The sequence below is a fragment of the Solanum stenotomum genome, chromosome 10 (genome assembly GCF_019186545.1).
Source record: "Solanum stenotomum isolate F172 chromosome 10, ASM1918654v1, whole genome shotgun sequence".
Classification (NCBI taxonomy): domain Eukaryota; kingdom Viridiplantae; phylum Streptophyta; class Magnoliopsida; order Solanales; family Solanaceae; genus Solanum; species Solanum stenotomum.
Genome location: NC_064291.1, coordinates 43,332,306 through 43,476,484, shown reverse-complemented (window position 1 = coordinate 43,476,484; position 144,179 = coordinate 43,332,306). Strand labels below are relative to the sequence as shown.

The following is a 144,179-nucleotide window of genomic DNA, read 5'->3' as shown; positions in this document are numbered from 1 at the left end:
CGATTGATAACTAATTTGGCATTCTTTGGTCTTAGGATAGTTGATGAAATTATCTAGTTTTACTCTTAGCCTTGAAAAATTATAGTTAAAAATATATAGGTGCCCGCAAGTTTAAGATATGGGGTACCTTGAACTTTTGTGTGGGTGGTTTAGCTATATTGATGTTTTGTGACAGTATGTAAATTGCAGCTATCAAGTAAAATTCCAGTGAGAAGTTGATGACGAATTTAAAGACAAAAAAATAATAAAGATCTTGAATAAACAAATACTTTTCTTTTTTCCTGCCCTATCCCTTTTCGCTTATGAAGATTGAGACTATAAACACAAGCATTTATAAGCATGTATTTGGTCAAGCTGAAGTTGAAAAGCTGGTGTTCCAATCAAAAGGAAGTAGTAGTCGTGATAGCGCCCTTCTCATTGGACATCTATGTCAATCTTCTGTTCAGTTTGTTCATCACTCTGTTTCCTTTTTCTATTTTGCGTTCAACTTCTGATGCTGGTATCCATTGAGGCTATTGGTATTTGCAGTTCTCACTTTTCCTTTAGTACGCTGACTTAGGATTGGGAGTTTCGATTGCTTTCCAAGTTTTCTGGTATGTTTTATCTTCCAACCAATCTAATTTTGGGCTCCTGAAAGAGATCATCTGGTATATGTGGTTGTAGCTGTTCTTGACTGATGGTAATGAAAGATTGTAAATTTTACCTATTTTCACATGAGAGGTAGACACTGGACTGGAAATATAAGATATCGTGGCACATGATGCTTTTTGTTTGCAACTTCAGTTTTTGTGAATTTTAGTAAAATGCTAGGCATGTGCGATGATGAGGTCTTTCGTTAACAATAAGCCTCCGGGTGAAAAGGTGAACAAAAAAGAAAGATGACCACCGGAGACTGGAGAGTATGGATCAGTTGGATGTTGTAACCCAACAGATAAGATTTTCCTTTCTGACAATGAAATAATCCAACTAACAGACAGTAGGAATTTATAAAATTCTTCTTCAGGGTAAGATTCCCTTGTTGAAGTGAGACATGGTGCAGAATCTCAGACAGAGGTAGGGTTGTCTGTGATGGACAACAAATAAATCATCTCTGCAGTTTCGCACTTTTCCCAGTATTTTTCTGTCAGGACGGGGTTGATTGTTGTCCATTGCTTTTACCTTAGGTTGGACTTCCCTTCATCAGTATCTCTTTAAATGGAGTTCTCCAAGAATGAAGTCATCATGCAATCATTATTATCTACTGCTGGACGCTTTGGAGCTCCTCAATGCTTCACGATAGTTCTAGTTTGGGTTCCTTTTGAACCTACTTGTGGATTCTTGTAGATCAACTTGTTTTGATGAATTCTCATGGTGGAGTTTGCTGATTGGAGCTGTCAAGCTTTGTTGGAATTTGTTGTTGCTGGTTTCAATTGGTGTTCATGTGCGACAACACAACATTGTCTGAGGTGTTTTGCCCATTTGGAGGGCCAAATAGTCATGCCTTTGTAGGTTTAGGATTTTTTCCCTTGACTGTTTCCTGAATGCAGGGCTTCTAGTTGTTAAATTCATCCATAAGGCTAAATGGGAGACATAGTGATTGAACATTCAGGGACACCACATTATGAGGCCTTAAACTTACAAAATGTTACAACATCTGAGAATGATGCTGATCTGGTTCAGAGTTTCTCTGGGGGCTACTTGCCTGAGGATAGTACACATGAAGAAAAATCCACTTGTACTGAAGCCCTCGACAGAGGATACTTGGAATATGGGTATGTTCTGTGTCTCATTCATGACAGTAAACTTAAAGTCTATTTTGTCCAATCATTCTTGGTTGATCTTTCTTCACCAATTTAACTTACGTCTATTTTGTACAATCAAACTTGGTTGATCTTTCTTCACCAATTTAACTTATGTCTATTTTGTACATTCATACTTGGTTGATCTTTGCTCACCAACTCTGTTATAACATTGAAGGTGTAGATACATATTATGATATATGTTTGTCTAAACCTCATACATAGTGGATGTTATGATTATCAATTATTCTCAGATGTGTGTTATTTTCCAGATGTTCCCACTATCGCCGTAGATGTCGCATTATAGCCCCTTGCTGCAATGAGATGTTTGACTGCAGGCATTGTCATAATGAATATAAGGTAAGTGCTGATGAATGATGGACCATTCACTTACGAATACGTATAATATGTCTGTAGTTAATGAGGTGCACAATATGCCACCTCAGTAAGATTTGAGATAACAAAATACCTGCATCCAGGGACATGAGCATTATTGTTTGAAGTCATGTAGCGTTTTCTTGTACCTTTTGATTGCAAGGCACCTTGATTTACACGTCATAGTGTTCATCATTTCATTGTGGCTATGCGTCATTAAGATTTTACCTTATCAGCGAAGATTCTTATTTTCCCCCCAAAGATTACTCATCTCCCATCTTTGGTTGGTAAAGACTTTACTAACATATTTGCTTGTCTACAGAACAATATCAACGTTGACCAGAAACTTCGACATGAGATTCCTCGTCACAAGGTGGAAAGGGTAATAATCCTGACTGGTTAAACTATTTTTGTGTAAATAATCCNCCCCCCCCCCCAAATATGTAATTCTCTTCCTTGGTCTGAAAGCTAGTTTTACCTTCTCTTCATTTAATTTTGAATGGAATCTGAACACGATGCATAAAAGAATACATATACTCATTTGTTTTGGGTTTTCTGCAGGTTATATGCTCACTTTGTGATACAGAGCAAGAGGTGAGTGGTGTTTATGCTGTCCTGCCCTTTACTCTGTTATGAGGTCACGATTTTAAGGATGTTTGCAATTGAGTAATGCAAGTCTTTCTTGCTTGAGCATGACAGTTTATTGATCAAGAACCCGAAGAGAACCGAGTTCTCTTGGTTTGATGTTTGCTATTCCAGCCAAGCAGCTTGCATTCTGACTGGTTATCACTGATGTTCTCTACCAGGTTCAGCAAGTTTGCATCAATTGCGGTGTGTGCATGGGGAGATATTTCTGTGAAACGTGTAAGCTATTTGATGATGATGTAAGTTTTAGTTCTCCTCTCTCAAGTTATTCACATGAAACTGCTTAATACACACATTGAATTCAAGCAGTTGATGATAGTAACAAGGAAATGCAGCTGTAAGTGAAATATGTAATGTGCTGACCAACCTCTTCTCCACTTTTCATGTTGCAGATATCCAAAAGACAGTATCACTGCAATGGTTGTGGAATATGCAGGTATTGTTACTTAGCTGAAATTCCAATGCCTTCCCCATTCTCCATAACATTTTCTCTATCTCTCTCTCTCATTTCTGTTGAGCTTCTGATAGAGCAAAAAAAAGTAACTAAAGAAAAGGAGACAACACCTTTGCTAACGTCTTCCATGTGTAATAACAAAAAGACCTGTCTGCAATTCAATACCAATTCATCTGAACTGTTCCATATCATACTTTGTGTATACATTTGATGCTTAAACAATGTATTGATTCTGATGTTGGTGTTCTATTTTTATTATTTTTATGTTTCTAGGATTGGTGGGATGGAGAACTTCTTCCACTGTCCCAAATGCAGTAAGTCTCAGTCATCCCTTTGTTTAACAGAGGCTCATGTTTGTGCATTACTCCGTATTATCTTTTGGAATTTCATTTTTCTTACTATGTGGTGGTTGTGTGATACAGGATGTTGTTATTCAGTTCTATTGAGGAACAGCCACCCCTGTGTAGAGGGAGCAATGCATCATGACTGTCCTGTTTGTTTTGAGGTATGGAATGCAATAAAAAAATTCTCCCCAGTTATTTTTCCCTTGTTTAAACCTTTTCTGTGATGTTGCAACCGAATGAATTGAGAATGGTTATATGCAGTATCTCTTTGAGTCGATAAACGATGTAACAGTAATGCCTTGTGGACACACTATTCATAAGAACTGCTTGAAGGAGATGCAGGAACACTACCAGTAAGTTATTGTTACTTTATTGTTCCCTATTTGCAACATGTGTGCAGGTTGTCTATACAACTGATCTGACTTCAACTTTGCAACAGGTATGCTTGTCCTCTCTGCTCTAAGTCGGTATGTGATATGTCGAAGGTGTGGGAGAAATTTGACATGGAGATTGCTGCAACACCGATGCCCGAACCTTATCAAGACAAGAAGGTGAGTGTATTTTCCGAACTGTTCTTTTTATTGCGTTAATATGCCAACAGAGCTTCAAAAAGTAAATGAAATTTATGATCCTGCAGGTTTGGATCCTTTGTAATGATTGTGGAATCACCTCAGAAGTGCAATTTCACTTTGTGGCTCAGAAATGTCCATGTTGCAAATCTTACAACACCCGCCAAATAAGAGGCAGATAGAGGGACCATATAGCAATAGTCAGTCTGGCTTTCAAGTGAAAATGATCCCACGCCCTATGTGGCTAGGGTGGTACCTCTGATTGGGAATGATTGGGCTTTACAAAGCTATGCTTGTAGAAGAAATGATGGAAGGAAGGGATTCTACTATGATCATGCTTGTAGCATTTCTGGGGTTATCGTGTTTCGCGTTTCTTCAGTTTATTCATCTTCAATGTTCCTTGGTAGTAGTATGTGTGTTTTATTGCATGCCAGTGTAATTTTGAAGACACTGATTATTTGTTCAGTCTTGGCACAAATATTGTTGGTATGCGTGATTCAATCCTTTATAGCAGAGAGCAAGTAGAACTGTGGCATGTCAGGTGGCTGAGACCTGAAGTGTTGTGTGATATTGCACCTTCCAGTTAATTACTCGTGTGAAGTTAAATTTGTATCATTACTTCATATTTAAAGAGTACTATAGTTCTTTAAAAAAAAATTATGACGGGTACCTAGTTAAATTATCCTGACTATGCATTCTTAGATTGCAAGGTATTGAAACAAAGAAAGAAAAAAGCTAGTCCCTTTCAATTTTCTAACGTGCAGTATACCTTTTCTTTTTTCTGAGGTAAAGTGATAGATGAAAAGAAGAGTTACCTGACTAGATGAGTGACCCTTGTCAACATTTACTCTCCCCAAGTTACTTAAATTGGTAATATCACAAAAAGGTCAAAAAAGAAAAAGGAAACATAGATAAGATACGCGTATAAAGATACTGCATAGGCCTTTAGTGCCTTTAGGCTTCACATACAGTACAGTATAGCACATGTTCCCAACATTACCTCAATCTCCCAAAACAGTGTTCTCATGGAATTAAAATTAAACCCGAAAGGACCTCTCTAAAGTGAGGACGTTTCGACTAGTTAGAACAATCAAACATGTGTGTGTTTTTATGGATATATATCAGCATTGTTTGCAAGTAACGTCAATACAGGCACATCGTAGCATCATCATGGTAGTGTTAGCTATGCAAGACGCAGAGTAGAAACAGAACTGGTGTAGTGCTAATCTAAGAGTTGAAGGAACAAGACACTGCTGTGTCAACTGGTGTAGTTCAATCTGAAGAAATAAAAAGGATTTACACAAACTACAACAATAAAAACTATGCCTCAATCCCAAACAAGTTAGGATCGGCTCCATGAATCATCACATCACTATCAATGTCGCTCTATGTAAGCTCATCTCAAATACAAAACAAACTAAAAAGTATCAAAGTTCTGTATTTTCTACTGACATTCAAATATTCACAGAACAACAAGATCCCCAGAAAACATAGGGGTCTAGATGTACTAACATAACTAAAACATATTCCCAACATATCTATCAAGTACATTCAAGAAAAAGACAAGTTGAGGATCAAAGAAATGAGACCTAGGATTATGGAAGCAATTGGTTGAGGGGTATTCGAAGAACAATAAAAACAGAAACCTCAAGAAGCTATGTTATCTTCACCTGACTAAAAGACCAAAACAACATTTACTAGCATCGGTAAAGTCTAAATCACAATCAAGAAAGCATGTCATGACTAACACATTTACATACACAGAGAACAAACAGATTCTGATAAGCAGTAAACAACGAGGACAACAATGAGTAGTTACAAAACATTTTTATTCATACAAAACAGAAGTAATGTATGTAGTCATAAAACATTTGTATTTATCAAACTTTGACAGGTAATATTAGCTTGGTGAGAAACCAAAATTTGGGGAGCCACAAGGATGGGCTACAACCCTTCTAGTTAAGTTTCTTATCCTTCTTTTTTTTGTGAGTACTCCACTATTACATAAACAAATTCAGAACTATATAAAGCAAAATTCACAGTTTGCGACCGTTAACCACTAAGACCATGAGAAAGGAAAGACAGTTCACACAAGTAGCAATACATGATCTGATCATCCATGGCTGCACAAAGATGCACAAAAAAAAGCTCTTAGTAAACAGATGACCAGGGTGTCTAGTTGTTAACCAGTGCGGCGGTTTCATCAATCATGGGCTTAGTAGCTACAGCAGTGCAATTCCGGCATCCTATGTAGCAATGAACAAGCCGGTGTCAAAAACTTCATCACGGCTGTTTGGCTTAACAGTGCTTTCAGAATGATTATTGACTTTCTTCTCCATCTCCTCATCAATTAAAATCGCCTCAGAACGACAATCCAAGCTGCAAAAAGCTTTCTCACCTCTGCAAAACACAATACAAATTTTCACTATCAAAATCATCAAGTCATTAGAACTGTTAGAATTGCAGTGATTATGAACAGACCTGTACATGTAAATATCTTTTCCATCCAGCCTCTTCTTGCAAGAGGAACAGAAGCGCAAAAAATCGCTTGAAGGAAATGAATTGAGGACCTCTGAGCTGTCCGTCACCTCAGGCAGCACGGTTTTCTCATTAGCATTCTTACAAAAATTGGGTAACTCATTGTTGTGACATTCTAAAATGCAGTCACAAAAGATATGAGTTACTTTGGCATTGGGTCCACGGGTTCTCACACAGGTATAGTCCTCAGAAAGTTCAATGTCACTAGCTGAAATAGAACCAACTAAGCTAGTGTTAGAGCCAACAGGTGTTGATATAGGACTCAATTTCGCACCACCTGCAGGATTGCCCAACTTTGAGCAACCTCTAACACATTTAGTATGTGAAACCACTGGATTTATTGCATTTTCAGAACCAAAAGCCACAGTACGGTTCGCCAAGCTTGCGAAACGTGAGCTAGACCTTCCAGAGTCTAGAGAACAAGAACGAAAATTTCTGGACAACTCATGCTCCGACAGGGAATCTCCAATTCCAAAGACAACATCAGAACGTCCCTTTCGAAGATTGGAGCTTTTGGACAAAGTATGAGGAAAAATCGAGATATTCTTAGGGAGTGACTTAGGTTCCTCAAGAGAATCATCAACACAGCTCTGAAAATCATGTGTTTTGATCCTCATTTGTGTGCCAAAAAGAATATTTTTACTATCGGATGATCGAAAAACTTTCCCCGATTGTTTCATTTCATCATCAAGAGAATCCACAATGCCAAGGCCTACTTTAGTACAACCCCATGTCTTGTTAGCCCCAGCCCCCTCACTAGTTGATGACCTAAAGGGGTTTCCCAAATTTGAAAAGACCCTAAAATCCAGTGGAGAAGTAGGACTTCTCACTGAATCAGATTCTGAACCCTTAGGATTAAGCCCAACAAACACACCAGGAACATTAAAAAAGGAGTTACTTTTATGTTTCCTGACCAAAACATCAGATTGAAAATAAGAATCAGAGATACCATCAGACATCAAATGCCCCATTGTTTGAACTTTCTGGTGTGATCTGGTCCTCTTCTTCAGCATTATCCTTAAACCCTCAGCCCTAAAAGTCCACCAACACCTGCATCAAGATCCAACATTTTTTGCCTTAGTACTAAATAAATCATCAAGAATGACAAATTTATAAAAAGAAACCCCAAATGAGAAATCCATCAAAACATCTAAAGAACAACTACATTAAAGCTTGCATTTTTAAAGGGGTTATAAGGAAGATGATAAATGCACAAAAAACAATTCAAGAATCCATAAAACCCACATAGATTATTAAAGGGGAAAACTTTTTCTCAAGAAAAATAAATAGTTAGAAATATAAAAAAATAGTCAAAATCAATGAACACCAAGAGTCAACAAGAGAAAGACCTGCAAATGTAGATTACGGCCAGAACAAAAAGTTTGAATTTTTAAAAAAAAAAAACCACCATTGACATCGCCAAGAAAAATGATTAAACCCACATAAACCCCATTTTCAAGATTTCAACTTTGGGTCATGCATCACACAAGAATCTTGAAAATCAAAAATCAAAGATGGGGGTTTCATTTCTTGATGGATTTTCAATTATTTAAAAAAAAAAAAATAATACTTTTTTCCATTCAAGGGACTCACAAAGAGGGAAAAACACCTGATAGATTAGTTCCAGAAGCTTCAAAGATGGGAGAATTTAGTTTGTGAGAGAAGTAGTATAAATGCAAAGAGAAGAGCTCTTTCCCTTTATCTCTCACAGTAGTGTGTGTGTGTGGCTTCTTCAGTACATCTTTTTCTTTCTCTTTCTCTCACAATATGCATCAAAATCAGTAAATAGTGAGAGCTTCTCAAATACTCTTTCAGTTTCTCTCTCTGTGTAGAAAATACAGAGTAGAAAACAAAATACATGTATAAATACAAAGGATAATAAATGATGTAGATAATTATGTAGGCTTTTTTGTTTTGACTTTTATTTGAATTTTTTTGTTTTTTGGAAAAAAATAATAATTAAGCCATTAAGATGGTCCATAAAAAAGTAAAAAGAAGTAACATGAGAGATAAGCAAGTATTAATTGGTAAGAAATTATTTGTAATGTGTGTTTATATTACTAGAGTAATAAATACGTCAAATGTTTTATATAAACAAACTATTACTTAATTATAACTAATTACATTATTTAATCATGATAAATTGATAAAGTTTAATGAACAATTCTTCATCAAATTTATTTTTCATTGTTCTGGAGATAAAAAGATATTTTAAAAGAGCTTGTCAAACTAATTAACGTCTTGGATTAATATCCAGACATCTATGATTTGTTTGGTTGTAAACAAGTTATTCAAAAATTATAATAATCGTGATATTTTAAAAAAAAAACATGTCAAATTAATCATAGTCTATGATTAATATTAATTAAGACATTTATGATTTGTTTGATTAAGAATGAATTATTCGAATACTATATGATCGAAATGTTTAAAAAAAATATGTCAAATTAATTATAGTATTAACTTTCAGACATTTATAATTTATTTGGTTGAGAACAAATTATTTAAACATTTTATAATGATCGAGATATTTTAGAAGAACTTGTTTAATTAATTGTATATCTTAAAAGAACATGTCAAATTAATTGTAGTCTTTGCTTAATATCAAGACATTTATACTTCATTTGGTTGACAACAAATTATTTGAAGATTATAATTATGATTGGAATATTTTTTAAAAAAATTCAAATTAATTACTTATATTTTTTTATTAATATCAAGACACTTATGATTTATTTGGGTGGAAATGTATTATTTGATGATTATAATAATTGAGACTTTTTAGAAGAATATATTAAACTAATTGTAGTCTTTGGTTAATATAAAGACACTTGTGATTCATTTGACTAGAACAAGTTATTCAAAGATTATAACATTGAAGAATTTTAGAAGATCAAATGAAATTAATTGTAGTTGTCGGTTATGGTTCATTTAACTGGGAACAAGTTATTCAAAGATTGTAATAGTGAGGATATTTTAGAAAAATATATCAAATTAAGTGTAAACTTTGATTAATATCAAGGCATTCATGATAAGTTAAAAACAATCACCAATGGGATGGAGTGGATATGGCTGCTGCTCCCTTAATTGAAGATCTTAGGTTCGGTCATGAGTATAAAAAAATATTTAGTATGAAGTGAGATTTTAATTTCATTTAATTACGAAACATAGTAAGATTTTAATTTAATTACAAAACATAGTGAAATTTTAATTTCAAAATATAGTAAAAATAGTATTTGTGTGTCTAATAAGTGAATAAGTGTATTTAGGCATATACAATATTTCTACCTGCGTGTGAATACAAGATTAACTTACATTCACTTGTTTATCATTATATTTCATTGTATGACATTTGTATTTTATTAAATACACACATATCGTCATCAGAAACCATCACTAAATTTTCAAAAATTATTGCAAGATGACATATTCATTATAGAGCTGAATTTATTTTTACAAACTTTTACAAGCAAAATTCAAATTTAAAAGATAGCACAAAAAAGTTTATTTGTGCAAATTACTGTTTAGTATTTGTAATTCACATTTACGATTAATTTGAATTTACGTCTAGTAAATCCGAGTGGCCGAACTAATTAACGACAATGACAATACCTTCTTTTTTAACACCATTTTCTATATAAATTATTTTTTGAAATAAAATGGAGGGAGTTATATAAATATAAATAAATAAACAAATAAGATAAAGTAGTGGTACTCATCAAGTATATATAGACCAAAAATTATTCTTGGTAGTACATAGTGAGTAGTACTTTATTCAATTGCATGTGAGTTTTCGTAATTTGGTGCCTCTATTAAAAACAAAAATCATTATACAAAAGAAAAAATAAAAAGAAAAAATAAATCATTATAGATTTTGAAAAGGGCATCCTTTTTTCAGAGTTTCAGTTACTATTATTTTTTGTTTGGAAGTGATGATGATTCATCACTATACGACAAATTTAAATACCTTTATAGGGTCCCTCTTGTAATTTTTTAAAAAATTTTCCTATTTTATTTTATTAATTAATATATCAGTTGTGAATTTTTTAAGAAAATTGTGAATAAATAAATTAAAGAACTATGTCACCTTTCGGTGGCTCCCTGAACAAGGTACAAGCTAGAACTCTTTTTTGATGACAGTTACTTTTGAAAAAATGTAATTTAATTTGTTTGAAAAAAAATTATTTCATTGTGGTCAAAACATGACATGAGCAAACAAGTCTAATGTTTGAATATCTCTAGCTTATTTGTTCATGACGAGTGTCGTATTTGGACGATAAAAAGTGTATCAGACAAAATTGCTTAATATGTGATTATTATTATGTTGTTAGGTGGTTGATGTATTTGTAGTCAATTCTAATTTGTAATGAATGGTGTGGTTATAACTTAAAGAGGTAGATCTAAAACAAAGATGGATCTACGTTTAGGTGGGATGGATCTAGGAGGAACCTCTTTGATAATAAAATACAATGTAAAGTAATTTTTAGTATGTATAAAGCGATCGATTTAAGATATTTCAAAAATATTAAGAAATAACTTTATTGAATTGTACTTAACCACTTTAATTTGTTGAATATATGTTGGTTGAATTGTACACATCATTTTGCAAAATGTGTTTTACTTAACATGTCCAATAATTGTGTGTTAGATATTAAGGATCATGATCTATCAAAGTGATGTATAATGTGTTGGATATTCCACTTAGTGTATGTCAATTGATCATGTTGTATATACTCAATATTCAACTTAATTATGCTCTCATTTTAAAAAATTTAAAATCATTTGTAAACCCAAGTGGCACATAAATTGTAAAATTCAAAGTTATGTATTCTTTAGGAATTTACTCTTATAAATTTAGTTAAATAGAAATAAAAATTAAATAGCGGCGTGAAATCAAGGGGAAATATTGCCCTTTGATTATGGATGCATCTGAACTCGTAATTAATATGGAATATAAATATATACATAATCAATATTGATATCTTTAAAGTTGAATGCATAAATTTAAATTTCAAATTTGCATATCGCTAAAATAGTTCTACTTAGTGCAAATCTCCCATAACCGATGATTAATAAGCCTAATGCGATAGAATATCATGTCACTATCGAATCAAATCTCAAATTGCGCCAAATTACTTAATTGTGTACAAATTATAGGTCAAAATACACAAATCAATGTCAAAACATACGTGAAATAAGAAAAACATTTTCTAAAAAAATTATACAAAAATCAATTCTTACTCGATCTACCTCTAGATTGGATTTATACGTTTGTTTTATAACATAAGTAATAATTGTGAAGATGGCCTTGCAATTCATGGTGATGCAGACAACTTTGGAATTATATACAACAATTTAATTTATCAACATTGTGACAGAATAAGACATGTTCCTTGGGAGATCCAACCTTACCGCAATTAGATTCATCTGAACCTAATATTTTTTATGTTAAATAATAAATTTATTCATAAAAATTTACTAACAATAATAACAAATGATAGATATCAGCTTAAAGCTTTAAAAATATGTAAAAAGCTCAATGCTAAGAATCGAGAGAAAAAATAAAATAATTAAATTCATTAAATTTAAATTATGGATCCGTTTACGATTGAAATAGACATATTTATCGACTACCAAGATGTTGCGTCTCCATTTCTATCAACTTGTACGTAAAAAAACAAAAAAGAATCTGCATTGGATGTATTTATTTTTCATTTATCAAGAAATATTCTCATGGAGAAGCTAAATTAGTAGACGTACGTAGAGATTAAATTAACTAATGTGAGTTTTAAGAACATCTAATTAATTATTAAGATGCAATATGTATACTCTATATATATAGTGCCAAATATTAATTCAAGAACCTTATATCGACTGTAAATAAATATAGGGAAAATTGTATGAAATAATAAATTATTAATTTAAATTAAATGATATAGTCATGGTTTATTTTATTTGTAATTCACAGCAAACATCCCATTTTTTTGCCATCTGATTCAATATACAATTAGTCATTTTATACATTTCGGTATAAAATATATAAAATGCGTTTGTGTTTGTATAAAGCGAGAGAAAAGTGTATATACAAATACAAATACATATATTTTCGTCCTATACACTTATAATTATACAAATACAAATCTTATTATACAAATTACAATGTATAAATGAATTTATACAAAACTGAACAATTTGTATAAAATTGCATGTATCTAGCGAATTATACAAATCAAAAGCTCCATAGCAAACATAAAATTTGCTATAAAGCGCAATTATACAAACTATAGTTATAACATACAAATATAATTTTTATGTTTGCTATATGTGAAAGCTGCTCATAAATATATTACTCTATTATTACGAATAAAATCATGTCATATTTGCGTAAAAAAAAAGTATGAAATTTAAACTTGGTTTTTTCCTTAATAAACAACTTTTAGAAAAAGTATAAATTGGATTACTCTGTTTTTCCTTCTTAGTAAATTCCCAAAAATCAATTTTGTGGTTTCTGTATTAATTGTCATTGTCAAGCATAAACTTATTAAAACACATTTACATAATTAATATAATCCATTTCTATTTAATTAATATAGTATTATAAGTGTTAATATTTGTTTTTATATTTGTCCCTTGATATTGTCAAATAGGCCGGTCACTTTAAGTAGTTTATATATTTTAATTATATAAATTTATCTTTAATTGTAATGCTTAACTAAAAGACAACCTATTGAAGAAGAAACAACAAAACATCATCGTTTGTAATTATTTTTATATTTCACATTTTCATTTAATAGAATAGTTTTATATTATGTGTCATAATACTCAACATAACTAAAATAAGACTCATTAATTTAAATTAAAGTCTCTACGTAAAAATAAAGAGCGAAAGTGACCAATAGGAATTGTGATGGCTGGTGGGACGAATAAATCTTTTCATTGATAGATAACAATTTTAAGTTTGAACTAAATATATGAAAAAACTTCGAGAAAAAATATTTTCTACTTAAATAAACTTTATATAGAGAACATCTGAATTCACATTATAGTAAATACTAATAGGAAACAAAGAAAAAGTTAAAAGGACAAGAGTGGCTCCCATTTATTTTATTTAAAATTAATTAAAGTAACTATTTTTTTCCTTAACACCAAATTAAATAAATATAATAAAATCGTATATAAGACTACGTAAATTTAGAAGATGTGCAACCTACCTAGGAAACACAATTGTCAAAGCATGTTTTGTTTGTATATTTTTTCTATATCATATAATATATAAATATAATAATTATAATATGTTAAACTTGACATTATCATGCCGGTCGTAATTATATATATTTTAATAATCTTATCAAATTGTCAATATAATATTTATACAGTAATCTCATCAATTGTTCATCACGTGGCAAATGGTCATGTTCATTCACCATTTATTATTTTTATAATTATAATTAGTCTCTCTAGTCTCTACCTTATTATTGTGCCTAACGATAGAATCTTAATTTTAATTATATAGATTTTCTTAATTCATCTGTCTGTGGGTCACGCACAAAATGCAACTAATTAAGCTCAATATGTATCTGATCATCAAGTCCAATTAATAGTGTTTAATTTTGATGGTAAAGAGATTAAATCGACTTATTAGGCAGTTCTGAATTGCAAATTCATCAATCTAATTTATAATTAGAGAGAAGTATTCAAAATAATTCTAAATTCGGTGCGAATTATTAGTTTCATCCTTGAACTATTGACAATCTTAAAAACAATTCTGTACTTGACGAACTAAACTTAAATACACCCTCGATCTTGCAACATGAGTGAAATACACCTCTAAATTCCCCCCAACTTTAGGGGTGTATTTAACACTCCTCTCGACTTTTATTAAGAATCCTATGCTCCTACAAAAATTTGAGACCACTCGCTATGTCATGCGGTAGAACGTGTGTATCTAAGTTTAGTTAGTCAAATTATGTGACATTTCTAAGGCTATCAACAGTACGAAAATGAAACTAATATTTACTCGAAGTTCAGAAGTGTTTTCAATAGTTCTCTCTTAAAATAATTTACACAAATATGTTTGCCGAAAGAGATTGTATACCATGATCCTACGATAACCCCCTTACTATGTTTCAATTTTCATATATAAATTCACAAAATATTAGTAGCTCAAAAAATGAAGATGGAGATTACAACAAGTAATTTAACCATTTTCTCCTTCAACTAACCAACTTCATGTCACATTCAAACTAGTATCTTCGATATCGAACATAAATATAAAAGTAATTTTTTTTTAGAATTTCAGTAAATATTAAATTATGAATCTATAATTTCAAAAATAAAATGTATTTAGTATAAAAAATATCAAAAATGAACCCATAAAACTTAAATTTTAAATCCGTATCTGATTCATCTATTTAATTTTTTCATGTTTTCAAAAGTAATTAAACACAGTGAATTTCTCTTTTAACTTTATTCAAAATTTCAAATTAAAAGCAGTAACTTTTTCCCGTGAGTGCACCAAATCTTTTTAATCCAACATTTGACTCTTTTGCATTACAATTTAAGTAGATTTCTTTGCGACAATTTAGGGATCTTCCTCAAATTGTGTCTAATCTTTTCCGTAACTTTTTACTTGTCACATTACATTTTTTCAGAGTCAAATTATATAAACTTTGATCAATATATTAATACATATTTTTCTATCATATTAATATGAGAAGGATTAAAACTTATTGTATTTTTTATATAGTTTTCGAATATCTAAATATAAAATTATAGTGAGTTTATCTAATTCAAATTAACCTTGAAAATTAGTTAAATTGACTCTCATTAATCGAAACGTGAAGCAATAGTGAACGGACGGCGAAGTTGTATCACTTGTGATCATGGACCTTCATTTGTTTTTATTAAGATCAAAATATTTGAATCTGAATGTCATCGGAATAACAAGATTTGTACTAAGATTTAGATATTTGAATCTGAATACATATCTGGAAGAAAAATTCAAAAGTGAAATCAAGATTTGAAATTTAGGGGTTCGAGATTCTAGACTTTTAAATTAAAGTTACCGAGTTTAAACTATAATTTGTGCATATTAATTAGATAGTTTTTAAATATAAATATAAATTTTGGACTAAAACTATTGAATTAAAGGTTGTTCAAAACCGAGCAAAAATCGATAACCCTAACCAAAAAAAGTTATTGGTTTATCGGTAATGCATTATTGGTTTAGCGATTTTGGTAATAATTTTGATTTCTTTTTATTATCGAATTATCGGTTCTTAACGGTTTGAGCTTTTTCCATAATGGATTAACCGATAACCCGATAGTAAATTAAATAATTATATTTATAACAATTTAGTACGTATATTAAATCCTTGATTTAGAGTATATATAGTTTTATACTTTTACTTTTTGTTGTCATAAATTCTCGTTTATTCTATAATGTGACAGTGTTTGCTTTTCAGTAAGCAATCTGTCAACTCACATACGTGATTTATGTGATTTGTCACCTTATTTATAAATGACTTTTTAATGTGTCAAATTTTAACAGTTAATCGATAACTGAATCAATAACGATCAATAGCCGATAAACCAATAATAAGCTAATAACATAATAATTCTATAACAATGTAGTATATCTACAAATCAATGACTGATAAGTCGAATTGATAAATTTTAGAACCAAATCGAATCAATTGATACGCAACCGTAACTGAGTTCGATCAAATTCGTCTATTATAATCAAATAAAAAAGATGGAGGTAGGGGTAAATTGGTCAGAGGAATGGTGAGGGTTTAAAAATGGAGTACTATATTTTTTGCAGAAGGGTTAAAGAACTTTTCTGCTTTTAACTTTTTATTTATTGAACTTAAAAATAATAAAAGGGATTCTTTGCGGAATATTTACTTCACTGTAGAGATGGTGTTCCCATGAACCGACAGGAAATCGCGATTCGACGCCGTTACATATAAAATATAATATCCCCATTAAAGGACTCAACATAATCTAAACTTTTACCTACCATTTTATTTATTATTATATATACACCTAAATGTTCCTTTTTTTTTTTTTTTTTTTTTTTTAATCTTTTGGGAATTTTTGTAAAAATATACTGGCCAACAAAAAATATATATAATATCGTTCATATTATTAAATAAATACAATCACGTTTACTACTATACCTTTTCTATATATATATAAAATTCCATGAGTTTTTTTTTAAAAAAAATATTCAACATAAATTTTAAAAAATAATATTATTAAATTATTATTTTTATATAGAGCACCAAATGATCACTAAATAACTTATTATTTATTAAGTTTCATAAATTATTCTTAATTAATTTTATTGCTGACAAAGAAGGTGAAAGAAAAAAAGAACATAAAAAATAAGCCAATGACGCCTTCTAGATTTGAATTGACGACCTTGACTATGGAAAAGGCACACCTAACCAGGGCCGACTCAACAACATTGGGGGCCTAAAGCGAAACTTAAGAGAGGGGCCCTAATTTTTTTTCATCATATATACTTTTATTTAATATCTACTTTTCTAGTTATTTTAGATGTGAAGTCATTAGGTACTGTATTATAATCAATTTGTTTTAATAATTTGTTTTCAAATGATGATATAGCTAATTCATTCAATCTCTCTTTAGATATTGTTGATCTTAAAGAAGACTTAATCAATTTTAATTTCACAAAAAACTTCTTTCGGCTGAGGCAATAGTTACAAGAACTGTTAACATTATTCTATAAGCAATATGAGTATTTGGAAAAGAATCAGCTCTTTTTATTTGATTGAGGATTTTTATTAGATCATGATCTTCTCCTTGTATTATTTCTCTTAACACTTTTAATTCAAAAAATGAATCTAAACCATCAATATCATAATAACTATCACATGATAAAGAAAGTTCAAGGTTAAGACAATTTTTTTTTAATTCTCATCATCTAGTGATCTCAATATTTTACCAATAAATAAGAAATCAAAAATATTTCCATATGTTTCAATTGGTTCAAATCTATTTTGAAGTGAAAAAATAGTTTGATCTACTCTACATATATAAAACAATCTAATCTAAAAGGTTCTTCAAGGGACTTTGTGATTTCGCTATCCACATTTTCATCAAATTGTTTCTTACGAAATTCAGTTTATTTTCATCTCATATGCAATTTCCTTAGTAAAAATCATAACACTCGTAGTACATATAATTATTATTTTTTAAATAACATATATAAGTAATTTTTTTTTTAAAATGGGGGCCCCAAAATATATGAGGCCCCAAGCGATGGCTTTAGTGGCCTAGGGGTTAAGACGGCCCTGCATCTAACCAACTAAGCTGAGTGCCCTTTGATGTCAAGGAGTGTCACCTTAAAGCATATATCTCTAAGCCTTTAACTAAGTTGAGTGCCCCGTTTGATGATTGGTTAAGAGGTGAATTATAGGGATTAGCCTGTCGTGGTGATTAGAGGACACCTCTAATCGTTCACCTCTAATATGACACGTTCCCTCTCAGTTATAGGGTTAAAGAGATCAGTAGGCTAGAGAGAAGAACTATTCTCCTTCCCAAAAGATAAAGTCATCCCTACTGACCGAACCCTCAGTTCGGGGGCCTCCGTCAACATGTAACGAAGCTCTAGAATTCATATGTTAAATCCTGCATAAGTATTGTATGTTTGGTAGCTAGCTATATAGGACTATATATATAAAATTAATATGACATTTAATTTGCAATTTAAAGACACAAATAAATAAGAAGTACATAAATAATTAAATCTTACATAATTAATTTCCATATGAAATTGTTTTTTTTTTAAATCATAAAATAAATTAAGATATAAAAGAATAGAATTCTTGTTTAAAATTGGAGGAAAATATTTACTTTTTATGTAAAATGAAGGTGTACATATTTTTCATCAAGGAAATCACATGTTAAATGAACTAAAAAGGGGGTTAAGTGCAAAAGGAATAAGGTGCAAGAGAGGGAACAAAATGATTTTCATCATTTAAAAATCACATGTTGAATGAACTAAATGAATAAAGTGTAAAAGGAAGTAGGGGAAAGGTATAAAGAAAGGGCACAAAATCAGAATAGGAGGACTAGACTTATAATTATTTCCTTAAGAAAAAAAAAAGAAAAAAAAAAAGAGGAAAATAACTCATTATTTGAAAGTTCCTACTTTAGTGTCAAATAGCTTTTATACCCATTTAATTGTCACAATTTCCCATTACATTTTCTTTTAAAAAATTATTAATCTATTCTTAGTTTTAAAAAATGTAATTAATAATATTTATTTTTTAATTAATTAACTAATTTTATGAAGTCACAAACATTTTGAACCGAAAAGGAAAAATTACGTATAAAACAAACATGTGTTATGTATTTACTATGCACAACTATAATTTAAAAGATTTACATTACAGAGTTATATTTAGAATTTTATAGCAATTTCATGTCACTCAAACTCTTGTTCACCTCCCTCCTCTCATTCACCTCTCCCGCTCACCTCTTTCCTCTCTCCCTCTCTGTCTCGCCTCGTTGTCCCTATTCCATCTCCCTCTCTCTCACCCCCTCTCCCTCTCTATGTGTGTCCATATTGTGATTTCACAATATGATATAAAATTTGGTAGATAATCAGGAGTCGTTGAAAATTCAATCGTATGGGCAGTACCATTTAAGGAGCTTGTTCAATTGAGAAAAAAAAGCAAAATTCATTGTGCTCCTCATCTTAACATATTATATTGATACAAGTGATATAATGGTTGATACACTTATATTTATTGATATACTTAAAACAAATATATTTATTGATATAAGTATATTCATTAATACACTTGATAAGCAGTACATACAAAGAACAAATAGAGACAAATTAATTATATACGTGATACAATCTGATACAACTAATATAATATGCATTCATTTTCTCTTCTAACTCGCCTTTCTCCGTTTAATTTTGCTTGTCTCTCTCTTTTTTCTAACATGTAACTATAAATCATAACTAAGGGCCTGTTTGGAAGGACACCCTGGTAATTGGATTTGGTGTAATTGGTGTAATTACACTGTCTTGTCCTGTTTTGAAGGATATGTAATTACTTGGTCAGAAGGTAATTGGTGTAATTGGCAGGGGGTAATTACACTCTACAATTCACAGGCAAATGTTGTGAATTGCTGGTAATTACATGGTGTAATTACCACCTGATTACTTTTTAATTTCTATTTTTATTTTTTTGTTTTAATTTTTTTTACTTCTATTATTTTAAGTTTTTTTTTTTATTATTCTAAAAATTTGTAAAAGTTTATTTTTTATTTTATATTATTATATTTCATTTTCGTCTTGTTCTCAACCTTACTTTACGTGATTCTATGTAATTTTCTCGTATTATCTATTTCTTTATGCCATGCTTATTTTCTCATTAGCATAATTTTATTAGTATTCTAATTTTTAAATTAAAATAGAATTTATTGTTAAGTAAGGTTATAGACTTACGTTTTCTTTATTAAGAAAAAATTAAAAATAAATCATATTTATTGCTATGTTGAAATTTGTTATAAGAGTATTATGTTAAATTTTTTGTTTTGAATTTATAACCTATGTTATATTTTCAAGTTTCATTTGTTTTAGTAATATTGAATTTACATTGCACGTCATTTTTTAATTAGACTTGATAGATTATATTTTTGTCAAACATTTAATAATTTATGACATTTTGTTTATATATTATTCTTTTTATCAAACATGCATTTCACGATGTTCGTAGAAACTTCATACTTTTAGTTGTGACGATCAATTCAATTGAAATATATTAATTTGAAAAAATATAAATCAATTATTTTTTCATAATATTAGTTACAGAAAATATGTTTATTAATTAATATATTTTCAAAAAAGAATATATATCTTAAATATTTAATTTAATGTCATTTATAAAGTTTCTTATTTGTCTAGTTTAAATTTTAAATAATTAATTTTTATTTTTAAATTTTATTATAATTTTATGATTGCAATTGTGCATCCAAACAGAACATGTGTAATTACATTGTGGCATCCAAACAGGACATGTGTAATTACAGTGTAATTACACCGTGACAACCAAACAGGTCAGTGTAATTACTAGACGATATAATTACTAGGCTGATAATTACTACCCTAATAATTACACCAATTTCAATTACCAAGTGACTTTTCAAACAAACCCTAAATAAATTTTAGCTATAGGTCCCTAATTACGCCCGATCTTAATAATGTTAAACATTAATATAGGAAGGAAGAATTATTTATGACCCTAACCAAACCAAAGTTAAAGGCTATAATAACCAATAATGTCCAATGCTACTCATCATTTCACTCTTTTGGACTTTCATTAACTTTTAGGTACAATTCATCTTTTGCTTTTGTCCTTTTCTTTGCGGGCCCCAATCAAACAGGCCTTTATATTTCTCTCTTAAGGACACGTGTTCGAATTTGGTCCCAAATTTCTAGAAGATCAAACGGTTGTAAAGAGAAGATTCTCCCCTCTGACATTCAGTAATCAACGGCTATGATATTCTCCGTACCTTTAACTCCGAATAGGGAAACGGGTCTACTTCGGGGGCTCCACTTTGCACGTGTGCTTCCTTGTTGCCTACTCCGTGTTATTCCCATTTTATCCCCATTATTTCTTCTTAATTACAAACTTCTCTTCTTTATTGTTTTACGCCTGATAACATATCCGCATTGAAATCCGATTAATCCAAATTTACATTAGATAGGGACTCATTGGGGGTAGCTCTCCTTATCATGATTTTTTCCATACTCAAAACTTGAATTCAAGACCTCTAGTTAAAGGAAGAACAACCCATCCTTTGATGGTTGGTTTTTTAAAGTTTATCAAATTAACTTACTGATTATCAATTTGTAAATATGCTAAATAATTATAAAATTGTTAAAACATCGATTTATTCACACGATTATCGATTTAATTGTTAAGATTTAACAATTTTTTCTAATGAAAATCACTCGAAAACAAAGTGACAAATCAAATGAACCATGCACACAAGTTGGTAGATTATATTGCATCTTGCACAAACTTACATCTTATTTAATAACTAAGAGTTTGAAATAGAGAAAAGTTAAATATATTAAACTAAACCGTAAGTGAAGGATTTTTATATATCGAAGGATAATTGTAATTTATTATCGAATTATTGCTTAATCCCTTAAGAAAAATTCAAGCATAAAGAACTGATTACTTGAAAAAAAATATCCTAAGTCGTTATTGAAATATTTATAAGCCGACAACAAACTATCGATAGATTAATTTTTTTTTTTTGAATCGATAGATTAATAACATTTTTACAGTTACCAATTTTGGTTTGATTTTGAACTCCCTTACTTGGTGCAGTGGCTCGTAAAGACGGCATCCATTCAGAATTTTAATTTAAAACCGATTTACAAAATTTTAAAATATAAATTTAAGTATTAAAATAGATTCACAATTTAATAGTTTTAAGATTTTTAGTAAATTTGACGTGAATTTGTATACTATATATCAAAAATATTGGGTCTTGTGGTTTTTTTTTTGGTTTTTCGTTTAGTGTTTCGTGTCTGTATTGGAGCTCTGACTGAATTCAATGCGTATGGTAGAACCCATTTAAGGGTAGCGCTCCCAATATATTTTTTTTCATATTCAAGATTCGAATCTGACATCTCTGATTAAAAGGCTCGGCACCTTATATTACATATAGGAAATTATTACCTTATATATACAAATGATCAAGTTGGACGAGTTAATCCTTTTATCTCATTGGCAAAGTGGAACTATATACTATATGTATGTATGTGAAAAAGAATATGCATTTATAATGATCAAACTAAATTATGGTCCACTGGTTGTTGAAGTTTAAATTATTTTCTGTGCTCCCTATGCCACAGCAAATAATATTCATGAAATCATTTCATGTGTAGAAATAATTTCTTGCTATGTCAATTATTACAAATATATAAATTATAATAATGAATGATCAATTTGCTACTTTTTCATTTCATGCACCATCCGTTTGGTCTTAGTTTCTTATGTTAATACTTCACTTTGTATATTGTAAATATCACTATATGCAAAGTAAAAATAGAATTGATCCGCATATTTCTCTAATATTTCAATTGAAAATGTTAGCTTTTGTCGATGAGATCGAGGTATTACTATCAGTAGGGGCTCGCTTCAATAGTGGACTTTGAACCTTTGCTTTTCCTTTCAATTTCCAATTTCGAATATCACGAGTTGCCTAGAATAATCGATATATGTGATTGCAATTTAAAAGAAAAATTAATAAATAAAAAACCACTAGATGAGTTTACGTACGTCTATGTAATTTTTTTAGTCGTCTCATTTCACATACAAAAACATTTAGATCACTTATTTTGGATATTATACTAGTGTATATTTACCATTCTTTTTTAATCCCTATTTAAAAATTATCACATTTTTTTTATTTGGTGATTCGAACCCACAATTCTTAGATTGAAGATTGATGATGTTTACCATTCGAACAATTTGTTGTCAAATGTATATTGATGTTCTTTGTGGAGACATAAATGATGCAAAAAATCAAACCATGAGTTGAAGCCTAGATTTAATAGTACGATTTGTGTACTATATGTTATAAGGCAATGTCATAATTCAAGGAAAATGAGGACTATTTGCATCATGATGTTTGGTTCAAATTTCCACATATTTTATTGCTCTCAATGTAAGAATTTCATTATTAGAATTAATAATAATTACAACTAATACTTTTAGGTAAGAGTTAGAAATTTATATTTGAATTATATATTAAATAGAAACTTAACTTTTTGAATAACTTGATTATTTTAAAATAAAAAATAAATTGTTGAATATCATACAACAGTGTGTTGCCTAAGTTACGTTGGAAAACAGTTGTAAAATTACTTAGTATCACATGATGGGTGTTTGATTCGAATACAAGTTATATTGTAATTAGTTATTTTAATATTATTATTTTTTATAATAATTGATTTGTTATATTAAAAATAGCATGCAATGCATTGTTGAAGGAAGCTTGAAGACTGATGGAACATGTCGGAGGAATAGGTCCATCGAAGCAGGCTGACGAGTTAGAGTTAGAGTCATACTAGGACTAGACTACTAAATCCTAAGTTATGTACGACTAAGCTACTGAATATTGTAGGAGTCGACTAGGATAAGATATTTGACTTGTAATACAATACTACTCATGTAATTAATTGTGTTGTAGGAGGATTCCTAATATAACAAGAATAGGACTCTTCTCCTATATAAGGAGCTTGTAACTCAACATTATAATCATCAATACAATCCTTGATTTCTCCATACTTACGTGAGAATTCTACATGTTATCAAAGCAATAAAGCTTTTCCGCTCTTTAACGTATTAGATCAAAACCAAAAACAACCAAATTATCAAACCGCAATGGCCCCTTCTACCAACACCCTTTCGACCTCTTCACTTCATCATCTTATTTCGTCCTGCTCCATTAAACTTAAGCCAACAAACTATCTTATATGGAGGACACAAATGACTCAGTTGATTCAAGTGATGTGATTAACCTACCTCATCACAGAACCACCTAAAGCGACCTGTTCCACTGGACATACTACTGAGAAAACTGTAGCAGGCGAGAAGGGTGCAAAAGACAACAACATTGTTGATGACTGGGAGGAGAATAATGTGTTACTAAGGAGTTGGATCACAAACACCTTGATAGAAGAAAGCATGTACCTGATCGTAGGCTGCTTAACTGCCAAGGAGATGTGGGAATGCTTGGAAGAAACTTATCTTCAAGAAACAAAAGATAAGGAGTTCCAGCTCAAGCAACAACTGCAAAGTGTGAAGCTAGGAACCAAAACAATTGATGAATACATTAAGGAATTCAAAGGCATATGTGATGGCCTTGCAGCCATTCACAAGCATGTAGATGAAGATAGCAAAGTGATTAATTTTGCTAGAGGTCTAGGTCCTAAGTACAAAACCTTAAGGACTATCATGCTAGGTAAGGCACCATAACCTATTCTAAATCAGTTTGTTAATGCTCTCAGGGGTTTTGATATGAGGGAGGATGAAGAAGAAGTGCCTCAAAACCATAACATGACATCTTTGCCCAAAGAGGCAGGGGAAGAGGAAACTACTCTCAAAGTAGAGGAAACAATAACTTCAATTCCAGGGGAAAAGACTTTAAGCTTGCTGGGCAAGGAACAGGTTCTTATAACAACAGAAATGGACCAGGTCCTCAGAACAGTCCTTCAAGTGGAAGCCATGAGGGGAACAATTCTGATGCGTGTCAAATTTGTGGTAGGAATAACCATATTGCTCTTAAGTGTTTTTATAAGTGGGATTACTCTTACCAAGTCACAGATGAGCTACCACAAGCATTGACTGCTACTAATCTACAAAACACTATTGGTGACACCTTGTATGTGGATTCAGGAGCAAGTATCCATATGACACATAACTCAGGTATCCTAACTGATCTTAAACACTACAATGGACCAGATTAAATAATTGTTGGGAATATATTTGAAACAAGTCTAAAGTTAAAAGAAGTTCTTGTAGTTCCTAAGATCAATAAAAAATTACTCTTAGTTAGTAAGCTTGCAAAGGATAATTGTTGTACTCTTGAATTTGATGAAACTAAGTTTGCTGTAAAGGACAAGGACACTGCTAGCCAAAGGATCTAAAAGGATGGACTCTATGCTTTGAAAGATAGCAATCTTTATATTTTAACTGCTGCACACGATTAGAACACGTCAAACAACATGTGGCATACTAGATTAGGACACCCTAGTTTGAAGTCTTTAAAAGTTTTTAGTAGTAATAGTTGCATCAATATAAGTAGTTGGAATAAAATGCCTACTGATTGTTCTAGTTGTCGGTTGGGAAAGAGTTGTAAACTTCCTTTTGGTTTGAGAAATAAAATTGAGAAAAAACCTTTATTGAAAATTCATTGTGACTTATAAGGACTTGCTCATGTCGAATCTTCCCAACATATGAAATATTATGTCGTTTTTGTTGATGATTACACAAGATATACATGGACTTATCTACTGAAAAAGAAATCTGAATTCTTTGAGGTCTTTCTAAAATTTCAGAAAAAAGGTGGAAAAATAATTTTCTAAAGAGATTAAGATTTTTCAGTGTGATGGAGGTGGTGAGTTTATCCAAACAGACTTCATTAAGCATTTGGAAGATTATGCTATTGTGAGACATATTTCATGTCCTAACACACTTGAACAAAATGGAGTTGCTGAGAGAAAACATAGACATATTGTGGAGACTGGCTTAACACTACTACTTCATGCTAACTTACCTTTGTTTCTATGGGTTGAGGCTTTCCTCACTGCAGTATTCCTCATCAATAGATTGCATTCATCAGTCCTAAATATGGTGACTCCATTTGTTAAGTTGTATATGGAACAACCTGATTACAATAACCTAAACGTGTTTGGGTGTAGATGTTTTTCATATATCAAATGGTAGCAATAAATTCAGTCCAAACACCTACCCTTCTGTGTTCATAGGGTACAACAGCTTACACAAATGATATAGATGTTATCATCCCTCTACAAGGAGGATTTACATATCCAGACATGTTGTGTTTGATGAAAACACATTACCCTATGTGTCTCCAAAACAATCTCAGACTAACATTGATGTCTCACCTTGCTACCTTTGTTGAATCTTTCTCTAAACTGCAGGCACATGATAATTCTGATTCATGGGAAGTACAAGCTGCTAGTCCACACATTAATAGTGATAATGTTGCTACAACTATACACTCATTAATGATGAGAGTACTATTGACCTCTCAGGCGCAGGATCAGATGCTGAGAAACAGGTTAAAGGTGATGATCCATATAGTAGTATTGAAACTCCAGCTATAGATTTTGAATCTGCCAGTAGTAGTGAGGAACAGGTTGCTCTTACAGGTCCAACCAATGATCATTATCCAACAACCACTTTAGTTGATGTACCAGTTGACCATCGACATGACAATGCTACACTCCAGTCAACTACCTTAGTTGATGTACCAGTTGAGGTACTCCCTGCACCACAAGGGCATCATATGATCACCAGGCACAAGGAGAAGAAACATCACTTGTCACTTGTTGCTCACAGCAACACAACAATTATGAGAGAACCAAATACTACTAAGGAAGCACTAAGATCACCACAGTGGCTTGCAGCAATGCAGGAAGAAATTGATGTTTCACATACTAACAAGACATGGATTTTGGTGCCTAAATCTCCTGGTATAAACTTGGTTGGCTCAAAATGAGTGTTCAAGACGAAATTAAAAGATGATGAGACAGTGCATAGATACAAGGCCAGACTTGTGGCAAAGAGATTCTCACAGCTTGAAGGGATAGATTTTGAGGAAACATTTAGTCATATGGTTAAAACTACAACTATTAGGGTGGTTTTATTGCTGTCAGTTCAAGGTGGGAAGTTAGACAACTAGATGTCAAAAATGTCTTTATCCATGGCTTCCTAGGTGTACATGAGTCAACCTCCTGGTTTCATTAATCCTCAGTATTCTCAGCATGTGTGTCTACTTAAAAAGGCATTGTACGGTCTTAAACAAGCACCAAGAACATGGTTTGATAGGTTTAGCATGCATCTCTTACACCTTGGTTTCATTTGTAGTAAGGCTGACCCTTCCTTATTTACTTTGCAAACTCACAAAGGCAAAATATTTCTCTTGTTATATATGAATGATATTATTGTCACATTAAGTAATCCATCTCATGTCTCAGAGTTGGTTCTACAACTTGGGAAGGAGTTTGCTATGAAAGATCTTAGTTCTTTACACTTCTTTCTAGGAATTGAGGTGAAGTATTGCGAATATGGAATTCACTTAAATCAAAGCAAGTATGCTGCTGAGCTGCTGGCCAAGACAGAGATGACTTTGGCAAAGGTTGTAGCCACTCCTTTGGCTCAAAAACATGGTTTGCATGAAGTTGTGGGAAGTCTTGTAGATGCATCCTTGTACAGAATGATAGTAGGGAGCCTTCAATATTTGACCCTCACAAGACCTGATATCACTCATGCTGTGAATCTAGCAAGCCAGTTTATGCAAAGCCCAAACATTGAACATCTTTGAGGGGTAAAAATGATTCTCAGGTACATCAAAGGTACTCTACACTTTGGACTCAGAATTATTTCACAATCACCATGTAGGTTGTATGGCTACTTAGATGCTGATTGAGGAGGTTGTACCACAACTAGGAGATCAACTACATGTTATAACATCTACCTAGGTGCAAATTGTATTTCTTGGACTTCCAAGAAACAGACCACAGTTTCCCGATCAAGTGTTGAAGCTGAGTATAGAGTACTAGCCTCCACTGTCGTAGAAATAACTTGAATTTTGTATCTTCTTCATGACCTTAGAGTGTTCCTTTGATCTGTTCCTACGTTGTATTGTGATAATATGAGTGTCTTGTACATGACAGTTAATCCAGTTATGCATGCTAGAACCAAACATGTTGAAATAAACTATCATTTTGTTCGTGAGAAAGTGGCCAGGGGACAACTTCTTACTCAGTTTGTGAAGTCTAAGGATCAGCTAGCTGGTATTCATACCAAAGCCTTAACAAAACAGATTTTCTCTGGTTTTCGCAGCAAGCTAGGAGTTACAGTTCCTCCACTCACTAGCTTGAGGGGAAGTGTTGAAGGAAGCTTGAAGACTGATGGAACATGTCGAAGGAACTGGTCCATTGAAGCAGGCTGACGAGTTAGAGTTAGAGTCATACTAGGACTAGACTACTAAATCCTAAGTTATGTACGACTAATCTACTGAATATTGTAGGAGTCGGCTAGGATAAGGTATTTGACTTGTAATACAATACTACTCATGTAATTAATTGTGTTGTAGTAGGATTCCTAGTATAACTAGAATATGACTCTTCTCTTATATAAGGAGCTTGTAACTCAACATTATAATCATCAATACAATCCTTGATTTCTCCATACTTACGTGAGAATTCTACATGCATAATTTCTATGAGTAGGTTATTTGTTAATAAAAATATCATCCACTTTATTATTAGAAAAATGATTTGAGAGATCTTAATGGTATTTTTGTCATTTTCGTTATATTGTGAAATGCTCACTACTAATTTAGGCTATTTTCATGGTTGTTTTGATTGAATATGTCGTGACAAAAATAAAAATAAAATACTCCCTCCGTTTCAAAAAGATTGGTCTGGTTTGATTTGGCATGAAGTTTAAGAAATTAAAGAAGACTTTTGGATCTTGTGGTCCTAAATTAAAGTTATGTCAAATGTACAAAATTGCCCTTAATCTTATGGTCTTAAACATGTCACGTGGAAAGCAAAAAGTAAAATGTTACCAAAAAAGAAAAGAGGTCATTTTTTTGAAACTGACTAAAAAGGAAAGGAGGTCATTCTTTGTGAAACGGAGGGAGTAATAAGTAATGTTTTTAAATGGAAAAATTATGACGATTTTCACTATTTTAATTGGAAATTGTTTCCCATCGTGCATTTCTTCATTGAGTTGTGGAAAATAAGTGGAAACATCTATAACATCGCGATGAAAAAAATTGATATAATTACTTGTAGTGACTATTATTCCACTTTTAATTAACTAGAGTAACGTATCTCAATACAATTATTAGTCTTAATATTACTTATCCCAAAACTAATGATCAAATAAAGAATGCAAAAGTACTAAAATTCTATTTCAAAACTATTTAATATAAATATAGTTAGTCCATCATATCAAAATATATATACAACTTGTCCATCATATCAAACAACCCTAAAACTATATTTAAATTGACTTATAGCTTTCAATTTTTAACTTATAAGTCAAAAGTCCTAAGTTTGTTTTAAACACTGCAGTCTGCAAAGAGGAAATATTCTCTACAAGAAACTTTAGACAAATTATAAATTGGGGTGAGTTAATTTTTCAATATTCACTTTTCTCATCTTAGACTTAAAAAAGAAAAAAAATATAGTTGTTACAAAATTTTAAAGAATAGTAATGGTTTCTTTCACATTTGTGAAGATCCCAATGCTATAATATTTAACTTAATCAAATTAAAATAGTCAAATTATCCTCTATAGGAAAAATAAAAAATAAAAATTATTAACTCTAAAAAAAAGAAGGGCACGAGGGGTCAGTAGCATATCCAATGTAATTTGGATTTTTTGTATCAGAAAAGTATTCAGATGACTCAAATGTCCCTTTTATGCCCGACAAAAATAATATTAATTTAATGAAATATATAAGTAAGTAGTACTATATAATACTATAAGATTTAACATGAAATAATATAAAATTTCTGTCAAAATCCCAGTATTTTATTGAGTCGTGGTTTATCACACCCAACGAAAAATTCTATGTCAGTAAAAAATAGAAAAGAAAAAAACAAATTCTTGTTTTTATTCATTGGCTAGTACAGCCCCTTGTTGAAAATTGAAAACTACAAGAGAGAAACACAAAAAAATAATATAATTAATTTTCTGCTTCTTATTTAATATCCAAATTTAAGACAGCTGAAAAAAATTGCTTGTATCATAAATACGTCTGTCTTCTCATAATCAAAGATATTTTGCTTTTTACTCTTTAGGTTAAACAATCTACCTTTAAAAACATTTACTGCTTATATACTATGTAATTTTATAGTGGTATAGAGACTTAAAAGACGGTTACTATGAGCTGATCCATTGGTCTACCCAACTTAACCCATGATTTAATAGTGGGAGATAATTTTTCAAAGTCCATTTAAAAAGAGCAAATTTCCTAAAGCACGCTAGCATAAGTGTTAATTACTCAATAAAGCATTAGTTTCAAAAAATTACATATTTCGTTTGAGTTTTGGTTTGGATTCATTGTATTCGAAGTGAGATTTGCATGTGTCTGAGATACATTGTCTCTCTCGATCGCCTTTCTCAGTCTCTCTCGATCGCCTTTCTCAGTCTCTCGTCCTATCCTTCTTTGTATCTGTATTTTACAATGTATTTATGTTTCACAATTTCATGTATCTGTGTATCTAGAATTATTTTTCTACGAGTGTATCCAATATAATATGAAAGCATGCAACTATATATGCATAAGCTTGTATCACTATGAGTGTATTTGTATATCAAATATCAATTTTAAAAGTATGTAGTTGTCTATATATGCCAATTTCTACGATTATATCTGATTATCCATTATCAATTTCACAATTATCAATTTACATGCATCCAATAACAATTTCATTAGGTATATTCAATATCAATTTGATATGTCCAATGCATAAATACATGTATCTTGTATCAAATATATACTCAAACATTTTGAATATACACTGATATATTAAGTGTATCTATGCGTGGATACATCTAGAAAAACATTAAATATTCAAGTTTTATGGTAATCCATTTCCTTCATGAAGATTTGATTCATGCATTGGTCATAATTGTTTGTTTTTGTTGGATACTACTCCCTCCGTCCCATTTTATATGTCACCATTTTACTTTGCACTTGCATTAAGAAATGATGTAACTTTACCCTTCTATCCTTATTTAATTTTTTTGGAACTCAAGTTTTCAATCAATGAATATGAATTAATTTATTTTGATTAAATAATTTAACCAATGAACATGAATCATTTACTTAGCTTTTCTAAGTTGGTCAAATGTATATTTTCAAGGCTAATAACTCACAAGGGTAAAAAAGGAACAATATGGTAATTTATGCATTGATTTTATGAGATGACAAGTATTATGAACCAACTATTTATAGAAAGGGATGACATATAAAATGGGACGGTGGGAGTATTACTGTATATATTGGAGATTCTAAAAGGGGATGACTAGTCCAAATAAAGGAAAATTGTATGAAATAGCAAACTATTAATTCAAATTAAATGCTATAGCGATAGTTTATTTTAATTGTAATTCGCAGCAAACATCCCCTTTTTTTGTCATCTGATTCGGTAGACATTTAGCTATTTTCGGTATACATTTAGCTATTTTCGGTATACAATTAGCCATTTTATACATCTCGGTATAAAATGTATAAAATGCATTTGTGTTTGTATAAAACGAGAGAAAAGTGTATATACAAATACAAATACATATATTTTCGTCCTATACACTTATAATTATACAAATACAAATCTTATTATACAAATTACAATGTATGAATGAATTTATACAAAACTGAACAATTTGTATAAAATTGGATATTTCTAGCGAATTATACAAATCAAAAGCTTCATAGCAAACGTAAAATTTGTTATGGAGCGCAATTATACAAACTATAGTTATAACATACAAATGTAATTTTTATGTTTGTTTTATGTGAAAGTTGCTCTCCAATTAATCCCTTAATTCTTCCTTGTATGCCCAAGCCCAAGCCCAAGAGTCAAGACCAAAGACTAAGCCCAAGTAGTAGATTGTCTATTTTGTATTCTTAGATGCATACTCAAACTACTATATCGATTTGGGATAAATTTGGGTAGCGTATAATAAAAAGAAATGATTCAAAATTTAATCTTGAATGATATTATTTAAAATTATATCCTAGACCAAGGTTGTATATGAGCAACTCACTCAAATTAGACTAACTAAACCTTTATTAATATCAATACTCTTATTGGGCACGAGTGGTTAGGCTAAAATATGTTCTCATATTCGAGCTTTAACTCTTTTACCCTCCAAACAACGATTAAAGTCTTTAATATTTATGTGAAGGAAAGACAATTAATTTAAACTTGAATGCAAAAATGATGATTCATGATCTCAGCTAATAATAATTCACTTCATTTTCATTGTTGCTAAACTAGACATTTATATGCCATTATTTCTAATCATCCTTTTTAGAAACTAATCAGTCTCTTGTTAGTTAAAAATTAGTTCAAGATGACCGTTGCACGGTGGGCACGGTATGATATAAACCGAATTACCATATCATATTAAAATTTTTAATACCGTGGTTTTGATATTATGGTATTTGGTATGATATATGGTATACATTTTTTTTTTGGAATTCGGTATGGTATTTGATAGTTAGAAATAATATACCAAATTTTCGAATATCGAATACCATACCGAAGTATATAGTTACGTAATAACATATATATATATATATATATATATATATATATATATATATAAGATATAAAAGCCCGGGCAAGCCCAGACCCAATATATATTAATTTAGTTATTTTAATTTATGTGATACAGATAAAATTAGAAGAGTTAATTAAATTTTTTAAATATTATTATGGTTTATTATTTTTATTATATTTTTAACGTACTTTTCAAATAATATCTTTGGCACATGTGATATTTCGAGAGTGCATTAAATTTTAATATATTTTATAAAATATTTTAAGTTGTTAATTATTGTGATTTATGTGGCACATGTGAAATTTTGAGAATTAATTAAATTTTTTAAAAAATATTTCAAGTATGTAATTTTTAAACAATATATGTTATTTCCCCTGTCCGAATTAATATGACATTTTGAGATTTTATCAAAATTTTAATATGTTTTTAAATATTTTAAGTTGTGATTAATAGTACTCTTAACGTAAGTTTGAAATAATATATGTTACTCCCTTTGTGCCAATTTATGTGGTACATGTGAAATTTCGAGAGTTAATCACATTTTAATATAATTTTCAAATATTTTAAGTTGTTAATTATTGTGATTTATAGAACTCTTAATGTGATTTTCAATTAATAAATGGTACTCTCTCAATCCTAATTATGCAGTACATGTGAAATTTCGAGAGATAATCAAATTTATAATATTTTAAGTTATTTTAATACTATTTTAATAAATACATGGTATATAAAAAAGAAAATATATAAATAGAAGAAGTTGAGGAGAAGGGCAAACCGGTCAATTGACTGGCTGACCCTAAGCTCCTCAACATTCGCTTCTATAATATACTAGAAAAAATGGCCCCTATCAGCATGGGCCCAACATTAATATATAAAGCAACTTTCACATATCGCAAACATAAAAATCATATTTGTATGCTATAGATATAGCTGTAATTTGTATAATAAGATCTGTATTTGTATAACTATAAGTGTATAGGACGAAAATATATGTATTTGTATTTGTATATACCCCTTTCTGTCGCTTTATACAATCACAAACACATTTTATATCAAAATGTATAAAATGGTTAATTGTATACCTAAAATGGCTAATTGTATACCAAATTATATGGCAAAAAAATGGGATGCTTGTTGTGAATTACAATTAAAATAAACTATGACTATAACATTTAATTTAAATTAATAGTTTTCTATTTCATACAATTTTCCCTAATATTACTAATGTTCTAAATAAATCTAAATTCCTAATTATTTAGGAGTATAGTATGCATTTGCGAAAGATGTTTTTTAAATAGTCAAATTCCAGAAACTAAAATAATGACCACGTTGAATTGAACCAGATCAATTATTAGGTTTCTTTAATTAAAACTATAGTTTAGATAGATTTGTATTTTATAAAAATAAATTATAAAATATTAATAAAATTGACCATTAGTATTTCATATAATTATTTAATAAAAAAGATTTATTATACGAAAATATTTTTTTACTTAATTTGCTAAAATGATCAAGTGTAAGAGCAAATATTTTAATATAAGATTTAAATTAAAAAACAATTATATATGTTATTAATTATAATTAATTGATATGAATTGATTTCACAAAAAATCCCAACAAATTGGATAATAACATTTTCATCGTATTATTGTTTCTCCTCATTATTTATTTATTTCCACAAATTACTTTTTCAATATAACTTTGAAGTATATATTTCTCTTGTTCAATTTAACTTGTCACATTTATCTATTAAGAAATTAATGATTAACATGAATATTTTTTTTTCACAAAATACTCCTATTAATTAATATTTAATATTAGGTGTTGAAAAAATAATTTTAAAAAATAAATAATTAATATTAAAAATAAAATATAAGAAAATTATTGTCCTCACTTTGCATTTTAATAATAACAAGTTAAAATAAAATATATCTTTTAATAATGAATAAGTAAATTAACACACAAAATAATATTTAACTTATGCCCAATACATAAAAATAGTGTGCTTCTATTCACCAAACAAATATTTAAAAATACTCTATAAAAACTAATGGGACCCATCCTATATTCAGCTTCCATGGGAATTATAGGGGCATACTTTGTAATTAAATGATAAAAGAATGGGGTTTTTTTAGAGCTCTTGATGGAGTCCAATTAATAAAGCATAAAAGGTAACTCTGTTAAGCAACTTTATTTAATAAAACTTTGTAAAGACTTTAATACCCTCAAATTTTTATTTAATACCCAAAAACTGACATGTTGAAAAACTTGAAACTCTCTTCTACTATATATAATATATTATAAAAATATATACTAGTAAAAATGGCCGGGCAAAGATATGAGCAAAGTCAATAGATTTGTTTTATTGTGCATTTGTATTACAGATGAAATTAGTAGTGACAAAATGTAAAACGATCAAAAGTGAGATTTAATGTATAAAATGAAGAAATAGAAATATAAAATGCAGGCACCACAGGATTTCTAAATTTCAATTGGAATGACATTTGGAAATGACCCATTGGGATTAAGATGCAACTTTATTTTTTTACATGTATAGAGAACATAGAAATACCGACCAATATAAGTACATACAAAGAAGTATCAAGCTGATAAATAATAGCATGTGAACCTTCAAATTTTGTCGAACAGATTCTTCATGTATCTCACGACATCCCTTTTTCTATCACTGAATTTAATACATTCAGACAGCATCATTAACGAAAATACTGAGTCATTCAAAATAAAAGATAATTGTCTAGTAAATGACCATTATACTCATTTGGTGTGAGAGATAAAAATAAATAGTGATGGGATAATGAAATAGTGATAGGATAAAATATTTGTATATATATCTTGTTTGGTTGTTATGTTTAAGATAACTTTTCCCACCATTTATATCATAGTGATGGAATAAGTTATTCAATATACATGGTGGGATAAGTTATCACATGATAGCTAAATCCTGGGATAACAACCAAATGACCCCTGCAGAACTCTACCAGCCAACCAACAGACAAACGAACCATAACCAACCGACACCTTAAAACTAAAATAGATAAAAAGATGAAGCTGAAATTGACAGAAATATCAAAAGAAGCAGAAATCAATGTCCAACTCAAGTCCCTTAACTGGAAACTTTTGTAGTTTGAAAACCTCCTCCCAGGATACACACACAGCGTTAGTAAAGTCGCAAACAATTTGTAAAACTCTGTTGCGTTGCCAGGACGCTTTCTTGTTTGTTGAGGATTCATTGATACTCTGATCACTTTACTAATCTATATATAGTGCAACACCAGAGACATCGTAAACAATCACAACACCGATAAAGATTCTATTTTAATAAATAATTGGGATCGTAAAGAATCACAACACCCATAAATTGAATATATGCACAGATCCTAATTTAACAAATAATTTGGAGCATAAATATTCTTAAAGCATGACACTATGATTTAAGGTAGGAATGTTAATTTGGAGGCACACGAAGGGAAAAAAATTCAATATTTTTATTTTATTGAAGTAACGCTAGAGTGGAACTGATTGGAACAATTTTCATTATTCTATTCATTCATTTCATTTTGCATTTCCATCAGTCACCAAAATGAAAATTCTGGGGAAAAAACTTATGAGTGTTTACGTAGATGTTTGAGGACCTAATTGCCAAAGTAGCTCAAAATTATAAGCAAAGGTAACCTAAAATTATCAGGTAAAGCAAGTTAAATCTTTCATTGAAAGAAGCATCCAACATAAATGAGAGAGTAAAAATATGAAAGGAGAAAAGAGCAGAAAATTTTCTTGTGTATTTCATCACTGTACAATATACATATTTATAGGAATACAAAGGGAATCTACTCCTAACAAACTGCACAGCTGTCCTATGCTAATTTGCTGTGAAATAACAAACTTGTATTTACATTTTGAATAAAAGAAAAACTAATATTTACAAGAAAATATCTAGAAAACTTCTGGAAGAGAGGACAGGTGGCTTGTTTAGATCAAAGGGTTAAAATTGTTTATTTTCACTGTATTCTCTTGTTTTCTTTTGCTTTGTGTCTGAGATGACTTTCTTCCATGGTAGAACTTGAGACTCTATTCTTCTTTGATGGTGTCGTCTCCGGTGGGTCAAGTTTCATTGTTGGTCCAACACCCCCCCTCAAATTGGAGGGGAGGAACGGACACCCAATTTGCCCAACAACAAATGGTGAGATAAACTAGGAAGGGGTTTAGTGAAAAGATTAGCGATTTGAGATGAGGAAGGGAGAAAAGAGAGTGAAATGAGACCGTTGAGATATTGTTGGCGGACGAAGTGACAATCCAAATCAACATGTTTTGTCCGCTCATGAAAGACTGGGTTTTTGGCTATATGAATCGCGGCTTGGCTGTCGGAATGAAGGGAAATGGGCCAAGAAGGCGGGAAGGAGAGATCTGAAAGAAGACGGGCAAGCCAAGTCAACTCCGCAACAACCCGTCGCATAGATCTGTACTTAGCTTCGGCAGAGGACAATGAAACAGATGGTTGTTTTTTCGATTTCCAAGGCTGATGTAGAAGCCACTCACAGATCGGCGAGAGTCAGGGCAAGCAGCCCAGTCAGAGTCGCAGAAGACCAGCAAAGTGAAAGAAGAGGAAGAATTCAGAAAAATACCTAAACTTGTATCAGCTAGGAGATAACGGAGAACATGATGTGCAGCTATAAGATGCGCTTGATGAGGTTGTTGCATATACTGGCTGAGATGTTGGACTGAAAATGAGATGTCCGGGCGAGTATGAGTCAAAAAATTCAATTGGCCGATTAACCTATGACAAGGTGTTGCATCTAGTAATGGAGAACCCATATCAGCCTGCAGCCGCTTAGTGGGATCCAAAGGCGAATGGGCAGGCTTGAGACCAAGACAGTGATACTCAGAAAGAAGTTCCAGAAGGAACTTTCGTTGGTTAAGAATCAGACCATGAGGCTCCCTAATAACTTCAATACCCAAAAAATAATGTAAGTCCCCCAAATCTTTGATTTTAAATTCAGAGTCCAAAAACAATTTAAGAGCATCCAATTCTTCCTTGTTGTTGCCTGTAAGCAAAATGTCGTCAACATAGACGGCTAAGATAGAGATAGAGGAGTCATGACATTTATAAAATAGGGAATAGTCATTCAATGAGTGAGTAAAACCCTTGGAATTCAAAGCTGCCGTCAAACGAGCATACCATTGTCTCGATGCTTGTTTCAACCCGTAAAGAGACTTCTTCAATCGACAGACCTGAGTAGGATCAATGACTTTCAAACCTGCTGGAAATTTCATATAAACTTCCTCATCCAAGTCACCATGAAGAAATGCGTTGTTGACATCTAACTGATATAGGCCCCATCCTTTCTTAATTGCAATAGCAAGCACACATCGAATAGTCGTAATCTTCACAACAGGGCTAAAAGTCTCTGTAAAATCAATACCTTCCTTTTGAATATCTCCTCGAACAACCAAACGAGCCTTAAGACGTTCAACACATCCCGAGGAATTCAATTTAACCTTATAGACCCATTTATTAGGCAAAGCCTTCTTACCAGGAGGTAAAGAGACTACTTCCCAAGTGTCATTGGTGATCAAAGCTTCAAGTTCTTTAGTCATAGCATCCTGCCAACCTGGGTATAAAACAGCTTGGGAAAAAGAGACAGGTTCTTGAATATAGGATAAAGAAGTAATGTAGGCTTGATTGGCGGGAGAGAGTGCAGAAAAGGCAAGAGGGCAGACAGGAGGAGGAGAAGAAAAACACAGGTCAGACATTTTAGAAAGATAGACACTATTGCAGATATAATCCTGAAGATAAGCAGGAGTCTTGACAGATCTAGTAGACCTCCTTAAGACAATAGGATCAGGAAGAGGAAGGGAAGTCGAAAGGGGAGAGATGGAACTAGAGGATAAACGATCAGAAATAATAGGAGTAACAGGAATGGAAGGAGTAATAGGAGGTGGAACAATAGGTGGGCAAATAGAGTCACAAAGGATATGAGTAGCAGGAGTATCAAATGAAAAAATGGGAACAGAAAGTTGAGCTGATGCAAAAGGATATATATCTTCATAGAACTTAACATTTCTGGAGATGAAATATTTCTGAGAATGCAAACTCAATAATTTGTATCCTTTCTTCCCAAAAGGATACCCAAGAAAAACACAAGGTTCGGCTCTAGGTGCTAATTTTGATCTTCCTTGTGAGAGTGTAGAGGCAAAAACAAGACAGCCAAAACATTTCAAATGAGAATAAGTAGGAGGATGTAGGAATAGTCTTTCATATGGTGTTTTGAAGGAGAACAACTTAGTGGGGCATCTATTAATAAGATAGGTTGCAGTCATAAGAGCATCTCCCCAAAATTTGTGTGGAAGACGGGATTGAAAAAGTAAAGCCCTACAAACTTCCAAAAGATGTTTATGTTTCCTTTCGACCACACCATTTTGTTGTGGTGTGGCTACACAAGAGGTTTGATGGATGATTCCTTGAGAAGAGANAAACTAATATTTACAAGAAAATATCTAGAAAACTTCTGGAAGAGAGGACAGGTGGTTTGTTTAGATCAAAGGGTTAAAATTGTTTATTTTCACTGTACTCTCTTGTTTTCTTTTGCTTTGTGTCTGAGATGACTTTCTTCCATGGTAGAACTTGAGACTCTATTCTTCTTTGATGGTGTCGTCTCCGGTGGGTCAAGTTTCATTGTTGGTCCAACAATAAAAAAATTGAAATTAAAACCCAAGACAATCTCAAATATAAATTACACTGATAATCTGAGAATATAGCATAATAAAAAGCTCTTACCTGGTAGTTAACTGTACAACCAACGAATATAAATTGAGCAACATAACACCAAGGGAAAACACAGGGAAAAAGATGATGATAAACCAAAAAGTGGAAAGCAAGAAAAGGAAAAGTAAAGTAGTAGAGAAGGTGAAGTGAAATGAGAAAGTTCCGTAAAGAAAGAGCAAATAAGTACACGTGTGAAATGACTGTGCTCCCAAATCAGACGCAACAAAACAAATGTTGTACAGAGGAAATGACCTCTTGACCCGAAGCTCCTCTATTCTCATCTATTATATAGAGTAAAAATTATAATGGAGCACGGACACAATAATTGTTACTTATTTTATTTGTCTATTTATATATGTGATTCATAATATCCTTAACGTAATTTTTAAAATAATATATGTTACTTTTTAACCCAATTTATGTAGTGCATGTGAAATTTTGAAAGTTAATCACATTTTTCTAAATTATCAGTGTTAATTTAAATTTGAGGTTGTTTGAATTTTAAATTAAAAAATATTTTTATGGAAAGTGAAGCAAAAGACTTACTGAGAAGTAATGTTAGATACTTGCAAAGAGAAGTGAAAAGTTTGTTAGGGAAAAGGCACTTCACACACTTCAAATTAGATAAAGTAGTATATGAAGGTTAAATTTCAAATTAGTTTCTGCCTTTATAAATTTCTAAACTTGACCCTAAGTACCTAAAGCAAGTTCCTCTCATTGTAAATTTTGAAATTTGATCCCAAACTGCTCTAATTCATATGTTTTTAAATACTTTAAGTTGCAATTAATAGTATTCTTAACGTAATTTTCAAAAAATATATGTTACCCCCATTTGTTCTAATTTATGTGGTACACGTAAAATTTTGAGAGTTAATGTGTTTTTCAAATATTGTAAGTTGTTAATTATTATGACTTATGGTATTTTTAATGTAATTTTCAAATAATATATGGTACTCCCTTCGTCCCAATTATACCGTATGCGTGAAATTTAGAGAGTTAACCAAATTTGTAATATTTTTAGTTTATTTTTTAGTACTATTTAAAAATGGAAAATATTAAAATAAAAATAAAATATTACTATCTATAATAAGTGGGAATTAGAGGAGACAATTTTACAATGCATTTGTAAGTGGGTGGGCCGACTTTATGATAAAAATGAACTAAAGTAGGTGGGTGATAAAAAGAAACTTAGTTCCTCTCTTTGTAAATTGAAAAACTTGACCCGAAGCTCCTCTCTATTTCCGCTTATTTTATATATATATATATATAATTAAAATACTAACAAATATGCAACCTAATATTAGTATAAAGTAAATGTTTAGAAGTTAAAACTTTGACCACTCTATTTTGATTGAAATTTAATTGATTAACAAAATAAGTTGTTTGTACTTTATTTTGAATATATATTTTTACACATGTAACGTGTTAATATGATACAATTGAGACATTTTTTTAATTGTTGAAGTCTTAATCCTTTATTATATGAATATATATTAGTAGAAGTTGAACTATGCTACCGATTTATCATACCATAGAATATCAAACCGAACTTCGAAATACCAAATCATACCGAATTAAATTAGTATGATAATGATATAATATTTTAAAAACCAAATATCAAAATTAAGATATTGAAACTTTGAAATATCCTACCGTACCATACCATGTTCACCCCTTGCACCATAATATTAATTACGTTAATTTGGCACAATTCAAGGGCAAATTTGGAAATTTTCTTTTCTTATTTGAACGATGCAATATTCGAAAATGCCCAAATGAATTGACTATAAAAGCAGGAGAAAAAGCGCGCTCAAATTCATTCACACTTATAACACACAGTCTCTGCTCAAACAGAAAATGGAACTTTCCAAAACCGCCGGTGCCGCCGACGATCAACTTGCTCTGACTTCCGAAATCGAATCTCAGCTTTCCTCCGTCGTTTACGGTATTCTCCATATGTATATTGAGTACTACGTTCAATTGTATGCATTTTATCTTGAAGATCTGTAACCAATTGAAATTTTAGCTGGACGATTTGTATATTTTTTTTTCTTCTTCGGAGTTTTAGTCAAATTGCTATGTTATTGTTTGATATTTCCTCTGGTAATCCTTTTCCGCTTTGCATTAGCTTTCATGTGCTGTTTTCTTCTGTCTCAGCGTCATATGTGTTGTTTTTTCGCATATTGTTTTGAATTTCGTCTTCGTGAATGGGAGGCGAAATAGTTCGAATTATAAACTATCAGTTGTTTTTTTTCAGTTAAATTTAATATAATTTCTTCAGTTATATTCTTGCCTGTGTTACTTTTCCGTCTTTAGTTGCTAGTGATTGAATTTCTCTTGAAATTTTGATATTTTTCCTAATTTTTTTTTCTGAATTAGAGAGAATTTACAAGTTATTTGATTAGTGTGAGAGACAATTTAGACCTAACTAGGTAAATTTGATATATTAGAAAATAGTTTTGTATTATCTGTCTAAAGAACAAGGCTTCTATACAGCAAGAGAACTGAGAGTGTTAGCCAACTGTCTCAATTGATCTTCAAAACATTTATGAATTGTTAAGTGCATGCTATGAGGATAAAATTCTGAGGAATTTGGTTTGAATTGAGATAAAATGAACAATTAACTGATCTAAACTACTGTTTCACATGGTCTTGGTATGCTGCTTTTAGCAAAGTTTTAGATCATCTCATCTGTTACATCTAATTTTGGAAGTGCACACCATCCTAAGTTGGAATCTAAAAGCCTTTCTCTTCATTCCACAAATTGCATGCGTCTGGTGATAAAAAGATAGTGGTTAAATTTTTGTTTTGGAGATCCTTCATCAAACAATGGAGATGAATTATCACTCAAAAATTCAGTAGACTTATGTGTCTACACTATACATACTTCACGGAACTAAAAAAGAAATAAAGTGCAAATACTACGTCAGTCATATTTCAGTTTCCTCTTAAATATAAAATGGAAACTGATTGCGGAAAATCCAGGAAGAATGTAGTGTATGAGTTGCATAGCTAGATACTACTGAAGTTTATATTGATCAATATGTAGTTTTATGGTCTTAATCCGGTTTCTGACCTATGATGTGAAGGAATGTGGTCTCGAATCCTACTTGTGACTAAGTGCACTGGACGTTCTCTTTACCTAATAACTAACTGAGGAAATCCCTAATTCAAATCCATAATTTATTGCTGGAAAACTTTTTAGTGGATGTTCTGATATGACATGTTAATGAAAATAATGGAACATCAGGTTAAAAGAAATAAGCTTCACTGAGCCCCGGCAGTTATTATTGGTGGTTCATGCTTCGACTTATTGAGAGGGAACTTGATATTTTCAGTTACCCGCATGTTCTAAATGTGATACTAGAATTCATCTGCCATTTGCCTGGTCATGTTGAAATAGGGCCTTTGTTTTCAGTTACTAGAAGTTTTGCTAATGTGTTGATGAGTGTTGTCATCAATTAAATGTTAATATACCTTGTGGAATTGCAATGTCATGAGGAACTTACATGTTCTGCAAAATGGTTATGCAGAGCTCTCACAACAAGTGCAAGGGGCAATGGAGAACATGCTGAAGATGATTAAGTGAGCTGATTAGCATTGTGACTGAAGGAAGTATAGTTTTATCTACATAGCAACATAGAGAAATGAGCAAATACTTGCATTGGCATTGAAAACTTGGACTTGTATTGTTAATATTCATCTATTCTATCCTCCATTTTTTAATGTTCTTGACTAAATCTCAAGATTACTATTTTGTATATATCAAATGCGTCAATATTTCGACGGCAACCAGGAGTTTGCGTTCTTCTGAAGCTATTGGTTTTCATATTTCACTCTTTCATAACAGTCTTTCTTGCATTTTTATTTTAACTGCGCATTCTTTCTTGCAACTTATTAGTTAGTTAAAGACCGTAACCATTCATTTCATTGCATCTATGGACAATTATCTCTCTCTCTCTCCCTGTCTGCTTGTTTGTGTCCTACCCTTTCACATTTATATCACTTTCTACAGCGAAATTGATCAGAGCTCTACTGAAGTAACAGAAGACATGGAGAAGTGCAAGAAGTCTGCTCTTGAGAGAAGTAAAACTTTAGAGGAACAGAAGGAACATTTTCAAAGAGCTGCTTATGCTATTTTGGACATGCTAAATAACCAGGAGAGAGGATAAAAATTTGTAAGTTTATAAATGATCCCTTAATCTCTGTTTTTCACAGCAGTGATCGTGATTTCAGCGCAGGCATAACTTGTGATGTTTATCTCATTAAAATATTCTATCAGTTTGATTTCTCATGCATTGGATTTATCATGTCATCTGTGACAGACATGCCGTAAATTGTAAATTAATTCACTTCCATATGTTTTAGATGGAACAGTCTGCTCATGTATATGCCTACTAGTGTTAGATCACATTTGGAAGCATCTTCAAAATATTTTCATAGTTCTTATTCTTTGTGCAGGTATAGAGGGCATGCCAGACATTTTGACCCCATCATTCCTCGCAACGATGTAAAAGTTGTAGAGAATCCACAAGTCACTTAGCTTTGTAGCATTTTGGGAAATACATTTGAGTCCTACCCGTTAAATAAGCATTGCTTGAATCTGAACGGTAATAATCGATGTATGATCTCTACGAATCATGTGCCTTTCTGCTTGTTGACTATCCTAAAAGTTGGGTTTTGTGTCCTCTTGAAGCAAAGCTTTAAACTCAAGATTCTTTCTCCTGGTCATCATTAGCTTCATACTAAAACGTGAATTTGTTGATTGTTGCTTAGGTGAAGATCACTAGCTTCATCACTAGCAAATTCTAGTTGAATCATTCTCAGTATTTTTGGTTCAACGTTTTAGCAAACCTGATATGTTCATAACTATGAACATGTAACCCGTCTTGGCCTGAAATTAAAGAACATCTTGCATAGACTGATGAACCTCAAAATATACCTGATTTGATTAAACGAATATTTAGGGCCAAGATTGATGACCTGAAGATAGATATATTAAAGCTAAGTATCTTTGGAAGAGTTGTTGCTTTTATGTACACTTTTGAGTTCCAAAAATAATGTTTACCCCATGCTTACTTTACAACCGTTTCGTACCATTCTTGGTGAAGAAGAAGGAGAGTTGTATTCTTTAGGACATCTTGAACTAGACTGATGATTTTCTGCAACAAAATTAATTTGGCTATGTGAGTATTGTTTGTAAGGTTAATTTTCAGGTATGCTTAATGTTAAATTAGGTCTTAAGCCTAACTCACACCCCAAAAACTAGCTCAAGGGGAGGATGATTGCCCAAACCTTATAAGAAGTCCACCCATCTCATTAACCACCGATGTGGGACTTTTGTCATTCTTTAACACCCTACCTCACACCCAGTGTTTAGCATCTGGTGCGTGGGCAATTTTGATTTTGGGGGCCCCAACATCGGGTGAGACGGGCCCTGCTCTGATACCAACCACTCTCACCTTCCCACTGTAAAGCTCCTGGAGAATACAGAAGTTAGGGAAGAATGTAACTGAACAACCAAGTTCCTTTGTCAACTGACTTACATACATTAAGTTATACTTGAATTCAGGTAAGTAAAATACATTGGAGATAACACTCCTATCTGTTAATGCACAAGAACCAACATGAGTGACCTGGGTAGTACCCCCATTAGGCAGATATACAATTTTAGGAATCTGCAATTCAGACACAGAACTTTTTATAAACATGTTCATCTGAGAAACCATGTGATTTGTTGCACCAGAATCTACAATCCACACTTCATTGTTCTCAGAAACAAACAAAGATTTACCTGCAGTATGAGCAGCAAAAGTGCTAATGCTTTCAGATGTTGCAGTGCCTTGGTTTTGTGTTTTGTGTGAGACCTCTAAGAATATGATCATACTATTCTTTTGTGAATGTGCAACCCTTCAGTAATTGTTGCACATTCATCTCTGCTTGACTTGCTGCTTTTCCATGCTCACTTTGTGCAGTAGCAGACTTCAGATCCTATCCTACTTCATGCACATTAGTATTCAAGCCATAAGAAAAATGAGCCTGACCTGGACCAAGAACACCACCTGGAGCAGAATTATTGTAACCTGAATGAACACTACCTGGAGCAGGATTGTTGTAGCCTGAAGGAACACCTTGAACCTTCTTTTTGGACTTGAAATCAGGAGAATACCCCACAATTTTGTAGCAAAATTCTTTACTATGACCCTTACATCTACAGAAATCACAAATGAGAAGGGGGTTTCTTTTAAACCTTTGATTTACTCCTGAAGTAGAACCAATAACAGATTTAGAGTACATTGCCATAAAATCCATACTCTCAGCACTCAGCCCCATGTTGCTAATGTGTGAAACCATAACCTTTTGACTCTCATCTCCTACTACCATAGCATAAGCATGAGTAACAGTTGGTAAGGGATTCATCATTAAAATTTGACTTCTAGCCTGATTATAGGACTCATTAAGCCCCATTAAAAACTGATACAATTTTTGTCTGCTCAGGTGATTTACAAAATCTTTCGACTTAGCACAATTGCATCCAGGAGAAGGAACTACACCCTCAAACTCATCCCACAAGGTCTTGAGTTTGGTGTAATACGCAGAAACAAAAACAATCCCCTGTTGTAGTGACACAATGTCTTTATGAAGACTATAGGTTATCGACCCATCTATTCTATCAAATCTCTCCTTTAAATCACTCTAAACATGAGAAGCACTTGTAGCAAATGCAATTCCACTTAGTAAACTTTTTGACACTGAGTTCATCAACCAAGATAGTACTACAACATTCACTCTCTCCCATTGTCCCCACAATTCTTCACTGAACATCTCTTTACTACAAGTTCCATCAATAAACCCCAGTTTATTGCGTCCTAACAATACTAGTGTAATCGATCTATTCCATAGAGAGTAGTTCTCAATTCCAAGTAATTGAAATGAAATAAGATTCACTCCACTTAAATATGTAGGCCTAAGAAAAAGAGGATGATTGTAGTCAATACCTTGCCCAATTACAGAATTAGGTATCGGCATTGATACACCTGTGTTTTCACCATTGTTGCCTTGAATCGAATCTATAGCTGTTCTCCCCTTCGTCATCCTGATTCACTGCTGATCAACAATTGTTTGCGGAAGCTAATTACTCATCAATTACCTACAGATTTCACCCAAGAACTTGCGTAAAAGCTGTAGATCAACTGACGAACTAATGAATCTGTAACTCGATTCTATGATCCTCAATTGAAATCGCCTATCACAGTAATTACTGTGTGTGACTCTGATACCATGTTAAATTAGGTCTTAGGCCTAACTCACACCCCAAAAGCTAGCTCAAAGGGAGGAGGATTGCCCAAACCTTATAAGGAGTCCACCCATTTCATTAACCACCAATGTGGGACTTTTGTCATTCTTTAACACTTAATATTGAACATTACTACTGTTGTAATACTGAACTCGCAAACCTATATATTATTGTCACATTAAAGTCAGAATTCTGGTCATCTTCAAGCTTTAGTTCTTCTTCATTCATATTGTGATGCTTGAATACACAAGTCTGTTGTTTTCGTTTTTGAAAGCTGGGGTTCAGAGTTTGCTATTACGTGTTTTTTTTTTGTTGCTACTGCATGTTATTGTTTGAGATATGCGTTTCCCTTTGTGTTTCTTTGACTTGTTTGGATGGTAGTTGTTAAATTGTATTGTATTTTATTGCATTGCGTTGTTAAAATAACATAATATTATTTTTGATTGACACTTAAATTAAATTTATAGTTGGATAAAAATAACAAATTCTCATTTTGTATAATAAGTAATGACTGATTTGGTGTGATTGAGTCGTTGCTTTATTTTTTCCCTCACATTTTGTCTTTATGTTTTACTCCCTCTATCTATTTTTACTTGTTCACTTTGAACTTTGCACACTCCTTAATATGAGTATTTTATCATAATACTCATATTAATTGATGCATTGTCTAATTTTAGGAAATGATATGGGGATAAGTAATTACTGTTAGATGGTTAAATAGGAAAAAATGATAATTGTTTTTATATATTAAAAGTGACAGCTAAAAGTGAAAATCTATTTTTGGAATATTGGACAAGTAAAACTGAACAGATGAAATATGTAGTAATCATATTTTATCACAATGTATTCATCGAAACAATGTCCCAAAACAATATTACGATAGATTTGCAACTAGATCTTTTGGTATAGTATCTAACGAGGCCGGCCTTAACAGAAGTCCCCCTTCTCCAAACATTTCAATCAGAAAGTTACATTGAAAACAACAGGTTACAATTATGTATAAAGCAAATTACATTGTATAACAAAGTATATATTAAGAAGACATTAACAATAAAAGTAAGAATTAATTAGGGTACTAATTAAACATTATTGGTAGCTTCCTATAGGTAATCTTGAGAACAAGACCAGGATAAACATCATCAGCATCATTGATATGAGTATTCTCTATCAATATAAAAGGATCGCCGCACTTATTAGATATTGTTTGAAGTGTTTCTCCTTCTCTAACTACGTGTATTTCATCGCACAATCTTAATTGTTGATTATCCTCTCTAAGATTTCGAGCTTCTAAGAAAGAGCAACACTTCATTAGTATTGCTGAAATCAACAAAAACATAAGAAATATTGTTGAAGAATTGAAGTTTGCTCTCGATGCCTTTCTTGAGGAAGCCATATATATTTGTGAAAAATGAATATAAAAGAAAGAGATTATTGTACTACTAGTATTTATAAGAAAATATGAGAGAAATTTTATTAGTCCTAATCCTAGTACGTGAAGGAAAAATTACCTTTTTAATTATTTTATATTCTTTGCAATTTACATGCTTAACATATCCATTCCTTTCTAATTTAGGGTAATTATTTTAGGAAAAAATTCATCAAATTTAGGGTGTTAGTTTGAGAACTATTTTTGAGTAAAAAAAAAAAAAAAGTTTGAGGATATTTTTAGATCAATAGATGGATGAAGGATATTAATGAATCATTCTTCATACGTTAGAGATATTTTTTATTCTTTTCTATTAATTTTATTTGCAAGAAGTTGGTAAGGACAACTTTATCTCTTAAAAATATAATTATGAGATCAATAAAATTTACCAATAATATTAGTTATTATTAGTTTAACTTTTAATTAGAAGAAAAGACGTCGCTCATAAAGTTTTCGGGTAACGATAACTTAAGTATTTTTTTTCCAAAAAAATAATAATTATGATATAAAAAAGCTATAGGGGAAGTGGGAGAAAGAAACCTAGTGACCACCTTTTTTTTCATGAGAAATCTATTTGACGTAATTGAAATTTTCCATTTCTACTTCTAATATTCTTTTCGTCATAAAATAAGTGTCACTTTAATAATAACAATAAAAAAATAATTCTAAAATAAGTGTCACTTTAGAAACTAAAAATCAGAATTAGTTTTGGATAAGTGAGTATTATTTCTCTTAAATAATTACGTAAGTAGTAGAAATATTTAAATTTTCAAAAGTATCATTACTAAAGTTAATTTAGTAAAATATACCAAAAAAAACTTTCTTAAAAGTTATGCCAACTCAACATATAATTTGAATTCATAATAACAGTGATAACAAAATTATATCAGAAAAACAATAATTTAATTGATATAACAATTAAATTAAAAAGCTTATTTTTTTTTAACAAAGAAGAAAACAAATATTTTATTACCTTATTGATGTCTTCCAACCATATAATGCACTGAGGAGTTGTCTGGAGTAAGAAATAAGATATAGTGGTTCCAGGATAAAATATAAAATTATTTTATCATGTTGATTAGAGGTATTAGATAATACTTAAATTATTTATCCATATATATGGTTGAATAACATATCTTGTAGTAACTTATCTCGAAATTAATAATCCCAAGATAACTAGTTTTCATCTCACCAAACAACCCTAGGAATAATAAATTTTTGATATTCTTATCCGTAATAAAATTTATGTTGTAGTCGACCTTTCGAGTTTTTTAGATAAATAAGGATTTAATATTTTTTTGTTTTCAAAAAGGTTATTACGAGTTTTTTTTTCACAAGGAAAAATGGCCTGATATACCCTTCAACTTTGCTATTTAGAGTTGATATACATCTCGTTATGAATATCACCCATATATACCCTTACTGTTATACAAATGACTCATATATACCCTCCTCTAACAGAAGTGAAAAAAAAATTAAATTAAATTTTTAATTATTTTTTTTAAAAAAAATATAATCCATATGTGGTATATTTATCCTCCCCACACATATTTTTTTTTTTTGACTTTTTTTTTTGTTTCAGCAACTAACTTAAATTTATTATTTTGATAGTCAAATTTATTTATGTTTAATTAACTTTCTTGTAAAATTTATTATAGATGCCACAATTTTTTTAATAAATACAAAAACTTAATTACAGTATAGCCCCAAAATAGTTTTAAATTATAATATAGCCACAAAACATAGCTTTAATTTTTTTTTCTTTACACTAAAGAATGAAAGAAAAAAATAAAATAAAATAAGAAACTCAAATAATGATAATCAAAGATGTCAAAAAATAATTTATGTATGAAAAAGATTAAAATATACCTTGAACTTTGCTAGACGGATCATATATACTCCTACATGACTTTTTTTTTATTGAAAATAAAAAATATAAATTTAAATTAATTTTTTCACTTCCGTTAAATGAAGGGTTGTAATCATTTAAAATTTATTAAATATAAATTTATAAAATGATTCAGATTATATTAAATTCATGAATATATTAATCCAAATAAATATTATGGATTAATGTAATCGAGTTAATTATTTAAATTCAATAAAAAAAATATGAATTTAATTAAAAGTCTGCTCCATAAAACCCATATGCCATGTCACTTAAATCTGATTGACCGAAGAGAATCGTATTCCAATCACAACTCCTCTATTTTAAAACTATATATAAAGAGTGGTCCTCATAATTTAGAAAAGGAACCAAGAATTCTAACAAGAAATTAGAGAAAGCTCGTGGATCAAAAGTCATCAAGAACGATCAAGATTAAGACCACCGGATTCAAGATCAAGCTCGAAGCCCTTGAAATAAACTAGAATTCAAGATCAAGATAAAGTTCAAGTTCATCGAAGATTCAAGAACAAATTCCAAAACCCTTGAATTCAAGATCAAGTTCAAGATCAAGATAAAGTTCAAGTTCATCGAAGATTCAAGAACAAGCTCCAAAGCCCTTTAATCCAAGATCAAGATCAAGTTCAAGATCAAGCACAAGAGCCTAATTCAGAGGAATTATAGAGATTGTAATACTAACACTTTGAAATAATAATTATGATTATTGCGATACTTTTCTGTTCTTGATTATTGTTTTTTCGACTCGAATTTTATCGTCTACAGATGTGTATATGTGAGCTCCTTTTGTAATAGGGGTATATGTGAGTTATTTGCATAACAATAAAAATATATGTGTTACTTTCATAACGAGAAATATATCAGGTCTAAATAACAAAATTGAAAGATATATCATACTTTTTTTCCTTTTCACGATTATGGCCATTTTGTGACCAAATTTTTGTTGTCATTTAGCATTACTCAACAAAACAAAAGTGAATAACATATATGAACTCATAAAAATTTAACTTAGTGGTCCAGCTAGTGCTTACACTACTTCCCAAAGGAACCAATAACTGCCAAATCTATTTTGGCCGTTTTGACCAAACAAACTAATGAAAAGAAATATATTTAGCTCTTTTCTCTGTTTCACACAGAGCACCACTACTTCTTCTTCTTCTTCCTTCTTTGTACTATTTTTTTGTATACTAAAAATGGAAGCTGTAGTAATAATCTTGTTATCCACCATTAACATACTTCTCTTTCTCCGCTCATCAACATCAGCAATTCCCATTTCCATCAAGAAAACTTACATTGTTCACATGAAACATCACCTCAAACCTCCATCATTCTCCACTCATCATCATGTTAGTATCGAAATAATTAGGTGTCATGCGGAAGCTAGCAAAGCAAACCTCGAAAGACCATGAGAAAGAAGACAAACGAGAAATATACCAAAAGACACAAAGATTTAACGTGGTTCGGTCAATCGATCTTCGTCCACAAAGGAGATGAACACTCCACTATATAAATATGAGAGTACAAAATATAGAAAGAAATAACTTCAACCAATTCACTTGGAATACATGGGAGGCTCACACAAATGATAACGTATCAAAGCTTGTGTCCCACAAATTCTCCCCCAAACCAAAACTCTCAAAACCCTTAAACTACATTGTAAATGCTGATTAAGTTAAAAAGAACAAGCCTATATTTATAGAGTTCTAAACCTTTTCCTATCATAAAAGGACTAGTCAATCCAAAACATTTTCCTAAAAGGAAAACCTATTTATGGTAAGAAATTCAGGGCAAATAAAACCCAACACATCAATGGTACAAAACCCATCTCCAATCTCTCACTTTCCACCCAAAACTCTCTTCTCTATACTTACTGCTGCCTTGATGATTTGTGAATCATTACTTATATTTGTTATTAATATGAACTCTAATTAGATAATTGTAGTAATTATTATGTTTAAATCAATCTAAGAGAGTGTTTATGCGTTAATATGTAAAAATGAATTTTTAATGTGAGATATACTACCCACTCAACAACAACGATAATAAAAATTATACGAATCATATAGTTCATTTGTATTGACCTTGATCAATATCAACCCAAAAGAATTATGTATTAATGTTGTAGTTCAACATCCTTCTCTTATGTCTATTTGATAACTTGTGAATCATTGCTTGTATTTATTATTAATATAACCTCAAGAATATAATAAAATGATTTTAAAATGAAAGAATAATAATAAAAACTTATATATAAAATAATTTTAAATAAATAAAAAAAAAGAGATAATATATACAAAGTATTATTGTTAAATAAAATTACAAATAACATATATATTTAAAGTAAAAAGAAAGTTTTTATTAATAGAATAATAGTTGGTATATCTTATTAAAAGATTTGTATCATTTAATATTTTCAAAAAATATTAATTCTTCTTTTAATCAAATGCATTAATAATTTTTTTATTTTTGTTTAAAATTTCGTAAGAATAACTTCAAAAAAATATTTTATTAGTAATTTTTATTTGTTGTTTAATAATTATAATTTAATATATTTAATCATGGATAAATTTCATAAGATGTGCAAGATAAATTTTTCTTAGTTCATGAAGTGTAATTGTTTGATTTTAATATATAAATAATGTATTTAAAATTGAGTTGTATTATAAAAATGTTTAATGTATTAATTATTTATAGACGAATAATATGAAATTAAACTCATAATATTTTTTTTTGGTGATTTTAAAAAAATGTTTTACATCAGTGAAGCTTCACAAACCATAAACTAATTTTTTTTTTTTTATACAATTTCATTTTATTTTTGTCATTTTAAAGATAAGTTTAATCAAATTGAGTGATTAAAATAAAATCACTTATTTTCACCACTTTTTTTAATTTTATTTTATAAAGAGACAATGAAAGAGAATTTTATTATTATAAGAAGAAGAAGATGTAAATTGACAAAGAAAAAAAAAGATGAATAAAAAATTTAAAAATGAATGAAACCATTAAATGCTATATAGGTGCGACCCAAAGAATTCATGTGGTTAAAATAATAATGCATCCTAAAATTTACTAATATTGTTTAGAAAAGACTTTAACTTTGTTTTGAAAAAAAGAAGAAGGTAATTTTCAGGCAATTTAGCAGCTTTCAATAACATATTCTCTATTCAATAATAGTCGTCAATTATTGATTTGACACAAAAATTAAGAAGAAGTAAATGAAATTTACCAAATTACTATATAAAATTTATTTAAATATTAAAAAATGAATAATATTTAATAGTAAAGATAAAATTGACATAAAATAATAAATTAATTAGACAAATATTATTAGACATTTCAAAATAATATTAGTGAACAAGTAAAGACGGACAGGGAGTATATAATCTCATAAAACTTTAACTTAGTGGTCCAACTACTGCTTACACTACTTCCCAAAGGAACCAATAACTGCCAAATCTATTTAGCTCTTTCCTCTCTTTCACACAGAGCACCGCTACTTCTTCTTCTTCTTCCTTCTTTCTACTATTTTCTTTGTTTACTAAAAAAAAATGGAAGCTGTAGTAATAATCTTGTTATCCACCATTAACATATTTCTCTTTCTCCACTCATCAACATCAACATCAGCAATTCCCATTTCCACCAAAAAAACCTACATTGTTCACATGAAACATCACCTCAAACCTCCATCATTCTCCACTCATCATCAATGGTACAAAACCCATCTCCAATCTCTCACTTCTTCCACCCAAAACTCTCTTCTCTATACTTACACCACCGCTTATCATGGATTCGCAGCAAGTTTGGATTCTCATGAAGTTGAATTACTCCGTCAATCTGATTACGTTGTTAATATCTACGAAGACACTTTTTACACCCCACAAACAACGCGCACACCTGAATTTCTCGGCCTCGATAAGCTCGATTTTGGGGCTGGACGTACTTTACCAGATTTCAACACGGCTGCTCAGGATGTTATAATTGGGGTACTTGATACTGGAGTCTGGCCGGAATCGGAAAGTTTTAGTGATTTGGGTATGTCAAATGTGCCGTCGAGATGGAGAGGGAAGTGTCAATCGGCGCCGGATTTTGATCCGAAAGTGCATTGTAATAGGAAACTTATAGGTGCTCTGTATTTTTCTGAAGGTTGTAAGGGCTGCTCCCAGGAGACTCAATCGCCCCGGGACCATGACGGCCATGGCACACATACTGCGAGCACAGCGGCAGGTAGATGAGGATTCAAGATTTAAACTTGACGGGTTTAATTAGATACATGATATTTATTGAAAATTTAGTAGTTATTCTATTCCAATTTATGTGGCACAGTTGAAGTTTCAAGATTTAAACTTTTAAATTTTGATAGTGAAATTGGAAATAGAAACTTTTAGGACCGATTTGGTACGAGGGAGAAGAGATGACTAATCATGGATTAATTTTAGGATGAACTTATCTCATGTTTGGTTGGGAATAAATCACGGGATAACTTGTAGATAACAATTTAGGAATAACTTGTTTCCCAACCAAACAAGCCTCAAGTTTTTTCGAAATAAAAATTTTATATTTGAAAACCATATAAAAAAAATACTATAAATTACAATAATTAACAATTCATAAGACACAAAAAATTTATTATTTTTTTTTTCTGGTTTTAACTAATGTTTCAAAATTTAATGGGACTCTAAATTTCAAGGGAGCTACATAAATTGGGAAGGTCGGAGTAATTTTTTCACATATATATCTTAGTTTCGCGTAAAAAATATTGAATTCAGTTGAACTCATATTATATGTAGGATCAATTGTGGCAAATGCTAGTCTTTTTGGCTACGCCAAAGGGACTGCTAGAGGGATGGCGCCAAAAGCCCGCATAGCAAGTTATAAAGTGTGCTGGAATGAACTGTGTGCAGGGTCAGATATTCTTGCTGCATTCGACCGTGCTATTATGGATGGTGTAGATGTGTTGTCTGTGTCATTGTCTAATAATGAGAAGACTTATTATACTGACCCGATTGCTCTTGGTGCTTTTGCTGCTATGGAGAAAGGGATTGTTGTGTCGTGTTCAGCTGGGAATGATGGTCCTGTGGAATCAACAGTTGTGAACACGGCTCCATGGGTCATTACTGTTGGTGCTGCAACTCTTGATAGAGATTTTCCAGCTACTGTCACACTGGGTAATGGCCAAAAACTTCAAGGCGTGTCGTTGTATAGTGGAAAGGTAGAAATGGGAAATAAGTTGTTGAGCTTAGTTTACCAACAAGGGGGAAACTCCTCTTTGTGCTTTCGTGGTTCGCTTGATCCAAACATTGTTGGTGGAAAAGTAGTGCTATGTGATAGAGGGGGAAATGATAGAGTTGCTAAGGGACTAGTAGTGAAAGAAGCTAATGGGGTAGGAATGATATTAGCCAATACACCTGAGACGGGGGAGGAGTTACTCGCGGATAGCCACATATTACCTGCAGTGACTGTTGGAAGGAAGGTAGGGGATGTAATAAGAGAATATGTGAAAACAGAAAACAATCCAACGGTTGTTTTCAGCTTTGGCGGAACAGTGGTAAAAGTGAAACCATCTCCTGTTGTGGTTACATTTAGCTCAAGAGGGCCAAATGCAATTGTTCCCCAGATATTAAAGCCTGATGTTATTGGCCCTGGAGTGAACATCTTAGCAGCTTGGCCTCAAAATATTGGACCAACTTCACTTAATATCGACACACGAAGGACCTCATTCAACATTGTTTCTGGCACTTCCATGTCTTGCCCTCATGTTTCAGGAGTTGCTGCATTGGTAAAAGCTGTACATCCAGATTGGAGTCCAAGCGCGATCAAATCAGCAATCATGACAACCGCGTACACTCAAGATAACACCAACTCCTCGTTTCATGATTCTGCACTATACGGTACATTTTCTAATCCATTTGTTCATGGATCAGGCCATGTAAATCCCCAGAAAGCGTTCTCCCCTGGACTTGTATACAATATCAGGATTCAGGATCATATCAAGTTCTTGTGCTCCTTGAACTACACCATAGATCAAATACAATCCATTGTAAAAAGACTCAATTTCACTTGTGCAAACAAGTTTGCTGATGCTGGGCAAATCAACTATCCTTCATTTTCTGTCTTGTTTGAGATTAACTCAAAGCGAGTTGTTCGTTACACTCGAGAAGTGACCAATGTTGGAGCTGCAAGTTCAGTGTATGAAGTAGCCATTGATGCTCCTCCATCCGTTACGGTAACAGTGAAGCCAACAAAGCTTGTATTCAAGAAAGTAGGAGAGAAGCTTCACTACACAGTGACATTTGTGTCCAAGAAAGATGTTAAACCAGGAAATGCATTTGGTTGGATTTCATGGAACAATGCTAAACATGAAGTGAGGAGTTCAGTTGCATATTCCTGGATGACACCTCAACTAGATTTGGAAACATGAAGGAATGTATCCATAAATGACTTTATCTTATAGCTAGTGAAACAAGGGGGTTTGATAAAACACATAAAATTTAAATCTTCAATCCAACTTATTGTAAAAAAATTGTATTAGAATTGGTGGGGTGCGCCAGGCCCGTGCAATAGTGCAACGCATGGGCGACGCGCAAGAGCCCAGGTAGCAAGCTACCTTAATGGACTCTTCCCCTTAAAAAATTGAGTTAATATCGTGTGGATCGATGACCCACATATCAAATATTAAACTGATAAGAACAGATACTNAAATCTTCAATCCAACTTATTGTAAAAAAAATTGTATTAGAATTGGTGGGGTGCGCCAGGCCCATGCTGTAGTGCAACGCATGAGCAACGCGCAAGAGCCCAGGTAGCAAGTTACCTTAATGGACTCTTCCCCTTAAAAAATTGAGTTAATATCGTGTGGATCGATGACCCACATATCAAATATTAAACTGATAAGAACAGATACTACACTTGATCTTAGCCAAAAGGCCGAGAAAGGTATGCTGATCCCAGCGTAAATGACTGGCTTTTGTGACAAAACACTTGCGTTCAAGTTCTGTTTGGATTCCGATGTGGGAAACTAACATATGGACATCTAACTTGGACTAAAAAAAATATGAGATGCACTTACATGATAAATGAATGTTAAAAATAAATAAAACTTCAAACAGTACTCTTTGTTAATATTTGCTCACATTTCATGCAAATTCTAGTCTAGCTCTTCTTTTTCTTAAGTGAATTTTTTTCTATTTTTTAGTCCTTAAAAATACTTATAATAGGCATTTGGACAAACAAGTTGTGAATACTATCAATTTTGTACCAATGTTACCAAATGAACAAACACAACCGGATTACATATCCAAATAAAACTTCAATTTCGTATCGTTATTTCATATGGCATGTCCAAATGAGCCCTAAGATTGAAACAAAACTATCTTCAACCATCTCCACGACAGTTTACCACCACACTTCACATTTGATCACTGCTGCAACCTCCAACTAATATACTCCTTCCTTTTTATGTTAGTTGTCAACTTTTCTGTTTACACGGCCCTAGAGAACTCATAAAAATAATAAGGATAGTTTTACTAGTTTACCCCTTTAAAAAACTTTCTTGGAACTTGTTTACACTTTCAAAAAGAATTAATCATAAGTATACGACATGGTTGTTTACACATTCCTGCAATTCCACCTTCATTTGGTTTGTCATGTGGATGATGTTCATGTATATAATCCTAGTGGGGAGTGTGCCTAATACTCTACGAATTCCTGCAGAATAAGGCATAAAAAGCGTAAAGTTTACTGAAAAATCATGTATGGTTTCATAACCACAAGTATCATTACACATTATCCTCTCAAGTCATGCAAAACTAAAAGGAAAATAGAAGCAATTCATGAGTCAAAAACTAAATCTTGATTGGAACATTTCTAGATGAAGCATAAGCTTACTGGTTCCTTCTTGGTTTGCCCTGTATTCACAGAGACCTCCTGCAAGATATTGAAGCAATCGTCATAGAAATTGTGTTTGCTCGGGTGGTGAAATGTGGAACAACATTATTCGTTCAGTACATAATGATGGTACAAGTGGAGAAGAGTTTGTAAGCCTTGTCTGTGCTCCTTGCTTTGCTTCTGATTGCTATTATAACGAAGTTCATTTGCTAGAATATGAGTGGAAATTAGCTTTTCTCATCAACCTTTAGCTTTTATAAGTTTGATTACCGAAGGCAATTTACATTTCATTCTTTATGATGCCATTACTTGAGATGTTTAGTCCTTGCAACAGAGCAGATCTGCTAAAATTTTCGAAGATACAGAAATTTCATGACATGTTCAAGACCACAATTCTTAAACTTCGCGCTCTGTCAAACTATGCCTCAAAAATTGAAATCAAGGGAGAAAAAAAAATCATGATGTGAGCTGTCATTTAAAATCTCCTACAGTAGCTGTAGAAAGTTGGAGAGAATTATTTTTCCATCTGTGTTAAGGAGCTGCAATAGTTGCTTGAAATGATGATGGCTGATTCGAACAACCTGAGAAAGTCTCTTACTTCTCATTGTGAAAGGAAGATCACACCTATTTCACCAAACAATTCCGGGGATTCCAATTTTGACCGAAACTGTTCAGCAGAAAGTAGAGACTTATAAGAATAAGAATTTTCTGAAAATTGTGTTTTTCACGTAAGATTTTCCTACTATATATGATAAATCAGGGCCCAAACAATTCTCAATGTACGGTTTGGGTTTCAAACAATTTTGGTTAAGAATACAGGCTCTACATGAAAATCATTCCTTCCTCACTATAATATACTGTTTCCACCAGTTTTCTAGATCTTTAATCCAGAATTCATAAGTTAACTACATGTAAACAGTTAATATAGATGACAGAGTAAGAAGAGAGCCTAAGTAGAAAGGCCCTAAATTTGTACTGGAATTGGTGGGGTGCGCCAGGCCCAAGCTGTAGTGCAACGCATGGGCGACGCGCAAGAGCCCAGGTAGCAAGCTACCTTAATGGACTCTTCCCCTTAAAAAATTGAGTTAATATCGTGTGGATCAATGACCCACATATCAGATATTAAACTGATAAGAACAGATACTACACTTGATCTTAGCCAAAAGGCCGAGAAAGGTATGCTTATTTCAGCGTAAATGAATGGATTTTATGACAAAACACTTGCGTTCAAGTTCTGTTTGGCTTCCGATGTGGGATACTAACATATGGACATCCAACTTGGACTAAAAAATATGAGATGCACTTGCATGAAAAATGAAAGTTAAAAATAAATAAAACTCCAAACAGTACTAATATTTGCTCACATTATATGCAAATTCTAGTCTAGCTCTTTCTTTTCTTTAGTGAACTTTAAAAACCATCAATTTTTCATAAATCTTACCAAATGAACAAACAAAACTTATGGGGTTTTCATGTTTATGAAAAAAATACAACTTAAAGAAATCCAAATTGAATGTTCAAACAAGACTTCAACTTCATATTTTAATTTTAAATCATTATTTCTTATCACATGTACAAACGAGCCCTAAGATTGAAACGAAACTATCTTCAACCATCTCCACAACAGTTTGCCACCACACTTCACATTTGGTCACTGTTGCAACCTCCAACTAATATACTCCCTCCATTTCATGTTAGTGTCAACTTTTCTGTTTACACGTCCCTTAAGAAATCATAAAAGTAATAAGGATAGTCTCACTAGTTAATCTCTTAAAAAATTTTCTTGGAACTTGTTTACACTTTCAAAAAGAATTAATCGTAAGTGTACAACATGGTTGTTCAACCTTCAAGGAAATTAGGAGATTGTATGATATTTCCTATCAACTTGACTTCTTAAGCATTTGATGATTTTTTTCAACTTATCAATACATGTCGTTGAGGATTTCCCCCTCAAACTATATACAAGTGATCATTTTCTCGCAAAGCACCCAAATCTTCCTGTTGGGAGCCATCTGCCATGAGAAACATGCTTCCTCTTTTGCCAAACTTTTTTTCTGCATTCACCAAATCTAATTAGATACTCTTAACAGCAAAATTTATATATGTTCTTATTGCTTGACAATGAATTTAATTGAACCGTAGAAAGTATTCGCAAAATATCAATACTTATGATATCATAATATTTGCTTACCTGCTGTTGTTAGGAGACCTTCAACTGACTCAGGTAGATGTATTAGTTTTCCGGCAATTCCGTCTTCATTTGGTTTGTCATGTGGATGATGTCCATGTATTATAATCCTAGTGGGAAATTTGCCTGACACTCTATGAATTCCTGCAGAATAAGTCACAAAATCCGTAAAATTTATGAAAAACTAAAAGGGAAATAGAAGCATTCTATTATGAGTCAAAGACTAAATCTTGATTGGAACAGTTTTAGATGAAGCATAATCTTACTGGTTCCTTCTTGTCTTAGTCCTTCATGATTTTGCTCCGTATTCACAGAGACCTCCTGCAAGATATTGAAGCAATCGTCATAGAAATTGTGTTTGCTCGGTGGTGAAATGTGGAACACCATTATTCATTCAACACATAAGATGGTACAAGTGGAGAAGAGTTTGTAAGCCTTGACTGTGCTTCTTGCTTTGCTTCTGATCGCTATTATTACGGGGTTCATTTGCTAGAATATGAGAGGGGATTAGATTTTCTCATCAACCTTTAGCTTTTAAGTTTGATAACTGAAGGCAATTTACATTTCATTCTTTATGATTACTTGAGATCATTAGTCCTTGCAGGAGAGCAGATTTGCTAAAATTTTCGAAGATACAAAAATCTCATGACATATTTAAGACCACAATTCTTAAACTTCGTGCCTGGTCAAACTATGCCTCAAATATTGAAATCGAGGGAGAATAAAAAATCAATCCAGGTTTAAGTACTTGCTCAGTTTAATGCCATAGGTTTTTCTAGTTTATGGCAAAGGATTACCTCACTATTCAGGTCACTGAGCAACTCTGATATGAGTGGTATTTCTTGTAGCCCTTCCTTTTCGATTCCTTTAAGATGCTGATTATATTATGTAACAAGATCATGGTGTTAGTATGATTATAGAAATAACTAATATGAGAGCTAATCTATGCGCGACCATCTAAAATCTACTACAATACCTGTAGAAAATTGGAGAGGATTATTTTTCCATCTGTGTTAAAGAGCTGCAACAGTTGCTTGAAATGATGATGACTGATTCGAACAACCTGAGAAAGTCTCTTACTTCTCACTGTGAAAGGTTGAGGTGTATTAAAGATCACGCCTATTTCTCCAAACAATTCCGGGGATTCCAATTTTGACAGGAACTGTTCAGCAGAAAGTAGAAACTTTTAAGGAAAGAACTCTCAGATAAATTGTGTTTTTTCACATTAGATTTTACTACAATATATGATAAAATCTTGGCTTAATTGACCTATGACTAGTATAATATAAGTAGACATAGTTGTTTGGTTCCATCTAACATCACTTTTCAGTTAAATTTATTGCTTGAAGATGCTATCTTTTACCAACAAATGGTTACGTCATGTAGATAATTTTCATATGTTCAAGTTAATACAAGAATTGACAGCATATCTGCTCATATATAAAGCTCTTCCATCAGTAACAACATCCAGACATAATTTTAACTTACTTAACAGTAGTTTCTTATGACGTTTCTTGATTTCTTCAGTAGTATATTTGAATGATATTTCAGATTGTTGGATGCAGCTTAAAGGGTACGATGAGAAAGTTACATCCGACACTTTATAGAATACTCGAGATCAGTATGCACTGTGGACTTTTGGTCCTGTTATCTCTGAGCATTTGTTTTTTTCGCCTCCTCTATTTCATTATTTAAGTTTGGTCATATTTTTTACTTGGTCCTAGCAGATATGACAGCATAGCAAAATTAGAATTAGCATCAAATAATATGAGAAGTGGGATAACTAACCTGTTCTGTTCCATTCTTGTATGTTACTACTTCCTGCAGTTTTCAACCACTGAAGAGTTAACACTGCAGGAATAGTAAGAGCAAAAGTTATTGACGTGCGGGAATTGCACATACCACAGCCCCGGAGACAATAATGTAGAAGTCTGTTGGTATCTCATTTTGAATAACAATGTCAACTTTTGGTGGAAAGTATTCTGCTTTTATCTCTGAAACCTGTAAGGTAAAATGAGCCAAAACATAATTTAGTTCTGTGGAGCAAAAGGACATGATAGTTTAAGTTAATGGATGGAAACAACATGCATATAGAGTAGTAGGAAGGTAAGAGAACATTACCAACTGGACTAAGAAGTCTTCGGAAACACCTTTGAAAAGATACGTATTTTGAAGGGTTGTATGGAAAAGATGCTGTGCAATACTAGATCTTATTGCCTTAGGCAAGTCTTCTACTACTTCCTCTTGCTGTAGTTCTGCAGTCTTGAATCTGAGTGTTGAATGTGCCAGCATTTGCTCTTTTATGCCTTCTGGAAGTCTATTCTTCCTTGCATATCGCAGTATCTCATTGATTGCATCCCTCTACAATTATAAACTATCATATTGTATCGTTCTAAACGTGCTTTCTTCACTAAGACTTGAACTACATAATGCATAAACTGTACTCAGTTTTCTATAGGGAGAGTCATTACCATCGCGAAGGTTCGAGCAACACTATGGACAACAAGATTGGTCATGTTGCCAATTAAGTAAGCAGTTAGGCCAATGTTGAAGAGCATGTAGAAGATGGCGAAAACCTTCTCCCCTGTATTATGTGCATGAAGATCTCCATAGCCTACTGTGGTGAGGGTAACAACAGACCAGTACATGGAATATGTGTATCCAAGAGAGATACTTCTTTCTTGGAAACTAGTAACATTTGATCCAATCCAGGTATTCTCTGCAGTATGATAATGTGTTGCTAACCAGTAATAGAAACAACCAGCGGAATGCACCGCGAATAGGGTCACCTATTGACAGAATTATAGCCATAAGATGAATGCTCTGGTTGAAGTAAAAAACTTCTATATCCACATGATCAGGTAAATCTAGCACAATATGGATGGTTCAAAAAGTACTTACACAAACTAGTTTACAAAATCTTGTCCAAAAGTAGCTGAATCGAGTGTCCTTCTCTAGCCTGGATCAAAGGAAGAGATTAACAACAATATTGAGATTGAGAAATTTATGCAACTTTGAGTATTGCTATCATTATTACCTTGAGAAGAATTTACTAACACGACGCAGTCGCCATAGTCTGAGCAAGTTGAGGAAGCCAAAAATGTCTCCTTCCTGCTTTTTCCCATTAAAGAATTGGTATATTGGTTGAAATGGTATGGTTGATGCAACATCCATTGGAAATCCTAGATGAGTCACATACCTTTCAAAAGAAATATTAAGTGTAACCTTTCATTGCCATTCAAAAAACAAAAATCCCAATTGTAATTTCATCTTTGTTTTCTTTCAGGTGGCATCTCAAGTAAGTAGTGTCCTACATTTTCAATCCTCCATTTAACTTGCCTGATCTGAGCAATATCCTTTCCAATTTTAACTTATATACACTAATAATGTACTCTATAGTGGTGGTTAGGCCGATTATTCTATGGGGCAAAGTGTTGGCTAGTTAAGAACTTTCATGTTCAAGATGACGTTGCGAAATGAGGATGCTGAGGTGGAAGTGTGGACATACTAAGAGGAATAAGATTAGGAATGAGGACATTTGGGACAAGGTAGGAGTAGCCTCTGTGTGGATAAGACGAATGAAGTGAGGTTGAGATGGTTTGAGAATGTGAAATGGAGATGTGAAGAGGCCCCAATGAGAAGGTGTGAGAGGTTGGCGATGCTGGTTTGAGGAGGGGTAGAGTTAGGCCAAAGAAGTCTTGGGGAGAGGTGATTAGACAAGATACGATACATCTTTAGATTTAATTTGGATGTGAGATAAAATGTCAGTAGATAGTTGAGCATTGTCTCGCTTTCCTGCAGGCTTGGACTTGGTGGTAGTTTGGTGCCCCATACCAGTTATACTTTGGTTATCGTAACTTTGTTACGTTGTTGCTACTATTTATTTTTATTGTATGCTACGTGATGCTTCCTCTAGTATTTGTTATATCTCTTTTCTTTTTTATGTTCTTAGATTTGTGTGACTTAAGCGGTAAGCCAGAGGTCTTTCTTAAACAACTTCTCTTACCTCCGTGAGTTAAAAATAGGGTTTGCATACACTCTACTCTCGCCATATCCCATCTTTAGAATTACACATATTATATAAGAGTACCTGAAAACAATTTTGTTGTGATGATCAATGAGTAAATAGGTGGTTTTGTCCAAGTAAGCAACAAAGAAAGTGAGAAGAATGTCTATGGCAAAGAAAGCATCCACCAATAAATCCACAGGCAAAAGGCCTCCACTTGCTGCCTTCTTGAATGCCAACTCAAAAGGAGATGACCATGCTGAGTACACCACCAATATCACCAGAAATGTTTGCCATATTCTGTAATTTTTCACCATTAAGTAATCTATTTAGGAAAAAATTAAAGGAGATGGTCAAAAGTGCCTACTTTTTCAATTTTAAAAAGCACTTATTATAGAAAAGGAAGGTGTTTGACCAAGCTTTTAATGAAGAAATACATGTTTTTAAGTAGTTGGACAAAATGTTTTCAACTTTTAATCAGAGATGAAAACGTAATTTCTTCCAAAATGACACTTATTTCTAATGAACACAAATTAATCAACTATTCGTTATTATCTCAATAAGTCATCAAAAATGACTAATGAAATAATAACACTACTATTTACATAATCATCTGAGAAATCAAGTCACATGTTTGAGAAAAAATGGAAGTAATAATTACTTATTACCTGTATCTACGATCACAAGGAGCAATAACTAATTTTTTAAGCTTTAGAGTGCCTTCACCCATTACTGTACCAAAAGCTGGCAATAGGCTACTTGAAACTGAAGCTATGTTTCTTATTTCTCCACTTGACTGCCCTCGCAGCGACGCCGGAGACCTTGTCACCGGCGATCTTGTCGATGACATCTTGGTTAAAAAAAAAGTTGGAGTTTTCTTGGTATTTAGTTTGTTGTTTAAGGGGTCAATTCATTACTCATTTTAATATATGGTTTACGTAGAGGATATTATCATATTTTATATTATACGTCCTACTCTAACAAATCATTTTTAGCTAATAGCTGTTTTTTTTTAAAAATATATATAAACCTTGTACATATCTTAGGAACGTAGAGTTGTTGTTCTTGGAAGAGTTGAATAAGTCTTAACAATCTAGCATTTAACACTGTACACATATGAAGCAATAAGTACACGCGATTAAGGTAAAATGATAAGTTTAAAGTCAAAACGAGTAGTCAACACTAATAGAGTTTAATTTTTTAAAATACTGAAAATAAAAAACTGTATAAAAATAAAACAGTATTAATAGCAGCATATTCATTTGACCCATAAAGAAACCCCATTTCAGCTCTCTTCATATCTTGAAGAATCTACATATTATGGTTCCAAAAATTAATAAAAGCCCCTCCTCACAAACACGCAAGTCAAAAGGAGTTTGAGGAGAGGGAGTTGGACCCCAAACTAATAAAAATGGAAGTCCATTCTGTATCTCTTTATATACAAAGATGAAAAAAAAACCCGAACATACGAAAATCAACCACAAATCCAGTAGCTCTTCAACTTCATAGCCTCAAGCAACTTCAAATATGTTGACACATAAATATGTTGTTCATGCTTTGATCAAGAGACTTAAATGCTGACACAGTAATGTGTGATGTCAGACGGAACGTTAACTGACTGCATGCACATTGGGTAAGCTGGATGAGAAATCTGAAACCAGAACGATGAGCAATGCTAGATCCCAAATGTGAAACCCGGGTACACACTTCTGAAGTGATTGTGCCACTGAGTACGCTATGTTGCCAATATGAAACAAAGCAACCAGCAAACCTTTGATGATGGATATGCATTGTGCTGCAGGAACAAAAATTCTGCTACTAAGCAACCACCACCTCAAACGAACTTCACACCCTAGAAATGAGACTACATGTACTGAGCGAGCCATTGCTTGCACATATCAAGAACTGGATGTGCATTAGCATGTAATGCCTGCATTAAGAGTCAAAGGCAGAAAGAGAAATCAGTAAACAAGTGGTTAAGTTAGTAACCCCCATCCTACAAGATATAATAATTAAACAAATAAGACTAATCTTAAATGCCTAAATCTGGTGAAATGAGAAATAACCTAAGATGTTGGAAATCAATAGATGTATAGGCAATGGAAAAAGATCACATAACCAGGAAACAAAAGGGGTACTAATATTCTTTCCTAGTAGCCCATATTCTCAATGCCATAAGGTCAGAGGCAAATCCAGGATTTGATAACTGTGGGTGCTACTGTGTTTAATGTGAACTCCAATAGAGAATTGAATTAAGAACTACATTCAATCGGTTCGATCCAATTTGAATTAATTTGATCCATTTGGTTTATAAAACTTTTGATACGTATTCGACTAGTTCTCCTGATTCAAATTCTACTGAATTATGTTCTCTGCGGGAGTCAAATGAGTCTAGACCTTGGGTCCAATAGCTGTGAATTTGGCACCTTAGCCATGGAACCCACAATTTTTTGTTACTTCGGGTGACACTGTTTAAATATACACGATTTTTTGTGTAAAATACTGATACATAAAATTTTACCCTAGTGTTCAAATGCTGCATCACACTCAATCCCCTAGATCTGCCCCTACATAAGGTCTATTATGGCAGCATCTAGGATTTGCTTTTGTTTTCTGTCAAAGGTAAACTAACTTGCATGCAAAATATCTGGTCAATTGTCGAAGCACATTTTAAAATAGCGTTCAGGCAGTTACAAGTACGATCATAGACAATGTTTGCTACCACAGGGTCAAGGAATTTGAAGTGAGTCTAAATGCATCCTTCATTGCAATCATACCAAAGAAGGAGAAACTAACAAACAGTAAGCACTATAGACATACTAGTCTATTAAGAGCATCTACAAGATAATCTCAGAGGTATTTTTAATAGACTAAATAATAACTTGATTTTAAGGTAAAACTAAGTAGTAATACACTTATCTACAGGTGTGAGATACAATCCGTATCTTCTATTTAGCAGGGACTAAATCAATACATACTTAGCTCATTCTAACATTCTAGAACACTAGTACTTTACTTTTAACCCTTGTCAACAATATAGTTGGAGCACCTTCCTGAAAGTATCATATTCAAATTCCAGTAAATCTCGTTAAAGATATATTTAGGTACACACTTCATAAAGGTAGAATCAAGAGGTATTTACTCTATTTTTCCAATTTCTCATAGGCATAACTAGCTAGAAAAACGCAAACACATCAAAATCAGATAATTCTCTATCTGCATCCATGACAAAACAGATTCACAAGTTTAAAAATCTGTTGTCCCGTGGAATCCCACTCAGTGGATACTGGCTGCAGAAAGATCTTTGTAAAGGTAGATACAAAATGATAAGTACGTGGGAAACAACTTGTAGGGACAGAATGTGAAGAGAACAGTTCTACCGGTAAATATTAACAACTGTCCAATTATTTACCGAAGCTGAAGGTAAAGACAGGCAAAGGATCAACCAAATAAGCCAAAATAACCAGCTGAGAAACATGTTTTTTGCATCTCTCAAGTTGACAATCAAACTTGGTCATTAAGGTTCTGAATATTTATCACCCAAACATTTACAAATTTATCTTTGGCATTGGTTAAAAAACCATAGCATCGTTTGGAATACCTTAAACCAATATATTGAGTTCTCCAGCAAATGGGCCCCTCAGAATATGAACGGGAAAACAGTTACAACATAATCTCATATGGGTATTCCTTGAAATATAATTAGGTTTTGGTGGAACAAGGTAGTATTTAACTTTGAAGTTCATGAACGCAACAAACCTGATGTGCAACATATTGAACATCCGCCACACTTCCACTTCTAGATGCAATTTGGAATGCACTTTTGAGACGCCCACAAACAACACATGCAAGTACTTTCCTGTGAAAGGCAAGCTAAAAAATGAAGTGGCACTCAAAGTTTACCAGCTAATTTCTAACAGAAATTAAAAGAAGTGTATTGTTGATTTGGGCAAACCGTCTCATCTAAAAGCTTAACCTAGTAGCAGCTTGATCTGTTAGAGAGCATATCCTTTTGTTTATTTATTTAAGGTATCAATATAAAAATATTTTGTAGATGAATGACGGTAAGAATCCAACAGCTCTGTTTGCAAATATCTCGTTGAACTATGGAATCGTCCCATTTAGAAGTTTAAATTGTTAGAGCACACTTACAACAAGTTATTTAGTTATTTAATCATCTTCTGCGTTATGCCTTCAACAAATATTATGATATCATAGACATGTAACTTCCACCATTGTAGCCCTTTTATCTGACTTAAGACACAAAAATGAACAAATCAAACCATTCCAAACAATCATTCCAAGTCCAAGGTGAGAAATATTCCTTAACTTGGATCATTTAATCATTCAAGTGTTGTACATGAGCTAAAGTCCTAACTCATTAAGGGGTAAAATTTGAAAAAAAAAAAATGTTCTGAAGGGGGGATAATCTATTTTGGATAACCCTCACGTAACAATGGCAGTGGCAGTGAACATATATCACAAAAGTGTGAGTATGGCGTTGAAATGTGAGACCACATCATCAAAAATTTTAAAATGTTGGAAATGGGATACACTATTTATTTTATATCTACAACATGTTAAAGATTTACTCAAAATAGACAAATTTAAAGCAATCAAAGCCTTTGGAGTGAGTATCATGGGTTTTGAGCATGCAATTATTGACATCATCTTGAGAATGGAATAAAAAAGGCTACAACATCTACAACAACAAGAAGCAGCAAAGAAAGTCAGAAAGGAAGGGGAAAACGAAGTCAAAAATCTGATCTGCAGTGTGATCTATGATGGTAGGGAAATAAGAGACAAGGGTAGGAAATACAAGGCTCTTTCTGGATGAAAGTAAAAAATTTAAGTTGGAATATAAGGGGGTTAAAATGATTCGAATAAGACATACACACTTAGGTCTCTCAACCATAAGTGGAGGGCATGGTCAATAGGTCTCTCAACCATAAGTGGAGGGCATGGTCAATAAGCATGATCCGACAAGTTCCGCGGAACAGATGGACTCAGTGGACACTGGACAGAGTCTAAAGCATGATAATAGGAGAGGTATTGTTATAATCAGGAATAAAAAACAGTGGAGCTGTAGTGATATTCAACATGGAACATATTTCATATCTTGTAAACTGGACAGTTTCTAGAAAGAATCCAGATGGTGCTCTACAGGGGTTTACAGGCTACACGCCAATCTGAAACAGAAGATTTTGGCATCAACTAACTGCAACCCGAGGCACATGGAGTGAACACTGGGTAACTAGGAGGCACTTCAATGTATGTAGGTTCAACAGAAAAAAATAAACTGACCTGTGGCTACTAGTCAACATGTCAATCAGGCGGTCAGGTCGCTCTTTGTGTTTGTTTGCATACACATTAATGGCTGCCCCCAAAACCTAAAAATCAATATAGTCCATTAAATATGGCATTAGTTCATTACATACTTGTAAATAGAAACCTATAGCAGTTCAAAATTTAGCATAGATGGAGATACTACTCGCGTCATAAATCAGATCCGACTGTTTGAAAAAAATAATAGATTACATTAACATTTGGATTCTTGAAATGTTATGCATTTCTATCATTGACAAGGTGAAAGAATGACAGGACAGTCAGAGGGGTTAATCAACTCCAACCTTTGGCACTTCTTCCCTTTGATAACCGTTAAAAACTCATGAAGCATAAGATCATTGGAATAGGTTGCTATGGTTGGTGCTAGTTAAAGCAGTTTTAACATATGAACCAGGAGAAGTAGAGTATACTTAAATACAAAATATATGTCTCTTAACAACAAAAATAAATAGATAAGCGTAGCATTTGACACACCTGCATATGAATTCCTTTGGAAAATGAGTGTTTAAAAAAAAAGAAGGGAAAAGGCAGGTCAATCATCTGTCGCTGAACAGACAAAAACACACATTGAAGACCATTGCATTCAGAAGAATACCTGATCCCAATCATCATCATCGATGGTGCCTTTAATGTTCCTAAAGAACTCCGTGAGTTGGCTTCCCCTCTTTCTCTCAGCAAGTGATGCAGCAACACCAGCATATATATCAACAGCTAAAACAGTTGAGCATAAACCAATGATAAGTTCAAATACTTGTCCTGGAAAGTTTTGAAGAAAATTGGAAGTATGAGTCTATGAGAAGTACCTGGAAGGTTGAACTCATGGATCACCTGGAAAGCCAAGTCAAAATTCCTCTCTGCAAGAGTCTCTGCAATTTCACACCTCCTCCTGCATTTCGATAAATACAAATTTTCAAGCCCTAGCATCGGATAAAATGCTCTACAAAATTGTCCTGACTATCAAGTCACAAGGGATAATGTTGGAAATGCTGAAAGTCAAGGGATTTAATATTGTTATATGTTCATTAGTCCTTGGACACTATAAGGCCACTGTTTACTATCCAAGTGACATTACTGACACTGTTGAGATTACTCTTTCTCTAATAATAGCTTCTTTTGCCATGATCAACTTGATTTTCAGTTTTGATTTATAAACTCAAGTTTCTTCACCACCTTGAGTTTGATGTGGTGAGTGAAGAGTCGAGAGAATCAATATTGTTATACCTCAGAATCTATCTAGGAAAATAGTATAAAATATTCTTCCCAATCCCGTCATAATAAAGAATATCAATATTTAGGCAGTTTTCTTTATTTAAATATTTCCTTTATTTCATTTTGCCGACAATTTAAAATTTCATTTAGCCTAAACTCAACAAAGAGTTCTCTTTGAAATATTGTGCACCACCCGATCCGAAATAAAAATTGCTGGTGTGACTTTGAAAACGAGACCACGAGCTCTTAACACCCTGCCTATTTGAGTGCATAAAATATTGTATTGTAGATTCCTTTCCCGCTATTTTAGTATACAAATGAAAAACATAGAAAAAGCACAGGAGCACACAAATAGTCATGAAATAGTTTAAAGGAGCCTCCGCTAGTTCTAAACAGCTAAAACCAAATACCATTTCCGCATATATACACAAGATATTGCATTGCAAGGTGGCAAGAATCATACTGAATCTGTTCTGAGACCAATGGACAATGTTGTCTACAGTGAAGGGTGTGATACTTGGTTGGGCTTTCAGAGAAGGAGTCAAAGATGTAGAATATAGGATGTAATGTAAATCCTTTGGCTGGGTACTTTGGAAAGGAATAGGAGAGCCTTTGAGTGGGTTGATAAAGATATGCGTCTAGTTTTTGTTGCTAGTCAATGTTTTATTGCAACCTCACGCATTGATCACAGATGACTGGGATGTTATTAATTATATTTTGGTGTAGGTTATCTACTTTGTGCATACTACTTGTACAGCAGGACTTGGATCAAACAGCATCAACAAATTATTACTTCACCAACAAACACAGATATGGTAACTTCAGGGTATATAGAAAACCAAAGCATAAATAAAAAATCAAAACGGTTTAATATTTAGCTAGACACATTTTTTTTTTTTGAGAAAAAAAAAAGAAAAAATGGAGAACAAAAACTAGATCAAATGCATTTCAGGTCACCCCATCAAGGAGGGGAAGACCTTCTGGATTCTGCCTGTTTCTTTGTGCGCAGCTGCCAGAGATGGTAAAATAGTTCTTGATTTTGTATCCAAAATGCCTAGTTTGAATAGTTCAGACAGACTGAAAAATCACGAGACAAAAGGAGATTAAAAACCAAAACTAGAACAAACCTGAAAGTTTCAGGATCATTTGGATTCCCAAAAAGTGAATGCTTCCACTGTGTTCCTTCTGCATCATTAAAGCATTTGACAACATCTATCTGCAAATCAGCAAGCATGAACAATCATGAACTCAAGATAGGCATGAAACAACTTAAGCATCGAAACCCTTGAGAATGCTAACAATCAAGTCCAATTTACTACTGAATGATGTTAGAAGCATTATCATTAGATCTGTTGGAAATCATTTACAAATCCTCTTTCCTCAATCATTTCTAATCAGTAAATGGCTCTAAGAGATCAGAGATGCTTATTTTGACACATAGAATTTTCCTAAAACAGTTCGTTAATGCAACTTGCTTGTTTGAGAAGAATCTCCCATGATTCTGGATCCATACAGAAGTTTCATGGGAAAATAAAAAGGCTATCGTTCAGAGCATAGACTCTTCAACAAAAGAGAATAAGGTCCAGAAAGCAGCATCAAATTGAAAGAAGCAACAAAAAGTAACAGGATATGCGCCTACTGCATTTTGCTGACAGGTGAAGATATTTTCAGTGTCAGTTTACAAGCATCCTATACTTACAGTCTTACCTGGATAGCAACTCTAGCAGAAAATTTGACTAGTCCTTCTTCAGTTAGTTTCTCAGAGGCACTTTTCCCTCGGATGCCCTTGGTAATAAGCTTAGTAGACTCTCCTGCTTTATGTCGTGCTGACAGGCCTTCCTCGAAATGCATCTACATCACAAATGAAGGCTAAGCAGACGACACAGGAGTAGGTGTACAAGTTAGCAACTAAAACCACACAGAAGGTGATATAATTTAAGATTCACAAAGTAGAAACGTGACATAAGAGATGAATGTAATCCCTGCATAGGGAAAGAGGAGAGGATCTAAAGATGCAGATAAAGAGTATGGACGCAGCATATGTACTAGCAATGCAATAGACAAATAGCAAAAGAGAAAACAACTTGTGATAATTCACAAGAAGAAATATGTTCCCGACGCGATTGAGATGCCAGTGCACTATCACGTTGTGTATATCCTGTGTCATTTATGTCAAGCAATTATCTCAAACTACTTACCCATGCATATATTCAATTATTGGTCTAACTGATGTATAAATACCATAATTTACACTCTTTTAATATCCATGTACTTTCTGTATTTGTATACTATAGACAGAAAAAGATATAGGTGGATTAATTCTCAAAAAAAGAAGAAGATATAGGTAAATACGATTTTTTTGAAAGAATTCTTAGTAAGCCCACATTGCTGATATTAATTTATCTAACATAATAATTAAATACATTCTAATTAATGTGCTATACATAATAACATAATAGATAACTATATTCTCAGAAATATAATATAATAAACAACTATATATAAGCACAGTACACACACGATTTATATATATATAACCAAGCAAAAACCTTTATTTACACAATTAGATATTATGAGCCTAATAAGGTCTTTCTGTGGGGAAAACAAAAAGGCATCAAAGCATAAGGAAACAAGTTATGCAGATTGCTTGTCATCCTAGAGTTTCAAACTAATTCCACCACCTAATCATATTGACTGCACTACTGCTATATCAATTATACTTTAGTTGTTACTCAATCATAGCTGATGACACCCATCACTGGGTATCACATAACTGTATTTTGAAATGTTTGCCTCATACAACTATTCAGAGGGCACAAATAAATCTATCAAGGACACTTTCTTATTATTTCGTTGATATGTTTGTCATATGGAGAAAATCTATTCTATGGTCCCAAGACCAATGAAATTATGTCTGTTATATTTAGAAATAATAAATAAGTGCTTAAGTTGCTCCCATCCTTTAAGAATTTTCGTTTTTCTTTGTTGATTAATGATCTATTATTAAATGAAGTGCAATTTATAGAAATATCACATATACTTTATTACCCTTGAAGTTACAATTACAATAAAAAAATAGAGGTTCCATCACTTCGTGAGTAATCCAATTCAAGGAGCAACCAGCCATCATTCACAAGGCAGCTGAGGAACATCAAGTGGCTAGTGTCAAATTCACATCTTTTCCTATTGGAATATGACTGCATTTCTTGCATTAGAGACCCTCCCACTGTTAACTTAACTGTGCCTTTGCCAGTTTTTGTTGGCTTTCCTAAGAATGAAACTTAGGACAGAGAGTAACGAGAGCAAAGCTCTCAAGCTTAGGATACGTAAAACTAATAATTCATTGGTGACCATGAACACCATCTATAATTCAGATGCGCAATAGAACAAGTTCTTAAAATGGACTGACCTTGGCATTCTCCAAGTGTCTTATAGCTTCTTCTTGAGAAGAAGAGTTCATAAACAATTGTATACAACAAAGCCCAGCTGCCACATGATCCTTCTTTATCACCTGATCATCAAGCAATTTTCAAATACACAAGAAGAGACATGGCATTAGTAGAGACACAAAATGGAAGCAAATTGACTAAGCCAACCTATCATAGAATATGTTAAAGACTTGACCAAACTCAGTTGCAATCCAGCAGAGATTAACATATAAGAAAAGGCAGGCACAAGAATGTCTAAAATTTAATCAAGCTCCTCTTTCCATGGCCATTGAAACATCGCACTTCAATTTAATGGGTAGAGTGGAGCGCGGAGGGAAGGATGAACTAGTTATATAAATGTGACCAGAAATCAAAGACATCCAGAATCTTTGAATTGGTAGCTAGCTAATCCAGCAAGTAGATGCTTCAATGTTACGTAGAGGTCTTAGACAAGGAGACCCTATGTCACCTTTTTTGTTCCTACTGACTATGGAGGGTCTGACCACATGTTCAGAACAACAAAAGTAAATGGTTGGGTAAAGGGATTCAGTGCTCAGATAGGGAGGGGTGATGATCTGGATATCACACATCTTTTCTATGCAGATGATGCCTTGGCTTTCTGTGAAGCAGAAGTGGAACAAATCAGACACTTATGAGTAATCCTAACAATATTTGAGGGCATCTTGGAGCTTCAGGTTAATTGGTCGAAAAGTTTTCTCTTCCCAATTAATAAGGTAGACAATTTACAAAGTCTAGCTAAGAATCTGGGATGTCAAATAGCTTCTCTTCCTGCAAAGTACCTGGGATTGTCTCTAGGGGACAAAAACAAGGAGTTGAAAGTATGGAGTGAGGTGATGGACAGATGTAAGAAAAGGCTCTCAATATGGAAAAGTCCGTACCTATTATTGGGGGTAGGTTGACTCTCATCAAGTCAACTTTAGATGGGCTACGTACGTACATGATGAGTTTATTTACAATACCCAAGAGCATTAAGAAGAGAATCAACATAATGAGAAGATCCTTCGTTTGTCAAGGGAACAAAGAAAAGAGAGGCAACAACCTGGTGAAATGGGAGATACTCACTTTGACCAGAAAACAAGGTGGCCTTGGCATGAGAAATCTTAGCTTCCAGAATAATTGTTTGCTACAAAAATGGCTATAGAGATTTTGTTCAGAAGATAGAGCCCTATGGAGAAGATTCATAACAGGGAAATGTGGCTTGTTTAGCCAATGGACTACTGAGGAGGTGATGGGGTCATTTGGATGCAGTGTGTGGAAGACAATTAGAAGGTTCTGGCCACAGTTCAATAACAATAGCTATATTAGTGCGGGCAATGGCCTGAAAACACATTTGTGGGATGAAATCTGGAAAGGAGATGATAGCCTGAAGAACTTATTCCCAAACCTCTACACCATGAGCTTACAAAGATCTGCTACTGTTGCTCAAGTATGGAGCCAACAAGGGTGGAACTTAGTGTTCAGGAGGGCTCTGAATGACTGGGAAATTGAGGATGTGGCCAGGCTACTAGAGGTGCTAAACACCCCACTAGACATATCTCAAAGAAAGGACAAATCAATTTGGCAGCTACAAAGCAAAGAAATGTTCACAGTTAAATCTTGCTAATTGAGGATGAATGTTTTTTTTTTTTAAACTGGTAACTTTAATTGAGGATGAATGTTATCAGTCAGTGACTGACAAATAGCCTTGGAAGCTAGTGTAGAAGACAAGAAGCCCATTAAAAGTGACATGTTTTGCCTGGTTTGTCATAAGAAAAGCTTGCCTTACTCACGAGGCATTACAAAAAAAGATGCAATTTTGCTCAAGATGCTTCATGTGTGAGCAGAAAGCACAAGTAAATAGTCATTTGTTCCTTTAGTAAAGCTGCTTCAAAATTGTGTAATATGTTTGTGTATAATAGGGGTTAGCTCGGTGATGCCAAAGACAACCATGGAGCTCTTAAATAGCTGGACAGGAATTGGCAACAGAGGGAAAAGTGAAGACTGGTGGAAGACTATCCCAGACTGTATATGGTACTCTATGGGAAGAAAGGATTGCTAGGTGTTCTGAAGGACAAAAAGATAGTTTTCAGAAATAAAAATGAAATGCTCAAGTATTTTGTTTTTTGGTGTACCAAGACGTAAAAGCATAGAGATAGTTGATTTTATACGAAACTTGTAATTCGGTATATCTTTTTGACGGTGTGCCCACCACCCTGTGGGATGTGAGTTTCCTTTGAGTGTTTTGTGAATGCAAAGTTACCTTTATCTCAAATGCATGTTGAAAGTAATGTCCTTCACCTTTTTCTGTCTCACTTAGTTGTAATTAAGGTCTAAAGGTTAGAGAGCATCAAAGCCATAAGACTCCTGGAGTGAAGTTTGTGGGAAAACAAAAAGATAGGGCTTCTTAAATTTTATGAGAAAACTTGGATCAAGAAACCAGCTATACAGTAAAGAAGTCGCTAAAGATATAATAAAAAATAAGTGTACTCTCTCTATCAGTTTAATCTAGATACATGGGTCACGGTCACACAATTTAACAGAAGTTATACATTAAAACCAGTGTTGTCAAAGGTGTGCTTAAGCCCTAAAGTGATGCTCAAAACACACTGAGCGTTTCGCCTCGCTTAATGTGCACTTTAGTGTCGTCATGAAGGCTCTAAGACATACTTTTCCCAACAAACGAGTATTGCCTGAAGAGGCTTCACTAAACAATTAATGTTTCACTTTACCATTATTTTTATTTTTTCAATTTCATTGTCCATATATTTGTTGCTCGTACTTATAATTATTAGCCTTGGACTAAACATATATATATCTGTATTTTTTCTCCATTTGCACCATTTTTCATTAAATCCCACACTTTATTTGCGCTTGAAGGCCCAAGAGACCTTGGAGTTTTTTGCGCTTTTCTCTTTTGATAACACTGATTAGAACTGAAAAAATCATTCAGAGAATTCTGGAGTGAAGCTTGTTAAAAAAGGAAGCGTTGAGCTTCTTGAGGTTTACCGAGGAACCCAAACTAAGAAACTAGCTATACTGGAACCTAAACATGAAATTGAAGAATTTGGACTTCTCTTTTTTTTTTTTGGATTAAGAGCTGAAGCATTCCTTTAAAACTGTAAGTAATAAGTCAGAGCAGAGAGGCAGTCCTCTCTTAGTCAAAATTTCATAGTGTATCTGATGAAATGGATAGATTTCACTAGCCTTATAATTTTTGCCATCTCCATCGATTAAAGGTCTATAATGCCAAAGGTACATGTAAAGAAATTTAACATCAGATTAGATGCCGGGTCACCGTTGCTTCACATTTTAAAGAAAAAGTTCAAAGGAAAAGATTGTGGAATACCTGAAACTTGTATAAATAATTGAAATGCTTGTGAGTTTCACAATAAGTACAGATGCGAGAAAGTGCTGCAGTTGTATGTTTGTTCACTGATGGATCTAGTGATGTTATATTTGAAGTTCTTCCTGACAATACTTCCTCCAAAACAGACATGGCCCCATAAGCAATGCACAATTCACACAATAGATCAAGGGTCCCATAATCTGTAGCCAAAGGATCTTGACGTTGAGGGGAAGAAGACGAAGTGACAACGCCCAATGAAGATGGTTGAGGAGGTGGAGGAACAGAATTGGGAGGGAAAAATAACAAGCAAGCATCCTTGTAATGGCCATGTCGAAACATGAAATCAAACAGATGTTGGCGAGCATACTGCATTTTAAAGTGTAATACATCAGTGGTAACGCAGACATCAAGTAGTGAGCATGCCTCACTGCTCTTACATGGAACAAGTGAAGAATTGCAATATCAATAAGCTGAAGACCAATATTAAGAGATGAAGAGAAAAAAATAAATGAGGTGGTGGGGTGAGGAAGAACTAAACATAAAGCATTTAACGTTTAGGGTGTGCTCACATCCTAGATGAAGGAAATAACTCATTCAATTTCCAAAGACAATATCCCCCCCCCCCCCCCTTCAATATATAAGAGATGCTTCCTATATTAGCAAGAGCCCACATTTTTATTATGCAATACAACTTTTAGCAAGTTTGAAGAACATGAAACAATTCTATAACTAACTATGGTTTTTCCCAATTGGTACCAAATAACTATAAATTTAGTACTTATAACATCAAAATGGACTTAACAAAACTACTATAAAAAATACTAATCCCAATATTAAACATCACCAAAAAAGAGTTTCAACAAGTTCACAGAAAGACAACATCAATTGCATAATTGAACTTTAATTTTCAATTTATCAGCCATGATAACGAATTAATTTGCAGCATTCAAATTCATATTCAATTGCTTTATTAACTATGATGATAATATCCTCAATTGCAATGATTGATTTTCATTTTCCATCCAAATTTATAAGTCAAAAATCGAAAAAGAAGGAGAAGGAAAAATCATTAATTGGAAAAGAATATGGGTAGCAGAGAAGTAGAAGAGAGAACGAGAAGAGGAGTCAAACATCCTAACAAGAAAGAGTCATCTTAGACCAAAAACAAGGAAAAAGAAGCAAATCAAGAGAAGCTAAGAGACATTAGTAGTAGAAGGTGTAGCAAATCAGAAAAGGAGAGCATGATAAAGAAATATTAAAGCATACCTAGAGTGAGTCTAGTGCATGTATACCAAAAATAATATTTATTTATTTTTAGAAGGGAAAGAAACTGTACTAGCTTTATATGATTTCAAAATTAACGTGACATCTATTCTGAACAACTTTCTTTACTTTTCTTCACTACTAACTGCTATTTCCATGCTCCATTTCCAAACTAAATACTCCCTCCGTTTCAAAAAGAATGACCTCCTTTCCTTTTTAGTCTGTTTCAAAAAGAATGACCCCTTTCTTTTTTTGGTAATTTTTTAATTTCAGCTTTCCACGCATGTTTAAGGCCACAAAATTAAAGAGCAATTTTGTACATTTGACATAACTTTAATTTAGGACCACAAAATTCAAAAGTCTTCTTTATTTTCTTAAACTCCGTGCCAAGTCAAACTAGATCTTTCTTTGTGAAACGGAGGGAGTATAATATTCTTTGACGCTATTCTCTCTCAAACACCAGGAAAGTCAACCCACGATAACTGAAAAGGCTCCAAACTTCTTGAATTAAATGATAAAGAAGGCTTGTATGAAAATAACATAAGATATAAAAATAAGAACCTAGCATTCATAATTGACAAACTAAGAAACCATGCAGTCATTGGGTAATTAAGTATATATAGTGCAAATGCATGTAAGATATTGAAGGGAATAACAAATGATCAAATTGCTACAAGTAATACTCCAATATAACAAATAGACACAGATGCTTCTTTATGCTTATCGAGATATAAATTGAGTAAAGGATCTTGAATAAAAACAAATAGGGTTATCCCAAAGTGTGCTTGTCGTAGGTAAAATTTAAAACTTACATCTTGAAAATAACTGATGCATTCAGCATATCTAACACTGTCCAAGTTGCTCTTAGGTTCTTCTTCAAAGTATGTACTGTTGGAAAAATTGTCATTGAAAGCTTCTAAAAAAAACTTGAGTCTCTCTCCCCGTGCAAATTTGGATGGTAGGAATAACACATTGAGATAGGAATCAGCAGAAAGAGAATCATCTAAAATGGCTGGTGCACTTCGAGCCAGATGCTCATACCTTGCATTGTTGCCAGGAAAATCAAGACAAGAATATAACCTTAATAGTGAAGGTAAACATCCCAATAGAGAAATGAGCTGAATAATGCATTTTGTGTGTATCTCACTCAGAGCAAAGAGTGACAAAAGACAAGAACTTAAAGTTATTGACTAAATTTTTTTTAATTTTTTTTTTTTGATGAAGTAAAGTTTCATTGTTTGCATCAAGACGATGCAAAAAGATAGTATAAGGATATTGCAATTGAGCTCACAAACAAAGAAGTTAGCACTTAGCTCCTTAAACAGAGGCGGCTATTTTAAAAACCAGGGAGCTAATAAAATGCAAAAATATATCAGGGGAATCCACAGGGGTTACATTGAACCAACTATATAAATACAAGAGACATCTAGCCTTGAAAAAATGATTTGGAGTTGATACACCATCAAAGCATCTTATATTCCTTTCTGTCTGTAAAGGGATCTTCTTATTGACTAAGTTACGCTACAAAGGATAGTGTTTTTCAAAAGAGAGGTGAGGGAAGTTTGCAATTCAAAACAAAATATTTAAACAAGGGACAAGATGGTCATCTCCAAATCACTTAAAATCTGTTCTCCAATCTATGGTCTACAAAATCTACTGTACTATGCCAGAAACCAGTCAGTACACTGCCCTAACAGGATGAAAACCAGATATTATTCAACCATGAAATGGTTAACAATCAGAACTAGTATGAAACCACCAGTTGGAACATAGCAGAGATTAAAATTGGGTAAATTATAACAGACAAGAAGGAAGTGCTTTAAAATTGCAGAGGGGAAGAAGTTAGAATTTCTAGGTTGAATTCTATGATCGCCAAGTTAAATAGAAACAAGACCTATCACCATACCTCTTCCCCAGCAGAAAAAAGAAAAAATACAAAAGAAAAGGGAAAACAAAATGTAAAACGGTTGGCTCCATTGTGTCAGCAACTGATTTTCCTTGTAAAAATATAGCCCAAAAACAGAAGACATACCTAAAATGTCATTGATAAAAGTAATAAACAGTATTGATGTTTGGGCATAAAACACCGATATACAAGTAGTATACCAAAAAGTAAAACCTACAAAAGATATGGTTTTCTACGAATTTCACACTATCTTATAAGCTAAGAGGAACTTCATGGGTGCACCAATAGAAAATAAGAGATAAGAGGCTACTCCTTAATGGTACAAATTCATCTCTAGGCTTTCAAAAGCACTCCTATTTCTTCCTCTCCACACGATCCACATAAGTGCTAGTGGAGCCACGATCTATGTTCTTCGTCTTCTCCTATTTCTTACTATTCATATCATTGAATAAAAAATCACACCAAAACTAAATTTGATGTTGGGTTTAAATATTATCTATGTAGAGTGTAGTTCTCAAAGAGTATGATCATCCAACCAGAATCCTTTAGATGATTGGTAGGAATAAAATAGCTCAAGACAAGATAAATCCCTAGAGCCATTGACAATCCGCATTGCACAAGTTCTAACACCCCCCCGCACGTGAAACCTGATTCAATGGCATACATGTGGACTGAAGTCTGAAGACTTCTTTCTCTATTTTTTTCGAGTGAGAAGACTACAGTGGCTCATAATGGGCTGAAATGTGTGACTGGAGCATAGAGAGCATGCTTGAAAAGCCAGTGAATGAGCTTTGAGCAGAATGAAAGACCCGACAAACTTGGTGGTTCTAGAACAGATTTAATCGCTCGATGGGCTGAACTTAGAGCAAGGCACAAAGCAGCTCAACTGATTGTTTTGAGAGTGGAGCCTAGAGGGAAAAGATTGTGAAATTGTCCTACCATAGTTAGAGATCAAATACAACGTGAAAGAATCAGAGACTCCAACCCCAAACGTTAATGCAATGTATGGAGTAGCTCAGTGCATTATAAAATACAAAATCCCTTTAGAAACCCTTGCAAAATAACTCTAGGATGCTATTTAACAGTGCCATCTTGCAAATATAGCAGTAGCCTCCTAACTGTTGCTGATTGGCTTTAAAACAACCTAAGAAAAAGAATAGATCTAACTGCATGCATATAGGAAAGATCAGAACCAGCATTTGCAGATATGGTGTCTCATGTGTTCCTTGTACTAAATCATCAACATATACAGTACAAAACTTGTTACTATCTTACATGGACCGAACAGATGAAACATCCACTGGTGGACCTCCTTCAATGGTGCCAATAATCTCCATTATAACAGTTGCAGCATCACCCTTGTATAATTGTAGTGCTTGCCTAAACATTGTCAAAAGGTTAAAAAAGTACGAGATAAGAAATCAAAAATAGGTTTTTATTCGAGGTTGACAAAGAATAGGAAATAATATTATTTTTACGTACTTAAATTTAACACGAGCTTGCGTGTAGCGCTCCATCCTAATCAGAGCATGCCCCCATGCTTTCCACACAGGGAAAACATCAATCTGAGAGTAAGTTTGCCAATTAGAACTACTTTATGGTGCAAAGAGGACAATCATGCACATAGAATGTCTTTCTTATACTACCTTACACTTCTTGCAAGTGTAAACAGCCATGCTGTATTTCTCGTCTAGAATTAATCTATTCCGAAGATGCTCAGATGACTCTTTATCAGCGATATCATCAAGTGAGGCAGCTACTCCGAAACCCAAAAGACTTTGCAGCAATTCAGCACGTACTAGCCACATCTCAGCTTGTCCCAGTACTTCAGACAGCTCATCTGTCAATTGACTACCCACACTAGAGCTGCCAGCATCAGAAGATGCATCATCTGCATCCCGACTTCTTTCCAAATTACTAGACAAGTCAGTGCTTCCAGAAATCTTTCTAAGAAGGGATTTAGCAAAAAACAGGCCCTACAAGATCAAAGCTCAACATATTACTGCACAATTTCATCAGTAATTTGATTTAGTCTACACTGAGAGCAAAGTAGATACCTGAACAAAAGTTTCTGTGGCATGATATGCTCGGCCAATAGTTTCCATAGTTGCATTCTCAGGTATCTTTTGGGAGCTTAATACACTTTTCATCTGGCCTATACACAAGTCCAAAGCACCTTTGGCAGATGCACTCTCATCCGAACACATTGAAAGCAGGGCCTAAATTCCAAAGTATAAATAATTAAGAACTTTAAAACAAAACGAAGCAGTTGAATTGGTGTGTTATAGAGTGCAGAACACAATTAAGAATAAACAGGAACAAGTGCAATTCAAGGAGTGAATTCTGCTTTCATGACACGGAAAATTAGTGCCACATTTTCTAAAATAAAGAGGAGTGATATCATAAAAGTATCCAAGTCCTGTATGTCAAACTATCCTCAATCCCAACTTCACATCCATCCGTTATGGTCCAGCAAAAACATATTCATCTTCAGTTAACAGAGACAAACGAACCACCTCAAAGCTAGCGCCAGGTATGGTCCAGCAAAAACATATTGATCAGAAAGAAAAAAAATGCATACCTTGAAAAGAGTTATATCCGGGGTACTTTCATACCGATGAGAAGAACGGACAGCTTCATCTTTCTTTGGGTCACCTGTGAGCATCCACATCTCAGCAATTGCAACAGCAGGCAGCCGTTCTTGCCCATCTGCAGAAAATAATGTGACACGGTCTTCCTGAATGGAAGTAGTTGGCTCCCAAGCCACCCTCTCTGATTGCATTACTCCAGAGCTCTTTCTCTTCCTATCCTTGGCTGTACCTTTATCTCCAGTTTGGACCCAAGAAAATGCTCTGCGGGCTTCTTTTTGAAAATTACTAAGGCTACTAGTGAATGATGACCTTGTGGGTGTTCCCAATTTTGCCTTCTGTCTTGCTCTTGGAGTTGAAATTGAAATCCTCGGGTCCCTGGAAGGAGAACTAATGCTGACAGCAATAGCTTTGGCAGCATATATTAGAATCATATTGTTGTCTCTCAAGGAGGGGAATTCCTTAAGTATCTGCAAGGAAAAAAACAAGACCACATCAAAGAAAATGACAAGAAAAAACTAACATTCTCTAAGCTTAAAACTTATTACCAGAGAAGCAGATTGAAGTTGTTTTCTCATCAGCAAAACCTCTAGAATCAAATGAGGGTGCTCGTGTAGCGGAGAGCATTTTTGCTGCAACGGTAACGGCAAAGCAGCCAGAACACGTAATCCTAATGCCCAAGAGTTGAGCCTAGAAACTTCCAACTCGGATAAATTATTATCTCTTCTTTTGAGGAAAAAGTGAACCTTCAGAGAATAAAAATAAAATAAAAAATACACTAAAGGAATTGGTAAATTGGAAGGAGAATTTTAAAATTCTGATAGCAATCAATTCCAGAGCAACTCGAATAAAGAATGTTTTAGGAAGAAATGTCATTACGAGAAGCTGCTTTGATCGAAGGTTGGGCAAAAGCTGCATTGCACTCATTGCAACAGGTAAAGCATCTGCAGTATCACGTAAAGAAGAAAGAAAACGTGAAGCTTCTGCAGGGCCTCCACCGTTTAAAGGATCTGCAGTGAGAAGCTTCACAAGTTGACGCCCCTGCAGCTCTCTGCGCAGTTCAATAGATAGCCCTTCACTTTCAGCAACTTTTAAAGCAGCAGAAACAGCTCCCTTCTCAGCTAATCTAAGGGCAAGACCTTCGGGATCTTCTTTACACTTAGACTCCACCTAAAATTCAAAGTCCCACATGAGATGCAAAGGTGAAATCAAACACTGGGAAAGTAAAAGGAGAACTCTAGAAACACAAACGTGATTGTGATCTTAGAATTACCCTAAACCCAACCATAAAAAAGAAGGAAGGAGCTAATAACCTCTAGCCAGCTGTGGAAGCGGTTATCTGCACTTAATATATGGCTGTACCTCAGGAGAGCTTGTCTCATCTGAACAACCTAGTTGTACCATCAATGCATTAAGAGAAAAGATATAAAGTTAGCATGCCAAGTACATATATATAAAAAGCACAAAAAAACCAATGCCTAGCAATAGCAATAAGTGTGAGCTTAAAAAACCATGGAACTCACATACCTCATCTTTAATAGGATCATTTTTGAGCAAGTGGCAGCTGCACATAGTGAGAACATCCAAAGCAGCATCTAGTTCCCATCTATGCAAATATCTGGAGACCCAAAAAGATAGAGCTGAGCTTTCTAAATATCAAACTTCCAGAGTAACACCCAATCTGTGCAATAGTCTAAGTTAAAATAAATTAATTAATTAATCAATGGAACAAAAGGTCTTGGAGAAAGGAGGCTGGCACTAAGGCCCCCTATTGATTTTTTAAATATTATTAGAGGTCTGAGACGAACCCCACACAAATACAAGGTGAATTTGCTCTCCACCCAAACACATAAAAACAATTGACTATGCTACAGTTATTTATCAAAGCAAGGGTATCTCACTTTAGAGAAGCAAAGGAAATAGAGAAATATTTGTTAAGTTGGAAAACTTAGGGACTTGGAGAAAGAAGGTGGCTACGCTCTAGATTCCAGAGCAGGGTAACTTTCTGATAAATTCTTGTAGTCCTTGATTTCAGGTTTGTTTTTCTATTTATTTCTTTTTTATGACGGTGGTGTCCGGGTAAGTTTGCACGCCGAACACTATTTCACCAGATATCTGCTATCTTCTACCAGCACAAACATTAGGTAACTCTGGCCACCAAGGCTTAGACAAATGAGAAGAAGGTTTGCCTTTTTCAATACTAAGAAAGGTAACAATATTATAAATCTTAAGCACACAGGATGTGCTTGAAGTCATAATTACAAGTTCAAAACAAATAAAAGTATGTATCCTTGTTCTTTTTTTCTTTCTTTTTTTTTGGAAACTGATAACTTAGTATATATTGATAGAGACCGATCAATACATGGGCTGTACTGGAGCAACATTTACAAGAAAATCCAAATCATGTTACCCTATGTCTATAATGAATCTACCACATCAATAATAGATACAGGATCATTAGACCAAATCTGAAAATTACACCAAATAGACAGAATGAAAATACGATTTAACTTGATCTGTTCTATACTATTCTCTACATTCTCAAAACACTTTAGCATTCTTCTCCTTCCAAATTGTCCATCATACGCTGGCAAGTATGATTCTCCATGTTGAGAATATCTTTGACTAATAAAAGTGTGCTCTGTAACGGTTTAAGTTTTTAGATGAGATGGTCACACACTTCAACATGGTATCATGGTATCAGAGCAGGCAGAGGTCCTGGGATCGAATCTCACCGCCACCCAAAGAATTTCCATGTGCTTGACCAATGAAAAAGCGTGTTGAGAATATCATTAACTAATAAAAGTGTGTTCTCTAACAACTTAAGTTTTTAGATGAGATGGTCATACACTTTAACACTCCACCTACTTCTTTTCTTTGCATGAATCTCAGCTTCTTTACAGATTTGAAGAGTCTTTGTAACCTTTCTTGGCATAGATCAGGAAAAGCCTTTAGGTTTAGGAATAACCTTCAAAGCTGACTTGTGGCCTTGCAGTGAAGGAACCAATGTCTTACAGTTTCTGCCTGCTCTCCACAAAAAAACACATTTGGGACATAAAGTTATCCGCCTTTCCATGAAATTGTCTTGTGTAAGAACTGCTTCCTTAGATATGAGCCAAATAAAACAGGATACCTTGTAAGTAATATTCACCTTCCAAATTTTCCAAGGCCAGTTGACTGCCATGCCACCAAAGTTCATCTTCCCCTTCTTGTGTTCCTTTAAACTGGCCAATAGTGTTAACGAATTCTGAAACTTTTATGATTTCTCAGTCATTTACTTACCTTCTAAACCTGATTTCCACCCTTCAGGTGTCCACATTTCTGCAATGATTCTTTGCTGTATAGCATTAAGTTGTGAATCTTTGGATAGATACTTCTTAGAACACACATCTCAGGGCACGGATCTCCCCAGAAGCTTGTCTTTTCCCCGTTCTTTACATTAACCTTATTGCTGCTCTTGAAGTCATCCCACAAAGCCCTTATAGATCTCCAAAGATTCACATCATATGGGGATAATTCCCTTGTCATCCACCTATTTCTCCCTCATGCTTGGCTTCAATGACTTCCCCCACAACATTTGTTTGTCATTAGCATGCTTCCATAACCATTTCATTTGAAGGGCCTTCTGTGATTTACAAATTTTTAATATCCAAACCCCCATGTCTTTACTTTATATCATCTTTCCACTTGACCAAATTTACCGTCCTTGTTTTCCAGCCATAGGAACTTCTTCTGATCCTGTTTAAACTGACAGTGATCACTCATGGAATGGGGAATAAAGACATCATTTAAGTAGGCATAGCATCCAAGACTAAGTTAGTTAGAGTTACTCTGCCTCCTAGTGACAATTATTGCCCCTTCCATCTAACCAGTTTCTTTTCACACTTTTCTATTACACTATTCCAGATTTCCTTGGATTTTGAATTGGCATCCCAAGATATGTAGTTGGGAGTGCCCTTCCACCTTGAATTGCATTCGCTGCCTCCATGTTAGTAACTTCATGAATGGGGTAAAAACTTTTTCTCTGGTTAATGTGCAACCCAGAAATTCCTTCATATAGGACCAATATTACACTCAGATATTTGAGTTGATCTTCCTATGCCCTACAAAAGGTGAGTATGTGTCGGCATATTACAGATGAGTCACCTCTAAACTTTCCCTTCCATCTCTAGCCACATCAAAACCTCCCAACCAGCTATTTGTATTTGTTGTTTTGAGCATGTTCTAAAGTCCCATTATAACTAACAAAAACAGGAAAGGGGATAGAGGATCCCCCTTCCTAAGGCCCCTTTATGCTCCAAAGAATCATGTTGGTGCACCATCAATCAATACAGAGAATTTAATTGATGACATAAAGAATTTTATCCACAAGATCCACTTAAGTTCAAATCCCATATTCTCCAAAACTCCAAGTATATCCTCAACTAACATGATCATAAACTTTTTCAATGTCAAGCTTGCATAGTATTCCTGCTTTCTTCTGCTTCAATCTGAACCTTATGATTTCATTTGCCACTAGGACTGCATCCATAATTGCGTACCTTTATTAAATGTCATTTGTTGTGAATCAACCAGCTTTTCCATCACACTTTTCAACCTCTTTGTTAGGACTTTGGAGAAGATTCTACAAATGCGGTTTGTCAGGCTTATGGGTCTGAAATCCCTCAACTCAGTGGCATCTTTCTTCTCAGGAATGAGGGTTATGAAAGTAGCATTGAGGCTTCTTTCAAACATTTCTTGCTCATGGAAATTCTAGAAAGCCTTCATCATTATGTCATGTTTTACAATCTGCTAGCAATTAATGTAAGCCATCAGGTGATGAGGTTTTATCCATTATACATAGCTTGAGACATCTTATCACTTCTTCTTTTTTAACAAAGTTTCTTTATAAACGTTCTTCTCCTCTATTGAGATGATTGGACAGTTTGGGAAATTGCTAGCTAGCCTCTATTTAGGAGTTTTTGTGTAAAGCATCGGATAAATGTCAAATATCTCATTTTCAATTTTGTTTATATCTTGTGTGATCTCACCTTGTACCTCCAATTGATCAATGTTATTGTATCTTTTTTGAGCATTTGCAATTCTGTGAAAAAACTTAGTGGTCATGCCCCCTCTTTCAACTATGGAGTTCTTGATCTTTGTCTCCAAGCAATTTCTTCTCTTTTGAGTAGGTTCTCATATTACAGAAGCACATCACCTTCCCTTATGGGGATCTTCATCTGATAGAGGTTTGTTTCTCTAACTCTATTAGTCAACCCCTCAGTGTCTAACCACCAATTTTCAAATTTGAAGTACCTGTTGTTTTTGTTCCAAGTTCCACCTTGTAGAGCTATTGGTACATGATATGAAATACTCTCTGGTGGGATTAGTTTCAAGTTGTTGAAGCTTTCATCACATTCTTCTGAAATCGAGATTCTGTCTATCCTGGATGTTATTTTATGGTTATCACCTTTGTACCAAGTGAATGTTTCATTCTCCATTTGAAGTCAGAAAATTCCTTCATCCTTGGCACATATCTCTGACAGCACCAATCTCTTCCTGTACGCCTTCTCTCAATGTAGCAATTTGATGCATACACCCCAGTAACGAGGCAAGAGAAACTTTGGAGTTGTGCTTCAAACTTGCAAGTTAGAGTATATGATCCAATCTCAAGTATTTGTCCCTTCCATGTTCTGTTATCCCACATCATCTATATATCCCCTGTTGTTCTACTAGCCTCCAAGTACTCATATTTGATCCATCTACTACCTAAATTTGTTCAACTAACTTTGTCAAATCCTCCTCCAGCTTTGTTTCTTGGAAGCAATAAATGTCTGAATTCAAATCAAAAACCAAACTTTTAACAAGTCTCCTTTTATCTCTACAATTCAATTGCCTCACGTTCCATGAAATTAATTTGAATTGCATCAAGAATCGCAGTGGTTGTTTCTCCCCTTTTCCCTGTTCCCCCAACCTTTGAATTTAACATCAAAGGCCACCAAACTTTTGAGTTCCTAGGCACCTTTGATTTTGGTCTTCCTGCATATTACATAAGTTTCCATTCTCTCTGTTACTATCCACCTGAAGCAGTAGTTCTAGAGCTTCCTCCTCGTGTCCCTGGAAGTCTGCCCCCCCAAGATTTCCCCTAATTTCACCTTGTTTAGTTGAACCCAGAGTGAAGTATCCTTCTCTTTGCCTTGTATGGTTAGCTGTGTTGAAGTGCAAAGAGGCTCGGTATCCTCCACCTCCCAGTTTTCTATCGGTTCTGCAAAATTTTGGACTACTATATCTGTATAGTCCCTTCTATAGTCCTATTAACCTCTCCCCATTGATTGTTGTGAGATTCCGACCCCTTTGTTAGTTGTGAAGGGTACCCACCACTTTCTACTCTAGTCTCCATTACTTCATCCTATGTTCTCCATTATCTGCTTATCGACTGAAGAAATTAATTGTTGAAGAGTGTTATGAAGGACTTCGTAGAAGTCCTCTTTTGTTGAGGAGATGGACCTTAATCTATTTAAATTATGTAAATGAAGTGGGTTGCTGGGTCCGGCCCAAAGGGTTTTTTTACCTGTTGAGCCCAAAGCGTATTGACCTTTGGCTCTTTTCTCATTAAAATCCACCACGTGTTGTGCACACGAGTTAGACTTTCTCGAGTTTTGTTTCTTCCTTCATCGCCAGCCATCCCCCACAAACTTCTCCAATTTCCTAGAAAACTTTGTGCGACCACAACTGTAGGTTTCCACCACTTGATATTGAATTTGTTCTTCTGCCAGTGCCACTGATGTTGTAAGACCTGGTCCGCCATGAATCTATCAGAGAATTCAAACAGAAACCTGCTATTATCCATCTCATAGATATGGACCCCATGGGTGTTTTTCCAAGAAGTTGAGGACTATCTCCTTATCTCACTCAATGTGTGTCTCTCCTCGTTCTCATCTTCCAAGCCCCCTACCAGACATCTGTTTAGCAGCCCTGTCTCTTGGTCTCCAGATTTTACAGATATTTCTATTACCCCCTTTATCCCTCCTAACTCTGCTTCTCCAATTTTCTTTGAGTGCCATTTATTGTCTCTAACTGCCTTTGCATAAGGGTAGTTGATGTCAGTTAACCTGGATGTGCCTGCCATGTCCTGTATCTTTGGGCATTTAGTGAACTCTTCAATTTTGCGAGCAATGTCACACCAACCAGCATCCAATGCTATCTCTGGATAGATCTTCCCCCTTATTTAAGATAACAATGCTCATGTATCTTCCGTGTTCATTTCTTGTTCTGGTGCCGAAGTGCTCTGCATCTCTTTCCAACATTTTCTATCTCCTGATTAAGTATTTTTGATCTTTAGAGGCTTCCTTCAAGTTGAAGCATATTCATTCCATAGCCTTGATGCTCATCTCTGTCCTTTTCATCAGTCCGCGACTTCTCTAGACCCATTTGTACCAGACTGTTGTGTTTGTTGTCATCTCATGATGTCAAAAATTCGAATCAAGCACTGATGTTAAATTTGCTTTAAGTTACTGCAGTAACTTTTAGCAAAATAAGTTATTTAGTTTGAGATGAATTTGAATTTTGAATTTTAGTTAGTTTGTTTATGTTGTTGAGATATTATAGGTTGTTTAAGTTTCAAGTTATGCAGCTTTTGTATTTTATGTTGGCTATTTGAAGCCCCTTAATTCTTAATAAAATCATTGAAATCTATGGAAAGCTATTGAAAGTCATTTCAATCCATTGAGAGATATTTCAATCAATTCGTTTTGCTGACCCATATTTTTATTAAAACATCAACAGTTGAAGGAAATCATGCCCCGCCCCACCCCTCCCCCCATGATCACTGTTGGAATGAAAGAAAAAGAAAGAAAAGCTATCCTGAAATGAAACGACTCGGAGAGAGAAGAGAAGAAGGAAGGGTGAAAAAGAAAGATTCCAGCAGGTTACTGCCGGAGGAGATTTTTTCTCCCTCCTAGGAACTAGGAAAGAGAAGTTCCTTGGGGATTGTGCCTGTGAGCATTCTACTCTTACCGAACATAAATAATTTCTTTTTTCTTCTTTGTTTTTTACTCAAACATTTCTTAGAATTATCATCTAAAAACTCATTCCATCCAATATGCCAAGGAAGTTGCTCTTCATCCAGTATTCATGGAATAGAGCATGTCCTTTGTGCAAGAATATCCACCAAACTTTGTAGGTTGGAAGGTTGTAACTTAGATATAGAGAGTCAAAAGAGGTAATTAATTTTCCTTTTCTCCACTATACTCTCAATCTCTCATTTCTCACCTCTGCTTCGCCTCTATAACTTTCTTTGTTGGTATATTTCAAAGTTCAGCAAGTGATAGTGTGGTGTGTACCCAGGGGCAGCAGGTAGATTCGCAAGGAAGAGGAGGTGATGCATGTAACCACATCCAGATGACTTCCATTATACACATAATAAAGAACTCAACAGAGAAAAAGAGACACTTATGGACATACTTGAGCGCAAGTCTAGCTGCCAATTGTTTATCTTTCAAACGGAGACAGTACTGCCAACTGTGGCTCCAATTATTGTTGCCTGAATGACCTTGAGACTGTCCAGATATATTTTCTTCTCCACGTTCAATTAGCAACTGAAGCAACTGATCTGAGGCTCCATTTTGCAAGAAACGATCAGAAATTGCAAGAGCATCCATCATTTTTCCTTCATCAATCAACCTGTTGACATAAATAATGTGACAAAGGTGAGCCTATGCTATTCCAAGTGACCACTGTTAAGAAGCATAAAAACTTGAACTAGATATTTTTTTCAACAACAAAGAGAACAATAACCGTGAATTGCAACTGCAGTGTGAAAAAAGCCCTTAGGAAAGGAATGTGAAACAAAAGACAGCAGAATAGGATGAACAGATTTCTATAGTTGATGTTGTTGGGAAGTAGTTGCTAGCTAGTTTCGTGAGTTGCTTGGAACTTGTGACAGTTTCAAGTTCTCAGCATGTACAGTTTTCTTTTACCGGTAATTAAAAAATTTTGTTACCAAAACAAAACAAGATAATAAGAAACATGAAAAAGAAAATTGCAAAAGAGATCAACTCAATTCAAAACAAAGAGATTTTGAGAACCAGAACACCTTATACAGGATGCAGTTCCCAGATAGTATGCCTTCTTGTAGGTGAGCTAATGCAACGAAAATACAGTTTATAGGAAGACGAAAATACAGGTCCAATGAGCTAATTTCCTTTCAGACTTTCAATAATGCCCTTCCATACTTTTGAATCCTAAAAAACTTGCCAACTCATTCACCAACTTCCCAGCATACATACAAAATATACCAGCTAATAGTTTAAGATCATCGAGAGGTAATACTCATTCATGGAATTTACATGGGAAGACCTCTTAAGCAACTTCAAAAGCTTAGTATATATTGATCTTCACATACACAGGAACTGTTTCATAATCACACAACATGAGTGTTCGCATAGAAGATGTGGATTACTTCACTGGGTTCTCTGTCTACTTGACCTACTTTCTTGTCTCAATTCCCTTTCTGTGGGAAAATAAACGTGTTGGATGCCCAACTAATGAGTATTGATACGCTGGTAGTAGACAACATATTCGACCCACTTACAACCAAAACCCATTAGTTTCAGCATCTTGAGAAGAAAAAAATAATTTCCATTGTCATATATTTTACCCAAATCCATTTTACACAGGATACCTTCTTCCACTTTTCTCGCAATGGAGAGAAAAAATTCATGAACAGTTAGTGTTGTATCCATGATTTGCTTCCCCCAAATTAACGCATACTGATTCCCAATTATCAACCTTATCACTTTCTTTTAACTCAGTTAGCAGCACGTTTGTGAGGGTAGTCGTAATGAATTGTTTTGAATACAATGGTTGATGCCGAGCACTGTGAAGGAGGCACTGCATACATGGGCTTATAAGAGAAGGAAGACAAGTTCAAGCACATAAGATATTTTGCCCTTTTAACTATTATGTGAGTAATATAGAAAGAGAGAAATAGGAGAGTGTTCAAACATTGTTGGATGACTTAGCTACTCATCAAATGTATAGGTTCCATACTTCTTGTACAGGGGATTACCCCCACAATTTTTATCAAGTAATACGATTTTATTAACAATGGGCAAACCACATATGTATACTTGGAGCATACCAAAAGGTAGAAAACCTTAGAAAAAGATATAATTTTCTATGAATGACATCTAATATCTATACTAATAGGAACCTCATGGGTCTGCCAACAGGAAAAAAAGGATAAGAGATTACACCAACAAAAGGTCGTTTGGTTCAGCACTGGGATATCCCGAATTTATAATCTTGGGTCAAGTAAAGGTATTCTCACTTATAAGCATGGCCAAGCTGGCCATATACATGGGGTATACCAATAGGTAAAGATTCAACAAAATATGATTCTCTACAAACACCGCTCAATCATCTATACAACAAGAAACGTTCTGTTTAACCAAAAGAAAATAAGGAGCAGAGACTAGTCCTCAACGGAGAGAAACTTGATTTTACTCCTTCAAAACCTCTCTTATTTCTTCTCTCTCCAAACTACCCACATTAACGCAAGAACCATGTTCCAATCCCTTCGGTTTCTCCTCTTTCTAACTCTCTTCCAACTGAACATCAGATCTTCACAGTTCATGGCTGTTAGAACATAAATAGGTTTATACAATCCTATTAGAATAGGAATAGGTTTATACAATCCTATTTAGAATAGAAATATGAATAGAAATAGAAATAGGAATAGTAAATAGTATCCTACTTGGTAAAGGATTGTATTCTCGTATCTATAAATAGGGTCTCAATGTAATAATGTAGACACAACAACAATTCAATAATAGTTTTTCCTATATTTCTCACATGGTATCAGAGCCTCTACGATTTTGGTAGAAAATCAAAGAGCTTCCGCTATCGGCAGGTGGCTATTACCCATATATGCTGCCCGTCTGGCCAATGATTATGTAAGCAAAAGTTGGCTCACTGTGTACCTTTCATGTGATTATTTTCTTATATCTAATTTGTGTAGCACTGTGCCATCATTCCAGTGACTACTTTCTTATATCTAATTTGTGTAGCACCGTGTCATCTTTCCGGTGACTACTTTTTCATATTTAATTTGTGTAGCACTGTGCCATCCTTCCGGTGACTACTTTCTTTATTTGCATATCTGATTTGCTAGCATCGTGCATCTCTCTGGACTACTTTTCATATTTAGTTTGCGTAGTACCGTGAATTTTTTCGAACTACTTTCTCATATCTGAGTTGCATAGCACTGTGTGTCTTTTCGGTGACTCCTCATATTTGATTTGCGTAGTTCCATTCGTCTTTCTAGTCTCCTCAAATCTATTTGTGTAGGGTTGTTGTGCCATCATTCCGACCCTATCCATATAACTTCTCTTTTTCAGTAGGGTCGTACCATCATTCCGACCCTACCCATATTATTTCTCTTCTTCAATAGGGTCGTGCCGTCAATCCTCCGGCGTATGAGCATGTTCCAGCCAATTTTTCGGTGACTTTCTTGTTTAATATATACTCATCTATGATTCCAACACGATCCATACACTTTATACTAGATTTTGAGCACTTGGTTGCTCAAGGGGAGTTTAGTAGCCTTGTATGTCGATAATGTAAGCCACTGTATGGTCTGAAACAATCTTTGCAAGTTCGGTTTGGGAAGTTCAACACTGTAATTTTATCACTCTGTGTTTTATCGATATTATGCATCAAATTCAGTATTTCATGAGAAAATTAAGCACATTGAGATTGACTAACATTATGTGTCAAATCCGGTATTTAATGAGAAGACAAGCACATTGAGATTGAATGTCAATTTTGTGAAGTCGACTGATCAACTTGTAGTTATTTCACCAAGCCCCTCATCGGTCCTCGTATTAATTACATTTGTAACAAGCTAGGTACATGAATTGTATGCACTAGCTTGATGGGGAGTGTTAGAACATGAATAGGTTTATATAATCCTATTAGAATAGGAATATGTTTATACAATCCTATTAGAATAAGAATAGGTTTATTCAATCCTATTTAGAATAGAAATAGAAATAGGAATAGTAAATAGTATCCTACTTGGTAAAGGATTGTATTCTACTGTCTATAACTAGGGTATCAATGTAATAATGTAGACACAACAACAATTCAATAATATTTTTTTCCTATATTTCTCACAATGGCATTGCGCAAGGAGTGCGAAACCACTTAAATCCCACCATAGTCTCATGGTAANTTATTTCACCAAGCCCCTCATCGGTCCTCGTATTAATTACATTTGTAACAAGCTAGGTACATGAATTGTATGCACTAGCTTGATGGGGAGTGTTAGAACATGAATAGGTTTATATAATCCTATTAGAATAGGAATATGTTTATACAATCCTATTAGAATAAGAATAGGTTTATTCAATCCTATTTAGAATAGAAATAGAAATAGGAATAGTAAATAGTATCCTACTTGGTAAAGGATTGTATTCTACTGTCTATAACTAGGGTATCAATGTAATAATGTAGACACAACAACAATTCAATAATATTTTTTTCCTATATTTCTCACAATGGCATTGCGCAAGGAGTGCGAAACCACTTAAATCCCACCATAGTCTCATGGTAATCCTGTGATGTACAAGAACATGGTCCACGTCCTTGCCCTTCTCCTTGCACATGTTACACCAACTGACACAGACAACCTCTCTTTCTAAAATTTTCTACTGTCAAAATAACCCTTCTAGTGGCTAGCCACGTGAAAAAGCACATCTTCCCCAGCACACTTGGAACCCCTATTGCATTACATGGGAGATCAATCTCCTCCACCAGAAGTTTCTCATAAAAAGACTTCACCAAGAACACTCCATTGTTTCCCAAACCCCACCACCAAACATCGGGATTATCCACCGGACTAACTTACCTATGAAGTAAGCGCATCAATCTTTGAAACTCACTTGTTTCGGAGATGTCACAATCTCCCGCCTAACCAAGTGAAACTTCTTTCCCTATCCGCGGAGTCACATAAGAAATTTCTGCCTTTCCAGTTTTCCCACCATAACGGTCAGAGCAAGAAACATGGACATGCAATAAGTAGGAATATTGTCTTCCCTCCTTTGGATAAATATCTATTCTGCTAGGATCCTCTTTAACCCTCTGAAGGACTGGATTTCAAACATTGAGATCCTTATTTGAAGATCCTAATGGTAATCCAAGGTAGGTAGTAGGGACAGCCCCTACCCTGCAATGTTAGACTTGAGCGAGCGTGTCAATGTTATCTACTCCAATAGGTATGATCTCACATTTTTTAAGGTTAATTTTAAGGCCTGAGACCACCTAAACCAAGTTAAGACTTGTCACAGGTAATCCAACTAGATCCCCTCTGCATCACAAAAAACCAACGTATCATTTGCAAACAAAAGAAAGAAACTGAAATGGTACCAACTCATCAACCGCGGCCTTAAAGCCCTTAATAATTCTGGTCATAATAGCTCCATCATCCTGCTCATAGCATTCATCAGTGACATCACCAAGATGAAAAGCAGTGGTGATAACGGATTCCCTTGTCGCAACCCCTCGAGCTACCAAAGAAGCTGCACGGATTTCCATTCACCAAGACCGAGTATCTCACTGAAGAGATGCAAAAATTGACCCACTTCCTCCATCCCCTCCACCCCCACCCCAAAACCCATCTGCAGCATACTGAAATCCAGGAACTTCTCGTTTACGTGGTCGCAAGCCAATTCAAGATCTAACTTGCAGAGTAGTGACTTGTTAAACACCTTTAAATCTTTAAACAAGTCCAACCCGCACTTGGTATTGTGACATTCTCCCAATTTACCAAGAGAAATTTCCTCTCCCCGCTTGAAGTGACCCGGAAAAAATCCCTCTGAAACTTTTCCCATATTAATGAAATTATTTGTTTTATCCAATAAAGAAAAACAAAAAGCCTACAGGAGGCATATACCTGAATCTATTTTTTCCTCGACTAACAGAAGAGCATCTTTCTGCTCCTTAGCCCAGAAGATATTAGGAATTCATATTTTAATTTCCTATATCAGTTTTTACAGTATCTGCTGCAAATGATCATTGTTTCTCAGACCTGCACCCAAACCCTATAGTTCAACCACTCTTATGCTGGCTCATTGGGACTGAGACCAAAATTCAGCTGCACCAACAAGATAAGTATAATAACGTCTTCATGATTCTTGTCAAGTGCAAGCGATATCACAAGAGAAACAGGTTAGATCAGTGAAAATATTGTGGCTGACACAAGCAAGACCAACTTTATGTGAACAGAAACGGTCAAAACTCAAAGAAAGGAGATGGAGTACCGTTCCACAGCTTTCTCATATGGGCCTTCATTCTCACAATCAAAGGAAAGAAAAACTGTTGTACGATCAGAATTTTCGGATTTTAAGGAATCATGCCAAAGATCAGAAGATCCTCTCGTTTCATTCTTAATCTCCTGGGGATTCGTTGATATATTACTGCTACCAGCAAGTTCATCAACTTCAGATTCAGCATCACTGTCATGATCACGAAATCGCTTCATAGCAGTTTTACATTCAGGTACATCATCTTTACCATCATTCCTCGTGTGATCAGCCATTATCGCAAATTCTGAGATTCGATGAAGATTGGTCTGCATCTGTATCCAGCGATTCAAGGTAGGGAACCTGCTCAGAAAAATCATGAAAAGAACCGGACACAAAAAATAAGAGAACCACATGTATCACATATATAGGTGATCAATTACAAACTCCATTTAGTGTGAACTAACCTCTCAGATTGGTCAAGAGCAAACTCAAAGAATAACCTATCAGCATCAGGAGTTTGTAGAAAGCAACTTTTCAGAGATCTAGATACAGTAGTCTCCCTGCCACGATAAAGTATAGAACTTCCAAAGACGCATGCTAATACAGCTCTAACTGGGGATAACTTGATGAGATGCTTCACTATATCCAATTGGAGAGGATAGAGAGGTAATTCAGCATCCCCAGAGGAAGGAGTGAAAGACCCAGGCTTGGCCTCTCTACATGAAGGGGATATTACTCTATTTTCAGAGTAGTTCTCAGTGTATGTAGGAATCACCGGGATGCAAGCCCAACCATGACCATATCTTGGAGGATAAACTGGAGGAACACAAGCAGAAACCACTTCATGGACAAAATCAGCATTCATAATCTCTGCTGCCTTTTCAGCTGCATCAGTACTTCCTTGCTCAAACACTAGACGAGTTAAAAGCTGCAAGCAAAGTGATGAACTCAAAATTGAGCAAGTTAAGACCAAATAAAAATAAGAACAATTTCACCTTTTTCCAAACATTTTGGGAGAGCCAGAAAGTTCAGATGAAATATTTAAAAGCAAGCATGTTGCTTCCTTTGTTTTCAACTTTGTCCTCTCTCTCTATCTCTATCTTTATTGCAAGGGGAGGGGTCTTGCTAAGTTAAATTCCCCAAACATTACCTCTAAAGCATGTGTAAACCTAACAAAATTCAAAGCCAAGGTTTTTATAACAAAACTTGTTCCTTATTAGACTCCAAGTAGATTTTTCCAGTTCGCATAGTACCACCCTGCAAAATAGTAAGAAAAGTCGCAAAAGAAATCTTACGTCTTTAGGCCATTCATACACAAGTGAGAAGTAGTTGAAGTCATGAGTGGTATCAGCCCCATCAACAATGTCACCAATAGCAGCAAGGTAGAGGACAAATTGAGAGAGAAACGTGGTCATTCTGGAGCTGAATGGCCCAAATAATCTTTTTCCAGTTTCCTTGACATCATAGCTACCAGAAGGTATATTACTGTCACCAGCTGCTGAAGTTGTCAGCGGCTGCTTGAAGGTTTTCAACCCAAGCCCAAGAACCCCCTTTTTGCTGTACAGTAACAATCCTTTTCTGTCAGAACGTGAGCCCTCCTCCTTAACCTGTTCCCTCTCTGTTTCTTCATCAGATAAAGCTCTTGCCACATTGTGGAGCTTACCTAAAATTTTCCAGAGCACCAAAAATTTATATGTTTGACTTGAGAGAAAAAATACACACACAGAGAAATCCATAAGAATCTAGCTAAACATTCAAGAATAAGATATACGTATAGTTAAGTCAAAAATATAAAAGATAAAGAGGGAGAGACAGACACAGAAAGGCACACTGAGGAGATGAAGAAAATGAAGGGAGAGAAACACTAAGATAGCATCACCATTTTATTTTAATTCCCCAACCTGCAAAACTTACAACTACAAACAATAGATGTAAAAAGAGAGGATCAAGAAGCAAAAACAAACCGCTAAGAAACTGTCTCTTCCCCATATGAGCATCTTCAATCATTTGATGCAGCATAGCTAGTGCACGCTCCTTATGTCCTTGGCGCTGAAGATCCTTTGAGGATAAAAGGATCATTTCTCCAGTTAAAATGTCTTGAAGAGCTGAAGGCTTATCCTGAAATTGTTGACAGTTGTTCCATTAATCAACTTGGTAATCTACATATCAATAAAAAGATGGGAATAGAAAAGGTGACATAGAACCATCTAGTGACGAGTATTTATATTTATCTATTTTCTCCTTTCTTTGCAATATCTCCTTCAATTCAACTTTTAAAAAACCCAAAAAGGACAAAATAAACCAGTTATCTATTCTACTAATGTAACGACTCGTCCGGTCGTTACAGGTGAATTAATTGTGAAAAAAATTGGCCAAAAGGAAGGTCGGGCCAGTCTGCTATAGCGGGATGGTGGGGGGACGATTGGGCCGTAGTAAAAGTAGAAAAATCCTCAAACCACCCAAGAACATTTTGGAGAAGAGAAAGGGCGATCTAGGGCATATTTCATCACTTTTTCATCAGGAATCTTCGTAAAGGTGAGCAATCAAATTTCCTACTTTTGTAGTTCAATTCCTAGATCTTAGCGAATGTAATTATGGCCCTAGGGAAGGGTTTGAATTCATCCAAAGGTGAGAAAAATCTAAGTTTATGAGGATTATAGAGTGTAACACCTTGGTCTATTCTTGAGAATGGTTATTCCTGATTTATTTACCATAATTCACAGCATAACCATGAAATTTGTAGTTCTAGGTGTATTATTAGTGGGAAAGTCCTGGAATAGGTGGAAAAATCACGAGGTTGGCCTAGGGTTTGAGATTTGGAAATCCAAAAATATTTAGGTCATTTGTGATTGATTTTGTATTATACTATTATTTTAGGCCAAGAACAAGCTAAACTTTCAAAAAAGCAGTCAAGGTAGGCTAAATTTTGTTAACTAAATAGTTAGACCTATATTCTATTTCATAATACTCTTGTAAATGAATGGGATATTTCATGTATAAGTCTTCGGGCACAGAGTCTGGATGGCTAAAGATTGTTGTTTATTGTTGTTATAAGGCGGGAAAAGATAATGACTAGGGGTGGTTTTTTAGTTCTTGATTGTTAACCTGGAATTTACTTATTGAGGTGGTTTGGTGGTAATTGTAAGGTAAGTGTCATGAAATTGTTGGTTATAGCCATATTCTAGGACTTGTGGTAATCAAGGGGAACTAAATGAACGGGAAGAGTATTTATTTATGGGACTAGGGAGGTATATCCCTAGGAGCGAATGTGTACGCATAATGGGGTTCAGTATTGGGCTATTGATATATAGGTGATAGTAGTGTGTTTTCCGAATCATGTATACTGCTTTATAGTATCATTTATACAATACATGTTAGAAAAACTAAGGGATAAATGTGAAATGAAATCATGTTGATAATCTCATGCAATAAACCTGTTTATTTTACTTGTGGTTTCAAGTTTTGTTGTTCATTATGATTGTGATTGTGGATGTTGTTTGTGATTGTTGGTTGGCTCGAGTACCATGTTGGTACAGGAAAACTAGCAGTTGGTTCGGATACCACACTTGTTATAGTACTAATGGTTGGCTCGGACACCACCCCTGATATGAATACTAACACTGGTTGGCCCGAGTACCATGTCAGTACACTAACAGTAGTTTATGTGTGATTCCTATGAGAGAATCGAGTTTGTTTATTGTGTTATATTTGTCACAGGTTGGTCCATGAGTGGTCGGGTTTGTGCTTAAATGCTGGGATAGTTCTCGTATAAACCAAGTTTGCATGTTAAACACTATGGATGATGTTTTAGAAATCCTTGGTGGTTCGGGTTACTTGAAAGGTGTGTTGAATCATGTACGACTTGTTGTGCTGATATTGTTCATGATTGTTGTGTGTTGGCTGCTAGCGGATATTCTCCATATCAAGATTTGATCCCTTAAGATCTTAAAGATAATTGTTGTAATCTAGAATATTTTTTTCTTCTTTTTAGTAAAATGCATGATTTTATAGAATCCTCGATTTCATGGGATCTAGGTGATTTTGTTTCACAATCTCTCATGTACATAAAGCCTTGTATATGACATAGAAAGATATGAATAAAATTATTATTTTTTTTAGAAAAGGGTAACTTTGTATTCACAAAAAATTCATCATCCAAGGGATGATGAATTGGAAACTTACATCCCTCAGGGTGGTGGGCACACCCTCAAAATTATTCCACATGGTATCAGAGCTTTAAGCTTATTCCTTACTAGTCTATTCATCTCGTCTTGAAATATTCTTTTTTTTAATCTTTATCTGCCCAAAGATTGAAACCATTCAAGAACCATGCCAGAAAATGTAACTGCTGCAACTATTCCAGCCTCTGGAACTGTTTCTGCAACTGTAGAGAATAACTCTACAGTTTCATCTGGTGATCTGCAAAACATTCAAGCCTCTTATCGGTTGAATGGAAAAAATTACCTTAAATGGGCTCAACTGGTTCGTACCTTTTTAAAGGGTAAAGGGAAAATACGACACCTTCTTGCTACAAGACCATCTAAAGAAGACCCCATGTTTGATGCATGGGATGAACATGATGCAATGGTGATGTCTTGGTTATGGAACTCTATGCTTACAGAAATCAGCGATAGCGTTATGTTTCTGAGCACCGCTAAGGAAATTTGGGATGCAGTGAAGGAGACGTACTCTAAAGTACATGATGCTGCCAGGATCTATGAAATAAAAACAAAACTTTCTGCAGCAAAACGGGGAGCTCGACCTGTCACTGAATATTCTAACTTTTTACAGGGGTTATGGCAAGAAATGGATCATTATCAATGCATTCAAATGAGTTGTAAAGATGATGCTGTAATTCTGAAAAAGATTTATTGAAAAAGAAAGGATTTATGATTTTCTTGTAGAACTAAATGCAGAATTTGATTTTGTAAGAGTGCAAATCTTAGGAAAAGAAGATCTTCCATCATTGGAGTGTTATGCTTGAAACTCAAATTAATGAAGGATAAGCTCTTGTAGCAAAAGGGACAAGTTCAAAAGAATCTTAAGTTTCACAATGGGAGAGCACCATCAAGCCCACGGTTTCATACAAACCGCCATTCAATATGGACAATCTTTATTGCACCTATTGCAAAAATATCGGCACACCCGAGAGAGATGCTGGAGACTCAATGGTAGACCTCCAAACAGAAACAATAGTGATGGAAAGCAGGCACATTTAGCAAGCAACCCTCAGGCTAATGAAACAAATCCACACTCAACTTCAGCAGGTAGTTGTTCATTGGCCTTCACAGGTATTTCTTGATTTTTTGTTACTAATGTCTCAAACAAACTTTCTCCAATATGGGTGGTTGATTCCGGGGAAACTGATCACATTACCAGTTCCTCTCATCTCTTCATATCATATTCTCCTTCTCCTAGCTATAAAAAAATAACTATAGCTGATGGTTCAGTTATTACTGTAGCTGGACAAGGAGACATACCACTGGAGAAATCCTTGATACTTAAAGATGTCCTTCATGTCCCAAAGATATATGCAAATCTCATTTTTATCTAGAAAGTCACCAAAGATTCCAAATGCCAAGTAACTTTCTTCCCTTCATATTGCTTATTTCAGGAACAGAACACGAAGGAGATGATTGGGCATGCTAGTGAGAAAGGTGGTCTTTATTGTCTGGATGTCCACAATGGTGGAGATACAACTAAGAATTTCTTATCTAGTTCATTCTTGTTTGAATTTGTTATGTCCAATAAAGAAAAAGTATGGCTTTATCATCGTCGGTTAGGTCATCCTTCCTTTTATGTAATCAAAATGATGTTTCCATCTTTGTTCAAAGATTTGATTGTTGAGTTTTTTCATTGTGATGATTGTGAAATTGCAAAACACAAACGGGTTTCCTATCCAATTAGTCACAAAAGAAGTCAAACTCCATTTTCTCTTATTCATAGTGATATTTGGGGACCCTCTCCCATTCTTAATATTTCTGGTGCTAGATGTTTTATGTCATTCATTGATGATTGTACAAGAGTAACATGGATCTATTTGCTAAAGCAAAAATCAGATGTTAGTCGAATTCTTCCCACCTTTTTTAATCTGATCAAAACCCAATATGATGTGCCTATTAAAAGATTCTGATCTGATAATGCCAAAGACTACTTCAATCAAATCCTTTCTATTTTCTTCCAAAAAGAGGGAATTATTCATGAATCTTCATGTGTCAATACTCCCTCAACAAAATAGGATAGCAGAAAGAATCTTCATGTGTCAATACTCCTCAACAAAATAGGATAGCAAAGAGAATCTTCATATGTCAATACTCCTCAACAAACTGGGATAGCAGAGAGAAGAAACGGTTTGTTACTTGACATTACTAGATCACTATTGTTTCGTAAAAGGGTGCCAAAACATCATTGGGGGGAAGTTGTCCTAACTGTTACACATCTTAGTAACAGAATGCCATCAAGAATTCTGAACTTTAAAAGTCTGCTTGACACTCTTAGGAATGTCTTTCCGAGTTTTGAAATTTCCAATAACTTGGTTCCTAGTATATTCATTCTCAAAATAGAGGCAAATTAGACCCACGTACTCTTAAGTGTGTTTTCATAGGATATTCTCCTACGCAAAAAGGTTACAAGTGTTATCAACAATCATCAAAGAAATTCTTTGTTTCAGCTGATGTTACATGTGATGAGAGTGAATCCTTTTTTGGTCATTCTTACAATCAGGGGGAGTCATTGAAGGGAGACAGACCTCTAGACTTGTCACTATTTGATTTTTCTATTTCTGGTCGTGCCAAATCCTTGCCTGAGTCATCATTTCTTCGGTCACCTGAGTCTTTAAATCCAAATGAACTCATTGAGTCTCCTAATCTGGATATAGATAATGGAATCCTAGAAAATAATCTACCATTGCAGGTTTATTCCATAAGAAAGAGGCTAACTGATCAAACTACTCAGCTAAGGTTACTGCTCCTGGTACCCATCATGCACTTGTTGAACCATCAGAAACACCAAACCAAACCAAACTGATCATGAAGAACCTAACCAACCTAATGATTTTGACCTTCTCATTGCCCTCAGAAAAGGAACCAGAACTTGCACACAACACCCTTTGAGCCTTTTCGTGACATATCAAAATCTATCCCCAAAACATAAAACTTTTCACTGTAACTTCCACACAATTCCTATCCCCAAAAATTTGTATGAAGCATTAGGAAACAAAGAGTGGGAGAAAGCTATGAAGGTTGAAATTTGGAAGAAAAAAAAAAACTTGGGAAATTGTGGAATTACCAGAAGGGAAGAAGTCGGTCGGGTGCAGATGGGTGTTTACTGTGAAATATAAGTCAGATAGGTCCATAGAAAGATTTAAAGCATGTTTGGTAGCAAAGGGTTATACACAAAGCTATGGAATTGATTATTTGGAGACTTTTGCCCATGTGGCAAAATGAATACAGTGAGAATGTTATTATCATTGGCTGCAGCTTTTAATTGGAACCTACAACAATTTGATGTAAAAAATGCCTTTTTACATGGAGACTTGGATGAGGAGATCTATATGGAGGTGCCACCTGGTTTTGAAAGCAAGAAGGGAAGGGTGTGCAGACTGAAGAAGGCACTCTATGGATTAAAGCAATCACCTCGTGCATGGTTTGGAAGATTTACAAAGGTTATGATCAAGCTAGGGTATCGACAAAGTCAAGGAGACCATATACCTTGTTCATACGACACTCAGAAACAGGAAAGGTGACAGCATTATTGGTTTATGTTGATGGCATCATAGTAACAGGTGATGATTCAGAGGAGCTACAAAATTTGAAGAGATGTTTACTCAAGGAATTTGACATCAAAGAGCTTGGGAAATTAAAGTATTTTTTGGGAATTGAAATGGCACACTCAAAACAAGGAATCTTTATTTCCCAACAAAAATATATGTTTGATTTGCTGAAGGAAACGGGAAAATTAGGGTGTAAACCAGTGGCTACACCAATTGAATATAATCATAGATTGTGCAATGCTCCAGAAGACTCTGTGGTAGATAAAGGCTTGTATCAAAGGCTTGTAGGGAAATTGATTTACTTGTCCTATACAAGGCCGGACATTGCATTTGCTATAAGTGTTGTTAGCCAAATTATACATGATCCTAGAGAAATGCATCTTCAAGATGTCAACAGGATTCTACAATATCTTCAAGGAAGTCCAGGAAAAAGGAATACTATTCAAAAGAGGAGGAGACATGGTTTTAGAGGCTTATACTAATGCAGACTATGCTGGTTCATTAGTAGATCGAAGGTCAAGTTCTGGATATTGCACTTTTTTAGGAGGAAATCTGGTGACTTGGAGGAGTAAAAAACAAAATGTAGTAGTTAGATCAAGTGCAGAATCCGAGTTTAGATCTATGGCTATGGGAGTTTGTGAGTTGTAATGGTTAAAGATAATCCTTGATGATTTGAAGATAAGATAGGAAGGACCTATGAGACTATATTGTGACAATAAATCAGCAATAAGTATAGCTCTTAATCTTGTACAACATGATCGCACTAAGCATATTGAGGTAGATAGACATTTCAATAAGGAGAAATTAGATAGCGGACTCATTTGTACGCCATTTGTATCTACAAAAGATCAGGTGGCCGATGTTTTAACAAAAGGACTGCCAAATAATGTGTTTCAAGATCTAATAAGCAAGCTAGGAATGGAAGATATCCATTCACCCGCTTGAGGGGGAGTGTTGGCTGATAGAGGATATTCTCCATATCAAGATTTGATCCCTTAAGATCTTAAAAATAATTGTTGTAATCTAGAATATCTTTTGCTTCTTTTTAGTAAAATATATGATTTTATAGAATCCCAGATTTCATGGGATCTAGGTCATTCTGTTCCACAATCTCCCATGTATATAAAGTCTTGTATATGACATAGAAAGATATGAATAAAATTATTCAACTATCTTATTCCACATTGTGCATATCAACTCAGGGTAAGGATTGAGAGTCAAGGCTATGTTATACTTGTGATTAGAATTGTATGTTATCTATTTTGTTAGGTGGTGGTTACTAGGTCAGGTTAATGACCGAGAGTCAAATGCATAGTTTGAATGTTGGGACTAGCTATGGTTGTTCAGTGTTTAGAACATATTTGATAAGGGGGATTCGGGTCATGATGGCTAAGTTGGTCTAAGGCGCCAGTTTGAGGTACTGGTCCGAAAGGGTCAGGGTGTTGGCATGAGAACTTGAGGGAGGGTAGTAGGTTGGTTAACAAAGTTAGTAGTGGTCTTGTTTCGAGAAATCTTATTGTGATAAAAGGGTTAGGTTATGATCTGATATTAGGATGGTTAATGGTATGACAGGTAGGAATGAAAAGCCTTAGGGTGGTAACGCTTAGAAAGCCTAAGGGTATTATAACAGGTAGGCTTGGGAAGCCTTAGGGTGGTATATCAAATAGGCTGGAGAAGCCTTAGGGTGGTATCACAAGTAGGCTTGGGAAGCCTCAGAGTGGTATATCAGGGAGGCTTAGGAAGCCTTAAGGTGGCAGAACAAGTAGGCTTGGGAATCCTTAGAATGGTAAAAGGGTCGAATGTTTAATGATAAAGTTGGCAGTGGAAGGAGGTAGGAAGTTCGAATCAAAGTATATTAGTTTATGGGCATTATACCTGGATGGTAAAAGCAAGTGGATAGAGACTTGGGGTGGTGTAACTTTCATATTGCATGTTCCCTTCTGAGTATCTACTTTATATTATGTGGTAGGTTCAGGTCGACCAATAATGCCTACCAGTATGTGTTGTTTGTATATGTGTTGTTTGTACTGATACCACTCTTGCTATGCCACTTGGCATAGTCTGGTTGCAGGAATTCAGTGACGTTTCATAGGTGAAGACGATGATAATCTCCACTTCTACTCCTCTTTCATTATGGTGGGAGTTGTGTCTTATTTCTTTTATAAATTGTACTGTTAGAAGCTCTTGTACCTGTTTAGACTAGTCCTTGAAGAATGTTAGTGTGTTCTTTTGCAAATAACCTTAAAAGTAGTTCATAATTGCATAGGGCGTTAGATTATGTTTTATTTATTTTTCGCATGGCCTAATTTAAATTGGGGGAAAGGTTTTTCTTTATCTAGGTGTTAGAGTAGGTGCCCCCACACGGCCCGATGGGTTGGGTCATGACAACTACAAACTTCAAAAGTCACTTCCTTTGTAACAGACAAAAATCCGTTGTTCCTTTTGATAATCCACTACTTCTCCTTTTTCTCCCTTTCCCTTTTTCATTTGAGAATTCCACTTAATTGTCTTTTTCTTGTTCCCATAGTTCCATTATGTTTCCAACACTTAATTCTTTAGATTTGGGTAGAACATGGGGTTTCTCTGGAAAATATATCTTTTGTGGTTTTCTTTGTTTCCAAGTTCATAGTTTTCCTATGGGGTAAGGGTTGCCTATCAAAATTATGGGTCTGAAATCTTTTAACTCCTTTGATTCTTTCTTCTTTGGTATCAAGGATATATATGCGGCATTGTAGCTTTTCTCAAAATTCCATGTGTACGGAAATTATGCATTGTGTCCATGATGTCTTGTTTCACTACTTCCCATCATTTGATGAAAAAACCAAGAACGAAACCATCAGAGTCGGGGACTTTATCAATTACACATCTTCATACATGCAAAGACCTCTTTCTCATAAAAAAAAATTCATTGTAAGGCCTCATTTTCCTCTTCATAAATGATTGGGTTGTCAACGAGATTGCAGGAAGGTCTCCAGTTTACTATTTTTGTGTACAACTTCGGGTAGAAATCAGTAATTTCCTTCTTGATTTGTGTAGGCTCTTCCGTTGTTTTCCCTTGTATCTTCGATTAACTAGTGTTGGTTTTTTATGAAACTGGTAACATTTGTATTTATATTAGTACTTAGGTAATACTGGAAGAACCATATTTACAATAGAAGAAGGTTAAAAAAAAACCTTCCAAAATAAACCCTCAGGGGTTGGCCTGCTGGCAATTGACTTGAGCCTTGGGGTTTGCTCCCTTTCAAGGTCTCAAGTTCGAAACCCACTAGGTGCAAACAATTTCTGAGGGCCATCGGACTGGGTAAAACCTGAATTAACCGTGGTGCACTTGCGGGAAACTCCTTGCCGAGGNAAAAAAAACCTTCCAAAATAATGATCCTAACTCTAGATGGACCCTAAAACATGTAGAATTGACTCAATCACATAAGGGTAAATATTTGTACACCAAAAGCAGAACAACAAATACATTCAAGTTTAATCTCATGCACATTGCTGATCCTGTTTTCAAAAATCTGTCATTACCCTCTCCCAAAGACTCCCCCAAATGCAGGCAGGAATAATCCTCCATTTATCTCTGTTCCTAGCTCAAAATACAGCTTCCTCCCAACTAAAAAAGGATCATCAAATCTTACTCGGCATTATCAATGAGATGCCTCTAAGATTGAGGAAAATTTGCCACAGTTGGTTAGTGACATTATGATACCAATCTACCTCTCAAGACGTACTTCAGAAGAAAATATCAACAAAAGAATAAAGAGTTGAATTCTGGACAAACAACTGCTATAGTTGTTCCCTTGATTTGCTACAGCAGTTGGTCTAGCAGTTATTATTCCTAGTTTGTAGTTAAACAGTGTCAGTCTTATCTTGTATGTTCTCTATATATATGTAATTAGGATTAGTTATTTGTATTATGTAATTAATAATCAAAACTACTATTTACTGGAGTCTTGACCTGTCCATACGGACAACTTTATTGGTATAATTGTATTTAAGATACTTGCACAAACTATTGCCAGTAAATCTACTTGCTTTGTTCTATTTCTTTGGCTCTGTACTTCTGGTTACTATCAGTTTTGGTATCAGAGCATATCAATCCAACATGGTCAATACCAGATTGTCTAATTCCCAAGAAGGCGTTCCCAATGTTGAATCTCTTGCCCAACAATTATCTGCCGTAGCATCAAAGTTAAATACGATTGACTCCTTGGCAGCAGATGTTGCAACATTGAAAGCTCAGACTAGTTGCACTCGACAACAAGAATCCAGTCACAGAAACCGTAATAGAGGAAAGTCTGTTTAACAAGAAGAGGAAGAAGACATTGATAGTCCATCTTGGCCAAAAAATCCTCCTCGATGGCCATACACAAAGATGGAATTCCCTAGATTTGGAGGGGCGATTCCAGAGGATGAATTTTGAAAGCAGAAAAATATTTCTGCTACTATCAAACTCAAGAGAAACATAAAGTTGACATCGCAGCGATGTATTTGGAAGGGGATGCTCTGGATCTCTTCTCTTGGATAAATCGTGACCGAACTTTGCTTTATTGGGAAGAACATATTAAAGCATTGCAGAAAAATTATGGTCCTGCAGAGTTTCAAAATCCCGACGAGCACCTTTGTAACATTCAGACAAGGGAATCGTCAAGAATTTGCAAAATGTTCATCTAGGGTTACAAATTGGCCAAATCATTGTCTTTTAGGCGTGTTCTTGAATAGGTTGAAAGAGGAACTTAAATGTGATGTTAGGATTCACAAACCTAGAACAGTTTACACGGCTATGAGTATGGCACTTGAATTTGAAAATAAATTAGGNTTTGCAAAATGTTCATCTAGGGTTACAAATTGGCCAGATCATTGTCTTTTAGGCGTGTTCTTGAATAGGTTGAAAGAGGAACTTAAATCTGATGTTAGGATTCACAAACCTAGAACAGTTTACACGGCTATGAGTATGGCACTTGAATTTGAAAATAAATTAGGCCCAACTCGCAGCAATAGAGTGCCTAATTGGACCCCAAACAATAAACCCATGATACAAAATCCATTAAATTCTTTTAGAAACACCCAAAACAATTCTTCATCTGCAAATCACAATTTACGCAGCAGTGTTTCTTCCAACCCAGCCACTTCACAATCTCTTCAAACGTGAGCATGGGATACCGAGAGGAGAAATCTTATGGCACAAGGACTTTGCTTTCGTTGCCATGAGAAATTTGCACCCAGTCATAGATGCAAATCTACAAAATTCTCTCATGGAGATTACCGGAGAAGGTCAATTGGAAGAGGTTGACAAGGTCAATGCATTAGTTGGTGATAACCCTCAAGAAACTGACCTTGCTGAAATTTCCTTCCATGCCATTTTTGGACAATCAGTTGGTGCTACAATGAAGCTTCAAGGTGAGATCAACAATAAAAAGGTTTTAATACTTGTGGATAGTGGTTCCACACATAATTTTGTGTCTGATTCCATTATGGAGGAGCATAATTTACAAGTAGAAATAGTTCCAACATTTGGTGTGCAAATAGGGAATGGGGGACATCATACGCTGCAATAAAGTTTGTCGGAATCTTCAAATTCAATTGACGGGCATTACTATCACTCAAGATTACTACCCTTTTTTGCAATTGGAGGGGCTGATTTGGTTTTTGGTATCAAATGGTTAGCTTCTCTCAATACGATTCAAGCTAACTGGAAGGATATGTTCATAATTTTCAATTGACAAGAGAAGCGTTACAAATTGCAAGGCGTGAGATCGACAGATTCAGCCACGGCTTCACTCCAATATTTTAACATGGTATCAGAAATTCCAGGTTATCCAATCCAAACCTTTTTAGATGAATTCCAGTTTGTGTTTTCTGTTCCAACATCTCTTCCACCATTTAGAGCACATTCTCATGCTATTCCTCTGTTACCAAATTCTAAACCTCTAAACATCATACCTTATTGTTACCCACATGGTCAAAAAACTGAAATTGAGAACCAAGTTGCAGCTTTATTAGAATATAGTTTCATTCGCCCTAGTTCAAGTCCCTTTGCTAGTCCAATTTTGCTAGTTAAAAAGAAAGTTAACTCTTGGCGGTTTTGTGTGGATTACCGTAGCCTAAACAAAATCATTGTCCCGGACAAATATCCCATTCCAAATATCGATGAGTTGTTAGATGAATTACATGGGGCCACAATTTTTTCAAAAATTGATCTTCGTTCAGGATACCATCAAATTCGTGTCCAACCTGATGATGTCTATAAAACTGCCTTTCGCACACATTCAGGCCGTTATGAGTTTCACATAATGCCTTTTGGACTCACCAATGCGCCATCCTCATTTCAAGGCGCCATGAATGATCTTTTCAGGCCATACCTTTGAAAATTTGTCTTAGAGTTCTTTGACGATATTCTAATCTATAGTCCTGACCCTCAAACACACCAACAACACCTACAAACAGTCCTCCATCTTCTTTCTGTCAATTCTTTTTTTGCTAATCCAAAGAAATGTTTATTTGGTCAACACCAAGTTGGTTTTCTGGGTCATGTGATTTCTCAAGATGGAGTAGCCATGGATTCTGAAAAAATATCTACCGTGCTGGAATGGCATGTTCCAAAGAATGTCAAGGAACTTCGCGGTTTCTTAGGTCTCACAGATTATTGTAGGCGCTTTGTTAAGAACTATGGGATCATTACTCGTCCTTTAACAGAATTGACCAAGAAAGATGTTTTTACCTGGCATGACAAAGTAGAGCAGATTTTCCAAAATCTTAAAGAGGATCTTGACATCAGAACCAATGCTTCATCTTCCAGATTTCACTCAACAGTTTACAGTTGAGTGTGATGCTCCATCTGATGGAGTTGGGGCTATTTTACTGCAACAGTGTCATCCAGTAGCCTATTTCAGTAAGGGATTGTCCTTTTCTAGTCGCATTAAATCTACTTATGATCGTGAATTGTTGGCTTTGGTCCTTGCATTGCAAAAATGGAAGCATTATCTTTTGGGTCGGCATTTCATTGTCACTACTGACCATTGTAGCCTAAAGCATCAGCGGGTGACTACTGTTGAACAACAACGCTTGTTATTTAAATTATTGCCTTTTGATTTCTATTGTCTATAAGTCAGGAAGTGAAAACAACGGAGTTGATGCCTTATCTCATCGCCCTCAACATGCTGATTTTTTTTCTTTGGTGACGCCTATTCCATTAGATTTCAGTGATTTGATAGAAGCAATTGAAGTTGATCCATATACTAAGTAGATTCGAGATGAACTTTCTTCTGATCCGTCAATTCATCCTGATTTCTCGTTGTCTACTAACCATCTTTACTACAAATCTCGGCTGGTTATTCTTGATTATCCTGAACTCAAAGCCAAGATTTTAGCAGTCCCATGATTCTCCAACAGGAGGGCACGGAGGTTACTTGAAAACTCTCAAAAGGGTAGCTGCAATTTTTTCTGGCCTTGTTTGAAGAATGATGTTAAGTCGTTTGTCCAGAATTGTTTGATATGCCAGCAACATAAATATGAAATATTAGCTCCAGCTGGTCTCTTACAACCTTTACCCGTTCCTAACAGAATTTGGGAGGATATTTCCCTTCATTTAATTGTTGGGCTTCCTCCTTCTAATGGCTTTGATACTATTCTTGTGGTGGTTGACAGGTTTAGCAAATATAGCCATTTTCTTGCTTTATCTCATCCCTTTACTGCTAAAACAGTGACTAGGGTTTTCTGTAAGGAAATTGTCAGGTTGCATGGTTTACCTCGCTCCATTCTTTCAGATCGTGATGTTGTCTTCACAAGTATTTTTTGGCAGGAACTTTTTCGCCTTAGTCGCACTCGTCTCCATATGGGTACTTCCTATCATCCCCAATCTGACGGTCAACCAGAGGTGGTCAATCAATGCCTTGAAACTTACTTACGTTGTTTTGCTCATGACAAGCCCAAATCATGGCTTCAATATCTATCTTGGGCAGAATATTCTTTCAACAGTGGATACCATTCTTCAGCCAACATGACTCCTTTCCATATTGTGTATGGGAGAGAACCACCACTCTTGCATCCCTTTGTTCATGGAGGAACTAAAATTGCTAAACTTGAACAGCAGCTCGTGGAACGAGATCAAATGTTAGAGGTACTACGCTCCAATCTCATGAAGGCCCAATCCAAAATGAAGTTTCAAGTTGATTCCAAGCGGCGTGACTTGTCTTTTAATGTGGGTGATGCTGTTTTCCTTCGTTTGCGACCTTATCGGCAGAAGAGTTTAGCCAAATGTCTTAATGAGAAGCTTTCACCTCGATATTTTGGACCATACAAAATTGTTCGCCGAGTTGGTCCTGTTTCTTATGAATTGCAGCTTCCTGAAACATACAAGGTATATCCTATTTTTCATGTCTCATTGCTTCGTCCAGCTCGTGGTTGTACTGATATTGCTTCCCCTCCACCCTTACCACTATCGGGTGAATTGAATTGATGGTGGAACCTGAAAAAGTTTTATTGCATCGTTGGGTGAAAGAGTCAGGAGTGCCAACTCTGGAATTACTTATTCAATGGAGGCGTCGACCTGTTGAAGAGGCTAGTTGGGAAGAATATGACTTGCTTGCTGTTCAATTTCCTTTGTTCTGCCTTGAGGACAAGGCATCTTTTTTCTTTTTCTTTTTTTTTTGGGGGGGGTGCATTGATACCAACCAACCTCTCAAAACGAACTTTAGAAGAAAATATCGACAAAAGAATAAAGAGTTGAATTCTGGATGAACAACTGCTACAGCAGTTGTCTAGCAACTGTTCCCTTGACTTGCTACAGCAGTTGGTCTAGCCGTTATTATTCCTAGTTTGTAGTTTATAGTGTTGGTCTTATCCTTTTATGTTCTCTATATATATGTAATTAGGGTTAGTTATTTGTATTATGTAATTAAGAATCAAAACTACTATTTTCTAGAGTCATGTCCCTCTCCATACGGACAACTTTATTGGTTTAATTGTGTTTAAGATACTTGCACAAACTATTGCCAGTAAATCTACTTGCTTTGTTCTATTCCTTCAGTTCTGTACTTCTGGTTACTATCACATTACAGTGTAGGTAGATGTCTAACTGTCTCAGCATCCTTTCCATATAAAGGACATATGTTGCACAGTGGAATTCCCCACTTTGTCACATTGTCGGGAGTCAAAACAGCCTCTTTAATAAAAAGTCAAGTGGAACATGCCACTTTGTGTGGCACTTTGGCTTTCCATATGTGCTTCCAAGCCCACTTAATAATTTGAGCTAGGGTTTGGTTTGTCAGCGTGTATCCCTCTTTCACCTTATATATGCCCTTGCTATGCCCATTCCACCAGAAGCAATCCTCTCCTCTCTGTAGTCCTTGAAAGTTCTCCAACAACTTGTACAATTCCGTCCCCAATCATTTAAATGTTTTCTGAAGACCACATACCAGCCTAGTTGTGTCCACATTTCAGCAATTGTAGAAGAAAAATGTCAGGGAATAAGCCTAGTAAACTATCAGGACCCATCCATTTGTCTAAAAAAACGAGTCTTGTTGCCATTGTGAACCTTGATAGTAGATTGACTTTTAAGGAATGGCCAGAAGAGCTGACGGATCTCCAAAGACTAACACCATAAGGGGTAGTGACTTCTTTAGTTGCCCAATTGTCCAGCTCCCCATTATTTGTTCTTTATGACATTACACCATAAAGCTTGAGCCTTCTGTGGGTAGATCCATAGCATTGCACCTTAAGAGCTTTGCTCTGGCACTTAAGGTTCTTGATGCCTAATCCACCTTGCCTTTTGCTTCTGTTAATATTCTTCCATTTGACCAGGTGGTAGCCTTTCTTCTCCTTGTTGCCTTGCCACAGAAAACGTCCCCTGATTTTATTCAACCTTTGAACCACTTCCTGAGGTATATGAAGTAGGAACAACATGTGAGTTGGTAGAGCATCTCGGACAGAGTTTATCAAAGTTAGTCTACCTCCCAGTGAAAAATATTGTGATCTCCATCTAGAAAATTCTCCAAAACTGGGTTCCAGATATCTATGGATCATGACTTTGCTCCAAGATATATAGATGGCAATCTGCCCACCACTCCTCCCAGAATCTGTGATAGGTGCTCCATATTGGAGACCAAATTAATTGGAAAAAGGTAACTCTTATACCAGTTTATATGTAGACCAGAAATGGCTTCAAAATATACCAATATCAACCTCAGTATTGACAAGTTTCATCAGCATATCGAAGATGGGTGATCTCTGAACTGCTCTCACTGTCTTTGGCAACTTCAAATCCCTGCATCCATCTTCCCATTTTAGCAATATTTAACATATTTTGTAGACCCTCCATTGCTATGATCCCCCTGTCTAATCCCTCTATGTACACTGAAGGTAATTCAGTGAGATAACGGGGAAGGTCAAATCCTCCACAATCAAAGGAGAGACATAGCATAATCTGGGAGGATTTATGTCAGTCTAAAAAAGAATGGCCACAAGAATACAGTTCTGACCATGAGCTAATGGCAAATGCAACTCAGGCACACCACCAAATATTTTGTTTTTAGAATGAAAAAGGAAAATCTTTTGGTGGTGCAAGTGGCATTAGCTGACCAGTAAAAGTTAATTTTCCAAGTAATATTTCTCTTTCACATGTACATTATATAGATATAATGCCAGTCTTGAAATTAACAGGTTGAAGATAGGATTAGCAGACCTAAGTATTGATGACTCATGAGAGAGTCACATTGTCTCTTGTTTCTCTCAGATTTTTTCTATTTCAAGATTGCCTCACTTATTTAGGAATGCCTCTTGGAGACGGTACTAGATCTACTGCTTTTGGGTTTCTGTCCATTCTCAACTGCCTGTAAGCCTCGTCTCCAGTCTCTAATATGAAATAATGGAAGTTTCATCCACCAGCGAATCATTATGTTATATCCGATAAGAATTCTGAATTAATATCACTGAATATTTTTGAAAATGGTAATTGTTGTAATATCACTGAATATATTTTTTGATAAAGTAATACCACTGAATATTTCTTTATCATTTGCGAGAGCTGTTTTAGCATCGTATGGATAAATTCTCAAGTAACTTTGTCCACCTAGTGTTTTTTTGTCTCCGCTAAGTTTTGAAGCTGAAACCTCAGGGTTCTCAACCACTTCCTGTAATTCTTTGTTCAGGAATTTCAAGAAGCTTTGGTAAGAACTGGACTGAGAGTTGGAAGTATTTATGATTTTTGATCTTTTGCCTTTCCTACTCTACATTAGAAGGCAGCTCTCCAACTTCTTCTATCAAATTTCTGGCATCGTTTATTTATTTATTTATTTATTTATTTTTATAAGAAAGAAATGCCAAGTTTCTTGCTTTATCTAAACAGGACTCTGTTTTTGGTGGTCAAAACCCAAGCAGGAAGGATTATCCAGAGGAAAATTGAAGGTGCATATCATATATAACTTTCTCAAACATTAATATTTCCTTGTTATTATACGCCAAAAAGAAAAGGAAAGAGAGGCAAGAAAAAGATATAAACAAAAAGAGATATACTTACTTCTAACATCCAACAGTAACAAGTAACAACTACTGTTAATTTGCAGTACTTGAATCTTGTAGCCAAAGCATTTTTTCCATCAATTAGAGAATTTATTCGCACGGAATTATGGTATGGGATCATAGAGACAAACATGTAATAAGATCTATAGAGAAGTAAGATATCAAGTAGAAAAATACTAAGCGTTACTACGTACTTTAACGTGCTGAGAAAATACATGACTGAAAATAAGGGAAAAATGGCATTTTACCGAAGGGAAACTTAGCCATATAGCACAAACCATACTTGAACCAAGATTATAATTAACAATACAAGTAAATCGAGGAATCAAGAGTTCATCACCTAATGCAACCCCACTCACCTGTTCCAGTTGTTCCTGTAGACGCTTAAGGACGCGCTTGATTACAGATATAACTGCTACTTCACGAATCTGATCCCAGTAGGTTGACCCAATTTTAGGGGAATTACCAGGGTAAATCTCTGACAACATAATTTGTGCCTGCATGCACCCAAGTTGAATTGTAACCATAACAGGATAAGCTCTTAATTTCAACTAGACACAGGAATGTGGAGAACACGGGAATATAAATGTTTATTCATTTCAATAGAGGTAGATATCAAAGACTAGCTAGAGATTGAGTCGACATCCAGGCCTCCAGTTGGGGCAGAAGCCTTTATACATGAGTCTTAACAATCCACACAGAACTAGTTTTTTGCATTCTTAGTATAAAAGGATCACCCACATAATCTTAGTCAGAAGGAATCTTAATGACTGGGAAATTGTATTCCTAGTCTAAAACTGCACTACACTACTGAGGGCTACCATCTCAGATATCAGGAGTTTTCAAGACTTGTTTATCTCTTTTAAAAGGAAACGTAGATTGATGGTTACTTACACATGCTTCAACACGCCCCACCCCCCCTGTTTTACCCCAAACCCGACCACTCCAACTGGGATTTACATCCCAGAGGAGTCTTCTCCATAAAAAGATGATATCCTAACCTCATTAGTCCCCACCCCTCCCCACCCCTTCCGTTTATCTGAGCTTGGAAGACCATTTGGAACGGCAAAGCACCTTGCAAGGTCAAATATTTTGTTCGGATTGTGGCTAATGGAAAATGCATCATCCTTGATAACTTATGAGGGAGAGAGCACCCATTTTCGTAATAGATGCATTTTTTGTGAGGAAGAAGCAGAAGAAATCAACCATCTCTTCATCCATTGCAAAATCTCTAGTCAACTGTGGAATTTGGTATTCAACATTTTGGTATTAATTGGTGTATGACGAGATCTTTTTCGGAGTTTCTGCCTGCATGGCAAAGAAATGGAATTACTAAACCACTCCTTCCCATCTGGTACAACATTCCTGCAGCCATATGTCGGGTTAATTGGAAGAATGGAACACTAGAATTTTTGAAGACCAGAATGATATTGTACTTCAACTCAATAAAACTCGACTTTCTGATTTGAGTACATTCCATGTAATGCCACACATCAATAAAATTTACCTTACTAAAAAGGATCACCTAACTAAGATCTAATATTTCCAGTGCGTAATCCCATAAAGTGAGGCCTGGGGAGGGTAGATTGTACACAGACCTTAAACCTACCTTGGATAGAGAGGTTGTATCTGCTAGACCCTCGGCTCGATAATAAAGTGATTAGAGGAGAAAAATAACAAAGAGCTATAACAAAATAAGATAAAAAACTAAGCACTGGAGAGTTGCATTTGAAAATATGAGAATTAATAAGAGAAAATAGTCAAATGACCCCCCAACCTATTACCGGATTCTCAACTACACAATTATACTTCATGGAGGTCCTATGACCACCACCCCCGAAACCATTTAAAAGTGAAATTAATTATGTCCTAAAACGTCATAACCAATCATGTGTCGTGTGGTGAAACACATGCGCTTGACATGAATATTTCACCATTTATTCGCTTTTTAAAAAAAAATTATCTCCAACAAAAAATTTCATTACTGTCAAAAAGGTTGTGGCTAGAACTACACTCGCCAAGATGAACACCCATCTCTAACCTGGCTCCATCATTGAACCATGGCCCTGATACCATGTGAGAAATATAGGAAAAAAATATTATTGAATTATAGTTGTCTACATTATTAGAGAGAGACCCTATTTATAGACACTACAATAGACACCTTTTCCAACTAGGACACTGCAATACAATCATTTTCTAAGTAGGACATTATATATTATTCCTATTACTATTACTATTACTATTCCTATTTCTATTCCAAGTAGGATTGTATATACCTATTACTATTCTAACAAAAGGAATGAGATGTTATGAAGGAAAGGTTAGTAGCTCACAAATGATCAAGATGAGATGTCTTAGTCTTTTGTATTTTTGGTGTAAGCAAGATTTAGTGGGGGAAGTAGATAGCTTAGTGGAGTTTATAGGCCAATTGTAAATTTTTGAAAGTTTGTTTTGGATTTTGAGAATGAAGGCACCCCCTGGAGGCTGAGTTATCAAAGGTGCGCTTAAGCCCTGAAGCGAGGCTCAAAACGTGTTGAGCGCTTCGCCTCGCTTTATGTGTGCTTCAGTGTCGTCATCAAGGTTCTAAGACAAACTTTTCCTTGTCAGTGAGCCTCTTATGAAGAAGTGACACTAAACAATTGATATTTCATTTTATCATAATCTTTTTTCATCTTCTTTGGTCATACATTTGTCATTCATGTTTATAATTATTAGTCTTGAACTAAACATATACATTTGTAATTTTTTCTCCCTTTGCTACTTTTTTCATTAAAAGCCCACACTTTATTTGCGCTTTGCGCTTAAAGCCCCTACGAACCTTAGAGCTTTTTTGCGCTTTTCGCCTTTGATAACACTGCCTGGGCGTTTGTAAATCCCTCCTCATCAGCTTCTTGATGAGTTCTTTTGTGTGAATACAAAGTTACCTATTTCAAAAAATAAAAAGATAAAGGATCACCAGACAACATGAGTCATTGGTGAATCGGGTTATGTCCACTTGGAAAGATACTTTATAATCATCATGGATTAGCAAGGAGGTCAACCCCAACCAAGAAATAAGAAACAGCAAAGACATAGAAATGATGACCAAACTAGAATAAAAGCAATCGTAGAACTGAAATGAATTGTACTATGCAATACTAAGCACAGTTGTGGTACATACCTGACTTAAAAGCTTACAGGATATGCTTGAAGATTTTGCAGAAGTTGCAGCTATATCAATGCACAGGAGAATCTTAAAAGAAAAGGCAAACATATCAGCATACAACTTCATCCATGAAAAACGAGTAGGCATGATGACATGCATAAAAACATGAAAATGGGGGGAAAGAGACCGAGAAGAGGGACAGGATGTCTTACAGCTGGTAGAGGACCTAGCTGAGCACGTAAAGAAGAGAAATCCAATTCTTGGACCGGAGAGGTTCCATCAGCAGCACGGCAAACAGCATCTTCAACCTTACAAAAAAAGTGACAAACATATTTTTAAAATGTCTACAAGTTGAAAGTTGTCTCAATTACGCATAAAATAAATCCACTTAGTTGACAACCATCCTCATTCAACAAACACACTAACACCATGACAAAATTAAATAGGATTATCTGAGCGGAGGATTGTATCAAAACAAATGTTTCTGCAATTGAAGATAAAATAGGAAGTCTTGATATTGTAAAGAATCCTTATTGAATTGATATTTATCCACATTGGTCAGTAGTTTACCGGAGTGTTGTTGCAGTTAATATTACAGCTGCTTCTGGAACCATATGAAGCACTAGTCATGATAAATAAAAATGTATTTTCTATACCAACTTAAGTTTTTAGATGAGATGGTCACACAACTCAACTTTGGTATCCGGGCAAAGCAAAAGTCGTGAGTTCGAGTCTCACTGCTACCCAATGTATAAAAGAATTTCCACATGCATGAACCATTAAATAAAACTAGGTCGCAGGTGAGGCGGCGTGTTGAAGACATAATTAAACAAACAAAATTGTGCACTCTCTAACAAAAAATAGATAAGATGACTACACATTTTAACACCCATCACCCATTATCCAAGTTGAAAAGCATAGTCAATCCTTTTAACTCTGAACTTCAGGATCTTAAAAGATTCCCACCACATGAAGAGCATATCATATCAAGAATCTTAAGCTCACAGAACTGATAAGTCCCTGTTCATTATTTTTTTAAACAAAAGAAGACTGGTGATAAATAATTCATGCAGATTATTGAAATTGAGTGAAAGCATCACTTCCTGGATTCACATCAGATCCGGCATGGAAAAACTTTTAAAAAATAAAGAAATGTCAGATCCTTGGAATCCAACATGGGAAACTTATGATACATGTACACTGTTGTTGGTCACAAAAGAATATGTAGTCCTGAAACAACTGAACCGAAACTAGCATAGATCAATTCTCTTTAGCATTTGTCAGTAAAATACCTGACATCTTGAAAGAATGGGCCTAAAAGTAGCGGAGCAGATATTGAGCATTCATATAGCCAACCAACTAGTTTAGAATTGAAGTGCTTTTTCTGTGGTTGTAATGGCTGTCAAATAATAATGATGATGACAGTGATAACAATAATTGAACTGTGTAATCACCTCATCTAACCGTTAAAGCCATTAGAGAGGGTACACTTCCATTAAACTACATTTCCAATGCCTCCTAATTCTTTTCATAGGCCAAGTACATGGCGGTTCTTTTTTGTGAAAGGTGGCAGCGATAATAAACTAAACTGTGATTAGCTCATCTAAAAGATTAAGTTATTAGGGAACTCATACATGCTCAAAAAATTTATAAAACATAAGTAGTCTTCTAATCTTAATAAAATTGTTTTCTCTCTTCAAAGGCTCGTTATTTCTCTCTGTATGTAATACACTAGGTGGGCACTATCTTTAAAGCATATTCCAAAGAAAAAAAGACACCGGAGCCCCCTTAAACCTATGCAATCGAAAACTTTTAATTTTTGGTGCAAAGGAAAACAGCTTAAAGAAAGCACAATATTGCAAGAATCAAATTCTGAATGGGTCCTTGTACTGTAAACTGCTATAACATTGTTGGAGAATAACCTGCTTGACAGATACAGAAACCTTCGGATCTCATAATCACAAATTGGTCAATTTAGCATCAGTTTTAGTAAGGTGGTCTTAAAAGGAAGCCCAGCATCAACTTGCTTAAAAAAAAATTATAATCCTTGTGTCCGAGTCAACTTACGTGCACCTCGACTAATTCCACGAGATACCTACTATCTCCCACCAGCACAGATACCGGATAACTCTATTGGCCAAGGCTTGGACAGATTGGAAGATCACCTACTATTTTTTGCCTCGGCCAGGAATAATTTATCATGAGACCTCATTATTCTCAACTCACTTCATTGATGACTATGCCAACATGAGACCTCATTATTCTCAACTCACTTCATTGATGACTATGCCAACACCCTTGGGTGTTCAACTTGCTTAATTAACACAAACATTTTGGGGAGACATTAGAAAATATGTGTAAAAGACATAGAAGTTCTGCACAGAATATCAATTTACAGACACACAATCAGCAGATAAGGAACATACAGATGCTCTTCCAAAGGCGCTATCTACCCATTCAGCTAGCTCTAGTGTAGCTTTGTCTTCTGGAGGCAAAGAGAAGCGGTTGACAGCCTCTTCTCCAATATCATACTTTGCCTTTTGCATACAGCTGCATTAACGCAATAGAAAAGATATTGCTTGAATTAAAAATTGGCCGAATATCTATTGGTAGTAAGAGTGCAGATTAATGGGTAGTTTGATAACCTAATGTAACACTTAAACATATAGTTTTGATTTACACATACTACCGGAATGCAATGGAATCAAAGTTGTGATGCATCAGATATCTACCATGTAACTCTTTCCTCAGGGGAAGAACTAAAGTTCTCCTTACAAGATTGGCAGAAACCAATAGCTTTGATCCAGACCCCGAAATTTCTTAAGAACCACTGTATATGTTTAACCCCGTAGACTATCTTAAGTAAAATCAAGATCTATAAACTCAAAATCCTAAGTCCACTTTTGTCTTTCCTAGGACTGCTAAATGCTATAATGAATTTTAAGAAGCAAACTATTCCAATACCTGAATTTGGAATACCCACTTAACTTGGGTTCTAAATGTAATGATAATGGCAAAATGACATGTCAAAGAATCTAAATATCTAACTCAAAACATTAAATAAGGTTTCGTTCTATAACACTAACCTCCCTTGGGGTTTATAATATTACGCCTAATTCCCTTATTTTGATATCTATATCACAATCTGACTAATTTGCCATATCCTTTTGTTAATTTTGTAAACATTCTTTTTAAAGAATTCCATTAGTAAAAACACAATACATAGACTTATTATCATTTGGGAATATACCTTTATATTGCAAGAATATGGTTTTTTTTCTTGCAATAGTTGTATATCTATTTCATAGATGAAACTATCAAGTATCAATCTGGCATTTTCACGTTTTTGCAAGACTGTGCAAGCAGGAATGTAAATGGCCCCTAGGTCGGTGGGACTTCAACCTCATCTCCTTCGTTTTAATCCCAAATTTTCGCCCAAAAACCAGAGAAAATCAGAAATAAAACCCAGAGACTCTCCATGGATGTTGATGTTCTTAGCTCGGAAGCTTAACGAAAGTTTCTCTACGTAGTGAGCATCGTTGTGGTATAATTTACCCCATCGATTATGTGGTGTATCTCAGTAGGTGTTGTGGCAGCATGGTTTTAGCTGTGTATTGAGTTTGTGGCAATGTTTCAAGTGTGTTTAACTGGTAAGAACCATCTTTTAGCGGTTTACAGCTACCTTAGACCCCGAATAGTAATTTACGGTGGAAATTTGTACCGATTGTCGGATTGTCGTAGTAATTCTTGTTCTTGTTTGTCGATTGAGCTTACCACTGTAGTAGTGTCGTGGGTGTGCGGGTAGAGATGAGCTTACAGCGTGGAATCATCAAAAAAAAGGTATGTTAGGCTATTTCCTTCTTTCAACATGTTCCCTTAAAGCTTAGGAAAAATATTGAGATGTAGTGATTACATATGGGGCTAGAGCATTACCAATAAGGGTATATTTATTGGATTGTATCTATCAAGTTTATACGGGTCCTGGTAGGTTGTATCGTTTGTTTTTTGTACTTGTCGAGCTTATAGGGGACCGGGTAGGTTATTGTTGATTATTTTTTGTATGATTAGATTCAGGGGCAGGTCAGTTCACACAGATTATTTTTGACTCGCCTACCTGGTTACTTTCAGTAAATTATGATACTTGTTGAATTATTTTGTTGTCTTTCATGCATGGTACGCTATTTCATATTGACGCCCCATTGCTTAGGGGAGCTGCATTCATGCCTGTAGGTCTTGACAAACAGGTACACAGGTTTCCTAAGTAGTGTGGATGAGTTCCAGCAGATTGGTCAGCTCCACTTTTTCTAGAGTTGTTAGATCAAGAGGTTTGTTAGTCTATTGTTATGTATAGCTAATGGGTAGGTCGGGGACCTGTCAAGGCTAAGTATATTACTCTTAGAGGGTTGCAGACTTGGGATTGTGTAGATGTGCGTTGTTGGCCATGTTGGCCTTGTTGTTTTGTCATTTTAGCACAGCGGCTTGTCGGCATTGATCGTATATGTATATATGTGTTCAGGTTATATATTTCTAGATATCATGGTGGCCTCGATGGCACGCATAGCATTAATTGATTATAGACAGCTTGGTGACTTTGATGGCCTGCACAGGATTTAGTTTTTGTTCTATATAAATTGTTGGGATTCGCTGAGTTCACCACATGTTATGTTGACAGGGGGCCTTGTCGGCCGCTGGCTTATTTTTAAGCCGAGATATACTTTTTTGTTTTCTTGATTTTGTGGTTGGTATTACGCTTACAGCTTAGTTGTCCAAGAAGGATCGGCTCGAGGTCAAGAGTCGCACCAGGTACCAGTTGCGTCCCTAAGTTGGGGTGTAACATTTTGTTTCCATTACTCTTGAATTTAACATCAGAAGAAACTAATCTTTTTATTTTTGTTCCCATTTGAATCTGGTCTTCTTACACACACTATCAGATTTCAACCTTCTAGCTTGTCTGCAGCTATTAATTGTAATGAAGTTCCAAAACCACCTCTCATGACCCAGGAAATTTGCCACTAACATTTTGCTTAATTTGATCTAGCGCTGACAAAGGCGCACTTAAGCCCTAAAGTGAAGCTCAAAATGTGTTGGGCGCTTCCCCTCGATTAATGTGTGTTTCAGTGTCGTCATCAAGGTTCTGAAGCATACTTTCCTTGCCAATGAGCCTCTTCCGAAGAGGTGACCCTAAACAATTGACTTTTCACTTTATCATTAAAAAAATCAATTTCTTTGTTCATATATTTGTCATTCATGCTTATAATTATTAGTCTTGAACTAAACATATATATTTGTATTTTGTTTTCTCCCTTTGCATTTTTTATCAATTAAAACCCATGTTTTATTTGTGCTAAGCACTTAAAGTCCCAATAGACCTCAGAGCTTTTATATGCTTGTTTGATTTTGATAACACTGATTTGATCATATTTTGTGGAACCCAGACTTCTAGAATGGCTTGTTCATGCCCAATAAGAAGTGGCAATGCCTCTTCTTCTTCCCAATTTTCTACAGAGATGATTGAATTTTGTTTGGCAAAATCAATCGACCTTTTTCAATTACCCTGCTCTTATCATCATGTCTCTACTGCAGTTTCTGTCGCAACTATCTATGTCGAGTTACCCAATTTGGAACACCTACAATGGTTGCCACTGCTTTTGCAAAACAGTTTGGGTCTACTGCACTTTGTATCTTCGCATGTGATGCAGTATGTATTGGGAAGAGTTCGGAAATTTCGAAGGAAGCATCGCTGAAATAAGCTGATGAATTTGAGCCTTCAAAGTCCTTAAAAATCATATGGGCCGTTAAATCAGGCCCAAGTGAATCAATAAAAGATGACCCCAATCAGGCTCATGGTACTGGCCAGCTTGTTGCCCTCATTTATAAGAACCCTATGCCCCTCGCGTGCCATTTCTCTACACAGCCTTCCATCTATTGAAGAAGTACACCCTACATGGTACTTGTCAGTAGAATCCCTATAAACATGGGATTTATGTACTTCGCAGAAGTAATCCCTTTTTGTCCACTGGAGATAGCTTGACTGGAAACTCATATGCATCGTCTTTTCCAGTGACACCCTCAACTAAATCTGGTGTCATTTCAAATCTTGGTTTGCTTTCTGGTCAAATTGGAATGTTGTAAGTGATTCCACTTAGAGTTATCGACAACTCCCTGGCTCCCTCCGAAAGTTTCTTCCATCATTTAGAACCAGAATTCTCGCCCATTTTAAATGGTTTTTGAGTTCTGTTTTTTTCTTATGTACCCACCCAACCCCCACAAAATTCTCCAAAATCTAGAGAAAAAAAAATCTGTGCCACAAATAGAGAGGAATTCTAACTGATTTAATCCAAGTTTCCTTGACTCAAATGGAGTTCGAGGTGCTCCCCTCCATAGGGTTCCACCATTCTAGTTGAAGTCTGAGCTTTTTCCAGAACCATTGCCCTTGAAGAATTTTCTCAACCATGTATCTATTCAGGAATTCGAATTTAAAACATCTCCATGCATCTCATAGATGTTCACCCCAAATATATCTCTCCAACTTGTTGATGACCATCTCTTTAAACCTTAAGTCTGCCAGTGTGGGTCTTTCATGTGCCTCTTCTCCAAAACTCCCCACTAGACATCTCTTTAAAAGCAAGTGTGGGTCTTTCATGTGCCTCTTCTCCAAAACTCCCCACTAGACATCTCTTTAAAAGCCCATCCTCCAGAGCATCAGTTGTTTCAGAAATGTCAATTTTACCTTTGTTGTTTTTCAGCTCTGCTATTTGAAGGTTCTTGGCCTCAGTAAGTCTCGGAAGGACAGCCTCTGTCAATTTTTTGGAGCATTTAATAAAATTCCATATCTTAAAAACGATGTCATGCATTCAATGCTGATTCAGGAATAATTAGGACTGATCCTCCCCCTCCATTTAAGGACACACTACTCATATATATCCCATGCTCGTTATGCTTTCTGGAAAAAGAAGTGCTCTGAATCCTGCTTTGTGGTTTTCCATCTGCTGACCACTTTCTTATGGTCTGTTGAGGCTTCTTTAAAAGGGAGGCAGATCCATTCCATGATCTTATTACTCATGGTCGATCTCATCATCATCTTACGACTTCTTTCCACCCATTCAAACCACAGAGACTTAAAACCCAGCATAAAATAGATCTTTTTCTGCACCCAAGGGTGTGACCTAGTGGTCAATGAAGTGGTTGAGAATCCTGAGGTCTCAGGTTCAAAACTCAACGAAGGCAAAAACACTAGGTGATTCTTCCCATCTGTCCTAGCCTTGGTGGACAGAGTTAGCTGGTACATGTTGTTGGTGGGAGGTGGGAGGTGGGAGGTATCCCATGGAATAAGTCTAGGTGCACGAGAGCTGGCCCAGACACCACAGTCATCAAAAAAATAAATAGATCTTGTTCTCCCCCATTCTAAAAATGCAGAATATAATATGAGGAAGATCTCATGAAAAGGAGAAGGTAGACTACCGCAGAAGGTGGTTGCCTGAGAAAAGAGAGGAAAAAAGAGATTGCCGGTGGAAGGATATCAGGAAAGGAGCTATCCCCTCCTAGAGGGAAAGAGAGAGAAGGTCCTCAAAAAGAGTGTCTGGCAGCATTTTGTCAAGAGAGGAAGAAAGAGATTGCCGGTGGAAGGATATCAGGAAAGGAGCTATCCCCTCCTAGAGGGAAGGAGAGAGAAGGTCCTCAAAAAGAGTGTCTGAGAGCATTTTGTCAACAAAAGACTCTAGGGTACTTCATGTATGCTTTAAATGATATAATTATTTAACATTAGATTATTGAGTTTACATGGTTATATGAGATAGATGGTTTGCTCGATCCTGATTTGGATCATGACAAAAAGCCAAGGCAATATGGTCAATGTATCACCGGGACGATGCAACCCTACACTGAAATGTTAATTCTGCATCGGCCGTCCGTTTATTCAATATCCATCATGCTAAGAATATGGGTATTAGGAAGAATATGCTTTTGTGAGAAGAGATGGTAGGCTTGATACAGATACAGCTGCTTATCACCCATCTTAAAATCAAGCAGTTCAGTTCAACTATACCTGACTTAATTCCCTAGAGCATCAAAGGAATGAAGGCAAGTCATTGATGTGAAGTTGAAACCAGGATTCCAAAGGTATGGCATAAATTAAAACATTTAACCATTACATGAAAGGAAAAACATTTAAGATTAAATACAATTCAGGCTCACAAAGAACTATAAATGCAACAAGAGATAGAACTAGCCAGTAAACAAGAGATACAGGTTGACTATGCAAATTCAAAAAGAGCAGTTTTCCACCATAAATACTTCTAGGTATTAGTAAAATGTCAGATAATCCCACTCTTTCAGAGATAGTTTATAAGGCATCCCGAATATTCAAATTGATGAAGTAAGAGAAGGAATACAGTGAGGACAACAGGAACAGCCATTTTTAAGGTTTTTGACTCAGTTGTCCAGAAAAAAGGACATTTCAAAATGATATGCATCAAATTGGCGATGTAGAAACACCAATACTTACAGGTTTAGCAGTTTCGATGGGGCTGCACGTAGAATAGTAAGAACCTCCCTCCATCTCCACTGTCTTTCCGAGAATGGCAGAAGGCACTGCAAAATTGACAAACGCCATTCCCAATCCTCAATAGATCTTTTCGCATTCATAATTCTCCATTCTATGGCTTCTTTAATACCAGCAGATACGTTTACTTCCCAATTATTTTCCTTCTCTGAGTTTGAAGATGGTAGATACTGCCGTAAAATACTCAACAGTTGCCCTATTAACATTACAACGGTCTTATTTTGTCCATCTTGAGCTGCATCCTCAAATTGTTGCTCCTTAGAGATATTGGATGACTCAGATGAGGTGCTTGATGAAGCACAAGGTGTCAAATTGAGAGAGAGACCATCCATATGCAGAAGAGAGATAATAATGTTCACCATCAATATCTGTGATTGCATGGAAAAACATCCCTTTGTTGTAAGTAATACAAGGATTGATTACAAGAAATAGAAGGGGCAAGACAAATATAGCAAACTTCAAAAATCCTTCCTCCAAATTTAGAAATCAAAAATCAAACCACAGCCACAGCCACACAAAAATCAATTTCTGTTGTTGCAATAATATCACAAATCATTCAATGGAAGTTGTTTTCACTCCCACTTTCTCTCAATTGGAAGAAAGATATTACTAAGACTAGCTTTGTTACCTTCTCCAAAATACTTCTTCCAAACTTATCAATCTCCGGAATTAATAAATTAAGACATAATTTATGTTAAAATCTTGTATCTATTCTAGAATCTTGTAGTTATAGTATAGGATCAATTACTTCATGTAATTATGTGTTCTTTGATTCTCGTCCCTATCTTAGAACATCTAAACTTAACTATTTAAATCCAAATAACTGGAGAAAATATAATCAAGCAGTGTTCTCTATTCTCTCTTCTTTCTCACATAGTATCAGAGCGTTTATGAAATATTAGTCACTATGTATCTACAAGTTATGTCCGGAAGAAATCATGTTAATTTTCTGGCCACTATTTTAAGCCTGTTTTTCCTTAAGAGAGTGTTGCACAACAACCAACAGCATAGATAGAAACGCGATACTCGGGCGAGTAGAACCCAGATGCCACATTGTCACATATGGGAGCAAAAGGGAAAATCTTCCAATGAGATCTAATCATGCACCAACGTGAGAAAAGCCTCCCAGCAACTTTTCAGCAAGCTATTTTCTCCCCTGAGACTCACCTCCTCAATCCAAACCTACCCATCCAGGTATCAATGCATACCAACCATTTTCCTGACCAGGCAATTGCTGTCCGGCAAGTTTCTCTTTATTCTAACAATCCTATCTTTTTTTACAGTTCTTGCTATACTTCCAGCACTTGGGATCATTATAATACTCTGTAAACTGTCTCCTACTACTGATTTGAGGTTGCTTCTTAAAGATTTGATATAATTGTTGAAGTTCCCTGGATACATCACAATGTCACACGAACCGAATGCTTTTGGTTATAAAATCATAGCTTCCAGCAACCTGAACCATTCAATCCCCACAAAACCCTTGATAGGTAATATGAACTACTTATCTTGGTTTTTATCAGTTCAATTATGGTGTAAGGGACAAGGCATTCTAGATCAATTAATTAAACAGTATGAGGATATTGATGAAAAAAGTTAGGAGAAAAGGGAAAAGACTGATGCTCAATTATGCCTGGTGTGGAAGTCTATTTGATTCAAAGTGCATACCTCTGCTTTGTCCTTTCCAAACTTGTTTTTCAGTTTGGAGAAAGGATCATGGTTTATACACAAATGACATCTCTCACTTTTATAATCTGAATTCCCGACTAACCTTTTATTGTTGAATAACCTTAGAAAAGCAGCAATTGATTATATGTATCTACCCATCTTGGACAGGTTCAGGCAGCTATTGAAGAGTTTAATGAATTGATGCCCACTACTACTGGTATTGACACCGCTACTACAAGTATTACAAACAATTGGAGCAATGTCAGAAGATGTTTTCAGTTGACACATATTAGGCTTGATCTTGATATAGTGTGTGACCAAATTTTGGTGAGCCAAACTACTCCTACGATGGATGATCTTTTCTGAAAATCGGTAATGTTTGTACTCCTCAGCATTAAGGACATGTTGGAGACCTCCAAAAAGTTTCAGGACCAAAGAAAAGAAAAACAGAGAGTATTTACGGAGAACCTAACAAATCAACTAACTGTTCTACATCCTCTAGATTATTTTCTGTACACCAAAAATAAAAGTATACAATGCCATTCCACTTCACTTTCTGAATGGAATCAAACCTATCCTCAAAACATCTACTATTTCTTTCTTTCCACACGGTCCATCAAATACATGCTGAGACTATTCTCCACCACTTCTTCTGACTTTTTCTTCCCCATATTCTAATCCAGCAACTCAAAAGATCAGCAGTATGTTCCGCATTGTCCATCTGATTCCTGTTAAGCTCATGAACAAAGACCAAATCTGTGAAGTTGCTTTACAATGTAGGAAAAGGTGACTATTGGTCTCTTTTGCCTCATTACATAGAAAACATTTGGACACAATTTGGAATCCCTTCTTTTTCAAAGCTTCCTCAGTGAGACAAGCCTTCCTAGTCACCAACCAAGAGAAACATTTAACCTTAGAAGGTGCTACGCTTTTCCAGATCTGCTCCCAAGTCCCTGTTTCACATCCTGATGGCTCCCTCACATTATCTTTATGAATTCTGTTCACTGAGAAGATCCCATCAGTTGCATTTTCCATCTGATTGTGTCAGGAGTTGGACCTGTGCCTTTGAAGCTGCTGATTTCTTACAAGAGTAGTGCCAACCTGTTCACTTACCAATCATTCAGATACCTTCTGAAGGTGATCTACATCCTTGAATGGGCCAATTATCTGCCACTATAGCCTCAGGTTGACTGCAGAAAGAAAATAAATCTGGATAGGAAGTCATCAGTGTTGATGGTCCAATCAAACATCTTCTACTGCCATTCCCAACTTATAGCTAATATTAAAAGAAAATTTAGGCCAAAGATTCCTGATTCCAAACTGAAACTTCATAGGTGTTGGTGACTGTATTTGTACACCAATGACTACTTTGCCCATATTTGTTTTGTATCACTTCCTTCTATAATGCTTCTTCTTCCTCCACATACCTCCAAAACCACTTCATCAATAAATAGTCATTCTGAACTTCCAAGTTCCTTAAGTCCAAGTCCCCCTGAGATCTTGTTGAGCTGGACTATTTCCCATTTGACCAAGTGTAGCCCTTTGTCAAAATCCCTTCTCAATTTATCTAGCTTGTTCAGTCCTTCAGTAGGGATAGGAAATAAGGAAATAATATAGGTTGGCAATGTATCTTACACAAAATTCATCAGTGTAAGTCAGCCCCCTAATGACAAATATTGTGTCTTCCATGTTGCTAATTTGTGTCTTTTTAATTATCCCATCCCTTTTCTCCTATGTGGTTTGCGAGTTATTGCAGAGGAGCGGTGGTTTTACCCTGTGCGCACCCAAAGGGTAGCGGTTGTGGGTTTCCTTGTCATAAAAAAAAAAAAATTATCCCATCCCATATCATCAAGTCCTTGTGTTTGTTACTCAAAGCCATGCCCAAATAAACAGTTACAGTTGGTAGTTGGTATGTTCTGCACCCCAAATTTGGACATTCCCTGCATCTATGCTACTTCCTTAATAGTTAACAAAATGGTTTTCCTCAAAATCACACAAGCTTGAAACTGCTTCAAAAATAAAAAGAATCATTCTAATGAGGCTGATCTGTTCTCTGCATATGTATCATCTGCATAGAAAAGATGGCAGATTTCCATGTCCACACCTTCTATGTTGCTCAACTTAAAACCTGTCAGCCACCTATTCTGAATGGCTATCCTCGTCATGTTGTTAAAACCTTCCATAGCTATTATAAACAAAAAGGGTCAGAGAGGGTCACCCTGCCTGAGCAAAAAAAAAACCACAGGTTCTCCATTTATCAAAATAGAGAATCTAACAGTTTTGACACAAAAAACAATCTATTTCAGCCACTCTCTAAAGCCCATCTGACTGGAGATGTTTTGGACAAACTTCCTGTTGACATGATCATATGCCTTTTCTAAATCAAGCTTATACATTATGCCTGGATCATCTCCTCTTAGTCTAGAATTCACACATTCACTAGCTACGAGAGCAACATCCATGATTTGTCTCTCCTTTATGGAAGTCATGATGTAATGTAACAGGAGCCTCACATTACATCAAGTTACCGAAGAAATAGAAAATGATTATCATTTCCCCAAGAAAGATCATCTCATGAGACATTGTCACAAAGTTCATGAGGTCAATTAATCAGATTGTAGATATTTACTAAATTCCTTGCCGGTCTCGGAACATGTTATATATGTAGCAAACTTGGTACATATGATTTGTATGAAACAGGGAATCTTAGTAGTTCATATGGTTGCCTACCTAAACTTTCACCTTGTTGGTGAAAATCTGATTCCCCACATTGTAATCCTCTACCCCATATCCCCTTCCCCTACCCCTAATTTTTTTCAAAATGATTTGTGTGAACCGACTTAAGGAGGAGTGTTAGAATGTTGTAATATTCTAGAATCTTGAAATTATAAGATAGGATTAAACTACACTTACTATAATTATGTATCACTGATCTCTTTCCCTTCTTAAAACATGTTTTAGTTACTTACCCTAATAGCTTGAGAGAATTAGTAAGCAGTGTTCTATCTTCTTTTTCGTCTTTCTCCCAATCCATACATGAACAGGAAATTAATGGCTGTCTCTATAACTTCGATGCAACATGATATGCTCCCTCCACATAGCAAATTGCTTTTCTACCTCTGTATGACGTCATCCTCGCCTTAATTTCAACATAAAAGCAACGAAAAATAAGTCAAACGCTTACTGAGTTGACATTCCTGATATTCTGCTTATATTCTGATTTTGCCACAACCTCATGTAACTGATGTTAATTCAGCCCAAATGCAGACAAACCTGGTGCATCTTAGCTGGAGAAAGATCAGGATCACAAATTGAAGCGTGTCATGGCCAAAAAGGAAGAAATAGGAGAGGGGGCAGCACTTCTGACTACAGATTCTTCTGGGTCTTGCTCGGTGGTCCAGTAATGGGGAAGAAAAGGGGATTATGTCACATTTTATTCCCTGCCCTCTCAACTAGAGAAATATCCAAATATCATACTAGTCAATGAATCATGATAAATCCCCAAGAGCTAGAATGGCACAGTTCTACATGAAACCATTTTCTCCTCTTTTCCCTATATAACCCACACCTATAGTGGATTCCCCTCATACATATTCTCCTCCTCCTAATGGTTGGATTGGTCAGGAAAAAAAGTTGATCAGGTAAAGTATTTCATTAGTAAGAACAAAGCCAACATGGGCATATACAAGTGGTATACCACAAAAGGAGAAACCTACAAAATATATTTTCTCCAAAAGACACCCAATCCTCTACACAAACAGGTTGGATTGGTCAAATATCTCTGGAAATGTCTAGTTTTTTCACAGTTCATAATATAGGAAGGCAGAGGAACAAGGATTTCAGAGGTTTCTCTTTCCACTGCCAATTTATCCTCATTTCCAAGCTTATAGACACTGCTCAGGATATTGACAACATACTTTCTGCTCATTATTTCTCTATCTTCTTTTTTTTTTTTAAATGGTAAGCTTACCTCTATATATCCACAAGTATACTACATCAAAGTGTAGTCTCCCTTAACAAAAGTTGTCACTTTACAGAGTCCTAGTATTCCTAGTTACATCCAGTCAATAGCATTAAAACATCTTTTGTGCTGTCTATGACTACTTGTTTGCACCAAAAATAATAAAAGCGTAATCAGTCTGTCTTGATCTTCTGTATATTTCTCTGTTTGCCTTCAAAACACCTCTGATTCCTCTCTTTCCATATAGTCCACCATATACATGTTGGGACCATTTTCCATCTCTCCTCCTTCACTGCATCGACATCTCTATTCTAGCTTCTTAGCACTTCTTTAATTCTCATAGGTTTCACCCAAAAATAATAAAGGCGTAAGCAGTCTGTCTTGATCTTCTGTATATTTCTCTGTTTGCCTTCAAAACACTTTTGATTCCTCTCTTTCCATATAGTCTACCATACACATGTTAGGACCATTTTCCATCTCTCCTCCTTCACTGCATCAACATCTCTATTCCAGCTTCTTAGCACTTCTTTAATTCTCTCAGGTTTCACCCATATGATCTTCCTCTCTTATGGATGAAATCTGCCACAGCTGGTCTATCCATTTGCAGTGTAAGAAGATATGATTGACCGTCTCAACCTGTTTTTCACACAGGTAGCATCTAGAGCAGAGATTGAATTTCCTCTTGTTCAGGTTCTCGTGAGTGAAGACTGCTTCTTTTTCCTACAGCTAGGTAAAATAGATTACCTTATAAGGCACTTTGGTCTTCCAAATCATTCTCTATCTTTTGACAATCCAAATCTCCTAAACCATTCACTTTACTTCTATAAATTAAAACACCATACCTTCTTTGAATTAACTAAAACATTGGCATAAAGAAACGACATCATATGGTTTGTGATTCAGATCAATTCAATTTAAATTACTCACTTAGAGGGGCTGTCCATTAATTGAGGGATGTTAGCCCACTCCCCAATTAACATCTGCAGACATCACCTATTTGACATGCATGGCAACCTAAGAGATACAGTAAGGAGTTAACCAACATCCTAGGTGAACCATTTGAACATTCGAAAGCAGAACTATGCAAAAAATCAAAGACAAGCATTATAATTTCACATTTTTCTTTACTTTATCAGTGAGAATGAAGTTTAACAATTCTCTACCAGCTTAGTGCCATGATCTTTGCAAACAAGGTCATGTTTTTCATCATACTATAAATTCACTTGCATTAATAACTAAATATGGGCTTGAAATAAAAGGACAGAAGACAAGGATAGAGAAAGAACAACTACATAAAAAAAATTCAGATAGCAGACACCTTGCGGAAAATGTTGTTGATGGCATCAAGATGGTTCTTCAAATCTTTCAGGTAGCACGAATTGATCTGGTCATTTCCTACTCCCTCCCCTATATTCTTTTCCATCTCTCCAAGTGCAAGGACAGCAGATTCCAAAGCATAACGCATGTGCATGAGTTCAATGTCTTCCATCCTACAAAACATACAAATGGAAAAAGCGGGAAAGTGTATGCAGTAAGTTAACCTATTTCATCCATACACATGTAAGCCTTAAAGAGTTTAACCCCATGCTACGAACAAACATAGAATTTTGAATAATCACATTGTAACATTAAGGACATTAATATAAGCTCCATCTGCCAGAAGTAATGCATCGACAAGCACAGCAGCTAATAAATGCAGCATCCCACGTTCACCCAGGGTCCAGGAAAGTGCGCACCCCAAGGGGTGTGTACTACAGCAATCTATCTTGACACAAGCATCAATATATGATAACTTTATCTAACAAATCATGCTTGCCTGCCCAATATTCAGCCGAATCCAAAGTATCTATATGCATGACGTAAATTGTTAAGAAAATGGATGTTGGACCTAACTCAACCCCAAGCTAGTTCATGAGGTGAGAATAGTTCAAGACCATATAAAGAGACAAAATCTCCATCTAACAACTAATGTGGGACAAACTCAACACCCCTCGCACATCAAAGGCTTCCAATTAGAACGTGGACAACATAATGGGGGCCCAGCATTGGGTAAACAATGAATTGGGATGAATTTGACTCTAATACCATGTTAAATTGTGTAATGTCTCATTAAAAATCTTAACTTGTTAGAGAGAATATACTTTTATTTATTTAATTATTTCTTTCAACATAAACATCAAAATTGACCCCAAAGTCAACAACACATTGCAAAAGAGCAAGTCCCCACACCTCCTCCAGGCTGATAGATTGGAAGTAATTGGCTGCATGCTGATCAATTCAATAGCATCTTGAAACTTAATGCTTGGAACCACATCAAATAATACCTAGAAGATGGCAAAATATTATGATCCAAAATATTATGAAACAAGAAACTGAACAATTAAATCAGCAATTACTATGTAGCAAGTAACTGTAAGAAAAATACCATTTTAAGATATATGAAAAGCAAATTCATAATAGAAGCAAAAAAGAGAGAGAGAAAGGAGAAGGAGAGGTGGAGGCAGAGAGAAGAGAGAAGTAATCTGTGCAATCATTTACCAAAAATATACTTTGATGATCTTAAACTTAAATTTTCTCACTCTGATTGGTTCTACTTATTTCTAATTTTCTGGTGAATATAGGCAGTATGATGATCTTTTTAGGGAGGCATGTGAACACGTACCAATTAGCACTTCTCCACCTCATCTCTGGACAAACTACACCCACTCAAATTTTAATGAATCTTCAGAATTTATGGATAATGTTATATCAAGAAGAGAGACAACACTTAACTTGATCCATGCACACAACCTGCAGATGGAACCTCAGCCTCAATGGCAGGCAAGTAATTAAGGCACTGGGTAAATGCAAATGCATTTCAATGAAATGCTCAATCCAAATTTGTAAGTAAAAGATACTTTTAAATATAAAAAAAGCAAAACTATATAGATTTAAACTGAAAAAGGAGGGCACAAAATAACTGAACAGGTGGAACTTAAAACAAGCTGGTTCCCTTCAATTAAGGTTAAAACTTTCCTTCTATAAAAGATACTTCTCTTCCAAAAAAGACAAATCCAGAATCCTGTGAAACACATCAGCAGATCAAACAGTAAAAGTTCTATCGTGGAAGGACAGCATAGAGTTTACCCGCAATGGACTCTGTACAGATAATCTTTCCAGCACAAAATTTTCAACAAAGGGATCCCAATGCGCATCTTCATTTCCTTGCTGCATATACTCTTTACCGGACAACAGTAGCGACGACTTCAAACTCCATGACTTCCCAGAATTCACGCATGCTACAAAAGAAGCAAGATCAAGCTGATAACAAAGGAGATCACAGAGATGTTCAACACAGGACACCTGCCAAAATAAAGGTAGTTTTAGTGAAAACCTACAAACATATCCGCTCATGAAAGCACATAATGCAACTTGCAGAGAAAACATTAGAAAGGAAGTGGGAAAAGGAAACAACAGCCGCCTGCTCCATTCTATCATAACAGAAGCACGGGAAACTACCTCATCTGATCTGTTCCCATAATGTGGAGAGTCTTCCAAACGAAGAACTTGTGATTTACTTGTCCACAGAAGCTGCATCAATTTCCTTCTTAAATCCGTTTTACCAGACAAAAGATCCCAACCAAGGACGGCTAGAAGAGGTTGGAGCCGGGGAAACAGCAAAAGAATCTAAATAGAAAAAAGAATTAAGAGTTTTTATTAGCAAAAAGTAAGAAGTGAGTTAATATCAAAATGAGCCATTATTTTTTCTTTTTCTTTTTTTGAGTAGTATAAGAATGTGCCATTGCTATGCTGAAACCAAAAGAAAGCAGGTTTATATCTGGGATTTCTGAATATAAAGTCAAAAGGTTAACTGTGAACAGTACATTGCTAGCCTCATGCAGTTTCTGCTTTCTCACGGCAGACAGGGCAGTGTCCATGACACATTCCAATAAATGCACGCCATGAACACGAGCATACTGGTACATTTCTCTCATGCAAGAAGTAATAACAGTCTCCAGCAATGAATTTGTGCTGTTTAAAGTTGTCTCAGAATTCAGTTCTTGGATAAAATTTTGGAGATGCTGAAGAGGTAGAGGAATCTGATCACTTTCAGAAGCTTTGACACTCTCAATCTCTTCCAAGAGCATTTCATCATGAATTACCTGTAAATACTCAAGAAGTTAACATTCATTTCCACTTATTAAGGGCGTATTATTAGGTATTTTAAAAAATAAGTACATGGGTTTTGCCCTAGAACTTTGGTCCAGTGGTAAGGGCGTAGGAAATGATGTGTCAGTTAGGCGCATATCACGTGTTTGAAGCTGTCGCACATAAAAACCTAGTATTGAAGTGGAGAAGGGTAAAAGTCGAACCATTATCCATCGAGTTCGGAACTGTGTGCCACACTAGGGAATTTCTGGGTTATCAAAAAGAACATGTGGGTTGTCCGCCCTAAGATAGCTTTGATTTAGACCTTCACTCAGAGCTAGGCGAAATCATACAAAAAAATATACTAGTCGGCAATTTGTTCTTGTAGACAGCAGTTTCCAATTTAGTATTTTTAAAAGTGAAAAATGCAAAATATAATGAAAAGAGTCACAGGGTTAAAGCAAAAGGAAGCGCAAGCTTCTTTATAAAAAAGTTAATTTTATGGATAACACAAAAGATACTATAAATTTAGGAGTTTAGTATTACAACATCGAACATAATTAAAGCTACTGTAATAATAATGATATTAATCTAAGCACAATTAACATTTAACTCCAACAAGGACCCAAAAAAGCTAACTTGATTTGAAGAATTAATTTTCAATTTTAAAGTAGGAAAAATTACTTGAATGGGTACCTTTTAATAAATAATTCCTGATTTTAGTGATAGTTTTTATTTATTACCATTTATAGCTGTGAGAAATATAGGCAAAAAATATTATTGAATTGTTGTTTTTGCATTATTACAGAGAAACCCTATTTATAGACACTACAATAGATACCTTTTCAACTAGGACACTACAATACAATCTTTTTCTAAGTAGGATACTATATACTATTCCTATTACTATTACTATTACTATTTCTATTCCAACTAGGATTGTATATACCTATTACTATCCTAACACTACCCTCGAGCTAGTGCATACAAGTCATATGTATCTAGCTTGTTACAAATGTAATTAACACGAGGACCAATGAGGAGTTTGGTGAGATATCTACAAGTTGATCACTCGATTTCACAAAATTGACTATCGCTCAGTCTTCCCATGAAATACTGGATTTGGTGCATAATGTCAGTCAATCTCAACGTGCTTGGTCTTCTCATGAAATACTAAATTCAAGACTGCCCATTCACACCAGATAGTCGCCTGATTAATGTAAATAAGAGGTTATCCACATTTCGCATGAACTTCTGCACATAAATCACTAGCTAACATATGTAATCATCCTCTTCCTCAAGTATCCATTAGTCAAATCGGCCTCACTATTGTCAACCAAGCAAAGAAGAACATCTTTCTAGGTACCTAGGAATCCACACCAATACATGCAGGAACCCCATGGCCACCTCCCTCGCCAAAAGCTTGTGGTAATTAGGAAAAAATTACACCTGAAGTGAGAGTTGGAGTCCTAGGGAGATCTGGTAAGAAGGAAGCTTTGTGGGAAAAGATTATTGTAGACAAGGATTGAGTTCAAACAACAGTTGAGGGCCAGCCAGATTACTTTGTCATTTCTAATAGCCCTCTTAGGTAGTATAACAGAAGTGCAGGAAGGATTTTTTCAGGATGTTTAGATGTAATGCAGGAAATGGTGCTAGAATCTAAAACAGAGACTAAAGTAAGTGATAGTTCTATAATCAATTTTTAAAAACACAGCCTTCTATAAAGCTTCATTTTCAATAATTCTGGCCAACAGACAGCACATTCTCTCAGTTGATTATGAGTTGTACATTTCGCAATTGATGGTACATTGTCCTTTTTTGTAACTCTTTCTGTTTGTAAGTAGAAACAATCACATTTTCTCATGAATATATATCATACCCTCTTCCCAAATCTAAGAGAGAATAATTATCCTTCTAAGACATCGCAAGGCGTCTAAATTACTCTTGTCAGCCCAATGAACAAGCATTAAAAGTAGAAGTTTTAAAAATTATTGTAGTTAACCTTGTGACCTTGTTAAAGATAATGACTTCAAGTGAAAAAATGGTCGAACGGGTAGTTGATAAGATGCCAAATCAAATTTTAAACAATCTAAATAGTAGTTAGTTTATATTTGATCAAACTGGTAGAAAGAGAAAAAACAAATTCATTAAAGGAAAGATGTCAATTTTTTTGGGACAAACTAAAATGGTTACAAGGTCAACCTTTTTAGAAAAAGAGTAATCAGAGTGATGCTAACTTTGTGTAAAGAATTACCTCTTAAAAAGGATTTTAAACATAACCAAGCATTTAGTAGACCTAATTAGAGCCATGAAGGAGGAAAAAATAGCAACCCAAAGATTCTTGTTTTATGACAATGGTGTTTGGGCCTGCTTTCGTGCACATCGACTAATCCACCGGTTATATACTTTCTCCCACGAGAAAAGGTATTGGCTAAATATTTTTTTTGATGACAAGGGAAACCCGCATCCGCTACCCTTTGGGTGCGCACAGGGTAAAATCCCCGCTCCTATGCAATAGCTCGCAAACCACATAGGAGAGGTACCCGCACTAGGCAAGCCCGGTGCGATGAGCTCGACCCAGTAGGCAAACAAGGTATTGGCTAAATATGTTCACCAAAGTTTGAATAGAAAAGAAAAAAATACCTAATGTGTTTTGTCTTTACTAAAATTTGAACCCTAGTTTCACATGGTCGGTTCCTACTTCATTGACTAGTATGCAACACCTTTGGGTGCAACCAAGCAAACATTTTAAAAGGAAGTACTTTACTAAGAAACTATTAAAAGCAAACAGCATTAAAGTAATCAGATAATTTCAGATATTGTGGGCTGCAAAAGCTTATTTGTGACAATGCCATAAAAAACAACATTCAGCATCGAGCGTACTTTTGGCAAGAATTATCATCACCACCTGTATCATCTTAACAAGAGGAGTACAACGAGATGAAAGTGCTTCCCCATAAACTGACAAGAATTTGTCTCGCATCTCACGCCGGGCATCTCCATAATCATCCTTCCCAGGTAACACCCTTCTGAGTAGATCTTTTGAGACCACACTACATAAAACAGAAACAAGAATATAATAATGAAACAGAGGCAAGAATGGCCAAGGAAAATAAATTGAACACGAAGAAGTAACAAGCACGTCAAACACTATCCATTCAGTCATAATGAAAAGGTGGTTAAAAAAATACTTTTTCCAATTCCTCCATCCACATGATGGCAGAAACACAATATACTTTTCTTTTCTTTTTTTCTTCTAGTACAAGAAAAGCAAGTTGACCATCCATCAAAACAAAAACATGTTGATCTGCATTAGCAGAGGACAGAACGAATAATATTCGAGGCAAAACATATGGTCATGTTCATTAACCAAATCTATATTGCCTGCTCAATCTTAAAATTCAGTGGCATGGCAGATAACACTAAAGAGAACAGTAGTTCTAATAAAAATGGAACTCTTCATTCTCAGAAATGTGCTTAATCCAAAAACAGTATTTATAAAAGCATTCTTAGCAATGAAGTAAATCTTGATCAAACTAATATGTTGATGTACTACTGTCTTTTAATAAGGTAAATAGCTTCGTCAAGCATATCTAAGTCCATCTCTCAGTGTTCGTAAGTATGACTCCCTTCTTCTTATTTTATTGACTTGCTTTCTACTTCAGACCAATCCAAAGATACTTTTTTTATCCAACGAAATTGAAAATTGTGTTCTCCTCAACAATTTTGATTAATATAAAGAGTACAACTCCGTAATAATTTCAAACTCAATGTGATTATCTTTTTTTTTTCACAACAATGTTGTGCAGCCCAGCCTGTGCACATCTTGACCATTTCACCAACTAAGGCTTAGGGCCTTAGGCAGATGAGAAGAAATCACCTAGAGTTTGTCACCTCTGTTAGGATTCTGAACCCTAATCTTCCATAGTTTTCATGCCATTTTTTGACATCTTTTTGGTTTAGAAAATGTAAAGAGTTACAAGGTAGTATTATTTTAAGCTCTAATCCGTTAAATTCAAAGTAGTAATCCATTCAACAATTTAACTCCTAGATCTTAGAGAAAGTCATCCAAGATCAATCAAAATGGATCCAAGATAGTAATAACTTCCTAGAAATACGTTTTAATTTGCTTCACATTTTAATGCAAAATAATTTTCAACAGCCAACTAGGTATGTCATATTTCAGCAATCATAGAACGATGAACTTACGAACCTCAAGTACTAGTCACTTAGCAATTTACTTACTAGGTAATAATGATATTGAGTAAACTTAAAGAATTAAAGCACGAATCTTGTCAAATAACTATGTAAAACCATGATTCTGCATACCGATACTCCTCCTCGTTGATACCATAATTCAAATGTAGAAATCGAATATGCGAAACAGCTCCATCCACATCATTATTCATCAGGCATTCCCTCATAGCTTCCAAATGTGCAGTTTGAATGCATTTTTGCAGCGATTTAAGCACCTTATCCTCAACCTCATTATGTTTTACTACTGTCCTGACTGTAATCGCCATATCCGAATCCTCATTTTCAATCCAACCAACTTGCTTCTCTATATTTAGTGACAAAACATCAAAGATATCTGCATTTTCAAGAAACACTCTCCTCAAACACATCATTTCCTCTTCCTCCACTACAATATCTCCCCCAGTATCTATGGCATCATCCATTTCAATCAAATCCGGCCTCAAGCGCCTCAAACCCATATCAGAAATTTTCACTAAAACCCTCAAACTGTCACCTAAACCCTTCAAATCCTCATCAATGCCCGAAACATCTCCATTTAATTCAACTTCATCGACAGCTTCTGCACCCAATTCCGAACTCGAAATGCTTTCCGAAACCCTTGAAATCACATTTTGTAAGATCAAACAGAACTCAGCCCTTAATTTAAGAGCAGCAGCATCAAACGACCAAAGCTGGGAAGTGGGTTCGTTAAATTGGAGAAGTTCAAGGGTACATAGAAAAGTGAGAAGTGCAGGAGACGGGCAAGATTGAGACCAGATAATCGAATCGAATCTTCCTCCATTTGCAACAATTGTTTGAAGAATGACTCGAGAAAGTTCAGGATTTCGAACACGAAGACTACGTATAGTGGCTCGGAATGGCTCAAATTGAGCTAAAAAAAGATGGTTCGCGCTGACTTTACACAGCAGCTCTGTGTCTTTGTCATCCATTGTTACTTTACAACTAGTTATGGCGATTCATGTGAGTTAGATATGCGAATTGAGATAGAGAAGACTAGGGTTTTTGAGAAGGATTTTTCGCCTGGGAATATTTCATGGATCGGTTACAACGGTTGAAACAACAGGGGAAATGTTTACAAGAAAAACAGAAGGGGAATATATAGGATGCTCGTAAAATTTTGCTGGGAATAAACGCCGTCGTTTAAGAGTGTTCTGATGAAATTCCTTTCGCTGTCCAGTATCCAGCGTATACACTTCTTTTCTAGTAAAACTATTTAAATTGTTTGTGTTTAAACTAAATTATAGTATAGCTTATTATGTAATATAATAAAATTATAACTATATTCTTATACAACTTTTGAATATCGATATCAGATTTTAGTTGCCCTTTTTCAAAGAAAAAACTTTCAGAAATTCTAGTTAATTACTTAGTTACACTGTAGTTTGCAATATTATGTATCTTACCAGATTTTAGTGACTCTAGATACGTCCAAATACATCTATCATTTGAGATACATTGGATCAAAATTATGTGTAATTTGTTCTAGAT

The 144,179-nt window shown here is 34.8% G+C and overlaps 5 protein-coding genes, 1 long non-coding RNA gene, 3 other non-coding genes and 1 pseudogene across 10 annotated transcripts in view; 3 read left to right on the top strand and 7 right to left on the bottom strand.

The window, feature by feature from the left end:
• The window catches only part of LOC125878346 (probable E3 ubiquitin-protein ligase RZFP34), a 5,760-nt gene extending 914 nt beyond the window's left edge, over positions 1-4,846 (top strand). The window contains exons 1-12 of the mRNA XM_049559581.1: positions 1-1,053; positions 1,164-1,751; positions 2,051-2,138; positions 2,476-2,535; positions 2,715-2,747; positions 2,960-3,037; positions 3,191-3,234; positions 3,526-3,566; positions 3,675-3,757; positions 3,858-3,949; positions 4,036-4,147; positions 4,234-4,846. The exon at positions 1-1,053 is cut by the window's left edge and continues 914 nt beyond it. Coding sequence (XP_049415538.1) covers positions 1,561-1,751; positions 2,051-2,138; positions 2,476-2,535; positions 2,715-2,747; positions 2,960-3,037; positions 3,191-3,234; positions 3,526-3,566; positions 3,675-3,757; positions 3,858-3,949; positions 4,036-4,147; positions 4,234-4,347 — 936 coding nt within the window. The 5' untranslated portion in view covers positions 1-1,053; positions 1,164-1,560 and the 3' untranslated portion in view covers positions 4,348-4,846. The remainder of the gene's footprint in view (positions 1,054-1,163; positions 1,752-2,050; positions 2,139-2,475; positions 2,536-2,714; positions 2,748-2,959; positions 3,038-3,190; positions 3,235-3,525; positions 3,567-3,674; positions 3,758-3,857; positions 3,950-4,035; positions 4,148-4,233) is intronic.
• A 1,127-nt stretch (positions 4,847-5,973) lies between these two features.
• LOC125842386 (FCS-Like Zinc finger 10-like) lies at positions 5,974-8,498 on the bottom strand. The gene is made up of 3 exons (XM_049521672.1): positions 8,313-8,498; positions 6,647-7,753; positions 5,974-6,565 (listed from the first exon to the last, which is right to left on the bottom strand). Exons 2-3 carry the CDS (start codon positions 7,714-7,716, stop codon positions 6,412-6,414), a joined length of 1,224 nt encoding a protein of 407 aa, XP_049377629.1. The 5' UTR covers positions 7,717-7,753; positions 8,313-8,498; the 3' UTR covers positions 5,974-6,411.
• Positions 8,499-41,433: 32,935 nt separating this feature from the next.
• LOC125842334 (uncharacterized) lies at positions 41,434-43,787 on the top strand. Its single transcript, XM_049521610.1, has 3 exons — positions 41,434-41,554; positions 43,143-43,194; positions 43,625-43,787. Exons 1-3 carry the CDS (start codon positions 41,467-41,469, stop codon positions 43,779-43,781), a joined length of 297 nt encoding a protein of 98 aa, XP_049377567.1. The 5' UTR covers positions 41,434-41,466; the 3' UTR covers positions 43,782-43,787.
• Positions 43,788-53,227: 9,440 nt separating this feature from the next.
• On the top strand, positions 53,228-56,692 carry LOC125843014 (subtilisin-like protease SBT1.8; annotated as a pseudogene).
• Positions 56,693-56,764: 72 nt separating this feature from the next.
• Positions 56,765-59,294, bottom strand: LOC125842233 (uncharacterized). Its single transcript, XR_007443892.1, has 2 exons — positions 59,177-59,294; positions 56,765-56,842 (listed from the first exon to the last, which is right to left on the bottom strand). It is a non-coding gene; the product is annotated as an uncharacterized LOC125842233 (long non-coding RNA).
• LOC125843430 (U2 spliceosomal RNA) lies at positions 56,773-56,966 on the bottom strand. The gene has a single exon (XR_007444027.1). It is a non-coding gene; the product is annotated as a U2 spliceosomal RNA (small nuclear RNA).
• LOC125843422 (U2 spliceosomal RNA) lies at positions 56,980-57,175 on the bottom strand. The gene has a single exon (XR_007444020.1). It is a non-coding gene; the product is annotated as a U2 spliceosomal RNA (small nuclear RNA).
• Positions 59,107-59,302, bottom strand: LOC125843407 (U2 spliceosomal RNA). The gene has a single exon (XR_007444005.1). It is a non-coding gene; the product is annotated as a U2 spliceosomal RNA (small nuclear RNA).
• Positions 59,303-60,072: 770 nt separating this feature from the next.
• LOC125843013 (potassium channel KAT3) lies at positions 60,073-65,166 on the bottom strand. The gene is made up of 13 exons (XM_049522266.1): positions 64,985-65,166; positions 64,401-64,616; positions 63,348-63,509; positions 63,212-63,269; positions 62,782-63,099; positions 62,432-62,671; positions 62,213-62,311; positions 62,099-62,131; positions 61,287-61,472; positions 61,108-61,185; positions 60,577-60,631; positions 60,314-60,454; positions 60,073-60,176 (listed from the first exon to the last, which is right to left on the bottom strand). Exons 1-13 carry the CDS (start codon positions 65,164-65,166, stop codon positions 60,073-60,075), a joined length of 1,872 nt encoding a protein of 623 aa, XP_049378223.1.
• A 393-nt stretch (positions 65,167-65,559) lies between these two features.
• On the bottom strand, positions 65,560-143,726 carry LOC125843251 (uncharacterized). Of its 2 annotated transcripts, XM_049522461.1 has the most exons (36): positions 142,764-143,726; positions 141,343-141,487; positions 138,170-138,448; positions 137,805-137,972; positions 137,433-137,648; positions 136,536-136,630; positions 135,625-135,796; positions 128,621-129,045; positions 122,544-122,667; positions 120,330-120,425; positions 120,133-120,204; positions 117,329-117,466; positions 99,652-99,805; positions 98,983-99,350; positions 98,152-98,615; positions 97,703-98,047; positions 91,845-92,063; positions 84,930-85,020; positions 84,716-84,793; positions 84,282-84,572; positions 83,951-84,148; positions 83,396-83,872; positions 82,872-83,033; positions 82,461-82,790; positions 82,297-82,379; positions 82,090-82,194; positions 79,721-79,949; positions 77,646-78,011; positions 74,281-74,382; positions 72,579-72,722; positions 71,999-72,087; positions 70,466-70,548; positions 70,258-70,373; positions 69,621-69,706; positions 68,076-68,175; positions 65,560-66,246 (listed from the first exon to the last, which is right to left on the bottom strand). In XM_049522461.1, exons 1-36 carry the CDS (start codon positions 143,618-143,620, stop codon positions 66,181-66,183), a joined length of 7,533 nt encoding a protein of 2,510 aa, XP_049378418.1. In that variant the 5' UTR covers positions 143,621-143,726; the 3' UTR covers positions 65,560-66,180. The 2 variants fall into 2 exon arrangements, with proteins under 2 accessions (XP_049378418.1, XP_049378419.1); XM_049522462.1 differs by lacking the exon at positions 142,764-143,726 and having other exon boundaries at positions 141,318-141,490.
• Between the last annotated feature and the right edge of the window lie 453 nt (positions 143,727-144,179).

What these genes read in the sequence shown, in the direction of transcription:
- LOC125842386 (XM_049521672.1), bottom strand. Translation starts at nt 7,716, where the DNA reads ATGCTGAAGAAGAGGACCAGATCACACCAGAAAGTTCAAACAATGGGG. An exon ending in AAAGATATTTACATGTACAG is followed by an intron (nt 6,566 to 6,646) that starts GTCTGTTCATAA and finishes TGTGTTTTGCAG; the next exon opens with AGGTGAGAAAGCTTTTTGCA.
- LOC125842334 (XM_049521610.1), top strand. Translation starts at nt 41,467, where the DNA reads ATGGAACTTTCCAAAACCGCCGGTGCCGCCGACGATCAACTTGCTCTG. An exon ending in GCTTTCCTCCGTCGTTTACG is followed by an intron (nt 41,555 to 43,142) that starts GTATTCTCCATA and finishes ATGGTTATGCAG; the next exon opens with AGCTCTCACAACAAGTGCAA. An exon ending in AACATGCTGAAGATGATTAA is followed by an intron (nt 43,195 to 43,624) that starts GTGAGCTGATTA and finishes CACTTTCTACAG; the next exon opens with CGAAATTGATCAGAGCTCTA.
- LOC125843013 (XM_049522266.1), bottom strand. Translation starts at nt 65,166, where the DNA reads ATGTCATCGACAAGATCGCCGGTGACAAGGTCTCCGGCGTCGCTGCGA. An exon ending in GATTTTGTAAACTAGTTTGT is followed by an intron (nt 63,100 to 63,211) that starts GTAAGTACTTTT and finishes TTCTGTCAATAG; the next exon opens with GTGACCCTATTCGCGGTGCA. An exon ending in AGGTCTCCTAACAACAGCAG is followed by an intron (nt 60,177 to 60,313) that starts GTAAGCAAATAT and finishes TGGTGAATGCAG; the next exon opens with AAAAAAAGTTTGGCAAAAGA.
- LOC125843251 (XM_049522461.1), bottom strand. Translation starts at nt 143,620, where the DNA reads ATGGATGACAAAGACACAGAGCTGCTGTGTAAAGTCAGCGCGAACCAT. An exon ending in GAAGAGACAGTTTCTTAGCG is followed by an intron (nt 99,351 to 99,651) that starts GTTTGTTTTTGC and finishes GGAAAATTTTAG; the next exon opens with GTAAGCTCCACAATGTGGCA. An exon ending in GCATCAGTTATTTTCAAGAT is followed by an intron (nt 78,012 to 79,720) that starts GTAAGTTTTAAA and finishes TTTAAAATGCAG; the next exon opens with TATGCTCGCCAACATCTGTT.